The 142,125-nt window shown below is 37.4% G+C and overlaps 13 protein-coding genes and 2 long non-coding RNA genes across 22 annotated transcripts; 7 read left to right on the plus strand and 8 right to left on the minus strand.

The window, feature by feature from the left end:
* Positions 1 to 11,244: 11,244 nt before the first annotated feature.
* Positions 11,245 to 13,909, minus strand: LOC103454337 (G-type lectin S-receptor-like serine/threonine-protein kinase LECRK3). Its single transcript, XM_008393934.4, has one exon. It carries the CDS (start codon positions 13,809 to 13,811, stop codon positions 11,412 to 11,414), a length of 2,400 nt encoding a protein of 799 aa, XP_008392156.3. The 5' UTR covers positions 13,812 to 13,909; the 3' UTR covers positions 11,245 to 11,411.
* Positions 13,910 to 19,834: 5,925 nt separating this feature from the next.
* LOC103414986 (receptor-like protein 3) lies at positions 19,835 to 20,461 on the plus strand. The gene has a single exon (XM_029100481.2). The coding sequence runs from the start codon at positions 19,835 to 19,837 to the stop codon at positions 20,459 to 20,461; it is 627 nt and encodes a 208-aa protein (XP_028956314.2).
* Positions 20,462 to 31,427: 10,966 nt separating this feature from the next.
* LOC139194323 (G-type lectin S-receptor-like serine/threonine-protein kinase LECRK2) lies at positions 31,428 to 33,854 on the minus strand. Its single transcript, XM_070818630.1, has one exon. It carries the CDS (start codon positions 33,852 to 33,854, stop codon positions 31,428 to 31,430), a length of 2,427 nt encoding a protein of 808 aa, XP_070674731.1.
* A 6,588-nt stretch (positions 33,855 to 40,442) lies between these two features.
* On the plus strand, positions 40,443 to 42,763 carry LOC139194364 (uncharacterized). Its single transcript, XR_011579091.1, has 5 exons — positions 40,443 to 40,659; positions 40,747 to 40,837; positions 40,940 to 41,008; positions 41,798 to 41,856; positions 42,534 to 42,763. It is a non-coding gene; the product is annotated as an uncharacterized lncRNA (long non-coding RNA).
* A 2,664-nt stretch (positions 42,764 to 45,427) lies between these two features.
* On the plus strand, positions 45,428 to 48,459 carry LOC103427052 (G2/mitotic-specific cyclin S13-7-like). The gene is made up of 9 exons (XM_029099327.2): positions 45,428 to 45,638; positions 46,287 to 46,350; positions 46,430 to 46,484; positions 46,583 to 46,813; positions 46,895 to 47,023; positions 47,108 to 47,356; positions 47,448 to 47,609; positions 47,717 to 47,898; positions 48,022 to 48,459. Exons 1-9 carry the CDS (start codon positions 45,596 to 45,598, stop codon positions 48,161 to 48,163), a joined length of 1,257 nt encoding a protein of 418 aa, XP_028955160.2. The 5' UTR covers positions 45,428 to 45,595; the 3' UTR covers positions 48,164 to 48,459.
* Positions 48,460 to 48,924: 465 nt separating this feature from the next.
* LOC103427066 (G2/mitotic-specific cyclin S13-7-like) lies at positions 48,925 to 52,047 on the plus strand. 3 transcript variants are annotated; one of them, XM_070818715.1, is made up of 10 exons: positions 48,925 to 49,358; positions 49,840 to 49,903; positions 49,984 to 50,038; positions 50,218 to 50,424; positions 50,509 to 50,637; positions 50,722 to 50,970; positions 51,062 to 51,223; positions 51,330 to 51,511; positions 51,611 to 51,783; positions 51,850 to 52,047. In XM_070818715.1, exons 1-9 carry the CDS (start codon positions 49,310 to 49,312, stop codon positions 51,750 to 51,752), a joined length of 1,239 nt encoding a protein of 412 aa, XP_070674816.1. In that variant the 5' UTR covers positions 48,925 to 49,309; the 3' UTR covers positions 51,753 to 51,783; positions 51,850 to 52,047. The 3 variants fall into 3 exon arrangements, with proteins under 3 accessions (XP_070674816.1, XP_070674815.1, XP_070674817.1); XM_070818714.1 differs by having other exon boundaries at positions 51,611 to 52,047; XM_070818716.1 differs by having other exon boundaries at positions 51,336 to 51,511; positions 51,611 to 52,047.
* A 9,455-nt stretch (positions 52,048 to 61,502) lies between these two features.
* On the minus strand, positions 61,503 to 62,764 carry LOC103415950 (heavy metal-associated isoprenylated plant protein 45). 2 transcript variants are annotated; one of them, XM_029099328.2, is made up of 3 exons: positions 62,572 to 62,764; positions 62,110 to 62,376; positions 61,503 to 62,000 (listed from the first exon to the last, which is right to left on the minus strand). In XM_029099328.2, the coding sequence occupies exons 2-3, from the start codon at positions 62,162 to 62,164 to the stop codon at positions 61,678 to 61,680; spliced, it is 378 nt and encodes a 125-aa protein (XP_028955161.1). In that variant the 5' UTR covers positions 62,165 to 62,376; positions 62,572 to 62,764; the 3' UTR covers positions 61,503 to 61,677. The 2 variants fall into 2 exon arrangements, with proteins under 2 accessions (XP_028955161.1, XP_008352454.1); XM_008354232.4 differs by having other exon boundaries at positions 62,110 to 62,185; positions 62,572 to 62,758.
* Positions 62,765 to 68,135: 5,371 nt separating this feature from the next.
* On the minus strand, positions 68,136 to 68,869 carry LOC103415940 (histone H3.2). Its single transcript, XM_008354222.4, has one exon. It carries the CDS (start codon positions 68,685 to 68,687, stop codon positions 68,277 to 68,279), a length of 411 nt encoding a protein of 136 aa, XP_008352444.3. The 5' UTR covers positions 68,688 to 68,869; the 3' UTR covers positions 68,136 to 68,276.
* Positions 68,870 to 71,567: 2,698 nt separating this feature from the next.
* On the plus strand, positions 71,568 to 74,253 carry LOC139194367 (uncharacterized). Of its 2 annotated transcripts, none has more exons than XM_070818719.1 (7): positions 71,568 to 71,815; positions 72,361 to 72,618; positions 72,723 to 72,842; positions 72,926 to 73,084; positions 73,389 to 73,561; positions 73,739 to 73,844; positions 74,053 to 74,253. In XM_070818719.1, the coding sequence occupies exons 2-7, from the start codon at positions 72,397 to 72,399 to the stop codon at positions 74,080 to 74,082; spliced, it is 810 nt and encodes a 269-aa protein (XP_070674820.1). In that variant the 5' UTR covers positions 71,568 to 71,815; positions 72,361 to 72,396; the 3' UTR covers positions 74,083 to 74,253. The 2 variants fall into 2 exon arrangements, with proteins under 2 accessions (XP_070674820.1, XP_070674821.1); XM_070818720.1 differs by having other exon boundaries at positions 71,700 to 71,815; positions 72,340 to 72,618.
* A 410-nt stretch (positions 74,254 to 74,663) lies between these two features.
* On the minus strand, positions 74,664 to 77,432 carry LOC139194366 (uncharacterized). Its single transcript, XM_070818718.1, has 6 exons — positions 76,966 to 77,432; positions 76,321 to 76,530; positions 76,080 to 76,223; positions 75,710 to 75,829; positions 75,535 to 75,621; positions 74,664 to 75,439 (listed from the first exon to the last, which is right to left on the minus strand). The coding sequence occupies exons 1-6, from the start codon at positions 77,323 to 77,325 to the stop codon at positions 74,912 to 74,914; spliced, it is 1,449 nt and encodes a 482-aa protein (XP_070674819.1). The 5' UTR covers positions 77,326 to 77,432; the 3' UTR covers positions 74,664 to 74,911.
* A 4,107-nt stretch (positions 77,433 to 81,539) lies between these two features.
* Positions 81,540 to 85,177, minus strand: LOC103415904 (transcription factor bHLH122-like). Of its 3 annotated transcripts, none has more exons than XM_008354188.4 (7): positions 84,384 to 85,177; positions 83,328 to 83,998; positions 82,608 to 82,942; positions 82,355 to 82,528; positions 82,160 to 82,225; positions 81,999 to 82,067; positions 81,540 to 81,879 (listed from the first exon to the last, which is right to left on the minus strand). In XM_008354188.4, the coding sequence occupies exons 2-7, from the start codon at positions 83,872 to 83,874 to the stop codon at positions 81,829 to 81,831; spliced, it is 1,242 nt and encodes a 413-aa protein (XP_008352410.3). In that variant the 5' UTR covers positions 83,875 to 83,998; positions 84,384 to 85,177; the 3' UTR covers positions 81,540 to 81,828. The 3 variants fall into 3 exon arrangements, with proteins under 3 accessions (XP_008352410.3, XP_008352417.3, XP_017182446.3); XM_008354195.4 differs by having other exon boundaries at positions 82,608 to 82,936; positions 84,384 to 84,647; XM_017326957.3 differs by lacking the exon at positions 84,384 to 85,177 and having other exon boundaries at positions 83,328 to 84,359.
* Positions 85,178 to 111,692: 26,515 nt separating this feature from the next.
* On the plus strand, positions 111,693 to 113,158 carry LOC103418672 (DNA damage-repair/toleration protein DRT100). The gene has a single exon (XM_008356774.4). The coding sequence runs from the start codon at positions 111,841 to 111,843 to the stop codon at positions 112,942 to 112,944; it is 1,104 nt and encodes a 367-aa protein (XP_008354996.1). The 5' UTR covers positions 111,693 to 111,840; the 3' UTR covers positions 112,945 to 113,158.
* Positions 113,159 to 114,772: 1,614 nt separating this feature from the next.
* LOC103427054 (uncharacterized) lies at positions 114,773 to 115,560 on the plus strand. Its single transcript, XR_528248.4, has 2 exons — positions 114,773 to 114,940; positions 115,185 to 115,560. It is a non-coding gene; the product is annotated as an uncharacterized lncRNA (long non-coding RNA).
* A 2,624-nt stretch (positions 115,561 to 118,184) lies between these two features.
* Positions 118,185 to 124,801, minus strand: LOC103415982 (uncharacterized). Of its 2 annotated transcripts, none has more exons than XM_008354261.4 (12): positions 123,402 to 124,801; positions 122,827 to 123,029; positions 122,536 to 122,733; positions 122,106 to 122,177; positions 121,842 to 121,937; positions 121,464 to 121,543; positions 121,232 to 121,307; positions 120,538 to 120,748; positions 120,124 to 120,320; positions 119,649 to 119,754; positions 119,424 to 119,513; positions 118,185 to 119,342 (listed from the first exon to the last, which is right to left on the minus strand). In XM_008354261.4, exons 1-12 carry the CDS (start codon positions 123,925 to 123,927, stop codon positions 118,600 to 118,602), a joined length of 2,598 nt encoding a protein of 865 aa, XP_008352483.3. In that variant the 5' UTR covers positions 123,928 to 124,801; the 3' UTR covers positions 118,185 to 118,599. The 2 variants fall into 2 exon arrangements, with proteins under 2 accessions (XP_008352483.3, XP_028955162.2); XM_029099329.2 differs by having other exon boundaries at positions 119,424 to 119,516.
* Positions 124,802 to 131,237: 6,436 nt separating this feature from the next.
* Positions 131,238 to 136,569, minus strand: LOC103415972 (uncharacterized). Its single transcript, XM_008354253.4, has 8 exons — positions 136,403 to 136,569; positions 134,929 to 135,940; positions 134,486 to 134,675; positions 133,961 to 134,064; positions 133,760 to 133,862; positions 133,356 to 133,663; positions 132,658 to 132,963; positions 131,238 to 132,082 (listed from the first exon to the last, which is right to left on the minus strand). Exons 2-8 carry the CDS (start codon positions 135,850 to 135,852, stop codon positions 131,672 to 131,674), a joined length of 2,346 nt encoding a protein of 781 aa, XP_008352475.3. The 5' UTR covers positions 135,853 to 135,940; positions 136,403 to 136,569; the 3' UTR covers positions 131,238 to 131,671.
* Between the last annotated feature and the right edge of the window lie 5,556 nt (positions 136,570 to 142,125).

Below are 142,125 nucleotides of genomic sequence, written 5' to 3' on the forward strand. Positions count from 1 at the left end.
CATGCACAATTACTCTTTCAACAAAAAAATATGGACTCTCTGAATTCTGAACTACAAAGTTCAAGATTTTGAGTTTTCTTTGATCATGATAGCAAAGAAACAAACACTTAAATTATTGAACTCATAATGACGATGGATTCGGTGGAACTGAAACTTCAACAGTTCCTTCTAGCATCTGCGTGACTTATCGTCGGTCTCAGTGACGGGTCCTCTGAATGCACCACATTGCAATTATCACGTAATTCTCCATCATCTTGACGTCTTCCATTGCCTCACCGTCCTTGTCCAATTGCAAATTCAGCTTCTTTTGCATACAGAAATCATATGCCCAACAAGCTAGTATCAGCTGATCTACATTATCCACATGTTCATCAAAATTATTCCTCCAACAAATAATTTTTAGTAACAAAATGCCATCGCTATAAACATCTACCTTCACTGGGATAGGCATGTTTTTTAACCTATGAGGATGTGAAGGTAAAAAAAATCTCACATTGGTGAAAGGATAAACCTTGCCACGTCATCACTTAACGGTTTATTTAACAGATTTTCTAACGGATGTATAAAATTGAAATAAAATGATAAGTAAATGTATGAAATTGAAATGTTTTAAAAATGTTGTAAGGAATTGAAATTGACCCCAAACCTGAAGGGGTAAAATGTAATTTACCCTTAACTTTAATATATATACCAAATTTGGTTTCAACTCTTGCTTTTGGATTTATCGATCCGCTGGTGGAGGTTGCTTGCAAGTCTTTCAATCTTATATATAGGGAATTGCTGAATGCCAAAATACCCCATTTATCCCCCCACCCCAAACACCACCCAACCCAAGCCAAAACATTGGGCTAAAAGTCAAATGCTAAAACTGGGTTAAATACCCCCCAGGTTCCCCCCACACACGCATGGACTTGCCTAAAATAGGTCCAGTCTCGGCCCGCTCACTCGCCGACCTGCCTCACGCAGCCCACGTGCCTTCATCGCCCGACAACGGGGGGCCCACTGTCAGGGCCGCTGTGGGCCACATCCCCGTGCCCAATGGCTCTTTTTCACATCCAACGACAAGAATTTAAGGACCGTTGGTTGATCCAACAGTCCAGAATCATTTTTTTTAAATGTTATTTTAAAATACATTGAATCCAACAGCTGAGATCAAATATAATCAAATCTAACGATAAAAAAAAGATCTAACAACCCAAATTTAAATCCAAATGCTAAAATAATTAAAAAAAATTATTTAATTGAAAATTCACCAAAAAACTCTATAAATACCTATGTATTTGTTCAAACATCTATACAAAACTCAATTTTCTCCTACAATTCTTCCAATTTATCTTTCTACCATTTCTTTCCATTTCCAAATTGTTCAACATGGCAAGAGAGCATATTAGAGGTCATAATTGGATCTATGAGGAAGATGTTGCGTTATGCTTGTCATGGGTTTCTATTAGCGAAGATGATGCAGTTGACACAAATAAAAAAAAAAAAGGTTTTGTGGGATAAAATCTTTGCAAAGTTTCAAGAAAACTGCAACGGCGGTGAGAGGGACGGTAGTGGTGTTTACGATCTATGGAAGACTATCAACAAAACATGCACTTTATGGAAGGGAAGTTTGGAGGGAGCCGTGGTTGGCATGGCTAGTGGAAGGAGCGCCGCAGAAGTTGTGAGGCTTTTTTCTTGATATTTTATTTGTCATGTACATAATATTATTTTGCAACTAATTGTTTTTATGTATTTTTTGCATAGGGTGACAAAAGCAATGGAAATTTATAAGACGAGAGCAAAACCAAATAATCAAGTTTTTAAGTTGCAACAGGCTTGGGACGTCTTCAAGGATTGTTCGAGGTGGGGAACAGATGCAGACCAACAATGGGGAAGATTATTTCAACGTGAAGTTGCACCGACAAATGCTGGAGATAAAGGTGTCAATGAAGATGTTGCCGAAATAACCCCAACTCCTTCTTTTGCAAGGCCCCCAGAAAGAGATAAGCAAAAGGAAGCAAAGAGAAAAGGGAAGTCCCAAGATCCTTCGAGTGGACACATTGCTACAGGAATTACAAAATTGAGTGAAACCCATTGTCACATCCCGGCCTGGGCCCTCACCGCCGTAGCACAATATTGTCCGATTTGGGCCCCAACTACGCCCTCACAGTTTTGTTTCTGGGAACTCACATGAGAACTTCCTAGTGGGTCACCAATCTTGGGATTGCTCTCGCACGAACTCGCTTAACTTCGGAGTTCCGATGGAACCTGAAGCTAATGAGTTCTCAAAAAGCTTCATACTAGGTAGAGATGAGAATATACATATAAGGCTTACATGATCCACTCCCCTGGGTGATGTGAGATGTAACAAGGCATGGGCCCCCACCACATCCCGTACTTGACTCCATTGTAGCATGATATTGTCCACTTTGGGCCCCGACCATGCTCTCACGGTTTGGTTTTTGGGAACTCATACGAGAACTTCCCAGTGGGTCACCTATCCTGGGTTGCTCTCGCGCGAACTCGCTTAACTTCAGAGTTCCGATGGAACCCGAAACCAGTGAGTTCTCAAAAGGCCTCATGCTTGGTAGAGATGGGAACATACATATAAGGCTTACATAATCCACTCCCTTAGGAGATGTGGGATGTAACACCCATAGCGCTCACCACGAAGAAGCGGCCTGAATGCGTTTGTAAATGAAGGAAGAAGGGGATAGGGAGCAAGAGAGGTTCGAAATAAATTTGATGATGGAGGACCTCAACATATACACTTCAGAGAGGAAGAAGTACTTACATGGTAAGCAAAGGGAAATTTTGCAAAGGGATGTCAGAAGGAGTATATTTTAAGATGATAATTCATCTGAAGGCTATATCCCAAGTCCACCATCACAAAATCAAGATGGTGGATATCATTATTAAGTTTATGAATTTTCGATTGTATTAATTTTATGTGGTTCATGAATTGTCGTTTGTATTAAGTTTATGTACTTTATTAATTGTTGTGTGTATTAATTATTGTTTCTATTAATCTAGATGCCTTCAATAATTATTGTACTTATTATTTGACACTTTGATGTAGAGTAGATGCCTTCAATAATTCAACTTCCATTCAATAATTTATCCAACATACTACACAAAATATTTTGCACAAGAAGCCACTTAAATGTATTACTAGAAAATACGAACATAGTACACTTAAAATTATTACATAAATGCTCAACAACATCATCAACGTTCACCTTCTCGACGCCATACATGCTCAACCAAATCCTTGCGGAATGTGTTATGACCTTGAGGAGCTTGAATTTTATTTAAACGTCTCATATACTCACTCAATGTGACCCTATCCTATTGGGTCTCATATGTGGTTTTAGCAAGATATTCAACATCTCTTGCAATAGCTTTCGCATGTGTTTGTTGGTCATCATCCACATCTTCGTTTGAATTTTCTTCAATTTCGATGTACTCATCTTCGACAATTGTGTTCAATATGTTATCAAAAAGCTCTCTTCTCATCCGAAACCGCCTCCGAAAATCATGAGAAAGAAATCTTGGACGCTCGATGAAATAATCTTTCATCATTCGGTCATGACACTTTTCTCTATCACGTTGCACAAACGAACACCCATGATAGAACCATGATGGCTAGATTCGGCATGGTGCTAATATTGCATAAGCGAGTTTGCAAGTTCAGCTTCGGCGTTGATCATTTCAGCATCCTCAATGTCAAACCTTGCTTGGTATTGTGCCATCTGCATTGCCCTGCTACGCTTTCTTCTATCACCCATTGATGAGATATTGAGGACTTTTAGGAAACAAAAACACTTTGAAAGTTGAGAGATTGGTGAATATAGAGGATGATTGAAGGTTGAAAGATTGGGTGATCAACTGATATTGGACCTGTGTTTATATAGAGGATGAAAGTTGAACGGTTGGTGAAAGTTGAAAGTTTGGTGAAAGTTGAACGGTTGGTGAAAGTTAAAAATTTGCTGAAAGTTGAAAGATTGGTGAAAGTTGAAGGCTTGCTTTGTGGAAATATTTAGTGATTTTTCAATATTTATCAGAATTTAAATATTTTTAGATTAAAATGTTCATAAAATTAATTTACGATAGTTTACATAATTTTTTTCTTAAAAAAGTTAAATTAAGAAAAAAAATTAGTCTAAGTTCATTCTTTAATAATCCCGGGCTAAAATTTTAGGTCAAAATGGTTGGAGCAGAAAAACTGTTTCTGGACTAAAAACCAAATTTTCTGAGCTAAAAAATTTGGCTTTTAGCCTAAGGGTTGGAGATAGTCTAAGCGTTATGTCTTTGATTCTTTTGTTTACTTGTGCATGCCACAATATGCTTTGAGTCTTCAAGTGATAAAAGTTTACATGAGTAGTTTTTAGATCAAGTGCCGCTATTAATTACTCTCTGTCATACCCATCGTAAAAGTTCGAGACAATAACAAATCATTTTACTCTTTTAGTCAAGGATAAAAATTAAGAAATAAATAACTAGCAATTAAGTAATAAGGTGCTTATGACGATTTATACCTAGTATATCGTGGCAATGTCCGTACGTATAAGGTCTGCATATGTTTTTGGCACAAATTACAGCGCTTGAGCCTCGAGTCTAGATGCAGCGCTGTAAGGTTTGCAATCGGGATCATGCATTCTACTACTTAATTTTCAAGTCAACTGTAACGAGTTCCGTCGTCTTCACTAACAACTAAATAAACGTTCAATCATGGTAGATTTGCAGTTGGATATTTGGTAATTGGGTAATGGATGCAAAGTCTTTTTAAGTCTTAATATGCATGCAGGCCAATCACTTGGAAGCCGCCTTCTTTGAATGCTTCAAAGAGATTGAACATCAATGCTGTTCTGAGTCTAGTTTTAAACTCGAGTCTTTCCTATTGTCCATGGCCTACAACAAGCATTCTTTTCTACCCCTTTTTTTGGGTTGAAGCCCTAACTAGTCCAATCTAGACTTGGAAACTCTATACAGCTACTCTTTTTTGTAGAATTTAGAAGCTTCTAGTCACGTCTCTTCTAGCCCAGCACTTCAATGAAAAAGAAACAAAAAATTGGATCACACAGAAAACACAATCCAGATGCATATCGTAAATAAAACCTATCATGATATTGATGAATAATGTTACACTTACCGCCTATTTATACTATTTCTCTAATAAAGGCAAGACCCGTCAATGCATGAATCTCTATTAGAGAGATAGTACAAATTGGTAGTAATAGTAGCATTTTTGGATAATGCTTAATAATACACATGATTGATTTCAACGATAATGCATTAAAGATTGCATAAACCATATGCTATGATAAATTATTTGTACCATATTATATCGACCTTGAAACTACCAGGTATGGGTCAACTGCGAAGCACCGTAAATTGACCAAAGTGTCTGTGCTTCGGAGGCACTTAAGCCGGTAGCACACCGGTGCCCTTCGATACCTATTTTACCTTCCTTGCAGGTTGTTACACTAGTCCACCCTTGACCGGAGCACCCTTGCGAAGGTCTTTACACCACACTTTACGTTGACTCGAGGTCCACCCGGTTTCGTGCATCAACTTTGGCACCTTCTTGGGAATCAACACTTCGAATCCTACTCTGTCTTACCAACTTCGTTAAGGTTTTTTTTTTGGGCAAATTGAGTTCCATCATTCGTACAGTACTCTCCTTTGATCAAGCATCATTCTCCAACATGGGGAGCGAAGGGAGCCACAACACTCAGAACGACACATCCGCATGCCAACCGTGAGACAACCAAAGAAGGAAAGAAAGAAACCATCTTTCTTTGTACATATTAATATATTATGTGTCCATGTGTTTAATACAAATTTTTTCTATTACATAATTATGCTTTCCAACTAAATTAACCAAAGCAGAGGTTTTTATATGTTGAGAAAAATTTAGAATAAACAACTCTAAATTTTATATGTCAAAGAAGAAATTCACTCGAAAATTTGAGACACAACAAAAGACTTTATTAAACTGAAAATATTACAAAGAAAGCTCTCAACTCTCACAAACACTCAACACACTATAAGACTTCTTGTCTTATTTTCTTCTTCACTTCTCGATTTCTTGGTTGCTTGCTTACCACACACACACACACACACACACACACACACACACACACACACACACACACACACACACACACACACACCTATTTATAGGCATGTTTGCCGACTTCACTAGCACACCAACATATGGCTTTTCATAATAGCCACATATTGTACAAGCTGCTAGAACTTTCATGATTATACACACACACCCATCAACTTGATAATGCTAGAATTATCTAGCATATTGTTATGCTTGCATGATGCACCGACTTTGGTGCTTGACTTTTCTGGATTTGTGTAGAATGGGCTGGGGTTGGACTCTTTTAACACTCCCCCTCAACACCAGCTCATTCTTTTCTCCATGCTAAGTTGACGACGAAACTTTTCAAACTTGCCGGTACTCAAACCTTTAGTGAACAAGTCCGCAACTTGTTCATCTGTATTGATTTGTCTCATCTCAATCTCTTCTTGCAAGACCTTCTCTTTAATGAAATGGTAGTGTACCTCCATATGCTTAGTTCTCGCATGAAAGACTGGATTTTTCGCCAAGTGAATTGCCGATTGATTATCACAGTACAATGGTACTAAATAATCTACTGGTTGATGTAGATCACTCATCAACTGTACCAGCCATGCATTCTCTTGAGCTGCCATTACTGCTGCTCTATACTCTGCTTCTGTGGTTGATAAAGACACCGTTGGTTGTCTCTTGCTACACCAAAAAATTGTTCTGGAACCAAGCTTAAACACATACCCAATTGTTGATCTCCTGGTGTTATGATCTCCTGCATAGTCAGCATCACAGTAACCAACTAACTTGCAGTCTTCACCTTTCTTGTACAAAAAACCATAGTCAATTGTACTCTTCACATATCTCAGTATTCGTCGAACTGCTTCCAAGTGAGGCTTCTTTGGATTTTGCATGTACCGACCCATCACACCAACTGCATAAGAAATGTCAGGTCGAGTCAAGGTTAAGTAGATCAGACTACCTACCAATTGTCGATACATCGTCGCATCTTCCAAATCTTTTCCTTCATGTGCACACATTTTGGCATTTGGCTCCATCGGCGTTGAAATCAACTTGCATTCGAGCATTCCAAACTTTTTCAACAAATCTTTGGCATACTTCTGTTGACAGAGAAATATTCCTTCTTGTGTGCGATCAACCTCTAGACCAAGGAAGTGCTTGAGTTGACCAAGTTCCTTCATCTGGAAACGAACTGATAAATTCTCCTTCGTCTGAAGAATTTCTGCCTCATCATCTCCGGTTATGATTAAGTCATCCACATACACTAGCACGATAGCTAGCTTTCCTTCATTGGCTTTGACAAACAGGCTGGAATCTGCAGGTGTTAGTGAATAACCACTTTATGTTAGAAATTCAGCAATCTTACCATACCACGCCCTGGGTGCTTGTTTCAATCCGTAGAGTGCTTTCCGCAGCTTACACACATATTCAGGATGATCTTGGCTCCGAAATCCCATTGGTTGGATCATGTAGATCTCCCGATCCAGCTCTCTATGAAGAAATGCATTATTCACATTCATCTGCCACAGATTCCAGTCTTTGTTAGCTGCAAGTGCAAGTAGGACTCGTACTGTTGTAAGTTTCGCCACTGGACTAAACGTTTCATCATAGTCTAGTTCGTACTGTTGAGAGAAACCACGAGCTACCAATTGTGCCTTGTACCTCTCGATTGACCCATCTGGACGTCGCTTTATCTTGTAAACCCACTTGCAAGATATGGGTTTCACATCTCTTGGCTTTGGCACGATATCCCAAGTCTGATTTTAGTGCATCAATCTCTTATTTCATAGCTGTCGTCCACTCAGAACTCTGCGATGCTTCTTCGAACGTCTCAGGCTCTGTTGCTTCTTCAATTATGGCTGCATTGGCGTATTTAGGATTTGGCCTTTGTGTTCTTGTTGACCTTCGAAGTTGAGATTGTGGAGTTGACTTTTCCGTTTCACTAGGCCCACCTTCCTTCGTTTGGTTGTTGATACACGCCAGTTTGCCAAGGATTTTGAGCCACTATTTGTTCAACATCATCGCCATTTGGATCTCCTGCTTCATCTGAACTTGGATGGAGTTGGATAGTATGCTCATCCATCTTCTGTTGCAGCTTTTCTCCAAATTCTCTGAAGTCTGGTAGCACCTCCTTCTCTGAGGACCACCAAGAAAACGCTTCATCAAACACCACATTTCGTGAAGTGTAACATCTTCCACTTGTTGGATCGCAACATTTTCACCCCTTTCTTTGGCTGTCGTATCCCACAAAGATACATCTAACAGCTTTCTTGTCAAACTTGCTCCATAAATGATTAGGAACAAATACATAACATACATAGCCAAATACTCGAAAGTAGCTAACTGTAGGTTTCATGTTCCACAGTTTCTCAAAGGGCAAAACAAATCCTAACCTCGGTTGAGGAAGTCTATTGATCACAAAGGCTGCAGTCCTTATTGCTTCAGCCCAGAACCTTCCTGGTACGTTCTTTGCATATAGCATACTTCGACAAATTTCTGCAAAATGCCGGTTCTTTCTCTCAGCTACACTATTTTGTTGCGGTGTGTTGGCACAAGTGTATTGATGACGTATTCGGCATTCCCTTAGGTATTGAGAGAACTCGCTTGAGCTATATTCTTCTCTGTTATATATGCGTATGCAACAGATCTTCTTTCCCACTTCTCATTCGGTTTACTCTCTGAACTCTTTAAACTTTGAGAATGTGTCAGATTTATCTTTCATAAAGAAGACCCCACACATACCTTGAGAAGTCATCAATGAATGTTACCATGTACCGCATACCACCAATTGACGGTTGCTTAACTGGTCTGAACACATCAGAGTGAACTAACTTTAATGGTTCTTTTGCTTTAAACTTCGATTCTTCATATGGCAATTGGTGTGCTTTACCATACTGGCATCCCGCACATACTGTGTCTATTCGCACGTCAAGTTGAGGAAGCCCCTTAAGCATCGACTTTTTCACCATCACACTTAGCTTGGAATAGCTAACGTGACCTAACCGCATGTGCCATAGATCTGATGTCTCATTTTTCCTTGTCCTATCTACATATGCAGATTCTGCTGACATTACGTAGACTGACTCCAATCGTCGCCCCTCCATTGTTGGTATTTCTGAGATTTTGAGGTCACGATACACCTTCACATCTCGTGGACCGAACAAGACATAGTGGCCTGATGATGTCAATTGGGCCACAGATAGCAAATTTTTTTCATTCCTGGGACATGATAAACATCTTGAAGTGGCACATGGTTAGAATTATATCCAGGCGTAACTATCGTCTTACCGATGTAAGCTATCGGTAACTTTGAGTTGTCGGCTGTCACCACCACACGACCTCCCTTGTATTCAGATAGGTTTTGCAACTTCTGTTTATCACCCGTCATATGATTTGAGCAGCCCGAATCTACGATCCAATCATTTTTGTAGTCAATCCGTTCTTGTGTTGTTACCGTGAGGGCTAATTCTTCTTCCTCCATAGCGAATAATGCTTCAGTATCCCAACCATCTTCACTATTCTCCTTTGAACTAGAAGTAGCAGTATTACTTTCAACATGCTTTTTCTTGGTCCAACAATCTTTCGCCATGTGGCCCATCTTCCCACAGTTGTAACACTCGCCATCAAACTTTTTACTATTACCGCGATTCTTTGAAGCTCCCCCTGGATGAGAGCCTCCCTTCCTTGGTGACTTTTCACCTTGTCTTCATCCTTTTTAGATCCACCACCAGTGTACTGCTTGAAAGTGCCTTTGCTTTTGCTGGTGTAGAGCGTTTCCTCTTCACCCTTCAGCAAGACTTCTCCCATTTGCTTGGCCATAACTTCTTGACCTGCAAGCAAGTTTTCAAAGTCAACAAACGATGGTTGTGTCGGCCATCCCTGTATAGCGGCAATGAACCCTCGATATTTGGGTCTCAAACCATCGATAATTATTCTCTTCATCCTGGTTTCCCCAATAAGAGCTGTTGGATCTAACTCTGAAATTTCGCGGCATATCGACTTCACCTTGTGAAAGTACTGGGCAATCGTCGTGTCGCGTTGCGCCATCAATAGCAACTCGTTCTCGAAAAGTTGTAATCTTGTATCATTCTTCTTTGAAAAGAGTGTAACAAAAGTGTCCAATGCTTACTTTGGCGTTTTGGCATCCCGGATGTGCTCCAAGATTTCTTCTTCAATTGTGGTCTTTAAAGCAAACATTGCTTTGCCTGCTTTAATTTTCCACTTTCGCAAGATGCCATTGACATCTTCTGCCGCCGGTTGTGTAACCTCACCACCACCGACAACCTCCCAAAGGTCCTGACCTTGTAAGTAAGACTCCATACATGTTGCCCACGTATTGTAGTTTTTGTTGTTGAGCTTCTTGATTCCTCCAACTACTTGAAGGTCACCCATCGTGCCGGCAAGACTTCGACTATACCGATCAAGCTTGACTAACAAACTTGCAGAGTACCAAACTCCTCACGACTCAAGATAGCTCCACCAAGAACGATCCCTGACCGAACCTGGCTCTGATGCCAATTGTTGAGAAAAATTTAGAATAAACAACTCTAAATTTTATATGTCAAAGAAGAAATTCACTCGAAAATTTGAGACACAACAAAGGACTTTATTAAACTGAAAATATTACAAAGAAAGCTCTCAACTCTCACAAACACTCAACGCACTATAAGACTTGTAGTTTTATTTTCTTATTCACTTCTCGATTTCTTGGTTGCTTGCTTACACACACACACACACACACCTATTTATGGGCATGTTTGCCGACTTCACTAGCACACCAACATATGGCTTTTCATAATAGCCACATATTGTACAAGCTGCTAGAACTTTCATGATTATACACACACACCCACCAACTTGATAATGCTAGAATTATCTAGCATATTGTTATGCTTGCATAATGCACCGACTTTGGTGCTTGACTTTTCTGGATTTGTGTAGAATGGGCTGGGGTTGGACTCTTTTAACATTATATGCTACCAGCTTTTCGTTTTGCATATCTAAGTCCTTAAATCAGCTTCATCTCGAACGTGAAACACCAGGATAGTTTTCCGGCTAACTTTACATGGTTTGAGAGGTTCTGCAGTAGGTGAGAAAGCTTGGAGTTTTTGAAGTTGCTATTGAGAAAGACTGGAAGAACGCGTAAGCCAAAAAAATGAGTATGGGTTTTATGCCATTGATAATTCCTCTATTTATTCGGACATTTTAAGAGAATTATTGTACATTCGATACTACACAGTACATTAAGAACTAAAGAGTATTTGAAAATAAATAATACACAAACTTTTGATATACAAAAGAAATGGATTACAATTGGAAGCAGTTAAATTATTGAACTTATGAAAGAACATGGATCGGGTGGAGCTGAGACTTCGACAGTTCCTTCGAGCATCAATGCAACTTTCTTCATGGTAGGCCTAAGCGATGGATCCTCCTGAATGCACCATATTGCAATCATCACATACTTCTCCATCTTCTTGATGTCATGCATTGCCTCATCGTCATTCTTGAATAGCTGGTGCAGATTATTCTGCTTATAGCAATCGTACGCCCAATCAGCTAGTATCATTTGATCTTCATCCTCTGCCGTTGGCTCAAAATGCTTCCTGCAGAAAATAATCTCTAACAACAAAATTCCGAAGCTGTAAACATCAACCTTGGCCGTGATAGGTAACCTATTAAACCATTCAGGGGCCACATAACCTTTCGTTCCCCTGATTCCAGTCGTGGTTCGAGTCTGATCCATTCTCAAAAGCTTGGCCAGTCCGAAGTCAGAAATTCTTGCTGAGAAAGAGTCATCGAGAAGAATATTTTGAGGCTTGATGTCACAATGTACAATTTGGCTGCAGCACTCCTCATGCAAATACAACAACCCTCTTGCAATTCCCAGTGCAATTTTCCTTCTCTGGTACCAACTTAGCCTCAATTCTCCAAAAAGGAAGCTCGCTAAAGATCCGTTGCTCATGAACTCATACACAAGCATTCGGTGCTCTCCCTCGTAACAAAATCCAAGTAGCTGTACTAAATTTCTGTGGTTTGTTCTGCCAATAGAACTCATTTCCGCTTTGAATTCCAAATCATTTTCTCCGACCCTAGCGACTAAGCTTTTGACTGCAACGCTCTTCTCATTATCAGTAGCTAAAACTCCTTTGAAAACTATTGCAGAAGCACCGCGTCCTAGTTCATCCTCGAATTCGTTCGTAGCGTTTCTTAGCTCCTCGTAAGTGAAATGCTTCAAATTCATATCAGAGATGACTGGATAATTAGGTTCACTCAGATTCACTTTTCTATAAGAAATACGAGAAACAGCCAAATAGGTTGTTAATAGCAAAATCAAGTTCAGAAATCCTGAGCTACTCAGGAGCACTGATCCGATGAGGATCAAGGTCGAGTAATCTTTCTTTTTTGTATTTGGAACTTCAGGTATAAATGTAGAGTTGTCTTTCCTTACTTTGACGAGAGCTTTTCCACCAATACTCGGCTTCATTCTTCCATTCGAAAGAGGAATTCTCTTCTTTTCACACTTTCCATCCTTGAAAATGGCAACGACACAAAAACAATCGTCTAAGCAATTCTGTCTGCACCATTCCTCCGGTACTGATGTAAATTGCTCATAATCACCGCCAGCCCACTCTGTGTTTTGCATCTCGTGAAAATCAAAACTCTCTGTCTCCGGCAAGGCCTCATCACAACTTTGTGAAACAAAGTTTTGCTTGCATCCTTTCAAGACATCATTGGGATCAATAAATGTGTAGCCATAAGGACATTGGCAAGTTGGTCCTTTATCATCATAACTGCATAGGCTGTTGTATCCACATGCACCGCTGCCTGTGTCTCCTCCAATTCTTAAGCAAATATCCGAAGGTTCGGAGGTCAAAGGGGACCAAGCCATGGGGCTTCCGGCACTTGAGGCAGCAGTTTTAGGATGAACAGAGTGCCTCAAAACTCTGTCATGCTCCAGAGTTACTTTATGGTAGAAATTTTGCATGGAAACTGTGTTGGATGATACCATATTCAGTATGCTTCCGTTCTTTGCAGTAAGGTAAAGATAGCCGGACTGATTGAAGATGACCTGAAAGCCGGTAGACATAGTCATGGTTGCATAGTAAGCAAAATTGTTTGTCGGCAGTGGGAATCTCGTTGTGTAAAGCAAGAGATTTCCGTCAGATTGTAGAATAAACATGAATCTTCCCCGTGAGTAGTTTGTTGCCATGTAGCGCGCAAAGAGTATGTCGTTCTGATTTAGAATCTGTGTAGGTAGTATTGTATCCGTTGGTTTATCAAAACTCTCCCACACATTGGATGAACTTCGATCCGCCAGTACAAAATTTCCAGTGTCTAGCATGGATCCATAGGCAACTCCAGGACTAACAGATTGAGCAGACCATATGCGCTTGCCAGTAGCATCAGTAAGCATAAGCTCGCCACCGATCGAAAGCTCAACTTTGGATCCCTCTGGCACTAGATTGTCCCCATTGGCTGACCAGACAATAGTTTTATCTTTTATCTTATCGAACCAAATGGCTAGTAGGAACCCATCTTTTCCGATTCTTTGAAAACCGAAAGCAAAGTCGCCAGATGGCGATGTCCATGATGATGAGTTATCATCATTTAGTGCAGTGAGAGATGAGCCTAAAGAAATGTTTTTGGAGGTTTGAGCTAGGGTGGAAAATGGTAGAAACATGAAAAGGAAGAAGGGAAGATTTATCAGTGGACAAGCCATGGGAAAATTACAAAGGTGACGAATTTTTTTTTTCAAATAAACTGCGTCAATCACTTGCAATTTTTTGTTTCATCTTCTTCAAGTATGAAATAAAAAACTTGGATGATGGACGATGATGTGATTTCTTGTGCTTAAATTAGAGGATCAAACCGCAACAAAGTCAACAATGAGCTCATTTTCGTCAATGGTTCAACTGACTCTGATTCCAAGTCTTTTTTTGGATTCTTCACGGGCATTACTTGGAAACTGTCTTTTGACTCTTTCAAACTTTATGTTCTTTGTTCAATTTCTGCATAGCGTGTAAGATAATTTAGTTTTCTGAGTATTCCGTGATGCATGGATGAAAGTTCAAGACACTAATAAAACTTTTTAAATGAAAATTGTTACGGATTCGAAGAAATCAACTTACTTATAAGCTAAACTTACATATAATACAATCAATTATCAATTGGAGGAGTAACTCAACTTGCTTATAAGTTCATGCAATGTCTCTTTTCTCATCAAGAATGTGGATTCATTCTCAATACAATCTCTCACGTGCGGCGAATTTCAAAGCCAATCACGTAGACAACACAAACATGAAGACGTGGAGCGCGTGGGGTCGTTGCGCTTCACGCGTTAGACAACCTGCTATGATACCATGAAAAAAATTAAGGTTCCACTATAAAACTAATTGGCAATGTGAGAACCAACTTACTTATTAGTCTATACAAGGTCTCTTCTTTCATTCAGGTGAGATTCATTCTCAACGTAATGTTCCTATCCAGAGAGGTAAAAATATATGAACTTTCAAATCATATTAGTCTATTTTGCAGAGTGCAGATGACCAAATTTGGTTATTTGATGTACTGTGCAGAGTGACAAATCATATTACTCTATTTTGTCAAGAATAAAATTATAATATTAACTACCAAATTTTTTACTCAACTAAATGTCAAAGTGCACATGCGATAAGTAAGGTGCTTATGATATAAAATTTGAGTTAAACCAAATTAACAAATATTTAATTTGATGAGCATGTTTTTTACAATAATTTATATTCCTAAGATACATACATCTTTGACGGAATTGGATCCCCTCCTGAGCAAATGGTGGAGATCCTCATGACCCACTAATAGGGGTCGTTGAATTTTGATCAAACGGTTACAATTATTATAACTTTAGAAGGATCCCCTATTTGTAGCCGTTGGATCAAAGTTCAACCGTCCATGTTAGTGGATCATGAGGATTTCTACCATTTGCTCAGGAGGGGATCCAATTCCACACCTTCTTGTTACAAATTTATACTACGTAGTGCGTACGCAATTCACAATCTTGAAATGATTTATTGACTGATTCATGTTGAATAGGTCGTTGTTGGAATATAAGTATAGGTTAGGTCATAGTCATCACTTTATCTCTAGGTGTGAGGTTAGTTGTGGTTACCACCTTACTTTACTCAAGTTGTAGTCAACAACTTCTCTTCCTTGATGTAGGGTTGCAGTCTTGTTTTATCTAATTAGTTTTGGTCAGGCAATTAGGGCTTAATTTTGGTAATGGTTCTCCACCAGGTGAACGCATGCTTTTCGGATAGTCACCACTCGTCAATGGGTCTTTAAACCTACAAAACAGGGAATTTCCAAGTATGATATCATTTAATATTATTTTATAAACTACTGCTAGCTATCCAATTAATAAATAGTTTTGTTTTAAAAATAAATAGACGTTAATTCAGTTGATATATAAATTGCTATACAACTTGCCATCCAAACATAAAATTCAAAGACCATGAGGCAGCATCTTTATCAAGGTGTGTATCGAAAGCAGCCTTAATCCAGTGTGTATTCGGTGTCATTTCTATCACGCCTTTTTAAATTGCCAACATAGAGCATGAACTTTGCGTTTTTTAAATTGGCAACAGGAGTGGGCTATATGCTCATAGGCCTTTGTGAGGCGCACCTCTGAGCCTGAGGCGCGTTTGAGGAGTTGTCGAGGGGTTGTCTGGGCGTTTGAATTTTTTCAATAAAAAAAAACTGCCCAAACCTAAAATGATGTTGTTTTGGGCAAGGTTTTTATAAAGCTCAAACTCGTCTCTCTCGTCTCATAGTCTCACTTCGTGAAGGCATGAAAGCACATACAGCAGTGACGTCGTCAACCTCTCCTGTCTTCTCCCACCTTTCCTTACTTCAAAATTACAAGTCTCAAGATCATTATTGCTTTAGGTTTAAACCTTGGATATTAATTTGACGTGGATTGTCTTGACTTTTTATTTTTATATTTTTATGAAAGCAACGATATTGATTCATTGATAAAAGATCAGTACAAAAGGGGAAGCCGGAGCAAACATGAGCTTAGGCATTACATTCAGAAAATAGAATATCATTGATAATGTCTGGTGGTTCCTCGTACCACGAACAATTGCAAGAACTGGATTGTCTTGACTATTATTAGAATTTTATGTTTGTTTTTTGCTTAATTGTTTGAATGACAATGAATATTTGTTTTACATGAGTATCGCCTAGAGTGTGATGATGATGATTGTTGATTTGAATTTTAGGTACCTAATAACATATATAATACAATACTCAAGGTACATAATCAAAGCGCAAAACTATATAGGTGCGTTTATTGTACTGGACTATCTGACACGCTCCGATCCCGATATTCTCAAATACCAGGACAGGCAAGTGCTGACCGACACCTGAGGGTGACGAAACCATTTTAACATGCATGCAAATTAAAATATGTGATAAAAAAGAAATATACTAATGTAGAACCATGTTCAGAGCATACAACTAATCAAAAATACTGTGAATGATTTATTATGAAAATGTACAAACCAAGGAATGGGTCCTACACAGAGAAGACTCGAAGATACCTATGCAGAAGTGCCTTGACGCTGGGATAGTGTGCCTCGATTCTAGCTCATGTGGGGGAGCAAAACAAAAGGGTGAGTGGACTAAAATTTATAATAATAATACTAATAATAAGAAAATCATTTTCTGTCTGAACATGCTAACCCCCTGTTTTGAAAACACATATATAGTGCTACATAGTAGGTTTTCTAAAAACTATAACATGCCATGAAAACATTTATAAAACATATACGTGTAAAACAATGCTAAAAAATGGTGGTATCGCCGTCCGAAGGCAAATCCATAAATCTCATCAATGATGTACTCACTAGGAGTATCATAGTCACCCGAAGGTATAACATGTCCATCATCCGAAGGTGAAGCTGTACAACAATGGGTTACGCCAGTGAAGAAACATGGTAGGCCCTATCACTCGAAGGTGAAGTTGTACGACTCTAGGTTACACCAGAGAAGAAACATATACATATAACATCACACACCGACACTGGTTTCACCAGTGAAATTGGGGTATAGCATAAATATCATCAACTGTGTTCTATGGCCATAGAAGTCTACATACCCGTGTTGTGTGGATGTGTTGTATGATAACACACTAGATAAGCACCGAAAATACACCTCAAAAATCTCATATCAAATCCGGACCTCTAAAGCTCAAAGTCTCATCTCATAACTGCATAAATAAATCATATTCATAAATCCATGAATTTCATAAACGAAAATCCAATAATTCATAATATTTGGTAAAACGTAATTTTGATAAATCATAAATCATGCATAAAAGCAATATTAATAAATCATGAATTCTTCATAAAGCATAAATCTAGAAATCCGTAAAACATATCGTAAAACGTAATCAAGTCATAAAATATGAAATGCATGCAAGCCTAATATGTTATAAAAACATGCAAGTTTAGAAGGGGTCTACTCACAGTATTCCGTTGTCGAGGAGCCGCTCGAACTAGCAAGGACAGTGTCACTTCCCATCGATGCACCTAAACATAAATAGGGGCCATTTAATAAAATTCTACTAAAACGACAGAATTTAGGAAAACAAACAGTGGATTTGGACTCGGCACATCGAAAAATCTAAAGAGGGACCTTGGGTTCCCCCACGCACCGCCACAGGGCGGCGGCCCGAACGGCCACACGCCACTGAAAGCGCTGAGATGGGTCACCGAAAAATTTACCAGTGCCGCAGTGGATGGCGACGAAGCACAATACCTTCGACGGAGGCGCGTGTGCTCCACGCGCCTGCCCTGACAACCCTCCATGCGCGGACCATGGAACTGGACTTGGGGTTTAGGTTGGGTCGGATCCGGGTTCTAAGTTGCTGAGTTGGGCCTGGGTTACTAGGTTAATGGGCTTGGTTACATGGCCCAAAGGTTTGGGCCGGGTTATTGGATTAGGCCCAGCAGCTGGGTTGGGCCAGTTTTGGGTTACAGTTTGGGTTGACCCGGTCCCCATCACGGGTCTAGTTGTCGATTTTTGGCTGGTTTGGCAGGGATAAGTTCCCGAGCTCCGATGGAGCTCGATCTTTAACCATTTCACTCCAAAATTAAACCAAATAAAGATGAAAAGACGATGACTCGAATCTACCTTACCCAAGTAAAATAGGTGGCTGGAAAGGGTAGAGAACCACCTACAAAAATCATGGCAGTCGCCGAAAAACCGAGGGAGGTCTTCCCGAGTTGATTTATGCGTTAGATCGTCACCCAAATATGTATACAACTCAAAATTGAATCAAAATGTCAAAGAGGAAGAGATCGAAGGTATTCTAGAGTCTTACCTTGTCAGAAAGATTTGAGAATTCGCCGAAGTTCTCCATCCCCTGTTTCTCCGGTTTAAGTGTGGGCCCGAGGGTTTAGTTTAAATTTCTTGTTTCAAGGAAAGAGATGGGAGGAACTGGGGGTGATGGTGATGTGGCTTGTCGATGAGGTGAGCGGTGGTGGTGATACATCGGTACACATAGAGGAATGAAAGAGCTAAGAAAGTGTATGAGAGAGAGAAAGCTGAGAGAGTAGAGAGAGAAAAGTCACGGGAGAGAAAGGAGAGGGAGAGAGTTCCAAAAGATTAGGGACCAATCTGTGGGTCCCATGTGGCACACAACCACAATACAACATGTGTTTCAAATGAAAATTGACCAAAATATCCTTGCCATTTCAAGCTTCATAAAATCTTCGTTATAATTCCGAATTACGTTCCGCTTGTGCCCACGCGTTCGTAGCGACGAGTACTACAATGATACGCTAAAGAAATAAATCTTACGTGACACGACAAGGCGGTCAACAAAGTCAACATTTTTTCCTCAAAGGGCATTTTCGTAAATTCACGCATTAAAATTATAAAAACTGAAATATTTGAGGACAGGTTGTTACACTATCTCAGACTGGATTAATTTCAGTGATTAGGATGGACTGCCTTAGAATAAAATAAGCTATACTAAGTGAAACGTTTGGTGCAATGTCGGACTAAGAGCAAAATAATGAAATAGCTATAAATGTCGGAAAGAAATAAGGGCTTTTGAGCTCTCAAAGACACAGAGTGAAAGAAACTCTACTAGTTTTCGGACTTTTTGCAACCACAACAGCATATCTTTGAAATTAGAAAATTGGAAAAATCCTAGATGAAAAGTTCACTGCTTGGATTCCAAAGATCAAAAGAGAGAGTTGTGCTTAGAAAAACCCAAATCGATCCAATTCTCCTGCAAAGCTTTGCAATTCGTTTTTACCTTCGAACCATTGGAGATGGCCTAAGACCTTCTAGCTAGGCCCTTGGTCGATGTGAATCCCAGCTAATCCCATTAAAGTTAACCTGTGCAAATAACAAACACAAAACTAGATTGATTTTTAACCCGGTCTAGTCTAGTGAAGACTAACGAGTGCTAACAAACGCAACCTCTAATTCCTAGAAGTCCATGTCTGTTGTATTATTTTATTTGTTATCTACTCCTAAAGTCAAATCCAAGACTAAAACATTAAAGAATCTTTAGACGACTTTGAAGCCATTAATATATTGTACACAAAATCATAATATGTGTATACACACATATGTACGCCATAGGAACATGTTGTGGAGTACATAAGCTTGCAGCTTCTTAATACGCGTATGCTGTATATATCTACATACATACGCTTGGATGAAAAAAACTGTGAGTAATCTAAATCTAAGATGGGTCATCCAATTTCTCATGGCTTCCTTCTCATCCTCTTATTTTCTTCCATTATATCTACAAAGCATGCATGCGATCTAGCCGAACGTAACGCTCTCTCTTCCTTGTCAATCACTCAGTCTTCCCCTCCATTAAACTGGACTGCTTCAGTTGATTGTTGCCAATGGGAAGGCATCACTTGTGATCAGGGAGGTCGGATCATCCGATTGCAGTTACCATCCAAAGGCCTCAAAGGAGGTATGTTTCTCTCATCGCTCAAAAACCTGACGCATCTTTCGCACCTCAACGTCTCCCACAATCTGCTTTCCGGTCCTGTGGATGCTGGGCTCTTTTTGTCCTTGACTCGTCTTAAGATCCTTGATTTGAGTTTTAACCTTCTCTCAGGTCAAATATCATCCTCAATCTGTTTTAATTCTTCTTTGGTTCGAGTCTTGGATTTCTCCGACAATGATTTCAAGGGCTCGATTCCTCTCGGACTAGGAAATTGTTCCAAATTGGAAGTCTTTCGTGCAGGCTTTAATACTCTCTCCGGGTTCCTTCCTAGTGATATCTACAATGCTCAAACACTTCAAGAATTTCATTACCTTACAATAAGATTTCCGGCCCCATTGGTGAAAACATTCTAAACTTTACCAATCTCAGAATCATGGACCTCTCCTTTAATCAGGTGAGTGGCATACTTCCCCTCCATATTGGGAAGCTCTCCAAATTAGAGCTCATGCTGCTTCACTACAACAATCTAGAAGGTCCGCTGCCCCTATCATTGTTAAATTGCACAATCCTTATTGAACTAAATCTGGGCTTCAATCGTTTTAGTGGGAATATCTCTGCACTTGATTTCTCGAAACTTACTCAACTTAGTAAACTAGATTTTGTATATAATACGTTCACTGGTATCTTTCCAATAAGCCTTTACTCATGCAAGTCCCTCAAAGCACTTCGACTGGCTACAAATGATCTTGAAGGGCAAATACAACATGAGATTCTTTCATTGAAATCCTTGTCCTTTCTCTCGCTTTCTGAAAACATATTCACCAACGTTACGGGGGCAATGAAAATACTGATGCATTTCAAAAGTCTTAAGGGTACTCCTCCTTTCTAAAACTTTTCAAGGTGAAGAAATGCCGGACGAGAATATTATTGTTGATTCTGGGTTACATAATCTCTATTGGAGTATAAATGTATTTGCTGTGGTAGTTTCATTATAAACAAAGTGTAGGATCTAATGTAAACCTTTGGATCATATTCCAATTGGTATTTAGATTAGATTAGATTAGAATGAGTCATAGCTTATGACATGTGCAAACATCTTATATGATGACTTAGAAATGAATGGTTGTGATGGATTTGTAATGTTGTGAGAGAGTGAAGTTGTTTCTCACTCCTCCAACGTTAAATCATGCTCTTTGAGCTCTTTGCTTTGTGAACAAGTTGAATACACTAAAACCTTGAAAGAAAGCTCTGCTCTCTGTGTGTGTGTGCACTTACTGTTCCATTGAATCTACCCAGAAAATCAAACACTAATATGGCCTCAGAGCCAAGTTGGATTTCAATCTGGGCGTGAATCTGTGACAAGGGTTGCAGCTAAGGAACTCGGCAGAGAATCGAGTTTGCTGCGATTGAAGAACAATCTGAAAATCACTGGGTAACTCGAGAACAAGTCTAATATGGCTGGATCGAGTGGTGCTGATCTTCGAGCACCGATTTTCAATGGGGAAAACTTTGATTTCTGGCAGATAAAGATGAAGACTATTTTCAGATCTCACGATCTGTGGGATATGGTTGAAACGGGGTATAATCCTCCGCTGAAGAAAGAAGACGAAGAACTCACTACCGCTGAGCTAAAGCAGTTGAAGGAGAACATGATCAAGGATGCTAAGGCTCTCGGGATTATTCAAGGTTCTGTGTCCGATGAAATTTTCCCGCGAATCGCCATTCTGGAAACAGCAAAAGAAGCCTGGGATATACTGAAGCAAGAGTTTATTGGAGATAAACAGGTGAGATCTGTGAAACTTCAAAGCTTAAGGCGTGATTTTGAATATACTCGAATGGGTGAACATGAATTATTTTCTGTGTATCTTGTGCGTTTGTTTGATCTCATTACGCAAATGAAAAGTTATGGTGAGAGTATTGGAAATCAAAGAATAGTGCAGAAATTATTGATTAGTCTTCCTAGATCCTATGATAGTATTGTAGCTGTGATTGAGAATACACGGGATTTGGAGACAGTTGATGTGCAGGATGTAGTTGCCACTTTAAAAGGGTTTGAGCAAAGAATTGAGAGACACTCTGAAAATAATACGGAAAAAGCCTTTGCTAGTTTAAGTATAGCTCCCAGGAAGAACAATTACAATGGCAATCAAAGTTTTAAACCCACAAAGAACTGGCAGACAAAGAGTAAGAAATGGGATAACAAATATGTGCACCATCAAGGAAAATTTACTGGGCCTTCTGATAATGTCAAGAATGCTTGTAAGTACTGTGATAAACTTCATTTTGGAGAGTGTTGGTTCAAGGGAAAACCAAGGTGCCATAACTGTGATAAGCCAGGGCATTTTGTTAAGGATTGCAGGTCAAAGAAGGTTACTCAACAGGCCAATTATGTCAAACAAGTGGAGAACAATCCAACCATGTTCTATGTGTGTATGGCTGCTGCAGTGAAGAAGGGAGAAGATGTTTGGTATGTTGATAGTGGCTGCAGTAATCACATGACAGGAAGAGAAGATTTACTGGAGAACATTGATAGAAGTGTTACTGCCAAAGTTGAGATGGGCACAGGGGAGTTGGTTAATGTAGTTGGAAAAGGAGAGTTAATGGTTGCAACTAAGCAAGGCAAACGGTACATTAAGGAGATCATGTTAGTACCTGGTTTAAAGGAGAATCTATTGAGCGTGGGACAAATGATGGAGCATGGATATTATCTTGTGTTTGGAGGAATTGAAGTCAGAATTTATGAAGATTTTACATGCTCTAATCTGGTTGTTAAAATTCCTATGAAGGGAAATCGAAGCTTTCCTTTGAAGTTGCAACCAGGAATACAAATGGCTATGAGGGCAGGTGTTAAACAAGCAGCTGAGATATGGCATAGAAGACTCGGGCATCTAAATATGAAGGCTCTCATGCAACTTCAAGAGCATGACATGGTGACTGGTTTACCTGAGCTCAGAATGAATTCCACAGTATGTGAGGGATGTACTATTGGAAAACATTCTAGAGATGCTTTTCCTAAAGAAACAAACTGGAGGGCTGCACTACCATTGGAGTTAATACATACTGATATATGTGGACCAATGCAAACACTTACCAAAGATGGAAACAAGTATTTCATCACTTTCACAGATGATTGTACCAGAATGGGATGGGTCTATTTTCTGAGAAACAAGTCTGAAGCATTTGGCATATTTAAAAGGTTCAAGGCAACTGTTGAATTACAAAGTGGATTCAAAGTGAAGAAATTAAGGAGTGACAGGGGAGGGGAGTATACTTCTCTGGAATTCTCTCAGTATTGTGAAGATCTTGGCCTAGAAAGACAACTCACAGTGGCCTATTCTCCTCAACAGAATGGTGTTGCTGAGAGAAGAAATAGGACCATTGTAGAAATGGCTAAATGCATGATGTTGGAGAAAGGGATTCCATTTGAATTTTGGGCAGAAGCAGTTAACACTGCAGTCTACATTCTCAATAGATGTCCTACCAAGGTTTTGCATAAGAAGACTCCATTTGAAGCTTACAGTGGAAGAAAGCCTGGAGTAAAATACTTAAAAGTGTTTGGATCCTTATGTTATGCACAGGTTCCATCACAGATGAGGCAGAAACTGGATGCAACAAGTGTAATGTGCATATTCCTTGGCTATGGAATATGTGAAAAGGGTTATAGGTTGTTCAATCCTAAAACTAACAAGATTGTTATTTCTAGAGATGTAATCTTTGATGAGAACTCTTGTTGGGATTGGAAATTTGGTAATAAGAAGACTATGTCCATCTCAGTTCCAAGTGATGTTGATGGAAGCAAAGAGAATGAGGCTGAAGCTGTTGAAGATGATGCAGTATTTGAATGCACATAATTGCTACAGGAACAAAATGAGCAAGTTATTGCTTCTTCTTCAAGACAAGAAGAGCAAATGGATCATACCAGTTCACAAATGTATAATCATACTCCATTAAGGTTAAGAAGCTTGAATGAAATTTATGAAAGGTGCAATTTCTATGTGATAGAACCTGAATGTTTTGAAGAAGCATCAGGAGATGAGGCTTGGAGAAAAGCTATGTCCACAGAGATTGAGATGATCGAAAAGAATGACACATGGGAGTTGGTCAAAAGGCCATTTGATAAACCTGTAATTGGTGTAAAGTGGGTTTACAAAACAAAACTTAATCTGGATGGTTCAGTGCAGAAGAACAAGGCACGGCTAGTGGCTAAGGGTTATTCTCAAAAGCCCGGAGTGGACTTCAATGAGACTTTTGCACCTGTGGCAAGGCTTGATACCATTAGAACTCTAATTGCATTGGCAGCTCAAAAGGAATGGAAGTTGTTTTAATTGGATGTTAAGTCTGCATTCCTAAATGGTACACTACATGAGGAAGTATATGTGGATCAACCACAGGGATTTGAAGTTCAAGGACAAGAAGATAAGGTCTACAAGTTGAAAAAGGCTTTATACGGTCTGAAACAAGCTCCCAGGGCTTGGTATGATGAGATAGACAATTATTTCAATCGATTTGGTTTTGAGAAAAGCCAAAGTGAAGCTACTTTGTATACAAAGTTCAGTGATGCAGGTGTGCTTATTATATCTCTGTATGTAGATGACATTATCTACACAGGGAATTCTGATGAAATGATTCAAGAATTTAAGAAGGATATGATGAAGCAATATGAGATGTCAGATCTGGGATTGATACATCACTTCCTTGGTCTGGGCATAATTCAAACAGATAAGAGTATATTTATTCATCAGAAGAAATATGCCAAGTCACTACTTGAGAAATTTGGATTGAAAGAATGTAAAGCAGTAAAAACACCACTTGCAGTTGATGACAAGTTATCTAAGGAAGATGGAAGTGAGGATGCTGATGAAAGTTGGTACAGGACAGTGGTTGGTAGTCTGTTATACCTGACAGCTACTAGACCTGATCTAATGTATGCATCATGTTTGCTGGCAAGGTTCATGCACAAACCTACTAGAAAACACATGGGAACAGCTAAAAGAGTCTTGAGATATGTGCAAGGCACATTGGATTTTGGAATCGAATATGTGAAAGGAAAAGCTGCTGTGTTGATAGGCTACTGTGATAGTGATTGGGCAGGAAGCTTGGATGACATGAAGAGCACCTCAGGCTATGCATTTAGTTTAGGTTCAGGAGTGTTTTCTTGGGCTTCTGTTAAACAATGCAGTGTGGCTTTATCTACTGCAGAGGCCGAGTATGTAAGTGCTGCAGAAGCTACAACACAAGCAATGTGGTTGAGGTTTGTTTTATCTGATTTTGGAGAAGAACAAGTGGAGGCTACACCTTTGTTGTGTGACAACACCTCTGCCATAGCCATGTCTAAGAATCCAGTGTTTCATCATAAAACCAGGCATATTAATCGGAGGTACCATTTCATAAGAGATGCCATTCAAGATGGGACAATTGAACTGCATTATTGCAGCACAGATGAGCAATTAGCAGACATCTTTACCAAGGCTCTTCCTAAGGATCGATTCGAATATTTGAGAACTGCTTTTGGTGTGAAATCAACAAAACATTTAGAAGGGAGTATTGGAGTATAAATGTATTTGCTGTGGTAGTTTCATTATAAACAAAGTGTAGGATCTAATGTAAACCTTTGGATCATATTCCAATTGGTATTTAGATTAGATTAGATTAGATTAGAATGAGTCATAGCTCATGACATGTGCAAGCATCTTATATGATGACTTAGAAATGAATGGTTGTGATGGATTTGTAATGTTGTGAGAGAGTGAAGTTGTTTCTCACTCCTCCAATGTTAAATCATGCTCTTTGAGCTCTTTGCTTTGTGAACAAGTTGAATACACTAAAACCTTGAAAGAAAGCTCTGCTCTCTGTGTGTGTGTGCACTTACTGTTCCATTGAATCTACCCAGAAAATCAAACACTAATAATCTCTTTGTTTTCAGTTTATATAGCTGTCACTTGACAGGTCAAGTACCTGCATGGATCTCAAACCTCAAGAAACTGGAAGTCCTGGATTTGTCTTTTAACAGACTCACTGGTTCAATACCTGGTTGGTTGGGGAATCTTCCAAGTCTTTTCTTTGTACGGTTGAATAATAACTTGATTTCAGGTGAATTTCCGAAGGAGCTTTGCAGACTACAAGCATTAGTATCGCAACATGCTCCAAATCAAACAGCCCAGGGTTATCATTTTGAGTTTCCCATCTACTTCCTACGCGATGATAATTCATCTTTACATTCTTCACAGTACAAGTATCTATCCAACATGCCAAGAGCAATCTCCCTCAAGAACAACAGTCTAAGTGGCAATATACCCTTTGAGATTGGCCAATTGCAATATCTTCAAAAATTGGATCTTAGCGCCAACAACTTCTCCGGCAATATTCCAAACCAAATATCAAACCTCAAAAACTTGGAGACATTAGACCTCTCAAGAAATCATCTATCTGGCGGAATCCCAGCATCACTGTCAAGTCTTAATTTCTTGGCTTCATTTAGTGTTGCATACAATAATCTAGAAGGATCGATACCAACCGGCACACAGCTCCAAGGCTTTGGTGCCACCGCCTTTGAGAGTAACCCTGGACTTTGTGGCTCCCCGCTTCCAAACGAGTGCGGACAGATGAATACAAGTAATAATACAACTGAGAACATGGAAGATGTACAAGGCAATGGGAATGAAATTCCATGGTTTCATATTTCTGTGGCTCTTGGTTTCATTGTAGGATTTTTAGGAGTTTGTGGCCCTTTAGGTTTGAGCCGGTCATGGCGATATGCATATTTCCAGTTTCTCTCCAATGTTAAAGATCACTTTGTGTGCTAATCAAGTGTATTTTTCTTTGAGAAATAACAGATATATTAATTATCCACATATAGCTGCTGCATACCAACAATCTAACTTTCCTAAAGTTTGGATTAGAAACCATATTAGACGAGTTTTCAATGTAATTAACGTCATACGTAAAATTCTACCATTATTCAATGACTTCGGGTTTTGTCAGGATCGACTACTCAGATTTTTTAGCATAATCACTTGTAAGTTCAGTTGCAGTCCGTATAAACTTCCTACACTAGCAAGCATTCTTGTATGAAAACTTAAACAAGAACCAGGAAGTTTTGCCAGATCAATTTAGGGAATGTGTGTACGTACTTTTTCAGGTATATGATGAACTAGTTTTCAAGATTACTACTCTACTTTTTCATTCCTTGTGCGTTATTAAAAATGAAATGTTAGAATAATAATAATAATGTCATTAATGTAAACACACTTTAGATACCCATTTCTCATAAGTAAACATGCCGTTAACGTCTCCGTTGCCCCTGGAAAAATTCTCTTCTTCAGGTTTGACGGCATTGTAAGAAATCAGAATAAACCCTTTAACCCGGTAAAACAGTGTAAAGGCAGATCAATTAATTCCAAAGTTCCATGACTTTAGTCCTACGTACCTCATAATTAAGGTCTCTTGTTTCTTATTTTATTATCAGTGCCATTTCTAAATGCAAAAGACTAAAACATTAATAAAAAAAAACGACTTTGAAGTTATTGCAGACAAAAGCATAACTTATACACCATAGGAAACATGTGGATCTGTGGTAGTGGGCAAGAAACTTGCAGCTTAACAATATTTTTCTTTCTGATGCTTCTTCTTAGAGGTGCTTTTAGTCCTTGCTTCCAGAAGATGTCTAAACAAACAATGATTAAGTCATATTTTAGGAAGGCCATTATGTATCCAAAAATTATTAATTTATATGTTACTAAAACCTAATGAATTTTTTTAGGAGTAATTAGGTTTTCATCCTTATTTTTACTACTCTATTGATTAAAACCTTATTACTTTTCAATTTTTGATCAAGGTCCTTTGTATTAATAATATCATTAATTATTTCAATAATAAAATATTTTTTATTTCTAAATATATTCATTTAATATTAAAAATGTTACAATTAATATATTTATATTTATGGCTAAATTTTTTATCATATATTTTTATTTTTAGTTTGTACCCATTTTTAATTTGCAACCCTTTTTTAATTTGTACCAATTTTCCTTTCAATTTTAATTTGTACCCATATATTAATTTTTTTTGTGCCCATATTTTTTAAAGTTTTATTTGTATTGTACCCATATTTTTTTATTTATTTGTACCCATTTTTATTTTTGCTAAATGTACCCATTTTAAAGAATGTACCCATGTTTTGATACAATAATTTTTTGGTTATTTTTTTATGAATGTACCCATGTTTACACACACACACACACAATAGTATATTTATATTTTAATATTTTTAATCCCACAAATTATGGTTTTTTATTTAAAATCTCATTACTATAAACAACTATAAATTTTAATTTTTAATTTAAAAAATATAGTAACGTACATAGAAATAAATTATCAATTAATTTTAGGGACTTGGATCAAAAATTGAAAAACAACAAGGTTTCAGTCAAAGATTGTTCATAACTAGGGACCGCATCTAAAGTCTCCCATTTTTTTATAATGTATTCTTTGTAAATTAGGCTAATTATGAATTTAACACGTTATCCCTAAGTTGGGACCAGCCAAAACATAATTTAATTGAAATTATCAATGAAATGGGTATAAAGTTATCGAGGTTCTATTGTACAAATACATGTGTTTGGTATATTTTTACTTCTACTGTCTTAGAAAATAAAGTGTGGGGGGTAATATATACACTGAACTTTTTGGAACTTTCTGCACACATTTTAATCAAAGGAAAACTAATGAAAAAGGCTTGAAAACTTAATGATAAGGACAAAATAAAGGGTAAAGTGAATAGTACCATGATTGACTTTTTAGTGTAAAAATGTGGTTTTTCGTTAAAGTGAACAGTACCGGGTGCTTTTCATTAAAGTTCCCTTTAATCAATGCGGCATATAAATGATTTTAAAATATGGGGAAGCATAAAATTTCAATCAATTCTGTAAAATTTCCACCAACATAAAAAATCCAGGTTCAATCTTGAATTTGAAACTTTTCAAATTCAGTTTAGTATGTGCAAATTATGTAAGGGCTATGATATTATTAACTACATATCCGTATAAAATCAGCCCTCAGTTCTTAGGAAATTCATCACCAGCACTCACTATGAAAGATTCTATCAATTTTTTGCAGTTTTGCTTCAAAGACTTGTATATAGAACGGAAACAGAAAAACAAAAAACGGAGAAGAATTTACAAGTCTTTTGCCGACACGCTATGAACTATCCGGGTGACAAAAAATGTTTCGATATCTAGGAAAACAAATGATGAATGCTATCACTTTGGTTGAGCATATAATTATGAAGGATTTGGTGGGGCGGGGACTTCAACAGTTCCTTCAAGCATCTGCATGACATTCTTCGTGGCCGGTCGTTGTGATGGATCCCCTTGAATGCACCAAAATTTTATAAACAGTTCATATACTTCAAAAAAATCACCAAAATTTCATATCGTATTTAGTAAAATATCCATAGCCTTCCGAAGGCCTGGAAACATTATTTTATACGCTTAAAATAGATAAGATCTTGTGAAATTTTTGTATATTTATTGAGAAATAAATTTTGTTTGATGACAAATTTGCCTGTTTGGATTATCTTGTAATTTGGGTGCAGTATCTAATTAGCAAACTCCTCCATCTTGTCAATGTTTTCTAGTTGCTTATATAATAGGAACGCCGCTTGGCCCCGTGATGTTTTATTAGGAAAACTAATGAAAAGAACTTGAAAACTTTGAATTTTAATTAAAAGAACAAAAAATTGTTGTAAATGAATAGTACCAAGAGTGACTTTTTAGATTAAAAATGTCTTTTTTCATTAAAATAAACAGTACCGGAAGTGTTTCGTTAAAACTTCTTATTTTATTGTAGTCTTTTCTTTGAGCTTATTGCCCTTTTGTCAACAAAAAATAAATAAGACCCAAGAACCATAAACAAGTCAACAAACATTTTCTAAACAAGTTTGAAATCCAAGAATTAAATACTAATTTTTTCATACAAAACAACGAATAACAAATACTTGCTTTGCTCCCTAGCTCAACACTGAATCCCAACAGCTAAATCACGCAAAAAAAACTAGCAACAATCAACCGCAAATCTTTACTAGTGGAATCAATGGACTTGGAGAAGGCATAAATGATCATCATCTCCATTGGCGTTTTCTTTGGTCTTTTTGGTTTTGGCTTTGGACAGTGCTGCTCCTCATCACCAATAGAAAGGTTTGCTACTTCCTTCTGCGACTTTAGTTCCATACTGTAACTATGTTCGGCCCTTTCTACTTAGCCAGTCCTAGATTTTCTATCTTTTCTTTTTTGCTTCTATTTGCCTTCGTTTTGGAGCTTCGCGATGCCACATTGGGGGAATTGTCGGTTGACTTCAGTTGGGGAATTTCGTCAGTCACCTTCGGTTCACCAGGAGGAACCGGCTACATGATCCTCGACATGGGCTTCCAGAACGCTGACTTGGAAAACGAAGCTCTCCGGGAAGTGGGTACGGTTGGGATTTTCGGCTTCCCCGGCGGCGGCGTGGGACTCAGCTTTGGGATTTCTGGAGAAGCGGAGCCAGAGACTCGAGGCTCTGATGGTCCGTAAGCTCGAGATTTGAGTCACTGATTTCGTTACTGTCTGCTGTGTATTCTTCGCCGATCTGCATTACACATCGTTTCTGCAGTCATGGTTGTACTAGCCTACTAGGTGGGAGGGAAAGAAGAACATGCATGAACTGTTCATCTTCATCGTCTTTTTTTTCTTTTTGTTTTTTTTTTAAGTTTTTCATTATATAGAAAATAAATTTTTTTCATTATTTAAATATTTTTAATCCACATGATAATATTTAATTAAATTTGTGGACCTAGTTATGTACCATATCAACACATAGCATAATTTTGTACGAAAGTATAACGACATTGATTTGCAAAACTTATTTTCAAAAACTATATTGATCGATTTTTAATTTCATAAACTATCTTGATATGGTATGTTAACATTAAAAACTATTTGCGAGAAAAATCCTTAAAAAATACACTCAGATTTTGCATAAAACAACATTGAAGGTGGAAATTTGTGCTAAGCCCGTCATGATTGGTATGTAACTTGCCACTAAAGAGAGTCTAACCTAAGATATCCACTTGTGTGGAGGAGACAAATACCATATTACATAAAAAAGGATCCAGGTGACTAAGTCAAATAGAGACATTCTAATCAAATCGATTTCGCAAATAAAATTTAGAAAGTATAACCCTGGCCTATATAGAAAAATTAAAAATTAAAAATTAAAAACACTCACCACCACTTAAGCAAACATCAATAATAAAACGCTAATGTTACAATTCAGATAAAGCCAGGTTGACAAAATCAAAATCACACACACAAAAGTTTGATCTCTTGCAATCAACGGTAATTGTGATCACTTAGATAGAACATATAATGAGGATGGATTTGGTGGGACTGAGACTTCAAGGTTTCCTTCAAGCATCAGTGTCACATTTCTCATGGTCGGTCTTTGTGATGGTTCCTCTTGAATGCACCAAAATGAGATCATCAAAAACAGTTCCATGTTCTTGATGTCCTCCTTGGCCTCATCATCGTCATTCTTGATTAGAAGGTGCAGTTTCTTTTGCTCATAGCAATCATATGCCCAATCAGCTAGTATCATTTGTTCTTCATCCTGCATGTTTTCTTCATAATGCTTCCTGCAGCAAATAATCTCTAATAACAAAATGCCAAAGCTATAAACATCCGCCTTCACTGTGACAGGCAAGCTTTTGAACCATTCAGGAGCTACGTACCCTTTTGTTCCTCGAAATCTTGTAGTCGTACGAGTTTGGTCCATCTTCAATAGCTTGGCCACTCCAAAGTCGGCAATTCTTGCAGTGAAAGAGTCATCTAGAAGAATGTTTTGAGGCTTAATGTCACAATGTATGATTTGGCTGCTACACTCTTCATGCAAATACCGGAGCCCTCGTGCGGTTCCTACGGCAATTTCTCTTCTTTGGTACCAGCTTGGCCTTGAATTTCCAAAGAGATAGCTTGATAAGGATCCGTTGGTCATAAACTCGTACACAAGAATTCGGTGTTGTCCTTCGTTGCAAAATCCTAGTAGCTTGACTAAATTTTTGTGATTTGTTCCTCCAATTGTGCTTACTTCAGCCTTGAATTCAAAACCATTTTCTCTGACCATGCTGTCCAATCTTTTGACAGCAACACCTTTCCCATTGTCAGATGCTAAAACGCCTTTGAAAACTGTTGCAAAACCGCCACGGCCTAGTTCTTCCTTGAATCCTTCTGTAGCTTCTTTTATATCCAGGTAAGTGAAGCGTTTTAGATTAATGCCTTGGACAACTGGGTAAAGGTCACTCATCTTTTCTTGCTTGGAGTACAAGCGAGAAAAAAACAAATAGGTTATTATAGAAATAATCAAATTGCTGATTATTAGCATGAGCACTGATCCGACGAGCACCAAAGCTGAAATCTCTTTCTTTGTTACGTATTTTGAAGTACAATTGTCTGCTCTTTCTTTGATAGAATTGTCTGCTCTTTTTTTGATGAAGGATTTCCATGCTGTACTGTTGCCATTCCTCCCATTGAAAAGAGGAATTCCCTTCTTATAACAGTCTTGGCCATCGTTGTAATAAATGGCAACGGCACAGAAACAGTCATCCAGACAACTCTTCTTGCACCAGTCCTCTTCTACCGGCTGAAAATGCTCATAATCTCCACTAGGCCAATCTATGTATAGCATCTCTGTAAACACAAAAAGGTGTGAGTCTGGTGAGGATTCATCACAACTTTGGGGAATGAAGTTTTGTTTGCATCCTTTTCGCTCATCGTTTCCGTCAATGGAGGTGTAACCCTGTGGGCACTGACAAATAGTAGGTCCTTGATCATCAGGTTTACATATGTTGTTGAACCCACATGGACCTCCGCCTTTGTTGTCCATTGCAGTGCAGATATTTGGAGGTTGGAACGACACAGTGGACCAAGCCCCGGTCCCCGTTTCCACAACTGAGCCATTGCTTTTATGGTAGACATAGTGCCTGAAAACTCCATCAGAATCAAGAGTTGCTCTTTGGTAGTAATCTTCGACTGAAGCCATCTTGTCTGACTCTGATACTGTGTAAACTATGCGTCCGTTAATATCTGTAACGAAAATATGGCCAGACATGTTAAAGATAAACTGAAAGCCACTGCCGTTGGTATGGGTCGACCAGTAAGGATAGTTAGGAGTATCCAATGGAAAATTCGTTGTATAAAGCACGAGATTTCCATCGGACTGTAGATTTAACTGGAATCTGCCCTTTGAGTAATTGGTTTCAGAATAGCTGGCGAAAAGTACGGTGCTTCTACTGAGAGTTTGTGTGGGGAGGATTGTATTAGTAGGATAATGAAAACTCTCCCACAGATTGATTGAATTTTGGTTGGCCAGGACAAAATTTCCAGTGTCAAGCATGGCTGCATAGGCAACCCCAGTGACAGCAGTCTGATAACAAATGAATTGCCGATCACCCGTTTCAAAATCCTTGATAAAAAAGCCATCCTCGGTGAACTCAACCGTGGATCCTTTTTGGAAAAGACTTCCATTAATAGCTGACCAGACGACAGTTTTTTCGGGTATTTTGTTGAACCGGATGGCGAGTAAGAAACCACCATCATTTCCAATTCTTCGGAAACCGAAAGCAAATTCCCCAGAAGGTGAGAGCCACGCAGAGTCATCGTCCTGAGCAACGAGAGACGAGCCTAAAGATATATTTTGGTAAGGCTGAGAAGTGGTGAAAAGTGGCAGATGTAGGAGGATAAGTAGAAAGCATAGAGAATATGTCAGTTCAAAAGCCATGGTACCAAGTGAGATGCATGAGCTAAGGCTGCGACAGTCTATATATGAACATTATTATTCTCATTGTATTATTCATGCTATTTTTCTAAATCCAATCCATTGAAAGCATCGAAACATCGTATCCATTGGAGTCATCGACATATCCGTATCCATTAGTCATCGACAATCGGATCAAATCATTTTCATTGAATTATTTATACTATTTTTCTAAATCCAATCCATTGAAAGCATCGAAACATCGTATCCATTCAGAGCCATCGATAATCTGACCAAATCATTTTCGGCTTCTTCTTTTTATAATTTTTCATGTCTTCACTTCCAATGTCCAAGTCAACATGTTTAACTGAAAGAACAACGTTTTTCAAGTAATTTTATTTGACTTAACAGCAATCTCTTGTTTGTTGTTTAGTTTCCCTGTTTTTCAAAATATAAACGTTCTGCAGGCATGGTTTGGCTTTATCCGGATCATTCAACAAGTCCTTTTATTGTTTAAAAAAAAAAATTTTAAGTTATCTATGCCCGTGAATATATGTTTAGTTTCCCTGTTTTTCAAAAATTTAAAGTTATTTATGCATGCATATATGTGTTAGTGACATGCCTGACCCCGCTAATCCTAAATATCAGGATGGGCACGTGCTAGCCGACACTTGAGAGTGACGAAGCCATTTAATATGCATGCAATTAATGACGGAAAGCGAACGCAAATAAAACATATGAATATAAAGAAATATGCAAATGCGGAAACATGTTCAAAGCATACAACTAATCAGAAATACTGCAAAAGAATATTATAAAAAGGTAAAATTACGAAGAAAGGGATCCTACACCGACAGGATTCAAAGATACCAATACGGGGATACCTCAACGCCGGGATTGTACACCTCGATTCTAATCCTAAAGGGGGCACAAAACAAAAGTGTGAGTGGACAAAAGTTTATAAATAATAATAAGAAGAAGAAAACCGTTTTCTTTCTGAATATACTAACCTCCTGTTTTGAAAACACATATAGTACTACATAATAGGTTTTTCTCGAAACTCTACATGCTATGAAAACGTTCGTATGATAAAATCACTAAAGTACTCAAATAGGGGTATCATAGTCGTCCGAAGGCATAACTATCACCCGAAGGTGAAACTGTACGACTCTGGGTTACGCCAAAGAAGAAATATATCTACATAACACACCAACACTAGCTGTGGTGTGAAGTCGAGAATTATTGTTTGGCTTTCCTTGTCAAATCTTGTAAATTGTACCACACATGCTCTAGATAGATTTAGGGTTCAATGTGACTTTTGGGATCATGTTGCTGGAAATATTCTTTCAAGAGCTTAACTTCTTACATCAAAGGTTTGGTCATTCATATGCATTTCACTTTATTATTTCCAATTCATTCTGTCTAGTGGTTCAATCTAGTCAAAATTTCTTGCTACTTTCCAATTTGTTGGGCGCACACTTTAAGACAGCCCACACAGGTCAACTAACACCTTTTTCCCAAGTGATTTTTATCCCTAGATCTTTCCTGATTGTTTGTGGACATGACACGTGGCTTTTCTGGTCCCCTTCTTGCTTGAAATCTTAAGCCTTCTTTATAAAGATCATCTTAGGGTTCATTTGGTTTTGGGGGTTTGAGATTGGAAAAGTTTTTTAGAGCTTTATTTTCATCTCCATCTCTCAGCTCTCCTAGGAGCATCAAGCAGATTTTATAGGTAATGTTCTTCATCGAATATTTCTAAATCTATATTTAAAATTGCTTGCTTAAATTCGTTATATATGATCATTTGTTTTGGCTAGGAGTTTTACATTTTTAGAAAAGAGTGGATTTTAGCTTTGAGCTACCTCTTGTGTTCTTACTTGAAAACACTAGCCACAAAATCACACCCATGCACTAAATACCAACATCATTGCATATTAGGGTAGCATTATTTTTGTGAATTTGATTTTTATTTTAGGTCAAGTTTTTCCAAGTTCAAATTAGTGAACTGACCTGTTTTTCAGATTCTCGTCAGTTTCATCTTTCAAGTGTTTGACTGGTGAAACTGACTAGACATTGAATCCAGAATTGCATATCATTGTCATATCATTATATGCATACTTTGTTGTTGGTCTTGGTGCCGCAAGGTGAAAAGTTTAGGAGGAGCTAGCATCTTGTGAAGACTGGAGACAACACTATTTCAATGCCATAAAGTGATGAGCTCAGGACGAGCTGCCACTTCGTGAAGACCGAAGGAATCCATCTCGTGTAAGGTAAGGTTGCACAAAGGTAAATCTACTCCATAGATAGGGATCTGTAATTGAGATTGTGTGGTCTTTGTATGAACCTTGATTATACTAGTGGATTGGACTTAGTGGAGAGTCCCCAGTTTTTTAACCTAAAGGTGAGGTTTTTCTGGCCAAAAACTTCCTTATGTTCAATACTATACATAACATTCTTTATGACCAAATAACCATTGCTAGAGATAAACGTTGTAGGATTTGCTAGTATTGACACATTGTTAACCAAATAAACATAACTCAAGAATTAAAGCTAAAACATAACTAAAGATCACACTGTCTTGTTTTAGCTTTATAAGTTTGCTTGGTTTATGTGCTTGTGTTTGCTTGGTTTATGTGCTTATGGGCACCTAACAATCTATACTATGTTGACTAGTACGTTTGACTAGTTAGTACAATTGATTTCAAAGTTTACACTACATATTATGAGCAATGAAATGAATTGTTGTTTACTAGGATAACTTGTAGTGAACTAAGTTTGATTCGTAGATTTGCGTTTGTTTAACTGATACGAATTTGTACTTAGTTGACTAGTAAGCTTGACTAGTCAATCCAACATGCTTTAATTCATAATTGCTTTGTCATTACTGTTTGCATAATGAACTGATGTGTAAATGTGTTTAATCTTAAGGGTTATTGTCGTGAAACTAATATAGGCAGTCTCTGATTAGTTGAACATATTGGTTAGTTAGGTTTTGTTCCTGCAACTACATTTTTTATCACTGACTAACTTGTAACTAGTTGACTAGCTCACTTGACTAGTTTACTATGCAGAGTTAAATTTTTATTTGTTGGAGATTCAACCTAGCACCCGATTTCACGTAACTAGTGAAGCTATCCGACACTGGTTTCACCAGTGAAGCTAGAAGTATGTCATAATACCATATTGCTCCTCTACAGTGTCCTCTGGCCATAGACATATACATACTCGTTTTGTGTGTATGTGATGTATGACTACCCACTAAGTAAGTATGGAAAACATAATCATATTTCTTGTATCAAATCATCGGAGCTCAAAAGCTCAAAGCATCATAGATCATATTTCTCAAATCCATAATATCTCAAAAGGCGTAAAAACTATAGTTCGTAAATCTTTCATGAAACGTTAATAATAAAATATGCTTTTCATGTTTGCAATCCTAACTTTAAAGAAAATCATGTATTTAAGAAGGGGTCCACCCACAGATACTTCATCGCCAAAGAGTTGTTTAAGTTAGGGAGGATAGGATCGCCACTAAAAAACACACCTAAGCACATAAAATGACCAATTAGTGAAACCCTACTAAGACGATTGAATTTGGGAAAACAAAAATTGGATTCAGATTCGAGACATCATAAAACCTAAGAAGGAACAACAAGTTTCCCCACGCGCTGCCACGGGGCGACAACCCAAGTCACCATGCACCACCCCACGTGCCGAGATGGGCCACCAGAAAGTTGGCCGAAAAAGTTACTGACGCTGCCGTGGAAGGCAACGAAGCACAGTACCTCTGGTGGAGGTGCGTATGCTCCAAGCATCGGGCATCGCAACACCACAGGCCCGCGAATACAGACGTACTTGCCTTCCTCCTGAGGCCTGCAAATTTGCAAGTTGCAGGGCCAACTTTCAGAGTTCCAAACAAGCTCAAATCTCAACCAAAATCGATGATACAAAAACCTAGGTGAAGCTAGAAGTGTAGGGAATAGATCTATACCCATTTAAGAGCATGACATGGTCGGAGTTGGCCGGAAAAAATGTCTGAAAGTGGCTTAATGGCCACGATTCTGAGTTCCAAAAATCTGGGGAAATCACCCATCTGCAATAACTTTCCCCTAGCAAGGTTATAAACAGTTCCATATCATCATTAAAAGAGAATTTAGGGAGTTCTAAGGCTTACCAAGGTTGGAACTTCAAGGAGCTCATTGAGAAACATGGCACTGACGGTGGTTCAATTTAACCATTAGAGGAGAGAAAAAAATAAGGGGGAGATAGTGGTATCAAAAAAAATTTCTTTGATTCTGTCATACAATTAGGTAGTGAAGGGAGTGAGGTTGAGGTGGTTTAGTCCTGAGGCTCACCGGAGTAAGGTGGAGGTGGTTTGGTCATGAGGCTCATTGGAGTACAGTGATGTGGCATGGTGGAGCATGGTCTCTCTGCACTTGCAAAAAGAGATAGATGAGTAGGAGTTGAGAGAAAGAGAGTGTAAAGGTAGATAGAGGGAAGGAAAGTTGTGAGTGAGAGAGGTGAGAGATGTCCACGGGAAGAAGCTAAAGAAAAAGAAAGAAAAAGGGAGGGAAGAAAGAGAGAGTGTCAGGAGACATCAAAACAAGGATGGGCCCTACTAGCACACCAAACAAAGTAAGAAAATATGAAATTGAAAAATATCTCGTGAAACGTAAAATTACCGAAATGCTCCTACGTTTTCGAATTCCGTAAAATCCTCATTCTAGCTCCAAATTCAATTCTGTTTGCGTCCACATGTTCATAATGGCAAGTACTACAAGGATACGCTAACATAATGGGTTATAAGTCTCACGATACGAGAGTCAACAATAGTCAATTATTTCACCTCGAAGGGCATTTTCGTAAATTTACACTTTAAAATTATAAAAACCGTAAAATTTGGGACAGATCGTTATAGTTAGGATTTGGATACACACAATTTTGTGAGGTCCTCCTCATAATGTATTTCAATTGACACGCCCTGACCCTGATATTCCCCGAATACCAGGATAGACACGTGTTGGCCGACACCCGAGGATGACGAAGGCCATTAATTGATACAAAAGCTAAGAATAAGAAATAAATAAGGGTTGTGAATTTAAAATACAATGAGTTAATAGCTTAGGAACGTGTTAGAACATACAACTAAACCTAATCACTAAAAAGAATTAAGATAAAATTGAATGAATAAAAAAGTGGGTCATACATCGAGAGGATTCGAAGATGCTGCTGCGGAAGTGTCTTGATGCCGGGATTAGGTGCCTTGATCCTAAGTCATGAATAGGGGCGCAAAACAAAGTTGAGTGGACCAAGTTCATATAGACAATAATAATAAAACAGTTATCAAGATACTAACCCCCACAGTTTATATAATGAAAACTACTAGCATAATAAGTGATGGATTTAATCAAAATCCTAGCATGCCAAGAATATCTCAAAAGTCATATCGCAGAAAAACATCATATAAATCATCGCGTAAATCATCTCGTAACCGTGGTGTGCTGCTAGAAAGATCACTGAATAAACTCCCGGCCCAATGCCTGCCCCGTGGTCTCTGCGCCCGTAGCCAGAGATTACCAACTCCCGGCCAATGCCTGCTCCGTGTCCCTCAACCCGTAGCTAGGGATTATTTATCCCGGCCTAAATGCCAACACCAGATCCTCGCCCCATGCGGCATAGTGTCCACTAGGTACGCATAAATAGTTATGCCTCTAAAAAATAACCACTTCATAGTATAAAGTCATCCATCGTCTATACTATAAAGAGGGGTTTCGAAAACATGTTCTAGCATTCTATCGTCATCCATCAGATAGTTTACCAGTTCATGGTTTTTATAAAAATATGATATATTAAAATATAGCTCAATATAGGCCAACAATTAATTCCTCATAAAAAACACGAGACGAAAGTCAACATATTCAATAAACATGCTTATCATAAATCAAATCATAAACTCATAAGGCATGCTATTCATTTATGCAATTAAACCATAAAATCATGTAATTTTAGAAGGGGTCCACTCACAGATATTCCTTAACAGAAGAGTTGTGCGGATCAGGATATAGAATTTCCTCACTATCAACTTCACCTAAGCACAAAATGTAATAAATAACTAAAAGGATTTTCTAAAAGATTTGGGCTTGAACTAAATTAAAATAAAGGATTTGGGTTGGATGGTTTAGGGTTTAATGGGTTTTAGAATTCTAGGGTTTTTGGGTTAAAAGGGTTTTAGGGTGAAAAATGGTGGTTTGGGCTTAAGCCTAAACACACACACACACCACAACTACACACACACATGCACGGCATGCATATACACACATGCACACACACACACACACACACTAAACACACACACACGGGCAAAGGCTGGTCCTGAGGCCTCACAAAAGGGCTGGTGTAACACCCGCCCCCTAATTATAAAGATTTATGTTTGTAATTACCCCTAAATGTTTTAAATATATCAATTTCATCATTTTTGTCTACCAAATCAGGATCCAAAGCATTGGATCCCTTTCTTTCTAAACCTGCCACGTGGCAGCACCCCAAGCAAATTCTCATTCTTCTCTCTCTGTACCCCTCTGTGAACCTCTCCTTTCTTCCTTCTTCTTTTTCGTTTTCTGTCTTCCTGTCTCTCCTTGTCGGCTCTCACTTCTCTCCCTTCTCTGCACCGCAAGCACACACGCAGAGGCACACGGGTGTGCAAGGAAGAACCATCACCCTTCACCATTTCGTCCTGCTCTCTCTCTCTCTCTCTCTCTCTCCCTCTCGTTCCCGCGACCCCAGAAAACCGGAAAAGGGACTCCGGCGAGATTTTTCAATCTTCGATTAGGTAAGCCCCTAATTATCTCTATTTCGTCCTTGAATCTTGCTGGAATGACTTTTAAATTAGATTATTTCTTGATTTGGAGGTTTTTAGGACGAAACCACCACGGGTGTAGGCACACCCATCTCCGGTGACTTTTGAGAGAATTTCCGGCCAAACCACGGCGAGTTGGCCGGCGTGCAAGGTATCAATCTCTTCGTCTCGTCGAGTACTATAACTTTCCTTTTTGTTTTACTCAATTTCATTGAGTATTGAAGAAGTTATACTCATTTGAAATCTTACCCAGTTTCCGGCAACCTCAGAGGCTTTCGAGGAAATTTCCGGCCAAATCACGGCGAGTTAGATGTCGTGTGAGGTATCATTCTCTTCGTCTCTTTCAGGGCTACAACTTTCATTTTTGTCTCGCTTGATTTCGTTGAGTAGTGACAAAGTTATGGCCGTTTAAAGTGGGGTAGTTTTCCGGCCGAATTTCCGGCCTTCCCTCTCGACAAACCAAGGCCATCCGGCCTTCCCTTTCCCTTCCCCTTGGGCCTTAAGCCTGTTTGTTTTAGCCCAAAACCCTTTCCCTTTCAGTTTTTGTTTTATTCTTTTTGTTTTAAAACCCCAAAGGCCTCGGGCCTTATTAAATGGCCTTGGGCCGGTTTTGATTTAAAGGGGCTTAAAGCCCTGCCCTAGTGAGGCCTTAAGGCCTTGTGCCGTGCAAGTGTGTGTGTTTACCCGTGCATGTGTGTGTGTGTGTTTATGCATGCACATGCATGCCATGCATGTGTGTGTGTGTGTTTGGGCTAAAGCCCAAACCCCAATTTTTCCATCCTAAACCCTTTTAACCCAAAAACCCTAGGTTCCTAAAATCTATTAGGGCCTAACCCATCCAACCCAATTCCCTTATTTTATTTAGTTCAAAACCCAATAGGTCCTAACCCTATTTAACCTAAACCCTAATCCGGATTTCAAGCCTAAAACCCGTTTGACCTAATTTGACCGTTGACCCCCGGTCAACGTTGACTTTAGGGTTGACTTTTCGGGTTTTCGTCCGGGATCCTTTTTAGGGTAATTCGACGTTCTGAATCCGTTTCTGACGTCCGTTTTCCCAAATTCAATTTCTATTATATAGTTTTATTAATTGGACCATTTATGTGCTTAGGGGCGATTATCTGTGGCGTTCCTTCTTCAATAGGTTGCGTGGCTCTTCGGCGGCGTACTGTGAGTGGACCCCTTCTAAAATGCATGTTTTATAGTAGAAATGCATACATGAAAAGCATGATTTGATGATTACGTTTTATGAAACGTTTTGTGACATAACATGCTTACTGAGGCTAGTTTGAATTATTACTATTTTTCCTATAACCCGTGTTCTTATAGAATATCTGATGGATGACGATATGATATTTAGAACATGTTTCGAACACCTGTTTATAGTATAGATGATGGATGACTTTATACTATGAAGTTGTTTTTCAATATATATATGTTCAGTGGTTTTGTACTTACCTAGTGGTCCTTTCCGCTACGGGACGTAGGGATAGATTCCGGTCCGTCCCGGGCGACGGTTTGGTGTTGGCATAGGGCATGGAGGGTGTTTCCTCTGGCATTTAAGACCAGGGACGGGGAGCCGGCATGGGGCCTGAAGTGTATTTTCCTCTGACTGTCTACTCAGAGACGGGGAGCCGGCATGGGGCCTGGGGGTTATCGGACAATTCACTAGTGATTATTATATATGAGTTATGATTTGAGATACTGCACATCATGCTAGGTTTCGGAAAACCTATGTTTATCATTATATATGTGTTTTCATAAACCTGGGGGTTAGTACGTTGATAACTGTTTTATTATATATATATCAACTTGGTCCACTCATGTTTGTTTTGCGCCCCCTTCAGGGCTTAGAATCGAGGCATACAATCCCGGCATCCAGGCACTTCCGCATCGGCGTCTTCGAGTTCTTTTGGTGTGGGACCCATTCCTTTGTTCATCAATTTTTATATCGTTTTTTTTGTATTCTAGTTAGTCGTATGCTTTGAACACGTTCCTTAAATGCTTATTCTTTTATATTTATAAGTCTTAGTTATCCTTTATTTTCAGCAATTGCATCAATAAATGGCTTTCGTCACCCTCGGGTGTCGGCCAGCACGTGCCTATCCTGGTATTCGGGGAATATCGGGATCGGGGCGTGTCAGCTGGGCTTTGAGCCCTTTAACAAAAATCAGCCCAAGGCCCTTTGGGTCTTTAAAAACAAATAACTAAAAATAAAAAGGATGCGGGCTGGGGTACTAGGTTGGCCCAAAACGGCTAAGGCCCATGGGTAAGAGAAGGCCGGATGGCCTAGGTTTACCGAAGGAGAAGGCCGGAGCTGCTACAGCTCTGGTCACCTGAAAACGGAGGTTCTAGACCCTGATCTAAGTACGAAAATGAAGAGCAAGATGAGGGAAAGAGATTGCTACCTTCACATAATTGTGATATGGCCGAAGATGACCGAAAATCCCTTCGAAGCAGCTTCGCCGGAAAAATGGGTGTGCTCACCCCAACTCGATTCTGAGGGAAAACCTACGTAAAGATGGAAGGATTTGACTTAGAATTCACAACCAAACATCACACTAACGGATAGAGGAAGAGATTCGCGACTTACCTAACAGAAAAAAGGGAGGGTTTGTCGGAGCTTTTGCTCCTGTGCCGACGAACTCATAGGGAAAAGGTTCTGGGCTCGTTGTGAGCCTCCCTTGATGGTGACACGGTCCGTGCGTGTCCAGGAGAAGAGAGTGAGGTGAGAGGGAGAAAGACGGGAGATAGGTCCGAGAGAGAAGGGAAGTGCAGAGGAAGAGAACAAAGAAGGAGAATGAGGTTACAGGGAGAGCAGAGAAGAGAGAGAGACCGGGGGGAAAAACAAAAATCATAAGGTGGGCCCCACGTGACTCACCATTTAAGAACTAAAGCTATTTTTAAAATATAAAAGGGGGGTTGGGGTGTTTCATCAATGCACTGGCAGAACCATGTAGAGGCTATGGTGGGCTGTGGTCAATGCAGTTAGGAAACAAAATTCAAATAACCCTACAATCTTAACTTGTTTTAAACATTACTTCTAGTCAATCTAGCGAACGGCTTGCTTCCCCCAAGTGTAACCAACCATAGATTTACTTGTTGAGGATGCTTATCACCTTAATTGCTTCTTGTAATGACTTTTTGAATCATCAATCTACTATGGTTTCCTTTCAAAAAAAAAAAAAAAAGAATATCCCATTACATATTAACTTGGAAGTCCAATTCTTTGTGAGATTTATGGAAAATAGAAGATCATAAATCAATGTAGCAATTTGAAGTGGAAACTTTTGTCACAAATGACGCGGTAATACCGTACTCTATAATTTCTCTCCGGAACACAATCCCTGATTTTCAATTTTTTTTTTTGTTGGATTATTTTTCCCAGATTAAAGAGTAAAATCCTAGCATGAACCGTGTTCATTATTGATTTGTCTTCAAAATAAGTTTTTTAATGAATTAATTGCTTAACAAGTATAACTTTGGCTAGCCCACCCATGGAAAAATTCTTGGTTTTGCCCTTGTTTCAACGATCCAACCGTCTATTTTTATGTCTTAGTGTTTCTCTTTGTTTTCTTCAATTGAACAAATGAAAAGAAGAGTGCAAATGAATTACTTCGATCTAAACTACAATGAATGAAATTTTGAACTTAGTCACAGAGGAAGATGTATTGTTGAGCCAATTTTGAGTAAACTTGCAAATGTGTCAAAAAATTTGTCAGAGGAAATTCTCTAATCCGATAGCCTGACAACAAACAAGCTTGCTTAACGCACTAGCTTTGAGTTTCGACTTCTTGATCCGCTTGGCTACATCCACCCCTACCCCCACACAGGTTTAAGTCTCTATAAATTAGGTTTGATTGATCAGCCCCCCTAAAACTAGGCTCTTTCAACGTTTTGTTACAAATGTGCTAAATTTTAAAATATGACCTTAATACAAACCTAAACTCAAGGCCCATCCATATCTTTACCAATAAGTTGGTTGCCCAAAATTGTTACTCCCAATATTTGATGTCAGTGTCACTATATTTTTTGTTTTTTTTTTTTTTTTGTCAACGATAGATTTTGTTAGATTAGTCACCAATGAGGTTTAAATCCACGTTGTCATGTAAAGACTTAACATTTTTTCACCATTGTAGTAGAGGGTCACTTGCTCTATGTCACTATATTGAATTACCTAAACATCAGATGGTTTTTACTTATGAACATATATTGTATAACTTGGTTGTGTACAAATAAAGCCCTTAAAAAGAATCCCATAGTCAACAAAACCTAAGATTTGATTTGAATAAAAAAAACGTTAAATCTAGTTATCAACGACATAATATTACATTAAATTCAACCAAATTACGAGAAAACAATTAAATTTAGTTGCATTTTCTCGTTTCCTACTTTAATTATTACTTGTTCATGTCATAAAAAATCAATATTTATTTATTTATGTGTATGTTTACTATAATTAAGTTTTAGATACTCAATTATCAATATCATTACAAGAAATTTGTGTCATTTTAAATGAAGAACAATATTTAATTATATTCATTAAAAACCCATAAAATAAACAAATTTCAGATTTTGGCTTATATGGTAAAAACTGCCCAACTTAGAATGTGTGCATTGACAAATGTATATGACTGAATTGCCATTTAAGCCACAATTTTAAACCCATCTCGAAAATGAATTGCAGCCGTACATCCAACGGTTGAAAATTGAAATAAAAATTTGACCGTTGGGGCCTAACGTTGGTCGCGAGCTTCAAATAGTACCGATTGCTTTGCTTTTAGGTTCCTGGGTCCTGAGACAAGAAACGCAGAGCGAAACAAAGAAAGAGAGAAAGAAGGTGCCTTTACATTAAGGAAGTAACTGAATCCGGAAACCCTAGACGGCGAGAAGGAGATCTCAGCCATCAATGGAGGAAGTCAGAGCAGCGGTTGTTCCACAGCAACCCAAAGGTGTTCGCCGATCCCACTGCTGATTTTTGAATGAAAAATATGAATCTTTTAAATTCAAATGTGGGTTCTTTTGATGTTATTTTATCTGGGTTTTGTGGAATTGTTCATTTAGTTTCTGAGATTTTTTATGTGATTTTTTTTTTCTGGGTTTTAGTAATTTTTTCTGGATTTTGTAGAATTCTTCATTTGAATTTATGGTTATTTGATGTCATTTAATCTGGTTTTGTTGAATTATTCGTTTAATCTCTGAGTTCTTTTGATGTGATTTTATCTGGGTTTTGTAGAACTCTTCATTTAAATTTCTGGGTTTTGTAGAATTCTCCATTTAAATTTCTGGGTTCTTTTGATGCGATTTTGTCTGGGGATTATCAATTTTTCTTGTTTATTTTGATCTACCCGTTTCTTTTCTTGCTCATTTTTTGAAATGGGAATGTTGGTTTTCTTCTGGATATTCGGTTTATTGTTGATTGATCTTTAATTCTGTGATTCTTTGTGGGTTCGGTGCTGATTGGGGATTTGTATTCTGGGGTTTTATTTCGTGTTCTTTCTTATTGTTGTAGCGAGTCAGATTTTGTTTCTCGGAAATCTTCATGTTTTAATGTCCGATTTCTTCGATTTTGATGTGTTTTGCGTTTGTTCTTCCTGAAGGTGGTGATGAACTCAGAAGGAACAGGCGAGTTCTTCAGGACATTGGCAATCGCCCCATCACTAGGTCTCTCTCTCTCTCTCTCTCTCTCTCTCTCTCTTCCACAAACACACAACCAATTAACTAACGAATTCTTGACTGGCAGGAGTTTTCATGCACAACTGATAGCAAAGGCACAAGAAAAAGGAGTTAACAATGCGGTAATAAAAATTTACCATTGTTTTTGTTCTTATGAATTTTGGTTTTTGACTCTTAGAGTTAATTATTCTCATGGAACTGGATTCTATAAATTTTGTAGAACCCTGTTGTCCTGCCCGTGCTTGATGATAAGGTAGCTCTCAATCGAAAGCGTTTTCCGGCGAAGAAGGTAGTCCCAAGGAAGGAAATTGAAAAGCCAAAAACTGAGGCCGTGGTTGTTATCAGTTCTGATGAAGAAGAAGAAAAGAAGGAACCTGTTAATCGATGCAAGCCAGAAGAAGTGAGGAAGGAAGTCAAGACTCTGACTTCGATCCTCACAGCTCGAAGCAAGGTGAGTTTCGATGTTATTTTGGAATGATGTCTTGAATTTAACTTTGCTTTGTTGGAGTACTGAAATTTTTGTTTGCTGCAGGCTATGGCTATTGGAGTGAACTCCAAGCCGAAAGAAAAGATTGTTGAAATCGATTCAGCTGATGTCAACGATGAATTAGCAGTGGTTGAATACATTGACGACTTATACAAGTTCTACAAGCTCACCGAAGTGTGCTCTATTTCCTTCCTTCCTCCCCAATTCAATTTCCCCTTTTCCTATCTCTTATCTTACAGAAGAAAATTTCCTATGCAGGATGGTAGCCGAGTTCATGATTACATGGAGTCACAGCCAGACATAAACTCGAAGATGAGATCAATCCTCGTAGACTGGTTGGTAGAGGTTCACAAGAAATTCGAGCTGATGCCTGAAACCTTCTACCTGACTGTGAACATACTTGATCGGTACCTTTCGATGAAGATCGTTTCTAGGAGGGAACTTCAGCTAGTTGGCATTAGTTCTATGGTCATAGCATCCAAATATGAGGAAATCTGGGCTCCACAGGTGGGTTTCTTCACTTGTTTTAGTAAGTTTCACCTGATTTCGAACGATACAATTTATTCTGAAATTTGAAAATGGGGTTTTTGATATGCAGGTCAATGACTTTGTTTGCTTGTCAGACTATGCATACACTGCCAATCAGATACTGCGCATGGAGAAAGCAATTCTGGGGAAGCTGGAGTGGTATCTGACTGTTCCCACCCCTTATGTCTTCCTGTCTCGATACATCAAAGCTTCTGTTTCGCCTGATGTGGAGGTAGTTAATTTTCTATGGTCTTTTAGAAAAACAGAATCAACTTTTAAACTCCCTTTTATTGAAAGAAGAAAAAAAACTAATTTGTTTTTCTTACTATCTTAATGCAGATCAAGAACATGGTTTTCTTTCTCGCTGAGCTTGGAATCCTGCATTATCCGACCATCATTCTGTACTCCCCATCCCTGATTGCTGCTGCAGCCGTCTACGCTGCTCGTTTTACTCTGGGTAAAGTTCCTGTCTGGACTGAAACTCTGAAGCACCACACTGGCTACAACACAGAACAGTTAAGGTAGTCTTTCTTCTGTCAATCATCCGACTATTTATCTTTCTAAATTGGATTTAAAGTTTATTAGCTGTGATTGGAAACAGGTGCATATTTACTAATTCAATTGTGTTCTCTGTCCTGCAACAGGGACTGTGCCAAGCTCTTGGTTGGCCTTCACTCGAACGCTGCAGGAAGTAAATTCCAAGCTGTTTTCCGCAAATTCTCAATGCCGCAGTATGGTGCTGTAGCTCTTTTCGTTCCAGCCAAAAGTTTTCATTCATCATCATGAAGTGTTGCTTCTGAGTCCAGTTTACTTTCTGTAGACAATACACCCATATGCTAGTTGGGGTGCTTTTGAGTCGGATAGAAGAAGATTATCCAAACCGTGTATTGTTCTACAATACTAGTCCCTTTCGGTGTGTCGATTTTGTGTGTATATCCTCTCCTCAGGTTTCGGATTCTTCATAGTTGTGTTGTTGCAACAATATAGGCTATACAGCCATTTTACTGTGTTCAAATTTAGTTACAATTCAAGCAATGCAAAATTGCAGTATTAATAACATCTGTTCACTACTGTCTACAACATTCCTCGAGTGTCAGGATCCCGTAAACAGCTGAAAGTACACAACAGAAAGCTAAATCGAACACAATGCATGTTACCACTGTCTTCGACAGTTCTCCCTAATTCGTAACACAATGTCCGGTTACCACTGCCTACGACAGTCCTCCAATCGATGAAATCTACTGAAGAAAATACCTTTACTCTTCCTCTATATACGTATAGCACAATGTCTAATTACCGCTGTTTATCAGCTAGCGTCTTAGTTAAATTGGAGGACACGTGTCAAAAATTATCAAGACAAGAGACCTGTTCATTCTCTCTTCAAAACCAATTTTAAAGATGCAAACTTACATGGTAAAAAACTGCCAAAAGTTCCTTTTGTGGGCCGTCTTAGTTAAATTGGAGGACACGTGTCAAAAATTATCAAGACAAGAGACCTGTTCATTCTCTCTTCAAAACCAATTTTAAAGATGCAAACTTACATGGTAAAAAACTGCCAAAAGTTCCTTTTGTGGGCCAAGACGAATGCCATACTGAATTACCAAATTACACCCACTAATCGTAGCCGTAGGATAATCCAACGGTTTTGCCCAAAAATAAAAAGCAAAATCCAACGGTCAGGAATTCAAATGAAAAGAATATGACCGTTGGAGCTAATGTGTTCTGCCGAGCTTCAAATAGTATACCCCTTCGCGTTGCTTTCAGACAACTGAGACCAGAAACGCAAAGCACAGATCAGCAAATCAAAGAAAGAAGAGAAAGTAAAAGAAGAGAGAGAAGGAAGGGGTAGAGAGAGAGAAAGAAGGCGAATTTCCTTGGACGAATCGCTGACTCGAGAGACCCTAGAAGGCGAGAAGGAGATCTCAGCCATCAATGGAGGAAGCCAGAGCCAGAACAGCGGTTGTTCCGCCGCCACCCAAAGGTATTCGCTGTTCCCATTTCTGAATTTTGAATAGACGATTTGATCCTATTGTATTTTGAATTTCTGGGTTCTTTGATGTGATTTTATCTGGGTTTATCTTCCCCTGATCATTTGTGGGTTGGGATTTAGGATTTTTTTTTCTTTATGTTGTAGAATTCTTTGTTTAAATTTCTGGGTTTTGTAGAATTCTTCGTTTAAACTTCTGGGTTTTGGAGAAGAATTCATTTAAATTTCTGGGTTCTTTTATTGTGATTTTTTTCTGGGGTTTATTTTGATCTGCCCGTTTGTTTTTCTTCATATTTATGAATTTGGAATTCGGAATCTGGGATTTGTTGGGTTTCATCTGTTTTTGTTGTTTACCGTTGATCTGGTACTCTTTGTGGGTTCAATAATTTCAACACTAGTTAGGGCTTTTTTCTTCTGGGGGTTTTCTTTCGTGTTTTAACTTTTGATTTCGCCGATTTTCATGTGTTTCTTGAAGGTGGTGATGGACTCATAAATAACAGGCGAGTTCTTCAGGACATTGGCAATCGACCCATCACTAGGTCTGTCTCTGTCTCTCTCTCTCTGTCTCTCTCTCTCTCTCTTGACATTGGTAATGAACTAACAAATTATTGACTTGCAGAAGTTTTCGTGCGCAACTGATAGCAAAGGCACAAGAAAAAGGAGTTAAAAATGTGGTAATAATCTCTGACTCCTAAGAAAAAGATAAAAAGGAAAGAATCCTTTAATATATTGGCTAATTCATTATTTATTTTGATTGTTAACATTAATCACAGATTATTACCTTAGTTACTTTGTTCTTATGAAAGTTTAGTTTTTTGCTCTAGGGGTTGATTGGACTGTTTAAATTTTGTAGAACCCTGTGGTGCTGCCGGTTCTTGAAGATAAGGTAGCTCTCAATCGAAAGTGTGTTCGTACCCAGAAGGTGGTTCCCAAGAAGGAAATTGAAAAGCAAACACCGGAGGATTTGGTGATTATAAGTTCTGATGAAGAAGAGGATAAATCTGTAGAAGGGCGGAAGGAAGTCAAGACTCTGACTTCGATCCTCACAGCCCGAAGCAAGGTGATTTTTCATGTTCTTTTGGCATAATGTGTGTTGAGCTTCTAACTTTTCTGTTTTGGAGTACTGAATTTTAGTTTGCTGCAGGCTATGGCTCTCGGAGTGAACATCAAGCCGAAAGAAAAGATTGTTGAAATAGATTCAGCCGATGTCAACGATGAATTAGCAGTGGTTGAATACATTGATGACTTGTACAAGTTCTACAAGCTCACTGAAGTATGTTGTATTCCCTTTCTCCCTCCCTCTCCAATTCAATTTTCCCTTTTCCTATCTCTTATAAAATGAAAATTCCGTATGCAGGATGATAGCCGAGTTCATGACTACATGGACTCGCAGCCAGATATAAATACAAAGATGAGATCAATCCTCATAGACTGGTTGATAGATGTTCACCGGAAATTTGAACTGATGCCTGAAACCTTCTACCTCACTGTGAACATACTTGATCGGTACCTTTCGAAGAAGATCGTTTCTAGGAGGGAACTTCAGCTAGTTGGCATTAGTTCAATGGTCATAGCATCCAAATATGAAGAAATCTGGGCCCCACAGGTGTGTTTCTTCACGTGTTTTAGTAAGAATTCATCTGATTTCGGACATTATATTTTGATCTGAAATTTGAAAGTGGGTTTCCGATATGCAGGTCAATGACTTTGTTTGCTTGTCAGACTATGCATACTCTGCCGATCAGATACTTCGCATGGAGAAAGCAATTCTGGGGAAGCTGGAGTGGTATCTGACAGTTCCAACCCCTTATGTCTTCCTGTCTCGATACATCAAAGCATCTGTTTCGCCTGATGTGGAGGTAGTTAATTTTCTGTGGTTTTTCAGAAAAACAGAATCATACTTTAAAACTCTGTTTTTGGTGAACTAACAAAAACTAATTTGCTTTTCTTACTGATCTAATGCAGATGAAGAACATGGTTTTCTTTCTAGCTGAGCTCGGAATCCTGCATTATCCGACTATCATTCTGTACTCCCCATCCATGATATCTGCTGCTGCTGTATATACTGCACGTTATACTCTGAATAAGATTCCTGTCTGGACTGAAACTTTGAAGCACCACACTGGCCACTCTGAAGAACAGTTGAGGTAAACCACATTTGGAATCTGTATGTGTAGCTGTGATCGGCGAAACAGATAAACAGGTGTATATTTAGTAATTCGAGTGTGTTCTTTGACATCCAACAGGGACTGTGCCAAGCTCTTGGTTGGCCTTCACTCGAATTCTGCAGAAAGTAAACTTCAAGCAGTTTACCGGAAATTCTCAAGACCGGAGTATGGTGCTGTTGCTCTTTTTGTTCCAGCCAAAAGTTTTCACTCATCTTCATGAAGTGTTGCTTCTGAGTCCTGTTTACCTTCTGTAGATGAAGATTTTTAAAACCGTGTATTGTTCTACAATACTTAAGACTCTTTCAGCGTGTATCTTTAGTCCTGTATATCGTCAGTTTTCATATTTGTCATTGTTGTTGCTACAACAATATAGCCATTTTAATGTGTGTTCAAATTTAGCTGTAAACATCAGTCATGGTGCAATTTTGTCTTGCAATTCAATCTGCGATTTCGATTTTGATCTTGCAGTACAAAATTGCATTATATTAATGACAATAGTATTATTGATTCGAGTACCAACTGTGATCGATTATCATGAATTGCATTGTTAACTACTGTCTACAACATTCCTCGAACCTCAGGATCCCGTAAATAACTGAAGTACACCACTGAACCCTAACCATAGACCATATACTCCAATCTATACAATCTACAAAAGAAAATACCTCTACTCTTCCTCCGAACTTCAATGCTCATGTTCTAGGTTCTTCCCAACACATACGTCTTATGAACTGCACAAATCGTAAGAGCCTCGGGGTTAAGCGTTTTCCAGTTGTTTCTTGACCACTGGACATTTCTGCTTACACTGGTACAGATATACAAGTCACCCAAGCATCAGTTGGTCACTTTAACATGACTTGTGACGTTGCGAAATCATGAGCAAAGATGTATTCTGAAGCCAATCATCCATAAAGTATCAGGCCTCATGGATTAACAACGAAAACTCATCAGTGCTATTGTACAAGGGTGTATGAATATGAGATTTATAGTGAAATTATTCATAACTGAAACACTCTAAAGTAATAGATGAAAGGAAGCGCAGGTTGGGTCAAATGTTTAGACACCTTTCCAACATTGCCAACCATTTTCCTTCACGTACGTGTTTATAATTGGAGTAGCAAGTAGAAACCATGTTATAGGATTCTGAAGAATCTTTAGGATTTGGACTACTGAATCACAAAGTAGGCTTTCGAGAATACATACCCTTGTTCCAGCGATGATGGTGCTGTTGAGAGGATGAACTGCACATGCAGTAACTCTTTCTGACAATGGAAGAAACCTGTTTTTCTTATCTTGTTTCTTTACCCCAGAACGATGATGGTCACATTGCTGTTCTTATCTAACCAACCTTATAATTTAGGTCTTACGCCTAGGTAGACCTTATGGCTAATTGACATACTAGTAAGTTGTAGAGTTTCTTACTTGTAGTCCACATGGCTAGGAGAGCTTGAATCGGGATAGAAATCCAAAATATAAATCCCATTGTCAGTTGATGATCCAACCACATAGATCTGCATTAAAAAACATCGGAGTAGCCTACTACTTAGTTCGGTGTAAGAGTGAAAAATTTAAGACATTTCTGTACAATACCAACGATTGTAGGATTGCTACAGGTACCAACGATTGTAATCAACAAATTTAGAAATGGCTTGAAGTATCCAAAGCAGCACTGAGTCCTTACCGAATTTATTGGCGGCCATGAAGGTTTTCTCAAATATAACAGATCAGCTGACATACCAGAATCATTTCCATGCCATCAGAATGAAAAGAAAACATTAAACAAATAGAGCAATTAAGCACAAAGTTACAGTGTTTCTGATAACACTTGAATGAGTAATACTTACAACCAAGCAGGCGGAGGACAATGCATATGTGTAACTTGAAAATTGTAAACATCCAAAACACCTGACCTGCAATAAGCGAGGCACGAGCAAGAAGAAACGTAGATTGAGTTAGAATGGTGCATCGGTGATTCTGCAGCATGCTATAAAGTGATTCCTGATTCTATTTGTTCCAGTTCTATCAGAATCCATTTTTATATTTTGGATCATGTACTTCTGTTCAAGAGTTGTTCTACCCCATACATTAAGCACACATTCCTATTGTTTTCTAAGGCACGTTTCCCTTTTGTTGTAAACCAAATCTCTTGTCTTTTCTTAAAAGAAAAGTTATCAAGCGTCCAACATATTCAGAACGGTATCCCGACTGGATCAGCTAGGCTCATACTGTCAGGCAATTGCAGCCAGGGGCAGGTTTTTTATTTGAAAATTAGCATAAAAAATTAAGCAACAATGTCAATTGATGCGGGGAAGATGGATCGAGATTTATGGAGTGTATCTCCTTAGAAACAATGTCTGATTGTGCCTGAAAAACAATGAGCATTTGTATGACCCGCTAGCAATTCTGTTATGTCTAGTTCATGTTTGTATCTTTATCGATTCAAGTCCATTCACTTTTACAAATTATTTTCTCATGCTAATTTTCCCCGATACACGTATTTTCCGCCATAATTCAAATTTCCAAAGTTCTAAACGTTTCCATTGTAGAAAAATTCAAAATTCTTGTGAGAGGGATTTGCGAATACTTTGAATAAGTCATTTAAAAATCTCTCTTTCATACATTTGTAATGCTCATGAAAGACATTTACGCTCCTTGACACACCTGATCCTGATATTCTCCCTAACACCAGGGTAGGTACGTACTGGCCGACACCCGAAGGTGACGAAACCATATTAGAATGCATGAGAACAAGAAATATAAATAAAAGTTATGAATTTAAATATAATGAATATGCAATTGAGGAACGTGTTCAGAGCATACAACTAACTAGAATACTAAAAAGAAATAATATAAAACTAAATGAATAAAAGAATGGGTCATACACCGAGAGGACTCGAAGGTGCCAATGCGGGAGTGCCTCGTTGGGATTGTATGCCTCGATTCTAAATCCTAAGGGGGCTCAAAACAAAAATGGACCAAGTTGATATATATATATATATATATATAATACGAAAACAGTTATTCAATAACATACTAACCCCAAAAGTTTTATGAAAATTCAATAGTATAATATGTAATAGGTTTTTCCAAAAACCCTAACATGCCATAAAACCTTTCATAAAACATATCTCGTACCCGGCCCAATGTCAGCTTCTATGTCTCTGCACCCGTAGCCAGAGATTATTTCTCCCGGCCCAATGCCAGCTCCATATCTCTCGGCCCAGAGCCAGAGATTATTTCTCCCGGCCCACAGCCAACAACCATATACCTCGCCCGTGGCGGTATAGTGACCACTAGATAAGCACAAAACCATTGAACATAGACTTTCCAAACATAGGTGTGTGTGTGTGTGTGTGTGTATCTCTCTCTCTCCAAAACATCTTCATAGTATAAAGTTATCCATCATCTATATTATAAAGAAGTGTGCAAAAGCATGTTCATAAGCAGTATAAAGTCATCTATCATCTATACTACAAAGAACATGAGTTCGATAAAATATGGTAATTCAGAATATTCTCAGTAAGCATAATATCTCATAAAACGTTTCACAAAACATAATCATTAAATCATGCTTTTCATGTATGCATTTCTACTATTAAAACATGCATTTTAAAAGGGGTCCACTCACAGATACTTCGCCGCAGAAGAGCCACGCAAATTAGCGAAGACTGAAACGCCACAATAAATGCACCTAAGCACATAAAAGGTCCAATTATAAAACTCTATTCAAACGATTGAATTTGGGAAAACGGACATAACAATGGATTCAGGACGTCGAATTACCCCAAGAAGGGCCCCAGTAAATTTCGTAAAAGTCAACTAAAAGTCAACACAAGAATATTCTAGGAATATTCCCCATAAAGGGTTTGGACTGGTTAGGGTTTAGGGTTTTGGACTTGGGTTAGGGTTAGGTTAGTGGGTTAGGGCCTAGGCTAAAAGGGTTTTGGGCTTGAATGGGCTGGCTCCCTTGGGTTTGCACACACGGGCCTGGGCTAAATGGGGTTTAGGTTTAAGTTAAATGGGTCGAGGGCACTAGTTGGTACGGCCCAAGGGCCTGGTTTAAAAAGGTTTAGGTTGGCTTAATGGGCCAAAGGCCCTGGGCTTTTGTTAAAGGGCTTTGGGCTTGAAAGCCCGGCTCGAGTCCAAAACGTGGGTCACCAGAGTCTCACTGGAAACTGCATAATTGCACCGAAATTTTGAAGGGGTGATTTCAATCCAAAACTCATGAAATATAAATCAAAACTCAAGGAAAAGCATCACTGCAAGGTTCAGGGACTTACACAGAGTAGGTTTAGGAGAAATGACGATCAAATCCACCTTGGATTCGACGATTTCCTCAGAGACCATTTGCTGGATTCTGGAAACAAAGACCCCAGAATATACAGAGGTTAGAAACCTCAGATTTCAACTCAAAATTCACATGTAGAGCAAGAGAACAATACTTGGGTTCCTTAAGGATTAATCTTAGTTCTAAACGGACTCAAACTCAAGAGTTTGCACTTGGAGTTTGCCAAAAAAAAAAAAAAAATTGGATCGAGAGAAGTAGCATAATTCTCATTCGCGTCGTAGCCTAGTCATTCACGAGTCTCCATTTGAGTTCCAAGGGTTGGTGACATAATTTATGGTGCTTGCCAAAGAAGATGGTGAGAAATTGTGGTCCAGTGCATGTGGGGGAGCTCGGGGAAAAAGAGAGTGCAGAGTGAGAGGGTTGCTGAGAGGGAGAGATAAAAAGAGAGTGAGGGAGAAGAGAAAATTATGAGAGAGGTGAGAGGTGAGAGACTGGGGGACCAAAATCAGGGGTGGGCTCCTTGGGCATACCATTTAACACCAAAAGCAATATTTTAAACAAATGAAATCCAACCAAAGTGAAAATACGAAAATACCCTTCTGTTCCATAAATTCCAGGACGAGTTGTTACAATCTAACCCCGTTAAATAAAATTTCGTCCTAAAATTTGAAATAACTTGTTACACTGAAAAACTCATAAATAGGAAGAAGAAAAATGTATATATATAACGAAGAAATCAAGTCAGAGCGGTTGCATAAAAGGGAAAATGCCACACCGTCGCGATCAAGTTGCAATGATTCCATCTTTAATGCCTCCAGGCTCACACCTTGTTTCCCCATCCGTGTAAAAGTAGAAACATACTTTATAAAGATATAAAGTCGAAAATGTATAATAGTACATGGTCAAAAGTAAGTATGTAGAATGTGATAGCGTCAAAATAGATATGTAATAACGTAGAGGTCGAAAACTTGTATTGAACTTAAAATTGAAAACGGAAATACTTCCCCCAAAACATTTATAACGTCAGAATACACATATAACTATAATAAGATAAGTTAAAATATTTGTACTGAAAATCCCAAACGAAAGAAAGTGGGTCTCACCCACACATTCGTAATGTCACGTAGTACGAGAAAACATGTCTTTGGGTCGAGTCCTAACAATAACAGAGTAGTAACAACTACTGTAAACAGGTCTACCTACCCACTTGCTTAACAAATCCAACAAATAAGCCACCGATATCACAATCGGCCGCCCACGATATCGACCACACATTGTCGTTTGAATAAGCAAGCAGTAATTTTCCAAAGGTGCACCATTACCATTTTGCCCCGCAACGTGAGAGTGTGCAAAGATCGTCTAATTCTCGCCTCGACCGCGATGTCGTACCTTTCTAGAGCGCACCAATCAAATATGCTAGAAGTGTTTCGACATTCACGTACTCACGAACAATAAGGTCCTGGAGTGAAGCAGTGGAAATATGTGTTGAGCTGAATATATATTATTGGAAAAGAACTACTAGAGTACGATATGATGTTTTTGAATTGTAGCAAAATAATAAGAGGTGACTATTCATTTTTGGGTGAAGATAGTGATTGGTGATGCGATCCGCTAACCACCTGTACTACTACCTTCACTAATCCCTTACTAAAAGACGGCGCAAACTTCATACCCACGTGGAACTCTTTCTGGTAAGTTTAGTAAGCTTGTGAAAATGTTATGCTCCTAACGTTCCTGTCCAAAACGATATGAACTGGCCGCTCACTTCTGCCGAATTGATCAATTATGAATTCTTCACTGATTGAGCGAGAAACCATGTCAAGATGGCTAAAAGAACACTCAAGAATTTGAGGGTCAAAACAAGTCCAAAGATATTTCGTATTTCACAACTCCTTGTGAGGATTTTCAATTTCCAATGGTCACAACCCCTTTTTGAAATTGATGAGAATAGCGTCTACTACCAAAGAGTCTACTAAGAAAAATATAAATCTAAACGAAGTCAACGCTCGAAAGATTTGGTGTAAAGCCAACAGTTGATGGTTAAGGAACTTGAATTCGTCGTTGGAGTAAGCAAGAATGAATCGTTCTAAAGATCCACACGAATTTCTTCAGTGGGAATGAGTCTGAGAACATTCATTTGATCCCACCAAACTACCACTTACTAAGGTTGCAGTATGAAGGTTGCATAACTGTGCCGAAAGACAACAAATCTGGAAGTTGTGACAGCCAAATGAAGTCATGACCGACACACCACTACAGTAACGAAATATCGTAAGTATGCTCTGAACAAACCACGCTCTGATACCAAATTGACAAGTCCAACCCTAATATTCTCCCTAACACCAAGGTAGGTACGTGCTGGCTGACACCTGAAGGTGACGAAGCCATATTATAATGCATGAGAACAAGAAATATAAATAAAAGTTATGAATTTAAATATAATGCATATGCAATTGAGGAACGTGTTCAGAGCATACAACTAACTAGAATACTAAAAAGAAATAATATAAAATTGAATGAATAAAAGAATGGGTCATACACCGAGAGGACTTGAAGATGCCGATGCGAGAGTGCCTTAAAGCCGGGATTGTATGCCTCGATTCTAAATCCTGAGGGGGTGCAAAACAAACATGAGTGGACCAAGATATATATATATATATATATATATATATATAAAATACGAAAACAGTTATTCAATAACATACTAACCCCCAAAGTTTTATGGAAATTCAATAGTATAATATGTAATAGGCTTTTCCGAAAACCTTAACATGCCATAAAACATATCTCGTATATAGTATGATAAATAGTGGTATCCAATAATAATATCTCTCAACTCCATGTCTCTCGGCCCGAAGCCAGAGATTATTTCTCCCAGCCCGTAGCCAACAACCATATACCTCGCCCGTGGCGGTACAGTGACCACTAGATAAGCACAAAACCATTTAACATAGACTTTCCAAACATAGGTGTATATATATATATATCTCAAAAACATCTTCATAGTATAAAGTCATCCATCATCTATACTATAAAGAAGTGTGCAAAAGCATGTTCATAAGCAGTATAAAGTTATCCATCATTTATACTACAAAGAACATGAGTTCGATAAAATATGGTAATTCAAAATATTCTTAGTAAGCATAATATCTCATAAAACGTAATCATTAAATCATGTTTTTCATGTATGCATTTCTACTATTAAAAAATGCATTTTAAAAGGGGTCCACTCACAGATACTTCGCCGCAAAAGAGCCACGCAAACTAGCGAAGACGGAAATGCCACAATAAATGCACCTAAGCTCATAAAGGGTCCAATTAATAAAACTCTATTCAAACGATTGAATTTGGGAAAACAGACATCAAAACCGAATTCAGGATGTCGAATTAACCTAAGAAGGGTCTTGGGTAAATTTCGTAAAAATCAACACAAGAATATTCCAGGAATATTCCCTAACAAAATATTCCTTGACAGAATATTCCCCATAAAGGGTTTGGGCCGGTTAGGGTTTAGGGTTTTGGACTTAGGTTAGGGTTAGGTTAGTGGGTTAGGGCCTAGGCTAAAACGGTTTTGGGCTAGGTTGAATGGGCTAGCTCCTTTGGGTTTGCACACACGTGTCTGGGCTAAATGGGGATTAGGTTTAAGTTAAACTGGCTGAGGGCCCTAGTTGGTACTGCCCAAGGGCCTGGTTCGAAAGGGTTTGGGTTGGCTCAGTGGGCCGAAGGCCTTGGGCTTTTGTTAAAGGGCTTTGGGCTTGAAAGCACGGCCCGAGTCCAAAACGTGGGTCGCCAAAGACTCATCGGAAACTGCAGAATTGCACCGAAAATTTGCAGGGTGATTTCAATCCAAAATTCATGAAATATAAATCAAGACTCAAGGAAAAACATCACTGCAAGGTTCAGGGACTTACGCAGAGTAGGTTTAGGAGAAATGAGGGTCGAATCCACCTTGGATTCGACGATTTCCTCAGAGACCATTTGCCGGATTCTGAAAACGAAGACCACAGAATATACAGAGGTTAGAAACCTTGGATTTCAGCTCAAAATTCACATGTAGAGCAAGCGAACAATACATGGGTTCCTTAAGGATTAATCTTAGTTCTAAACATACTCAAACTCAAGAGTTTGCACTTGGAGTTCGCCAAAAAAAAAAATGCACCAAGAGGAGTAGCATAATTCTCCTTCGCGCCGTAGCCTAGTGATTCACGTGGGAGAGATAAAGGAAGAGTGAGAGGGTTGTCGAGAGTGAGAGATAAAGGAAGAGTGAGAGAGAATAAAGAATTGTGAGAGCGAAGAGAGGTGAGAGACCGGGGGACCAAAATTAGGGGTGGGCCCCTTGGGCACACCATTTAACACCAAAAGCAATATTTTAAACAAATGAAACCCAACCAAAGTGAAAATACGAAAATACCCGTTCGTTCTGTAAATTTCAGGATGGGTTGTTACACTCCTCCCTATCTAACATTTTGGAATGATACTAACTTGGCATCAATTTTTTGAGACTTGGAAATCTGTCACCCAAACATAACCTAAAGTTTTTTCTCTTTGAAGAGGGAAAAATCGTTTTAACAATCCAATTGACTTAGTTTTCTATTGTTAATTAAATGCTCTTAGTTTTATATTGTTAATTAAAGGTTAAATTGCCAAAATGGTCCCTGACATTTGCATAACTCGTCACTTTGATTCCTAACATTTCAAATCAATCAAAGTGGTCCCTAAGATTGTCCACCATCCATCATTTTGGTCATTCCGTTAAAAACTCCGTTAAGTGTCCCGAAGCTCTTGGCCGGAAGTTTGGGCAATTTTCAAAGCTTATTAACTCAATCGTTTCTTAACCAAATTCAATCCATAATATATCAAAATAAAGATAGGAAAGTCTAGAATAAGATTATATCTATTTGGAAGCCCAATGGCTGCCGAAGATGGCTGGAAAATAGCCTCAAAGTTGACTAGTCCGAGGGAAAACTGGAAAACTCGCCGGAAACTGGGTAAACTTTAAATGTTCATAACGTCTTCAATACTCAACGAAATCAAGTGATTCAAAAACAAAAATCATACTTTTCAATGAGAAGAAGAGAATGATACCTTTTTAGATGGCTAAATCTCCGTAGTTTGGCCGCAAAATGGCTCGAAAGTGGCTAACTCAAGACCAAGACAGCCACTTTCGAGCCATTTTCCGGCCAAGCCACAGTGAGTTAGCCATCTAAAAAGGTACCATTCTCTTTGTCTCATCAATACGTATGATTTTCATTTTTGAATTACTTGATTTCGTTGAGTATTGAAGAAGTTATGAACATTTAAAGTTTACCCAGTTTCCGGCTAGTTTTCAAGTTTTCCCTCGGACCAGTCAACTTTGAGACTATTTTCCGGCCATCTTCGGCAACCATTAGGCTTCCAAATAGGTATAATCTTATTCTACACTTTCCTATCTTCTCTTTGATATATTATGGGTCGAATTTGGTTAAGAAACGATTGAGTTACGAAGCTTTGAAAATTGCCCAAACTTTTAGCCAAGAGCTCTGGGAAACTTTACGGAGTTTTTGGAATGACCAAACTGATGGATGGTGGACAATCTCAGTGACCATTTTTATTTATTTGAAATGTTAGGGACCAAAGTGATGAGTTATGCAAATCTCATGGACTATTTTGGCTATTTAGCCTTAATTAAAGGCTCCTAAACAATTTGAAAAGGTCATCCATTTGATTAATACTTGCATTCCCACCACAGGAGCACCTGTTTGTGGCTTTCAAACACAAACACCCCAAAAAAAAAAAAAAATCTCTCCAGGCTCATCGTCGTCTGGGGAGTTTTCTTTTGGTTTCCAACAAACTGTACATATGGCTTCTTATTGTTTGATCACATAAGGGTGCAGTAGGCATGAACATTGTCGTCACTAAAGAGATGTACAGTATTATCAGCAACGGTTGAGTATAACTGGTCGGGGAAGTATCCGTGCACGCCTTCGTTATAGCCATGCATGTAGTAGTTGTAGGAAGACGAATATGTAGACTCGTCAAAGTATTGAGATGCGTACGGATAGTATTCGCTGTCGTATGGGAAGGGCCAAAATTCAGCCCTCCTCCCTGTTCTTCTCACAACCTTTAACACCTTCCTTTGATCTACATACCCCGTCACCGTCACCTTTTGTGTATCCATGTCTATTTCCAAGCTATCCACACCTGCATGCATATTATCATATGCATAATCCAAATATTGTAATTAATTTAGGGAAAATGCAAATTAAGGAGATTGGTGAGACAAAATGATGAATTAGAAAAAAGATCTTGCCCTCTATTTTTGAAATTGCTCTTCTTATCCTTTTTTCGCATCCTTCGCAATCCATATGCACCAAAAGTTCCACAATCTATTAGACAAATTAAAGAAACAAAAAATCATGAAATAAACAAAGTATATATTTAGACAATATGAGTTAGCCCCTTCCTAAAGGATCCTGATCCAGTTTTTATGGAGCAGCATAATTGGCAGTTTGACACCATATCGATTTGTATCGACAACATATCGAGACGTTACCGACAGCATATCAAAACCAATATCCTATATTAACACAATATCAACATAATATCAATAATATGCATGACATATTAACAAAATATTTAGTATCCCGCTCTGTGAATAGTAAAACGGGATCACCAGCTCTTTATGAAGTTTCTTCTCTGTGTCTGTGTGTGTGTGTTGGGGGGTTGGGGTGGGGGGGCGTTGGGGCTTAAAGAAGAGCTGGGCAGCACTTACAGACATGGCCTTAGATAAGTGTTTAGACTTCCCATTTCGCCAACCAAACATAGCGCAGGTGGTGTTAATAAACGATGTTCTAGTACATTATATAACATTTTTTAGCAATATATATTGATTCTCTCTCTCTCTCTCTCTTTCTCTCTCTCTAAATTGGGCTCAACCGAGACTGAACGCAACTCAACTTGACCCTATTGCTACATGGCCAAGAAGATATCTGATAGGTTGCAGTATCTTTATCATTATCACAAGCCCTGACATTTCTAGCAAAAATTCTTGAAACGAAAAAAGAAAGTGCAAGAGAATATCGGAATGGCCAATATGTAAACGGTTGTCATTTGGAATATATACTCAGACTGATTCCTTCTTTTGGAATAAAATTATCTTACAAAATTGCGGACTATCTCTCTAATAGTACATGATCATTAGCATGTTGCGACAGCCCGTCCCGGAATTTACGGAACGAAATGGTATTTTTGTAATTTCACTAAGTTTTGGGTTTTTATTTAAAAATTGTTTTTGGATATTAATTGGTGAGCCCAAGGGGGCCACCCCCTGATTTGTGTCCCTGGTTCCCCTCTTCCCCATGGACTCATCTCACTCTTTCTCTCCCTCACTTTCCCTTAACTCTCACTCTCTCTCCCATGCTTCCTCTCTCGGATTCCCTCTTCCCCAAGGACCAGTCCACACCCACATACACCACACCTCAATGGAGCACCCCAACACACTCACCACTACCACCACCATCATCTAGACCTTTATTTTCCCTCGTCCCTGTGAAGCACCATGACACCCACAGCACACCCAGGTTCGGCGAGCCCGTGGCTTGCGAGCCGAAATCCAACCACCTCCGGACACCCCACGACTAATCGAAGGTACTAGGTATTTTCCCCTCATCCTAAATTTCACTTTGGTATCTAGATCATAAGCTTTAGTGTTGTTTGGCCAATGACCGAAGCTCAGGATGCTCCGGCCTCCTTCCCCGGCGAGGAACAAAGAACTTAGGGCCTTTGGGCCTAAACCCCCGAGCCCAACCCTTGTGTAACCCAAAGAACCGGCCTTAGGGCTGAGTGGAACTTAGGCCTTAGGCCCGCTACCCCTAAAACCCAACCCAAAACCCAATTGAACTCAAGCCCTTAGGCCGTGTGAACCCAGGCCTTGGGCCAAGGAAACTGGCCCAGCCTCTTGGTCCAGCCTTTCGGCCTAAACCCACCAGCCTAAATCTGGTTGGAATATTCCAAGGAACATTCCTAGAATATTCTAATGTTGACTTTTTGTTGACTTTTTCGAAATTTACCCAGGACCCTTCTTAGGGTAATTCAACGTCCTAAATCCGTTTTTTATGTCCGTTTTCCAAAATTCAATCATTTGAATAGAGTTTTATTAATTGTACTCTTTATGTGCTTAGGTGCAATTATTACCAGTGATTACATCATTCCTATTTCGTACAACTCTACGGTGATGGAGTATCTATGAGTGGACTCCTTCTAAAATGTATGTTTTATTATTAGAAATGCATACATGAAAAGCATGATTTAATAATTACGTTTTATGAAACATTTTATGAGATATTGTGCTTACTTAGAATATTTTGGAATACCATACCTTATCAAACTCATGTTCTTTGTAGTATAGATGATGGATGACTTTATACTGCTTATGAACATGCTTTTACACACTTCTTTATAGAATAGATGATGGATGACTTTATACTATGAAGATGTTTTGAGATATATGAACTTATGTTGGAAAGATTATATTCAATAGTTTTGTGCGTATCTAGTGGTCATTGTTCTGCCTTCGGGCGATGATACTTATATTGACCTTCGGGTTAGGTGCTATAGGAGCCTACGGGCGTTTGATACTTGTGACAGAAGTGTTCTAAAGGAAGAGTTCTAAATGACTTCGAGCGATACTGATACCACTAGTTAGCACACTATATACGACGTATGTTTTATGAAAGGTTTTATGGCATGCTAGGGTTTCGGAAAACCTATCACATATTATGCTATTAGTTTTCATAAAACTTTGGGGGTTAGTATGTTGATAACTGTTTCAGTATTATATGTGTATGTGTGTGTGTGTGTGTGTGTATATATATATATATCAACTTGATCCACTCATGTTTGTTTTGAGCCCCCTCAGGACTTAGAATTGAGCCGTACCATCCCGACATCAAGGCACTTCCGCATCGGCATCTTCGAGTCCTCTCGGTGTAGGACCCATTCCTTTGTTCATTCAATTTTACATTATTTCTTTTTAGTGTTCTATAATTAGTTGTATGCTCTGAACACGTTCCTTATTGCATATTAATTATATTTAAATTCATAATTCTTATTTATTTCTTGTTCTCATGCATCCTAATATGGTTTCGTCACCTTCAGGTGTTGGCCAGCAGGTGCCTATCCTGGTGTTTGACAAACATCGGGATCGGGCTTGTCACATGTTGTATTAGAGAGATATCGAGCAAATGTGGTTGAAATAGCAACACCCTTAATTATTTCCAAAAACGAGTGGCATTTTCGTTGTTATGATTTGTCCGAAAAAAAGAAAGAATTGTTGCATGTGATTGCTAGGGTGAAAAAAGAGCTAAACCAAGAAAAGACCGACGGGAAAAATTCTTGTAGCATGTACGTTGATCTCCTACGTTTAACAAAGATTGCATATGCTTTTAAGCAACGGTCGCAAATAGTTGTCACATTTTGATATATACCTTTTTCCTTATTCTTTTTCTTCATTGTATGCATGTTGGTTGGTGTTCAAGTTGAGTTGAGGAGCTTAGTTGATGTGGGCGAGCCAGGAATATCATGTGTGGAAGAATAGGATCCCTCGGGTCCAGTACACGGTTGAGAAAATAGCTCGTCTGCTCTGATACCATAGAAAAAGTTGAGGTTCAACTATAAAAAACAATTGACAATACGGGAGTAGCCTAATTATAAGCACATGCACAGTCTCTCATTTTCCCAATATAGGATTGATGCTCTTAACATAATGGAATGTGTAGCTTTCACAATCATCTTATTGCATATCATGTTTCAGTATCATGTGTAGCTTTCAAATCGATAACTGATCATATCTATCATTGGCTGTAAACCAGTAACTTACCTTTCATATTCGTATCCCTCAATGCGACGGGTTCAAATATGCTGTCACCAAAATGCATCTCCTTCTAGAATGTGAGCGCATCGAACCTAAAGTCAATTCGCAACATGTGGAGAAGCTCAACTTCATTTATGTTTCCATTACTGTAAATTACACAATGAGATCACCGAAGAAAACAAAACCTAGCTAGAAAATTCGAGAGATAGAAGCAAAATGCAGAAGCTGCTGCTGCTCAAACTCTCATTCAGATCTCATCATTCATATGTAAGCCGCTACTTGCCTTAGATTTTGTAAGAGCGCTCGTATGTTTGTTCGGAGGGGGAAAGCTTGAACCCAATTCCTACATTAATGAATATAAGCGCAATTGAAATTTCTGGGGAGTTATGAATTTGTGTATTGATAAGACCATTTACTAATTCTTGAAGCTCGATCTCTCCCCCGGATGAACCATGTCGCCAAGAGAAACCGTGAACCAGAATAGAAGAGCTAGGGGGTGTTTGTTAAGGGTTTCTACTGTGTTTGAATCTTAGAGAAAGCTTATTTGCATGAGATGGAAATACTTGGGATTTTAAATTCCAGTTCTAGCATTTGCAATTGCAGCAATATATTACACACACACACACACATACTGGCTTTACTATCAGATGAAATTTGAGCAATGGTCCTTAAACTTTAACCCTGTTGGAGCTTTGGTTCTTGAAAAAATCTGTGACCGTTGGTCCATGAACTTGTCAAAAATGTGAAGCAATGGTCATTTTCATCAACTCCGTTATATATTCCATCCAAATTAAGCATGTGTGTGTCACATTAGACTGATCTAGTTGTGTCATCTGTTGCGAAACACCATGAGATTGAATCTGAAACGTTGCCCTGCCTTGGAGTTCTCTCAACCAACTTCTGGGCAAGCAAGACACAGCAGTGACATCATCTCTATCCACAACGGATACTTGAAAAAGAAAGATATATAATTTAACTCTGATCATGGTTGGATCAGTGCTGCTGAGTAGCCTATTTTGTTGTTACTCGCTTCTACTACGGAAAAGCAAAGGTGAGTCAACCTTATCAAGTCACGAATCTGAAAAATTTTACGTACAAAGAGCTAGAAGACACACGGATTCGGCCGTGGTGCTTTTGCAACCGTTTTCAAAGGAGTTTTGGGGTCTGATAAGGGGAAATGTGTTGCTGTCAAAAGATTGGACATTATGTTAAAGAAATTGACTCGGATTCAAGGCTGAAATGGGCGCAAATAGTAGAACAGATCACAGGAGTTTTGTCAAGCTACTAGGATTCTGCAATGAGGGGGAGCACCAAATTCTTGTGTACGAGTTATGGGCGAAGGCTCTCTAGCAAGCTTCCTCTTTGAAAGAGTGTAGGCCAAACTGGTACCCAAAAAAGGAAATTGCATTCGGAATTTGCAAGAGGGCTCTTGTTTTTACACAACGAGTGCAGCAGCCAAATCATCCATTGCGACATTAGGCCTCAGAACATACTTCTAGATGACTTTTACACAGCAAGAATTTCCGACTTCAAATTGGCCAAGCTTTTGAAAATGGACCAGACTTAGGGCTGGTTTGGTATTGCTGTGCTTTGAAAAAAAGCTGCTGTGAGAATAAGCGGATGTGCTGTGAGAATAAGCGGCTGTGAAATAAAGCCAGTAGAGTGTTTGGTAAACTTTTTTGTGAAAGTGTTTTTGAAAAAAAAAGCATGATGATAGTGTGTCTTTTCATTAAAGGAGCATTGTAGCTCCGTGTGCTTTGAAAAAACTGGCTTTTTTTCAAAGCAGCAAATAGCAGCTTCAGTTTTTCCTTTGATTTTCAGCTTATTCTCACAGCAGCTTCCAAAATAAGCCCTTTTTTTTCAGTTTACCAAACACAAAAATGACCCTCAGCTTTTTTTCACAGTGGCTTTTTTTAAAATCACCTCAATCCCAAACGGGGCCTTAGACTACCACTGGAATCAGGGGAACTCAAGGCTATGTTTCTTAAAACATGCCTATCACAGAAAAGTCGATGTTTCCAGCGATGGCATTATGTTGCTAAAGATTATATGCTGCACGAAGAGCTTCGACAAGGAGGTCTGAAGATCAAATGGTTTTAGCAGATTGGGCATACAATTGCTAGGAGTAAAACAAACTGCATTTGGTGTTCCAGAATGACGATGAGGCATGGAAGACATCAAGAGGATGGAGAAGTACGTTATGATCACAATGTGGCGGATTCAAGAGGATCCACCACTGAGACCCACAACAAAGAAACTTACAATGAAGCTCGAAGGATAATAAATTCAAATAAAAACTCAAAACGCCATTAGACACTTTCTTGTATAGATTCACAAACTAGATTGATCAAGCAAAAGATCGCACTTTGGTCGAACCAACAAAAGCAGGAATAATAATCCAGAAAATTAATTCAGCTTGAATAACAATTAGTCAATTAAGCAAGCAACTTAACAAACACTTGGAGTGCATAATTCAAACCAAACTTTGATTAACCATAAATCTCCCAAGATCTCAACTTTACATATCAATTTCCAAAACCCATTACAAATCATAAAAACCCCACTACATTCTGCTGAAATTCAAAACCCTAAGATATGGGGATTTCTTAAGCCCTCTCACCCCTAATCCTACGAGCAAGCTGGATGTCCTTGGGCATAATGGTGACCCTCTTGGCATGAATGGCACACAGATTGGTGTCCTCAAACAGCCCCACCAAGTACGCCTCCGCCGCCTCCTGGAGCGCCGACACGGCGCTGCTCTGGAACCTCAAATCGGTCTTGAAGTCCTGTGCGATCTCCCTCACCAGCCTCTGGAACGGCAGCTTGCGGATCAGGAGCTCAGTGCTCTTCTGGTACTTCCTGATCTCCCTCAGGGCCACGGTTCCCGGCCTGAAGCGGTGAGGCTTTTTCACTCCTCCGGTCGCCGGAGCAGATTTCCGAGCAGCCTTAGTTGCCAGCTGCTTCCTTGGTGCCTTTCCTCCGGTGGACTTGCGAGCAGTCTGCTTGGTACGAGCCATTTGGGAAGATGAAAGTGGAAGACTGAAGGGTTTAGAAAGCGTTTGTTTCTCGGGAAAATTGGAGAGATTTTGATTTGGATTGGATGGAAAATGGCGGAGGCTTTGAGGGTTATTTATTTACGGTTTGGAGAGCAGAGGAATCGCGGGAAGTTTGAAATTTTGTGTTTTCGTGTGAAAATTTTGGAGGAGGAGGCGGCGGGAGAGTATGAGCCGTTGATAACTGTGAGAATCGACGGTTGTGAGTGCTCGATCCGTGGCACTAGGATTCAGCCAATCGGACGGGTGGTTTACCTTTTTAAATATAATTTTTTTGTTGGTTGAAAAACCTGGACAAGTGATGATTTCTTAAGATCAATTTCTTCTATTTGTGGGAAATGAGATTATGTGGGTGGTAGTAATTTTAAAATTTATATTAAGAGGTAAGTATTGGTCAAGAAATAATAACTAATGTTTGTTTTAATTTCTCTTGTCAAGGAAAATCAAACTTCCGATGGAGTTTGATTTTCCTTTCCGAAATGAAGGTATCCTATTAGTCTAAGGGATTGGTCGGCTCAATCGTCGTTCTTTGTGTGTGTAAGCCACACGCCAGAAGCAATAAAAAGAGGAACATGTCTGACGTTAGTCTGGCGTCAAATCCACTCAATCACAAACTCGGGCCATTCCTGCCTGAGTGACGAGCCTGACGATGCTGGGCTCCTCAATAGCCCGATTGGGGTGGAGGACTCTAACAATAAAAAAGAAAGCAAAATAACAATTGAAGAACCAAAAGAAAAGTAATCATACCCAACGGATAGAAAGAAAGTGCAAAATCATGTAATCTAAAGGAGGACTCTCCAGCAGTCTCTCTCTCAAGCATGACCTCTGATAATCTCTCACTCACACCTTTGCTACTACTGCAATCGAACTCTTCTTGTGGCAGAGGTGGCAATGGCATAATTGCTGGTAGGGAGGCACTGCTCCTAAACCTAGGTTGGCCTCCGCTCGAAGAAACCGCTGCTCGATCCCAGATGAATATATATATATATATATATATATATGGAAGTTTTGGTGAAGTGCATGAAGAAAAATAAAATGTTTCAACCAAAGTTGCCTGGCACCAGTTAGGTATATATTGGTCATTTTCAACAAAGATGAAGTCATGAGTTCTCATGACTCGGCGAACTCATATATCTCATCCGTGTCGGATACGGCGATAATGGAGGTGTCCTTGGCCTTGAAGGATGCATGGAGGATTTTCTGTACACCGCTCCTTCCGTTCTTAAACGGCGACTTGACGGTGATGGAGCTTCCAATACGAAGTTCCTCGACCATGTCTCCAGTATGTCGCCGGTCCACTCGTCCGCCTTGGAAGTTTGGAACTGCCTTTGAGGCACTCGATGGAAAGCACCGCGGGTGATTTCAACTCTGGTCGGGGATTCCGAGCTTGGCTGCAGCGCTCAGTCCATGGTCATTAGCTCTTGAGAGCAACTCCACCCATGTGGGTTGCTCGGGGGACAGGGGAGAAGAAAGGGCCTGAGGCCCGGTGGACAGTGCTCCAGCCATGGAGAGCCCGAGTGAGGGTGGGAACCCGAGCACAAGGCCCGTGAGGAATCCACCAGCCTGCAGCCCGAGGGCCAGGCATTATTTAATTTTTTTTGTGTCAGCCCGAGGGCCTGCAGCCCCATTTCCAATGTTTTTTTTTTATTTTATATTATTTAAACAAACAAAAAAAACTAATATTTTATTACATATTGCCAGGGGAGGGCTCCAAAGTGGAGATGCAAAAGGTAATTACTGTTCATTAAATGTAGTTACTATTCATTAAAGGAAGTTAATGTTTAATAGGGTGGATTCAATAGTGAATTGTCAGGAGGAAGGGCTCCAAGGGTGGAGTTGCTCTGATGATGCAGTGCATTCTACTCTTGTATCTCCATGTAATAATACGTAAAAGCACAAGTGCCGATTTAGTTCTTGAACTATCACTTCAGCGAAAATTAGGCGCCTGAATTATTTTTTCGGTGAAAGAAGTCCTTAAATTTATTAAAAATTGCCAATTTCATTCCTACTATTATATTCAAAGTTATTTTATCCAATTTTTCATCAACTTAAGTCACTTGACACATTTTTTAATATAATACCGTCATTTTCTCGCCTATAAGTTCTTAAACATTTCATGTAGGTTGCGAATCTACTTACCCTCCAAAGTTAATTCTATACACTATTTCTTTATGAAAAATTATCAATCTACCCTTCAATGTATATCACATGCAAGTAACGTGACTTAAAATGATGGAAAATTGAATATGATAGTTTCGAATATAATATTAGGGATATAATTAGCATATTTAATAATTCAATGACTGATTTTTTTTGAAAAAAAAAAGTTAGAAACCTAATTTTCACTCAAGTAATAATTGAATTCAATAACTCAACTGTCAGTTCACCTTATGTAAAATAGAGAGAGGGGGAAAGGGATTGGAAAAGGAGTAAAAAGTCAATGAATTTGAAGGGAATGAGAGGGTTTTGGGGTGCCGTGGTTTTGTTTCACACTCAAAACTCAATTTCTACGAACTTTCTCTTCCATTAAGGTGAAATTATTCAAAAATGCTATTTTTACCCATTTTTCATACTAAATTTACATTACTTTTTTAGAGATCCACTTGTATCGGTAACTTTATATTTATTAAAAAAATATACAAATATATTATAAAAAATGTAATAAAGGTAATATTACTTGAGTTTTTACGCGCACTATACGGTTTAAAAATAAAAGAAAAATAGAAGTGAAACAATAATATTATGCGCTAACCAAAAAAATAAAATGAAAAAAAGAGCAAATTAGAGTAATAATAATATAATATAACGACGACGAGGAAAGTGACGTCGTTAGAGTTGGCTTGCAAATAAAACAAATTGAGAAAAAATCCGCCAAAGCAGTGGAGGATTCTCGTACGGCAGTTAACAATTAGCTGCCACAAATATTCTGAAAATTTTGAATCAAATGGAATCTCCACCTCCATGGGACCATAGCCCTCCATATATTAATTGGTGGCCTCAAAACGCCTTAAATTTATACTAAATCCTCACTTGGATAATCATTTCTGGCAGAGTCCTGTTTGGTTCCCGGGAAAATTGAGCTGCAGAAAAAGGTAAAGGAGGAAGCTTTCTTTTCCAGGTTTCATATTTCACCTGAATCAATCAATTATCCATTTTGTATGTCCCTTTTGGGATTAGGAAAGTGCTCGATTTTAATTTTGGAATTTGGGTTTTTTCAAAGGCGTGACCTTTGTGATGGTTTATGCTTAATTGTTGTTTGAACACTAAGTTTTGAATTTGGGGTTTTTCCAAATTTAAGAATTTTGTGATAGTTTATGCTTTTTTTTTTTTATCAGAAAACTATTCTTTGAATTTGGTTTTTTGGGTTTTTTTTATCTAAAAACTTTCAACCTCGTGACGGTTTATGCTTGTTAGTTATTAGATAACTACTCAATTCTGAATTTTGGGTTATGCCTCGTGGAACACTTGGAGCTAACGACAGACTCGGCGCAAAACTAAGCGCACTAGCATTCTAGGATTCATATAACCGACCACATTTAGTTTGATAAGGATTTATTGTTTTTGAGAACTTTGTGATGATGAATGCAATTAGATAATTACTCACATTTGAATTTAGTTTTTTGGGTTTTTGTAAAAGGTGATATAGCTTTGTGATGGTTCAAGTTCTGCGACCATGCTGATGGTGTATGCTTCAGGAGTTATTACGTATTTAGATTCTGCTCATAATTTTCTACAGCATGAGGCATCATTACCCTGCAAGACTACCCATGTGAATTTCTTGAACAAAATCTCAATTTGTATTAACCCAATTGGAGCTCCTTGTAACTCTACACCCTCTCCTTCTTACTTTTCGTGGAGAAGTCGAAATCAGCTAAACAGCCCCAAGAAATGGCTGGTAAGTGTTTTCGTTAGTTTCTTTTGTTTAAAATTTTGAAACAAGAAAAGGGAATTTGGAGGTTTGTACGAGTGTTTGATGTGTATTACTATTATGCATTACAGTGCCGGATGCAGGATTCGATTCCATCAGACGATGAGTATCGATCATCGCGCAACATAGCTATCAGTTTATTTAGGCGGTACAGGAATGTGGTCGACCGTGGAGGAGGTGCCAACCTAAAAGTATATACAGAATTCAATGGTATTTTTGTGTGTTTTTCTTTTTTTAATTTCTTTCACAACTGATGTTTAATTTGGTTGATCAGGAGTTCATCAGTGCCGGGGTGAATGCATATGCACTGGGGTGCACTGACGAGGGATTAAGAAAAGAACTTGTTGATATGAAGGAATCTGGTGTTGAAATTGAAGGAATGCACAGCTATGGTGGAACCACCAGTTTGAAATCCAAGATTGCTTCAGAGGAGGTAAACTCTCTCCTTCATTATTAACTCATACCATTTGTCGAAATGCAACTATTATAGCATATGTTCATGCGTTATCTGATTGACTATAAGGATTGGAATATGAAATTTATTTCCCGACTCCGATGATCTTTGTGATCTTTTGACTAAAATGAGTGCTAGTCATAGTCTAGTGTTGGAAATGTGGGAAGGAGGAAATGCATTTTAAGGTTTCTGTTGGTTAAACCTTTCGACTGTTGCTTCTTAAGGTGAATGATTAATTAAGTTGGATCTGGATCCCCTTTTCCTTCCTTTCTTCACAATGCAGGTTGATGAGTGCATTCTGTGGTTGAGCATTATATTCATCACCATATTGTGTACACCACAGCCAACAATAGTTAGATGGTCATCCACACCTCCAGTGTCGGACGAAGAAAGACTCAAATGGAAAGGCTTTTGTGCACTCATAGCAAATGCGTATTACGTGAGAGGAATGGCATGGTAAGCTTCTTTCAGCATATTCAATTCCTAACTCAATTACTTGATGTTATTACAACAAATAATCAACTTCCACTTTGAACGTTTCAATTTGCTTTTGAAGCATTTTAAACACTATTTGGCGCAATATAAATCGCTTGTGAAGGTTCAACTCTTTGCTTAAAACTTTTTTTCTTGTAGGCTTCCAGTAAAGACACTTCAACTAGAGCAATTGGCAGTGGTTGGACAAGCCGAGGAACCATCAGTTGTTGCAAGTCGAATGCGATTAGTTTTTAGCACGCTTGAGGTTAGCTGAATATAGCACATTTTCCAACTAATTGAGAATATTTTGTGTTCAATATCAGCCCTTACCCTTGTGGTGGTTTCTGTTATATAGTCTGCATATATATTTGCTGTAATACGTTTTTAGATTGTATCAAACCAAATTACGCTCTGCCCTAGAATATGCGATGAGGAATTGACTGTGATGAACAACGAATTATTTGCACGTGCAGGTTGTGAGTCCACAATGGCCTAGAGTATAGCGGTTCGGTTTCAAGAACAGATTATATGCTGACTGTACTTTACATTTGCGGTACGTAAATCTGTATAGCCCAAATATTTTCCACTTTAGAAGGGAAAAACAGAGGGAAATACTATAGCCTCATGTTCGAATTTTACTTATGAATGTGAAGAATGTCACTGTTTTTGTTCAAGTTATTTGTTCACGTGCGATTTCAGAGGTTAGAAAGGTTGGCTTGCATCACAAGTTTGTGACCCTCACTCTCCTTCTACCCACCTCTCTCTCTAAACCCAGCCCAAAACCCACGATCACTAAAACCCTAGCCGCCAAACGAAACAGCCCGCCCCTCCTTTCCTCCACCTTCCTCGCTGCCACCATGGACACCGGAAATACAACAAGATTTGTGTTCCAACCTGTTGCTTCTCGTCTGGTCATCTGATTCGCTCAATCCACCAACCTGGGACACAAACCCCGACACTCATATCGCAATTCAGGAGAGGGGGCAGCGAATTCGGTAGCTACTTCTTCCCTTTTAGAAATCTTTCATCTCTCTGTTATCGTGTTAGATGCGCAGAAAGGGACGATGGAGAGAGAAGGGTAGGATTGCCATAGAGAAAATTAATAAGATCTTCCATTGAAAGAGCACTGTCACATTGTATGATTAAATACAAAACTCTCTGCACTTATAATATATATCTATATATATATATATACTAGCTAGAATCTTATATCTTACTTCAAAGTATCGTCGACGAATGGGATGAATAAACTCAACGGTTGCATGTATCGTTTTCCACATCAACCAACAAAAGGTAGACCTTTTATTCATCATAAAAGCAAGGTCTACCTTTCTATGCCCATCTCTTCTGTGGAGTAGCATCCTTTCGTCCGGATGTAGAACGTTTTCGAATGATCTTTTTCGAATCCCCACCAGCTGATATCGGCCTTGGCCTTGAAAATTGAGTGCTATTCGATCTCTTGATGGGGCTTATTGGTTGAGATTTCGGACTCATTGGTTGATAATTTTTGCTCACTGAATGTACTTGCCTTGAATTCATGGTGATCTCTTTCAGAGGATTCAGTGGTTGGGATTTTATGCGACTGTCAGTTGGTTTCACCTTCGAAGTTGACGCTTTTCCGGGCTCTGGTTCCTGGGTTGTTGGAACAGGGTCAAGGATCTGAGGAACCTCTGGAGTTTTAGCAACAGGAGGAGCTGGTGATCGAATCACTGGAGAGCAGTCTGAATCGGAAGATGAAGGGCTAGTTGTACTATCCATATCATAAACGAGGTTGTCCATCAAGTGCGGAATTTTTCTATCGTCATCATGTGCGTTTGAGGAAGAGAAAGAGGGTCTCTGAAGCCTTGTAAGGTGCACTACCTGCATTAAGATATATATATGAAACGAATTTCTCAAAAGTCATAACCTTTTCCCCAAATTCTGAAACCCCGTGGCTTATTAAGCAACTCCTTTACCTTTTGTTCTAGAACTACCATGTCCCTCTTTAGTCTTGTAATCGTCGAGTTCTTCCTACGTATTATGTCTTCTAACTCCGAAATCCTCTGCCATGAATGATAAGATTAACAGTGATCAGTCTACGACAAGATTCGGCATTAAAAGAAGGAAACGAGAATGAAAGTGGGAGGTTACCTTTGAACCGGCACTTTCAGATGACTGGAGTAATGTGGTTAGCTCCTGTATGGTTCCATCTCTCTCTTCACAATCCTTCTTGAGATTGTATATGTCTTGTTCAATAGCTAAGGTGTTTAGCTGCGGAAATCACAACGAATTACATCAAGAACACGAAAAGTGATACCTCAGAAAGTATAACTACATGCTAGCTAGCTTTACAATCACAGCTAAAGTCTTGAAGGACATGCAAACCTCCCCATCAGAGCAGGGGAACTTCGAACATAGATTTAACAGTTCACCTTCTTCATATCTGTTCCTTGACAAAGATCCAATGTTTTGAAATAGTAATGTCGATGGGAAATTTAGTAGATACGACGCGTTCCATTACCTGGATGTCTGCAGCAGAAGTGACACTTGAGGCCAAGTCTGATAAATCTGACATACGGCGCTCCTCTTGCTCTTGTGCATTTGGCAGAGACATTTTATATAGTAGTATCCGATCCCCATCGGAGGCTTTCTCAGCATTGTTATCCTGATACCAAATCAAGAGATCAACAAGATTCAAGATTTCTGCATTAGTACAAGATAACTCGAAACAACCTATGTTGCGGCACGGAACAAATTCTTACCACCAACCCATTTGGAAGGTCACGATGTTGATCACAGAGCCAACAACCACAATCAACAAATTTGATTTTATGGGAACCAAAAGATTCGTTGCGTTGCAATTCTGCGCTTTCGAGGGTGGAAGGAACAAGAGTTCCTGAGTGATCCTTAATGTTATTCATCTGCTCGCAAAGGCTGTCAAGCTTCTGCTGCATGCTTGATAATATTTGATCCTGGTAAACAGTTTGATACAAGAATTTAAGTCAAGAAATTATATACTTCATCAACAGAAGGTTCTCAGCATTTAACAGAAAAGCGTATTCGAATTCAGTTAAGTCTTAAGATTGATAATTTACTCAAAAACAATTTCAAATCTGATACTTTAGATGTGATGAAGATTATTATTTGATCAAATGTATATGAAAATAAATAAAATTCAGGAAAAAATAAAATTTAACTAAAAACAGACCCAATTATTAATATAACTTGCGTACCGGAACAACTAAAATAAATATACAGAGAGAATCATGCATGAAATTTTCAAATTTTGAAAATTTATTGAAGAAAACGGCTAAAGATTCAATTTTTAAACAACCCAAATCAGCAATTCAAAGAGAAAATTGAAAATTTAATAAACCCAATTTAATCAAAGCTCAGTGATGACAAACCCTAAGTTCCACAGATTTTTTCAGCTTCGAAATGTGGCGGTTTTTCTTCGATTCAGCGGCGGCGGCGCTTATCACGGCGACGAAGAGGAACCTCTGGAAGGGGCTAAACAGCTCCCAAGCCGCGGCTTGCTCTGGTCTCAAGCCACCCTTAATGGTTCCAGCCGAGCTGGCCTCGTCGGCATTGACCATCCGGCCTTCGAGGTTGACCCAGGCCAGCTTCCGGCAAGCCGGCACGGGGCGGTTCCGCTCATTGAAGCTGCTGGAGAGGCGGCGCGAGGAGGAGGGCGTGGGGATTGGGGTTAATGTGACCCGAGCCGCGCTGAAGCCGGCGAAGGGAAAGTCTTGGTGGGATAGTTCCATGGCATGAAGGCCGGAGAGGAGAGAGAGAGAGAAGCGACCAGGTTTTGAATGCCAAAGTCTTGTTTTTTTGTTGGTATTTGATTCAAATGATTTTAAATCGAGAGGGAAACCGCAATGACCGTTTGGCCAACGTCCCTATTCAAACGTTGGGATTTTTCTCCTTTTTTCTTTTTTTTCTTGGGTTTTGATTTTCTTTAAAAATTAATATTTGATATTCTACTTATGTTATACAAAAAAATAAAAATAAAAATTGTATACTTAAAAGTTAATATAGTTTTCAATTTATCAAGAACAAATATTTTTGTTTCTGGGGTCCAAATATATTGCTAAAATAGTTTTTTTTCTAATACAACTAGTGACTAGAATCAATTATTTAGTCGGTTAGTTTGGTAATTTAGTCATAATTGTAAAGACGTTGTACGCAGATATATCCTAATGACTAGAAGTTTTTTTTTTTTTTTAAAGGCAAAAATCTCGTACTAATAGAGAAGATCAGATGTTACGAGATACGAATTATCTGGTATAATTGGAATGAAAATGAAATACGAATTTCCTAATCAGACTCAATTTGGTAGCATTCTTATTTTATTTTTTATTTTTTTTGCATCTTTTTATGATTCGCGTAAAAGAAATTTAAATACCTATGATATACAATTACAAAATAAAAGTGATTTAAGGGTTTTGGGAATATTGGTCACAATTGATGGTTTGGAGGGAGGGCAAGTATAACAAGGTCTAACGTGAGAGAGTATTTGCTAAAGTTTTAGTAAAAAAGCAATTAAATGCCACTTAGTACTACGGTCTAATGGTATTCATCTTTCCTTGCAAGTAAAAGTTCTTAGGTTTGATTCTAGCCAAATGCGAATTTGAACTATATTATTGCTAGCTCATTAAGAGGCTAAGCCCACATCTTCTCCCGAATATAGATAATATAATTTGTTAAAAAAACATTAAAAGTACTTAAAAAAAATTAAATAGTTATTTTCTTCATCTTACCCTTTTTATGGGGCTTAAATAGCCATACCATTGGACTTTAGCCATGTAATCTTTTTGGTACAAGATGGACAAAGGCCCAGATGTGGCAGAAGACAAAGGCCCAGTTAGCTATAGAAATTTGTCCGTCTCCTTACACTCAAGTTCGAAATCATCTTTCCGTAAATTAAAGTTTTTAGAATAGGAGATCAATATAAAGAAAATAAAAACACAGAAAATCCAAATAAACATGTACCTAACCTATGAGATCTATGTAGCTTTAGTGGAGCCATGAAGGGGTCAGGTTGGTCCCAGGCTCATCCTAATATTATTATTTTTATACAAAAAAGTTTACTGTTATGTTTATGTTTTTTCAAGGTTTTTCGGTAGGCTCGAGACCCCAATCCGACGTTTTTACTTTAATTTCTTTCATCGGGTTTAGTTTGAGGTTGATGGCTTCTATGGACTTCATACAATCCGTTGCTTTGTGTTTTGATGAGGACTCTAGTCTGTGGACCAGTGGAAGAAGAGAGGAAGAAAGTTACATGCTTGAGGTTTAGATTTAAAGAAGAAGATGATGAGAACGATACCATACTAAACCCAAACAACGATGGTCGGTTGCTCATCACACGGCAGAATAATTTTTGTAAGATAAGAAGAGCATTTCAAATTGAAACTTTTGAGCTCCTTCTAGACTAAGATCCTGGCCCCGCCATTTAATTTTTTTTTGTCCTAACCTCGTTGTCAATACCTGAAAGTGAGAGACTCTCTTGAGATAAGACCCCAACATTGAGATAACACTGGGCCTGTGATTAGGAAAGGAGGAGAAAAAATTATGGATTTAATAATGTTTTTTAATTTTTTTCAGTTAGTTGGCGGCCCTGCCGACGTTATTAGAACTTGACAGTAGCAGTCATGCATGCACGTTACTTAATATTGTTTTTATAGGGATTCAACCTCTCTGATATTTCGATGGTAATTAGAGAGTAGATTCCTAGCATGCTCTGGGATATCTTATATATTGGGGGTTATATTTCCGTAGTAAAAAAATTCAATAACCAAAATCTAATGATGGACCAAAAATCCTGATAAGAAAAGATACACCAAAAAATAATAGATTTTTCAATTAAGGAAGGTGGTTTGTTTTGGTGTTTTTATCAAACCAAGTTTACAATGCCATTCTGCATTGACTAGTTTGGGAGGCAGTAGCTTCATCATGCAGCTGGAAAGAAAAAGGTCCCCGCTTAGAAAACAAAGTTCGTTAACTTCATGATTCCAACTAGTACACCAACATCTCTCTTTGTGATGAATTGAGACCCTATCCGGACCTCTATTCTTGAAGCTGTCAGACACAGAGATCCGAACCACTCATTTAAAATCGTAAGCTCCCATTAGACCATTATACTGGCCCACTTCACACAAATTAAATGTTTGAATCTTTCTCTCTCTCTTTCTCTCTTGAACGGCCAGAATCTCTGAATTTACTAGCTCTAAATTTTGAGATTCAGAGAGGATCTCGATTCATGACCAAATTTTGCCAAGAGAAATATGTATCTATATGTATATAGTGGCATTGTGCTTCCACAAGGAATAAAAACAAGTAGAAAGCAATCTTTCTTTGATGGGGAAGGCAATGCAATTTTTGGGAGGGACATGACATAAGCTATGACATGGCAACCACTTACATGCAGAAGACAGTGACTCGTCCATTTGATGCAGCTTACGATAGCCATTCGTTCTTCCAACAATCATTCTTCACCAAGGCATCCAACCTCTTGGTTATGAAAGCAAAGTTGAAAAGGAAGACTAAGTTAGAAAAAAAAAAAAAAAAAAAGAAGACCCAACTCATGTTTTTGCTAGCCTTCTTATGATTAGGACACAATAACACGTTACGAGCACGAACAATAAAATAAGTCTATGTGTTGAATTTTATTGGGTCTGATTTATGATGAGCTGATAGGGATATAACACATTAATTAAGGGCTCGAGTCAATATTCATTTACAAAACACGATAACCACTCTTTATCTTTGTGAAATTTGTTTTATTTATTGTTTAGTCTATAACTTAATTGGATTCTTATGTTACATGTTTGTCGGTGAAAGGTCCGACATTTGTTATGTGTATAATGTACTTGGCTAAGCTTTTACGGTAGTTTTAGGTTTAAGGTTATTTTAGTTATGTAATACTTGATATTATTCGATAATATATTTTTTTTAAACATATATTTGATAATATTTTTTATGTTGGAGTTTTCTAACCCCAAAAGGAATGGAGAAAACGAGTAAACATGTGAAACACAGCACAACCAACAAGATTTATAAATTTGATGATGACAAGTTAACGTGTTAAATTTGAATTTAACAAGATCTCACATTATATGAACATCTCATTAGAACGCTACACGCTATGACATGTCTAGTTCACCAACCACACACGCACCAAAACAAATTTACATAACGAAACCAGAACTAGGAGTGGTCCCCTTGTTGCATAGAACAAGACAAATGCCAATAAAATTAGGGTGCCAACCATGTTACTCGTACCTAAAATCTGCAATTCTTTGAGGTTCAACTGGTCCCCTACAGTCCATAATACTTGTCGGCATCCTAGAGGTACCTCAACCATTCAATATTTCATACAACAACAAAATCTTATTCTACTAGGTGAAGTCGGCTGTATGAAATTTAGAACGCTAATGCGTTCGGTTTATAACATCAAAAAATATTTTTTAAATGAAATCATTTGAACCTACACTATTGAATCCAAATTGGGCAACAAGAACAATTACCATCTTGAGTGGATGCAGTTTGATGCCTAAAAATAAAAGCAAAGAGAAAATGCTCATTTAGTAATCATGGAATCTTTAATTTGCTTCACTCATTCCTCCCCCAATTATGCTAGAAAAAGCATGTTTGCCTCTAGATGTCGCCATGTGTTTTCATTTTTTGTGTTGCTTCCTCACACAACTTCGTATAAATAGCGTGTCTTTTTCACATAAGTTCGTAAGGGACTGCAAATTTGATAAATTGCTTGAGCTCCACGAATTGAGATCCTCTCTAGATCTTAGTCAGGAACCGACAAAAAGAAAAATCTAGACCACTCATTTCATCCACGGCCCTCATTAGTATATCTCGTTAACCTACCTCACACAAACTAAAGGTCAAGATCTCTCTCTCCCTCTATTAGACGGTTCAGATTATTCAGTCCGCTCCGGTCTACGAGATTCAGAGAGGATCTAAATTCGAGCTCGACAACTGTAAACATGTATTGTCACATCTTAACAAAATACTACTATACAGCTTGCATTCTATTAATGTCATCAGTGGGTTTTGAATCCTACACATCAACTTTTGGCACCCCCTTTTGCTTCTTTTCCTCCCCACCCACTTAATAAATAACCTAATTGTCAATTTTTTTTCAGTATAAAAGACAACCCCAGCACACTACAGCTGCTTTCTATCTTCTTTTCCAACTTCTAATGGTTCTGTACATCAACAAAAGCAAAGTCCCCTCCCACACTTTTGTGTTGCTACTGCTGCTTGTTTGAGCAAGTACACTTGGCACGATTTTCGGAGAGCGTCTGAAAATAAATTAAGAGAAAAAGAAGGATAACCGATGAGTGAATACATTGCAAATGCAAGTCACAAGTGTTTGAGCTCCACAATTTGTAAATTTTCATGATTGGATTCCGAAAAATACCTGGACTTGAGTTTGAAGGTCTTTAATGTACTCAACAGCCAAATCCAACATGTCGGAAGTGTGTGCTTGCTGCAAAGGAAAGACCTTAGAATCTTAGATGTTTTGAGTCTAGTGTAATCGCTTACTGGTTCATAGATCGAAAAAACAAGTGAAGATTTTACCTTGTCCATGTTTGGTACAAGCTCTTGCAGTTTCCTCATTCGTTCGCTAATTCGGGTTCTTCTCACCTGACCGGAACAAAAATAAACATTTTGAGCATTTTAATTTAACATGTACAAATGGAGCTTTTCGTTTAACAGTGTTTAAAGCAATAAGAAGGGTGTACAATGTGTGATATTGAGACACTAAAACAGTACCCTCTCAGCAATGCTTCTTGGGTGTGTGGCGCAGCCCCGCTTTGCTCGAATCTTACAAGGAACAGAATCTTGGAACTGTAAAAACTTTTCAATGGCAGCCATCTCCGCGGATGTTTTTGGCAAGCTCAAGTGATGAGCTAGAAGTGTAGGAGGATGATTTCCGGCCTCCACATCCTGCATGACAGTAATGAAAACTATCAGACACCAGATAATACACAACCAAGCACATTACTTTTTAACACAAATTTGGTACCTGAGTTTCAGATGGACTTAAACCAGTGTATGCTTTCACATCGTCATCCCTAAAGCCTGTATCATCACCCAAAATCGCAGAGTCATCCCATGACTCCATTGGGAAACCAGTCACATAATTGTTACCACGGCCATCCCCAAAACCCCGAGCATCTTGACTATTCGATCGCATTCTTTTGTTCCCAATTTCAGAAATCGGACTCATTAGCCCCGATGTAGATGGTGGCCCTGAAGAGAAATTGTTCAACCTGCTCGCAGAAGAAAAAGATGCTTCTTCATTAGTGCTATTACTTGCTCCGAAGTTTCCCATTCCTCTCAATGTACCATAGCCTGCCACTGCCAAATGCTAAGTATCATTCTCAAATCGATACCATCTTTTTTCTTTTGAATCTAAACTAAGACTAGAATCAAACAAACGGAAGAACCAGAACAATTGAATCTTTCATAAAATGTTTGGTAGATTAGATTTCGTAAGCGACAGTTATCACTAGGTCACTTTATTTCCAACTGATTTATCAGAATGATATACAAAGTTCATTACTTTGCTATACAAAATCAATCAATTCAAATAACAGAAAGCAAATATAATTCTGCATATGGTGAGAAAATTAAGCATCCAAAAACTGAAAGAAGCAAAAATCTGCCTCACAATAATCAAAATTTACTTGATTTAGCACTTATACCTTTTGGAATTCATCAATGCTGAAAAAAAAGAACATACCATCAATGTTCATATTGGAGAACAATCCAGCAGGCGAGCTACTATGCCGAATTAGATTGGAATTTGCGAGATCACCACTGGTTTTCATAGAAGGCAAGTGACTTCCCCCCATTGAATAAGCTCCTTCATTCAAGTTCTGATTAGGCAAAGGCGGTTTCGACGACGGCTGGTAAAATCCTTGAGCAACAGATGAATAGTTGTTCAAATTGCTCTGCTGCTGCTGAATCACCCCCACTTCATCATCAACCTTAGGCACCATAAATTGTGGTTGCTGATTATTAATCTGTGTTTCAACTTTGTGTTGTGATACAATTTCTTCTGTTCCTCCACCACCACCTCCTCCTCCATTACCACCACCTTCACTAGCCAGAAACCGGGAGAAAATCCTCTCGGTTTCAGGGCTAGAAGGCCGATTGAACAAGGGCTCACAAAACTCTGAGTCCAAAATGTTTGTGAAATATGAGCTGGGAGCTGACCGGTAGCGCGTCAAGCTAGAGTTAATATGCTGCTGGGGTTTGTCATGATGCTGGTGAAGATCTGATTCCATTGCTTCTTTAATTCTTCAAATTCTCATCCAAAAATCCAAACTTCAACAAAGCAATAAACTCCTCCTTTTCTATTTTCTGACCATAATCAGATCAAATCACAAGTAAAAGCTCTGGCTTTATCCCCTGCAAAAATACTCAGAAAACAAAATAACAGAACCCAACTTTTAGATTCAACCCAAGAATTTAAAGCTACCCAAAAGCCAAATCCATGTAATTTTTACTCGAGTTAAAAGATGTATTGATTCTGCTATAAAAGTAGCTTCTGAAACAAAGAAAAACTGAGGACAGCAGACCCTAAATAGTACCATTTTTTCACTATTCACTCAAAATTTCTTACAAATCCCAAAAACTTCCCAAAATCCACCAACAACTTTCCTATTCCTGAAATCTCAATCACCCAATTAACGAAGATAACATAAGAAATCCAAACAACCCACTGAAATCAAGCACAATATCAGATGACAAAGACAAAACCAAGAATATAAGCATAACAATATAAAAAGCAAACCTTTATACACACACTCTCTCTCTCAAGAACTTTGAAAAATCTCTATCTCTCTCTCTAGACTTCTTTCTCTACAGTTGCTGATGCTGGTTCTGGGCATGGAGTACTAGTGACAGCGGTGGTGGAGTTCTCGTTGATGCCAGTGACAAGTGACTGTGGAGAGATAAAAGTGAAACCCACAACAAATAATAATAAATAATAATTTAAAAAAAAACCATTTTCTTTCCTCTTCTATTTAGTTCAGCCCCACAGGAGTAACTGAGGACAGAAATTCTAGCCTCTCAAATTTAGTAAGTACTGGTTTGGTACTGATATGCCTTTATAAAAAATGGGTATTAGAAAAACTTGAGCTTAAAAATGTGTTTTATAAACACTTAAACACAACTTATGGGTGGTTTGGGAGTGAGGTGCTTAAAAAAAAAGCATCCATGAAAAAAAGTTGTGAAGGTTTTAGGTGTTTGGTAAACTAAAAAAAAATGGCTTATTTTGGAAGTTACTGTGAGAATAAGCTGAAATCAAAGGAAAAAGCTGAAGCAGCTATTTGTAGCTTTGAAAAACTGGTTTTTTTTCAAAGCACACGGAGCTATAGTGCTCCTTTAATGAAAAGATATACTATCAGACTGTTTTTTTTTCCAAAAACACTTTTACAAAAAAGTTTACCAAACACTCTACTGATTTATTTCACAGCCGCTTATTCTCACAACAACTTTTTTTCAAAGTACAACAATACCAAATCAGCCCTTATTCTCACATCACAATAGATCCGTTTTTTTTCAAAACACAACAATACCAAACCAATTTATATTTTGTAAAGGACCATATTGCCGTCGAAGACTAGCCATTATTACAGAAGAACCAATGAATTCTAAGAGAGAAATGGCTGCAGAATGAATGGAGGGGCAGAACCATAATTATCAAAGCAAGAGTAAAAAATGGCTGGATCTTGTATACGTTAGCAAAACACAGGACTGGGGCTGGGCTGGGGTTTGTAAAGAACATACTCTAATCCCATTTTTAGCAGAAAAGCTAGGTTTTCTGGTGCGGAGGGTGACCACCAGGTCATGGACTATATGCTGCCCATTGTGAACGTTTGGACCACAACCACTAGTATTGTGGGTGCTGTTTTAGACAGAGACAACTTAGTTGTACACACAGGGAAGGGAACTTGGGTCTTGGGGTTTTTATTTTCGGGTACAAGGAAACTTAATTTGGACTTTGGGCAACCATTAGTTTCATTGACATACAGACTCTGTAATTTGTTTGGTATACAGATGTGTGTGAGCAAAAGTATACTACATGTATTAAAAGTTTGGCAAGAGAAGAGAAGTGTGAGAGAAATAAAAAAACTGGTACATAATCTATTTGTAAAAGTACGTTGTTTTTATTTCGCTCATTTTTTACATAGGAAGCAGACCAAGTTTGCTTTAGGTTTCATACTTCCCGTTGCTATTCTCAATAAAAATTGACCACTATGCTTCTCCTTACGTAGTAAGTGTATTTCAAGTTTTGGGATTGATCTGAAATCATTTGGTGCAGGTTTTGATGCATTTCTTCCCAGTTTTGCTCTTGTTTTGGGATTGATCTGGAATCAATTAGGTTTTCTGGTTTCAATAGTTCGCGTTGCCAGTGTATGCAATTGATTCCAATCCCATTACTGCTACAAGGGAAATTGTAGCAATATTCATTTGGTCTTCTCATTAACATGATTTTCGTGTGGGCAAGATGCTCGAGCAAAATGCCTCAAAGAGGTTGAGGCAGACATGGTGGAGCCAAGGAAACTTTATCGTCACTGTGTACTGTTGAGCCTAGCTTTCTTATCACACCGGTGGTCGTACTGTAGAAGAATCATAGTTTCTCTCAATTTATAATTGCCATTCTCTTTTTTAAGTTTTCTTAGATCATATTAGCCACAATATTTTGTGGTGGATATGTATAGTAATATATCATATATGTGGATTTGCTTCTACCCTCATGGTGGTCAACATGTGGGTCTTAACATTTCATATGAAGCAAAACGAATGGCTTATTTCTTTGTTAAAACTGTTGTTAGATTAGATTTTGATTTTGACCATTTGGATAAGTACATTAGTATGAAAGAATATATAGGATTCGTGTGCAAACGTTTTTAAAATGTTTAAAAGTGTTTTCGGGGAAAATATTTTTGGACTTTAAAAGCATATGAAGTGTTTTCTATAAGAAGTACTAGTTATGTATTTTTCGTAGAAAACACTTCAAATGTTTTTTCAGGATTCACTTGCATTTTTACTAAAAATTGATCTCAAAAACATTTTCATAAAAAACACTTCATCCAGTTTAAAAACAATCTCAAACGAGCAAGGAGTTTATATTTTGAATATGGCTATTCATCATACCATACACAACAATAACAACAAAGCTTTATCCCACTAAGTGTGGTCTGCTGTATGAATCCTAAAACGTCATTGCGCTCGGTTTTGTGTCATGTCTTCCGTTAGATCTAAGTACTTCAAATCTGTTTATCATACCATACACAAAGTAACAAAATCAAAATCAAAGTTAAATCAAACAACCAGAGTTTAATACAAAATATCCATCTCGTCGGTTATAAAATCCGGGATGTTAATCAGAGGCAAGTTACCTCCTCCAGTTCCACAGAAACCCAAAAATTAATTAACATCCTCCATCACTTTTGGAGAGACTGAATAAATAATGATCTTCTGTTAGATGCACAAATCTGGAGGACATTATTTTTTTGCTTAATAATTCCTAGATTATTTTTTTTCCTTAATAATTCATGACGTGCTGCAGAATACAGATTGTGGGAGTTCAAGGTTAATGTTTTCAAAACAAGGGATTACTTTCTTAATTAGTTTTTGGTGCTTAAAGAAAGGATCTTTTTGCTATTTAGTGGGGGACCAATGTTGCCTCGAGGAGTCTTATACACATAGAGAGATGCACATATTGGCACATGGATTTTAATAAAGGAAAACTAATGGAAATGGCTTGAAAACTTTGAGTTTTAATGATAAGGACAAAATAAAGGGTAAAGTGAATAGTACCAGGATTGACTTTTTAGTGTAAAAATGTGGTTTTTCGATAAAGTGAACAGTACCGGGTGCTTTTCGTTAAAGTTCCCTTTTAATAAGTAGGGGCAACCCTCGTACTAACAAACAAAATTATGGCGTTAAATCGGGTAATGTTAGGGAGGATAATTTTTTAGACCAGATTTGTAAATTATATGACGTGTTAATCACTACTACAAAAGGGGGCTATAGTGTCGGAGGGTGGTGTCGTTTTAATCTAATATAGTGGCGGATTAGGCAGTTGCGACACTAACTGAACATGACGTCGGATTTACTGTCGCTTATAAGCGTTATTAAATGTTTATGTCGCTTTTAAACCGACGTAAACATATATTTTAATAATTTTTAAATACTAGTGTCGCTTTTAAACCGACGTAAACATTATTTTAATAATTTTTAAATACTAGTGTCGCTTTTAAGCGACATAAAGTGTGTATATATATATTAAATTATATATATATTAAATTAAATTTTATATCCCTAAAAACTATAATAATTATATATATATATATATTAAATTAAATTTTAAAAAATTGGTGATCATTGGATTGGCTTAAATATACATACGATTCAATTTCTTAAGTGTTATACATACAAAATAAATAAATTTAAATCTACTTAATATATATATATATATATACACACCATTGAACTTGATTGGATACGAATTCTATGAAACTAATTTCGACAGTTATAAACGAAAAATCACGATTTAACGGTTATTTTAACTCCGATTTTGATGATTTTTTACAGCTACACTCCTTGACCCTATATGAATACAATGAATGGATTCGATCTTCAAATTAAAATATTTACACAAGTGGATACCACAAAATCTTATGTTATACTTAATGAAAGTATAAATAAACTCTAAGTGTTAGTCAATCTATTGTTTTGATGGGATACAAATTCTCCGAAACTAATTTCAACGATCCCAACCGTCAAACTTGTTTGCATATGCTTCGAGATCACATCAGCAAAAAATCACAAAAAACAAACATTCAGAGATCAAGTAACGGGACAAAGCTTTTCGACGGTTATAAACGAAAAATCACGATTTAACGGTTATTTTAACTCCGATTTTGATGATTTTTTACAGCTACATTCCTTGACCCTATATGAATACAATGAATGAATTCGATCTTCAATTTAAAATATTTACACAAGTGGATACCACAAAATCTTATGTTATACTTAATGAAAGTATAAATAAACTCTAAGTGTTAGTCAATCTATTGTTTTGATGGGATACGAATTCTCCGAAACTAATTTCAACGATCCCAACCGTCAAACTTGTTTGCATATGCTTCGAGATCACATCAGCAAAAAATCACAAAAAACAAACATTCAGAGATCAAGTAACGGGACAAAGCTTTTCGACGGTTATAAACGAAAAATCACGATTTAACGGTTATTTTAACTCCGATTTTGATGATTTTTTACAGCTACATTCCTTGACCCTATATGAATACAATGAATGAATTCGATCTTCAATTTAAAATATTTACACAAGTGGATACCACAAAATCTTATGTTATACTTAATGAAAGTATAAATAAACTCTAAGTGTTAGTCAATCTATTGTTTTGATGGGATACGAATTCTCCGAAACTAATTTCAACGATCCCAACCGTCAAACTTGTTTGCATATGCTTCGAGATCACATCAGCAAAAAATCACAAAAAACAAACATTCAGAGATCAAGTAACGGGACAAAGCTTTTCGACGGTTATAAACGAAAAATCACGATTTAACGGTTATTTTAACTCCGATTTTGATGATTTTTTACAGCTACACTCATTGACCCTATATGAATATAATGAATGAATTCGATCTTCAAATTAAAATATTCACACAAGTGGATACCACAAAATCTTATGTTATACTTAATGAAAGTATATATATATTTATTAAGTAGATTTAAATTTATTTATTTTGTATGTATAACACTTAAAGAAATTGAATGGTATGTATATTTAAACTGATCCAATGGTCACCAATTTTTAAAATTTAATTTAATATATATATATATATAATTATTATAGTTTTTAGGGGTATAAAATTGTTACATTAATATATATAATTATTATAGTATTTTTTAGGGTTATAAAATTAATATATATAAAATTATAGTATTTGAAATATTAGGCGGGAAATTTCCCGCTTGTTTGAATGGATGGAGAGACTTAGTGTCGGTTTTAACCGACGCTAGTGTCATTAAAGCGACGCTATGTGAATTTCAAAAAGTGTGTCAGAAGTTGGCGTCGGTTAAAAGCGACGCTAGTTTCATTAAAGCGACGCTAGTTTCATTAAAGCGACGCAAGTTTCATTAAAGCGACGCTATGTGAATTTCAAAAAGTGTCAGAAGTTTGTGTCGGTTTAAAGCGACGCTAGTTTCATTAAAGCGACGCGAGTTTCATTAAAGCGACGCTATGTGAATTTCAAAAAATGTGTCAGACGTTTGCGTCGGTTTTAACGGACGCAAACTAAGTACCCATATTTAAACCCCTCTCTTTCCCATTTCAACCGTGCTTTCATTTCTCCCCCAATTTCAGACTTTCTTCTTCTCCTTCCCCATTTCATCTGTGCGTCCCCTTCTTCCTCCTTTTCAGTTTTTCCTCAACTCCTTCCCCGTTTGCTTTGGATCACCAGTTTGAAGATCAACATTCTGAAGAACTCCAATTCGAGGAGGAAGATCTTGAAGGTGGTTCATTTTTAAATTATTATGATTATTAATTTTAGTTTCTATTTTGTATTCTAAATAGTTTTATGCTTAAATTGAAAATTTATTTTTGTTTCTTGGTTTTTAATTGTTTTTTTTGTATTTATGCATGTTGGATTTGAAGAGCAAGGACACTGGAAATCGCAGATCCATAATTTTTTAAAGGTATAAAACCTGAGTTTAATCTATAGAGATTAGAGCCCTAATGTTGAAGTAGTAAAGTATTGGAGCACTGATATGATGGCAAGCATGGCAGCATGGAGTTGCTAGTATTATATATGGCACTATGGAGCTACAAAATCTGTGGTCTTCGACAAAGGCAAGCACAGGAAAGCATGGAGGATGAATTTTTGTAAATTATATGGAATGTTAGATGTAGAACATTTGTATATTATGGCACTATTTTTCTTTTGAATTATTTTTATTATTGTTTGTTTTGGCCTAAAATTGAAATTTATTATTTCGATTATATAATTTTTTTGAGTTATAATTATTTGAGAACGAATACAGAAACAGATTTCGACTTTTTTTTAATTATTATTATCAAATGTGGTGTCGCTTTAAACCGTCACTAGTTTGCATATTTTATTTATTTAATTGTTCTCTAACGTCGCTTTAAACCGTCACTAGTTTGCATATTTTATTTAGTTAATTGTTAACTAGCGTCGCTTTAAACCGACATTAACATCAGCGTCGCTTTAAACCGACGATGCGTAGTGGCGGATTAAGCGAACAAAGCGACGCTGAAGCCCTTTAGTGACGGTAGCAATGGCGTCGCTATTCCAATCCGACATTGCAGTGTTTAATGTCGGATTTTTGCCAAATTTCCGACAGAAATCGGGGTTTCTTGTCGGTTTTTGGTCCGCCGGTGATAGCCTATATTGTAGTAGTGAATTGATGATTGAATTATTACTTAAGTGTTATTAATATGCTTATAAATTATTGATGACAAATCTCATGATTTAAAAATTTGTCTAAAAATTTGATATACATACTATTACTCCGTTAAATCGAAGATACATATGCATTATTGAGTTGAATTTTTATTAAAGTCGTTGAATAAAATTTAAGAGAGATCAACCATTGATGTTCTTCCCTTCATCTATGTGTTGGTGTATTAGGGTTTCATCTCAATAATTAATCTGATCAAATTTGCAGTGCACTTATCAAAAGCTCAAAAGTTAATGGTTCAATATCTATCGAATGCAAGCTACTTTTGGGTTCACTAGTTGATTAATATATAGGAATCCAAAAGTGGGTTTGGCCAAATTTGTTTTGGTGGTAGAAAATGTCACATGTAATTAGCTAATTAAACTAATTAAAACGTGTATAGAGCTTTGCTTGGATGGAAAAATACAAGGTTAATTAATTATTAAGGATCTTACAAAACGGGCAGTCCATTTAACCTAGGTGCTTCATTTCCTATTCGAATAGTGCATAACTGCATGGATATATAAGCTCACACTAACCCGTCAATTTGAGATACAATTCGGATTTTTTTTTGGGAGGTATCGGGAATGAATTGGAATGTAATAATATCGATTTATATAGATACATTTATATAGATACAAGGAGATTCCGAAATTGCAGAGGCTTGATCCGTTCAAGTCGTCGAGTATTGGAAACAAGCAATAGTGCTAACTCCTGGTAATTATATTGAAGCATAGAATTGGTTGAAGATTACAAGGCATTTCAAATAAGAACAGTTGATTATTCTTATACTAATCTTCTTAAAGGTGCTTATGCACGTAATCATATTAAATTAGCACTTGATTTGAGCCAGGTTATCCACGATTAAGCTTTAATTAACTAAGCTGCAGATCTTGATGAGATTAATTAAATCACAAAGTGACAAAATAGTTGAGTGGAGACTAAGGAGCTGTGCATCATAGTATTAGATAATGTTGTATAATTCAATGGATATTTTTTTTTTTTTTGAAAAGCAGTAGAGAATAAGGTAAATAAGATGTAAAACATTTCTACTCATCTTCTAAGTAGTGTCATAACATATAATGGCATGTGATGAATGCTTGACCCACCACAAGAATAAATAGTCTTCAATCTTCTATATATTCTAGGTTTACTCCAAAATTCATCACATAGTGATGAATGCTTGACCCACCACAAGAATAAGTAGTCTTCAATCTTCTATATGTTCTAGGTTTACTCCAAAATTCATCATATAAGTGAGAAAACGACCTGATAAATTTAAGCTATTATGAGTTTTGGAGTTTATTTGGACCAATGTATTTTGAAAGATGGCCACTTAATTAGTACTACGGTCTAATAGTATTCATCTTCATTTGTAAGTGAGAGGTAAGGTTCGATTCTCGCAAAAGACGAATTTGAACCACATTATTGCTAGCCTATTGTGAGGCTTAGCCCACCCCCACCCTTTCCCCCTTAGTATAGATAATATCGTTTGTTCATATATATATATATATATATATATTGAAGGATAGATGTGTAAATGAAGTGATCAAATTAAATATATATTTGTGGTATTTTATGATAGGTTTACTCATTTCAATAAAAAATTCTGATATTGTTTGCTCCCTAAATCCACCATGGGCCTTGCGGGCAAGCCGGGGATTTACTTCACATACGAGATTGGTGGGTGCAGACGTGCCACTACTAGATTCCGCTAGTAGACGGGATTTGAATGATTGAGGTTGCACCTGAGTTTGACTTCGAACCAAGAGATTGTGCCATTGAGTGGGAGTTACTCAAATTAAGGTTCTTTGTTTGCCTTAAAAATAAGGACTTTACTTATATGGAGAGATAGAACAATATGTAAATGACAGAGGAAAGTGACTAATATTGCAGATTGGTTGTAATTTAAATGACTGAAAAGGAGTTGTACATGAACTACAAATAAGATCGATATTGCAAGTGAGCAGCAAAGCTAATAAACAAGAAAAACAAAGGATGCTTGGCTAAAAATAAATGTCTACAAGGAAGCTGATGAGCTAATTTGAGTAGAGTTTTGATTGGTTGTTTTGAGTGTTTGATTGAGTGTCCTCAACTCTGATTTCTCTTTCTTCTTTTATAGACACTTTGGCTTGGCCTCCTGTAGCAGTAATCTTGCCCGAATGCAGTTTGAAGGATAGTGACTCATCAGCTATTTACTTGTACTGCCACTGTAAAGTACTTTTGGGCTGATTAGCTGGCTGGTCTATACCACTTGGTCTTTGGGTAGGTGAGCAAGTGGTACAAATGATCTGCACCTAGTCGAGAAAGGCCTTTTCTGCCTTCTAGGCTTGGACTGGACTTCGGGCTTCTCTCCTCTTTTTGGGCCAACTCCCTTTTGAGCCCAAAGTTTAAGTTTTAACCCAAACATATATTTTTTACCATTTATACATTTGTCAACACACAAGAAAATAAGAAGAGTATTACGACTCGTATTGCAATCCGTAATCTTATACATGAACATGATTTTCTCTCCCAGGCATGCAGTGATTCTTACATGTTACTTGAGGCAAGGACGGATTCACTAAGGGGCTGAGGATTTAGCTGGTCCTTCCAACTTTGGCACTATCCATAGAAGACCTAAGTGTTGCCCCTTTTTCTTTTTAACGGAAATAGTTTATTTTATAAGCCTTAGTCGAATTTTTTTTTGTTCTTAATTAATCATAGTCCCCACATGACACACCCCGACAGAAATCAAGGCATGTTGACCATCACGTGAGAGTGACGTAGTCAAGTGCACAGTGCGGAAGCAATAAAGATAAGAATATACGAATAGTTAAAAACCAAATTACTAAAGTGCACTACTAAACGAAAGTGATAGGAGTTAGTTACAACAGTGAACACTCCTATTCAGAGCTTAAAGTTTAGGTGCAGTCCAGTAGGACAAGTACTAGTTACATAGTATCAGGAATGTCCTACTATTATTCAAATAGGTCAGAACTGCCGACGATCCCGAGCCACCGACAGCAAGCTTACTTAAAACCTGGAGGGGCGCAAAACAGAAAACGTGAGTGGGCAAAAACAAATGTTTTACAAAATCATTTCATTTATCAACATACTAACCCCTCGCTGTAAAACATGTATAATTTTCCCAAAATTAAGATATAAGCATATACATAATATATATATATATATAATCAATCAATTCAATTCATGCTTCACATAATCATATTCAAATGTATGCTATGCCAAAATGTAACCAAGTAAACAATCCAAGTAAGAATGATTTCATAGAAATATGATATGTTAGCTAGAACCCCTATGGTGGTCTGTACGACTGAATTCATAGCTCAAAAGTCAATCTAGCCAGAGTCACTACAATGACCTATACGGCAATATACTGCACATACGTCAGAACCCCTAGACAGGGTCTGTACGACAAGATTGGGTGTAATATAATTATACTTAACTCTATTCTCTCATAATAGCCGGGCAATAAATTGCTAGTCACCTACGAGTCGGAACCATGAATAAGGTCTGTACGACAAGACTGTGCACTTAAGTTGGATCCCATATGAGCATATAGTGCCGGAGATGACGTACATAAACAAGCCTGTACTTTATATCTCTGGCTAAATCTCAATCACTCTAGGTGCAGTTTTATGAGCTCAACATCATTTTACATATCACATCTTCGATGATTCATATAGTCAAACATAGCTTACCTGAACTTACCTGTGCCTCCACAGCATATGCAACCATGAAATGCATATTCAAAATATAAAAGCATTTGACATATTATTTCAAAGCATACTTTTCTTATAAATGCATTTCTGGGAAATATATCAAATATATAGATATATACTAAAAACAAAAGCCCACTCATTGGTATGTTGAAGGGTCGTAGCCCCCAAGTCGCCTGTGGATACGCTCGTCCTCGGGATAAGTCTCACTTATATGCAAAATAACTATAAAAACGTTATTTTTAAAGCACATAGACAAACTAGCTAATAACTTCTCATACATTGCTCAAAATGAGTATATGAATATACCACAGTGATCTACACAACCTCAGGATCATCCCCATATTTTTAGAAATATTTTTGGACTTCCCACGCGTCGGCAAGGGCACAGCAAAATGCGCCCCCACGCGCGGCCCAAACCTGACGGATTCCCTAACCACCATTAGGGAATATTCCGTTAAACCTAACAGATTCTGCTAAAATTGACTGACGGCGTCAGCATATTCCGTCCAAACTGACGGAATATGCCTTCGTCTTCTCTGGCGAGTCGCCAGTCGCCGGGAAACTAGGTAAAACTTTAAAACCCTTGTTCTCACTCATTTCTTCACCAAAACTTATGAAATTTAAGCCAAAATGAAGCTAAGGACAAGTAGAAACACGATATAACAATTTGGGTCCTTGAAATTCACGAGAACACGTCGGAAATTACCTCGACTTTTCGGCCAAATATAAAACGTGTCGATCTCCACTTTCCGACATCCAAAATCCTCAAACGAACTATCCCTAGCCTCCTAGGAACCTCACAAAGCTTCTATAAGCTTCAAATTCCATAAAAACAAGCCATAAGTTTTTGCATGAACAGTACCTCATTCGGGGTTAGGGTTTTCATGTGATTTCGAAGTAGTTCTTACCTGTAAATGGTATGGATGTGTTCGTCTGAGCTTCACGAACACAATGATGCCATTTTCCACTTCGATCCGTCGTGTTTGCAAAGGTTTTGGTTGGCGTCCGTACGAGTTCGAAGGAGAGAGAGAGTGAGAGTCCTAGAGAGATGAGAAGGTACGAGAGAGAGAAGAGAGAGAATGTGTGTGTGTGGCCTAGGATTGGTCAACCACCAAAAAGTACCATAATTTAATCCTAATTGGTTCCAAATGATTAGGATTTAAGAATATTAACCCAAAGCTACACTTAAACCACATTACACAACTAACGTCTAAGGGTATTTTCGTCAATTCACGTCGTCGATAAATATATATTTGGGACGGACTGTGACACCACACGTTCATTTAGAAAATAAAAACCTCATGGTGTTCGCACATTTGCCAAAGGTAAGGAATTCATAAAATGAAAGGCCATTGTGTCCACACATTTGTTAAAGAAGACATTTCTAAAATGGAAGCTGACTTGATAGTTGATGTATTTGAAGTTGCCCTTCTTTCGATTTCGATTGAAATGAAAGTGAGCTTGGTTATCAGACTATGCATCAAACAGAATTTTTGGCACCTAGGGAGTGAGGTAAATATGCAGTTGTTTCTTAGTACTAACAACAGCTAGATCTGTAATTTACAAAGGGAAAAATAGTTGTGAAGTTTCTCTATTTTATGTTTAACATTCTTAAGAAAACAGTACGCATTTTCTCGTACACAGATTTAGTTTTATTGCTATTAGTCGTCCACGCATGCGCAGAGGATTCTTGGTCACGGAATGATATAAAAAAAACTCGTTGAGAGCAGAATCGAATACAGTCAAATGTCATGGAATGATATAAATAAAATACGTGTCCTAACAAATTAGATATGCAGTTGTTTCTTAGTACTAAAAATTAAAAGATACATAATTTTCAAAAGATTATATGAGGTTAAAGTTAATTAAAATTTTAAATTTTATTAGTCATTCACGCCTGCATGAATGATTCAAAGCCTCCTATCGATAAAAGACTTGTCATGAGACACATTTTTAGCAATAAATGACTAAGGTGGTGAGATTAGGGTTACATAAAAAAAATAAAAAATAAAAAACCCTAAATAAATACATATCATCGAGCGCCCTCAAGAGGCTACTTATACATAAATATGCTCCAAGTACATTACAAGATGTGGATTAGTAATATAACCTTTTGGTGTCTGTTGTTGTAGGTTTTGGTGGGAAGTGACTAGTGAGAGAGATGAGAAGAGAATAAATTGTACATAAAGTGGTACGGGGAGAATGTAAATCCATTGGCCATGGAATTGGATTGGATTATTTAAAAGAATTATATCAAATACAATACATCATTACCGAAGAGCTAATCTCGCATAATCTTTCTCCATTTGAAAAAAAAAATACTTACAATACAAGCATTGTTGACTGAGTGATGAGGAGAGTAAAATCGAATACAGTCAAATGTCACATAAACATATCCTCCCCAAAAAATGAGCAAACCAACATGAACACTTTAAATAGTTGCTTCTCATGGCACCTAGGTATAAATTTATTTCCCTCTTTTCTCTTTATAATTGTATTGTGTTTCTTTTCTCTTTAGAATTGTATTGTGTTTCTTTTCTCTTTAGAATTGTATTGTTTCCCTTTTGGAGTTAAGGAGGAAGGCTATGGCTTTTCTGTTTGGAGTATGGGTTATGTGGCTATCAGTCTTCACTTTTTCTGCCAAATTTCACATGAAGCCATTGGGCTTTCCAATATTCTTACTCCCTCTATTGACAACGTACTTTTGCCTACCTTCGGTCTTTGATTAACATTTTGATGAAACTATATCCTGCAGTGGAAAAGTGGCAACTAAATTCAAATACCCATATGTTCTCAATTCAAAGTCCAAATTGGGATATACAGAAGCTAAGCAACCCAACTTCCAAATTCCAATGTATATAGGTCTTTCTAGGGCTAAGGAACCCAACTTCCATTGATCCATGAAAAACCAACTTCCAAATTCCAATGTCATCATTTTTCATAGCGGAGGTTTTCACAAATTTGGGGAGAAGTTCACGAGTTAAGGAAATCCAGGTGTTGGGTGATGTAATCTAATTTAGTTGGAAGCTAATTCTCAAGGGCATCTTTTGTAAGTTGGTTTGGTAGTTTTAGTTAATACATGAATCAAAAGTATGAGATATTTTCAGGGGTTTCTTCAATAGATTGGGGTAATAGAATCGCCCATATTTTTATCATAACAGATGATGCAATATGTTTTGTTTTCTCAATATCATTGATCAAGTAAAGCTATATTGGAAGAGAGATGATTTTGATTGAATCTCTCTCTCTCTCTCTAAATATACAATGTAAATTGCTTTATACCCCTTAAACTATTACTCCAATTGAAATTCATCCATGAACCATTTTTTGGTAAATTAACTCCCTTGAAACAATTTAAAGTAGCCAATCAAGACCTCACTGTCAGATTCGATGAAATTTCATTCACTTTGCTAGCAAATACTAGCACATGATTCACTTTTGAGGCTAAAGTCGTGTCAGTATTTAACGGCAAAGTAGATGAATTTCATAGGCGGTAATTGGCTGATTTCAAATAGTCAAGGGGGTTCATTTACCAAACAAATAGTTCATGGGTCAATTTCAACTAGGTAATAGTACATGGAGTCTATATGAGTTAGGATCTCGAACACACTTTTGACACACATTTTTGTGAGCCCACTCCGTAATGTATTTCAATGATCCAATTGCCTATCTTTTATGTGTTCCGGCTACCAAAAATACCCAAATTTGAAATCATATGACCGTCGGGTTAAATTTATTGTCTCTTTGTAAAACCGTATTCGTCCATTAATTTCCTTCATTAAAAATGAATGTCTTAGTAGTTTTGGATTTGTCTAATTTTTTGCAATGATGATCTATGAATAATGTACTAAAAAATATAGATAGTTCATATCGTTGAAATAGATTACGAAGTCGGTCCTACAAAATAATATCAAAATGTGTGTCAAAAACTCGTGTCTCATATCCTAACCTTATATATATATATATATGATATATCTATAGGCATATCATGTTAGATTGTTTGGCAATAGTACATTACCCGTCAGCTACCTGAATATTGCTAATGAAAATTGATGGTCACTTGTTCTTGAGTATTGCTAGTAAATTACTTAAAGCTTTGACATGTTTATGATGGACAAAACCTCTCATAATTCTATTTTAAAGGCCTAAGGACCTAATCCAGCTTAGCATCGGTGATGGAAATATGTTTTCAATTCCCAACCCGAAAAAACAAATAACCAAGAAACTCAAATGCATAAACAAACAACTAATTTCAAGAAAACCCTAACAAATTCTTGTAAAAATTGACATAAAAAATATTTTTAAACGACAGAACATGAATGCGTTCCTTAAGGACCAGATAATTAGGCCAAAAGAAAGAAATTAGAAAGAGAGGAAATAACAATGAAGCAGGTAAGGGGCCTAAAAATTGCCCTTGTTAGGGGCATGTCTAACGCATTTCACATGAAATTCCAAGTATCTGGCTCAATCCTCATGAACACGGGACTTCTTGTCCTAGTCCTGTTGTTGACTGCCCTAGATACCACCCAAACAGCAGCTACACGAGAAAACCATTTTTATTTACTAACATATTGATTAATTACTACAGCACAACAACAACAAAACTTTATTTTACTAAATGGGGTTAGCTGTATAAATCATAAAACGTTATTGCGCTCAGTTTTACATCAAGTTTTCCGTTAATTACAGCAAAGCCTTATTTACTAACATATTGATTAATTACTGTAGCACAACAACAACAAAGCCTTATTTTACTAAGTGGAGTCAGTTGTATGAATCATAGAACATTACTGCGTTCAGTTTTACGTCAAATCTTTCGTTAACTTCAAGTACTTTGTGTTGTTTCCTAAAGTCTCTTTCAAACTTTTCACGTGGGGCTATGGTGGGTAAAGAAACTGTGAAAAAAATAAAAGGAACTTTCATGAAAAGGGCTTGGACTAAGTTTACTTTAATAAAAAAACAATGCTATAACTTTATTTAATTAAAAAGACTAAAATTTTAATGAAAACCCCTTAAATTTTAATAAAAAGACAAAAGAACTTAAATTTTAATGAAAAAGACATAATTTTAATATTAAAATTTTTTTGACACGCGGACCCATGTGTCCTCACATTGTTTATAAACTTCTACACTGCTTATTACGACACTGTTTATGAAACTTACTGAAAACTTGCGACACTGTTTATGAAACTTACTAGACTATTTATAAAACTTAACAGTACTACATTCTTCTCTCTCCTCTTCTTGAATATTCTTGGCACATTCTCACTTTCCAAACACATCTTATTCTTCTAATTTTCTTCGATACTCATTAAAATACAAAGATTTAAAAGCAATTTTCATTAGTTTTCTTAGAAAAATATACACATATATTTATCCTTTTGTCGCCAAACATCAGTGTGACGACGTATTTAAATTTCTCCTCTTCACATGTCGATGTCCAATGCATAAAAAATCATAGCCAAAAATTGAAGCACCGAAACGAAAATCAAACAAAAATTTGTCTGCCATGTAAGATAAATCATCAGTGTTCCTTCATCTGAAACTCCACTTGTAATTACCTAGATAGTTTGAACTTGAAGCATTTAGCATTGTGGCTATGCTTGCGCGAAAGCGCAATAGGTTGGGCGATTTCATTCAGTGTTTCATAGGTTGTAGTTGATGTGCAGCAATTCAATTTGAATTAAATTTGGGTTCGGATGCAAGTTTGACAAAACCATGTAAAGTAAACATGCAACTTGCAGAAGCGAAGTTGTCTGATAGAGTATTGGGTGGTTGGGTGGCTGGGGGCGCGCACACAGTGCGATTTTTTTTTGTAATGTTTTTATTTATTTATTTATTTTTTTTGTCTTTTTCATTAAATAAAGTTATTGTATGGTTTTTCATTAAAATGCAAAAATTTGAAGTCATTTTCATTAGTTTTCCTAAAAGAAATTCATTTGGTTGGTAGGGTTTGTGGTAGCCAAGGTATACATAAGATCACATCATAATGGTAAATGCGAGAATAATGGTGGTTCTAGGAGAAGGGATTTTTTTTTTCTTTCTTTCAATATTTTTGTTTTTTTGGTCATCTATCATATGTCTTAACAATGAAGATCAGAACTGCAGAAGAAAGAAAGAAGAAGAAATATAGAGAATCTAGAAGAAAGCTTAGAAAGAATATGAAAGGTTTTGTATTGATCAAATGTTTATTTCTTACAAACACTAGGCTGCCATCGGCCTTTTATATTCCTCTAGTAGTCTAACTACCTTGCTTACTGTGTAAGCCACACATAACCATCCTAACTAACTTTTAACAGAAATATAGATGACATGGCAGATTATGTGGCATTCACTTGAGTCAATATCAGTCAACATCCCCCCTCAATCTCAACTAGGGAAACCAAGTTTGAGATTGAAACAATGACGAGTGAACTGCGGACTATGTAATCCTTTAGTAAGGATATCAGCGGTCTGTTCATCAGTGGGTAGATACTCAACCAACAAATCACCATTATGCACCCTTTCACGGACAAAATGATAATCCGTATCAAGGTGTTTGATTCTCGAATGATACACCGGATTAGCACTGAGTGCTATTGCAGATTTATTATCACAGAATATAGTCGGTTGAAACGGTAATGGAACTCCCAAATCTTTCAAAATGAGCCGAATCCAGGCTACATCTGCTGCAGTATGAGCAAGTGCCTTGTACTCTGCCTCGGTAGAGCTTCGAGAGACGGAGGGTTGCTTCTTTGACTGCCACGAGATTGGATTCCCACCAAGATAAACCACATAACCAGTCACAGATCGTCTTGTGTTCAAATCAGCAGCCCAATCAGCATCAGAGAATGCTGTCAAATGTATGTCAGTATCAGCTACATATGTAACTCCACACTCTGCAGTGCCTTGAAGATAACGAATAATTCGTTTGACAGAAATTAGATGTATATCTGTTGGAGCAGTCATAAATTGACACACTGAATTCACAGCATAAGCTATATCAGGACGTGTAAATGTGAGATATTGCAGGGAACCAACCAAACTTCTGTACAATGTAGAGTCCTGCAATGGTATTCCCTCATGCAAGAGCATTTGACTGTGAGGTTTGCATGGTGTATTGGCAGGTTTACAAGAGTCCATTCCAGCTTTATGAATAAGATCTTTAACATACTTTGATTGATTCACAAATATGTCTCCATTTTCCTTGTAATGAATCTGAAGTCCCAGGAAGTAAGTAAGTCTGCCCATATCCTTTAAGTCAAAAACACCTGCCAAATCATCAATAACTTGCTGAACTTTGCTAGCATTTGATCCTGTCAAAATGATGTCATCTACATATAGTAAAAGAATCACCATATCCTTGTCATCATTCTTCACAAATAAACTGGTATCCGATGAAGAGGGTACAAATCCCAAAGCTGGTAAATAGGTCGTGAACTTTGAATTCCATGCCCGAGGGGCTTGCTTCAACCCATACAACGATTTAATCAACTTACAGACATAATGGGGTTTAGTTTGATCAACAAACCCTTGAGGCTGCTTCATATACACCTCTTCTTGCAAGTCACCATGCAGAAATGCATTTTTGATATCTAACTGCCTCAATTCCCATTTATTTATAGCTGCCAAGGATAAAATGAGTCTGACAGTAGTGTGTCGTACTACAGGACTAAAAGTTTCTGAGTAGTCAATACCTGGTTCTTGAGAAAAACCTTGAGCCACAAGTCTGGCTTTATACCTTGATATACTTCCATCAGGATTCTTCTTAACCTTATATACCCACTTACTGCCAATAATGGTTCTGTTAGGTGGAGAAGGAACCAATTCCCAAGTTCCTTGAGTTTTGAGTGCATTGAACTCTTCTTGCATTGCACTTTGCCAATGTGGACTTGTAGAAGCTGTTCGGAATGTTGATGGTTCCTCCACATCCTTTATTGCAGCAATAAATGAAAACCCTCCAGTAAAATCACACTCATTATCCATCTGTAAAGTTTGTAATTCTGGAAATGAACCAATATAACCTGTGTAAGATCTTCTGGAAATGGCACCTGACTTTAACCTGGTGACCATATTGTGAGATGATTCTGCACTACTTTCAACCACAGGAGAAGAGATTGGTAGTATTACCTCTAACTGGGAAGGACTATGGACAGGCAACAATGATATTGTACCTGGAGTGGATGTTGAGAGAGTAGGAGAGCTATGAGTAGGGGCATTGAGATCCTGAGAAACTGGACTTGATGATCTGGGAACCTGTAAGCTATCCACTGAATGACCTTCCATAATATCTGGATTGGCAGATGACTCAGCATGGGTTGAAGATGATGTGGAATCAGAAGCAAAACAGGGTATTTGAACCATGATTGGAGACATTGTTGTACTCTGGACCTTATGGAACTCCCCAGACGACAACTGCAGTCTTGGTTTAAATGGAAATATAGTCTCATCATGCACCACATGTCTGGACAATACTAGATTAGTACTACTCAAATCATAGCAGACTACCCCTTTATATCCAGCCACAAAACCAAGAAAAACACATTGCTTCGACCTAGGTTGCAATTTATGTTTAGTATACGGCCTTAAGAATGGATAAACTGCAGATCCAAATATCTTCAATGTATGCAACACAGGGTCTTGTTTAAACAGAATCTGATATGGAGACTTCATCCCCAAAACCTTACACGGCATTCTGTTGATCAGAAATACAGCATGATTACAAGCATAATTCCAGAATTGTAATGGAACTGCAGCCTCGGTTAAAAGTGTGATGGCTGTCTCTACGATGTGCCTATGTTTCCTTTCAGCAAGACCATTCTGCTGAGGTGTGTAAGGACATGATATGGAATGTGCAGTGCCTTTGAGTGCCAAAAAGGACTGAAATCTGTTACTCATATACTCAGAACCTCCATCTGTCTGTAAGCACTTAATTACAGAATTAAACTGAGTTGTAACAAATGCAAAGAACTTGACAAATACTGAGAAAACATCTGATTTATTGATAATAGGGAAGATCCATACAAATCTTGAGAACTCATCCACAAAACTTACATAGTATCTAAACCCTTCTAAAGACTTAACTGGAGCAGGCCCCCAAATATCAGAATGTACTTTTTCAAACATAGAACTAGCCCTAGTTTCTTTGACAGGAAAGGGTTGTCTACACATTTTTCCAGAAAGACATGAAGAACAAACAGAAGGTGATGAATCTGCATTCACATTCTGTCCAACATTTCTAAGCATAACAGCAAGCACCTCTGCAGATGGATGCCCAAGCCTCTTATGCCAAACAGAAGTCTTTACAGCTTTCCCAAGTAATGCAACAGCTTTATTTTGACCAGCAACCAATCTTCTTGAAAACACAGTCACAGGAATCTCATATAGCTCTCCCCTATTCTGGCCGTGGTACAACATCATTCCTGTTGCCTTGTCCTGTATAAAAAATACACTCTCATCACATATGAACCAACAATGATTATCTTCACACAATTTCTTAACAGATAAAAGATTAACAGTAATGGTTGGAACATGTAAGACATTCTTGAGAAACAGTAAATGTTGTGGAGTTGAAAGGGTTGTAGAACCAATATGATTAACAGTCAAACCTTCCCCATTACCAATAGTGATTTTCTCATCACCATTATACTGCACAGGTTGATTGAGATTCCCAAGATTAGATGTCATATGGTGTGAAGCACCAGTGTCCAACACCCATGTATCAGCTGCAGAGAAATGCTGAACATTCTGACCATATTCGGCAGCAGTCATGTGAGATGGAGCTTGAGCAGAAAATGCAGTAAGAGAAGGAGGTGGAGGTGCCCCCTGATAGGAATAGTTATTCCTATGTCGACAATCCAGAGCATGATGACCTTTCTTTCCACAAATTTGACAGATTATTACCTGATAACCATCACTCCTATTCGAACAGGTTGCAGCAGTATGACCTCTGCGAGAACAAATCTGACATTCAACTATAGGACCTGTTTTGAAGGTAGTATTACCACTCCAAGAGGACCTATTCCCAGTAGAAGAACTATTAGAGTTGTTTCCCCATCTCTGTCTATTCCCATTGTAATAAGGCCTTGAATTATTGAAAGACCCATAGCCACTTCTGTTATAGTTCTGAGAAGTATTAGACCCCTGAGAATTATTATAACCATTTCTGTTTGGAAACCTGTTGTTCCCTTGATAGCCTTGAGTATCACCAGTTCGTGAACCAGCATTTGAACTCTCTCCTTGTGAATACCCGGAATTCTGATGACCACCTGTAACTCTATCTCCTTGAACATACATTGCAGCCATGCCACTTGCCAGAGTAGTTACCCTTGCTTCCATAGTAGATTCAACACCAATCAACTGCGCTCTGAAATCTTTCAGTGGAATAGAAGTCTCCCTTGCTAAAACTACAGCCTTTACAATATCAAACTCCGATGGTAATCCAGATAAAGCAGAAATAACAACATCATTATCAGTAATCCTCTCCCCTGCAGACACAAGCTGATCACGAATGGCTTTCAACCGAAGCAAATACTTGTCAACAGAATCACTGCCTTTTTGAATTGTATGAAACTCAATTTTGAGTTGATTAATCCTAGCCCTTGACACAGACGCATACCTATCTTGTAAGTTTACCCAAGCTTCATGAGACGTTTTACACCCTATTACATATTCCATAGCATCATCCGACAAAGTAGCAATTAATAGACTCAATAGTGCCATATCTTTCTGAACCCAAGATTTATAAGCTGCTGTGATTTCAGTAGTCACTCCATTCTCAGTGTTAATCACAAACTTTGGTGGACAAGGAGACTCACCAGTAAAAAATTCAAAGAAATCATACCCTCGTAAAACAGACTGAAACTGATAATTCCACTTAACAAAATTGTCATCTTGCAACTTCACAGTTAACATACCAAGCAAACTTTCAATGCGTACTGATTTATCAGACATCTTTATCACGTATTACTGACAAACAAACAATCTCAATCACCAATTTGTTTAACTCCAAACTTCAACAATGATCACCACTTCAAGATACTACTTCTTGGCATCGGCCTTCTATATGTATATACTTCAAAAGCTAAAAATTTCAGTAATGTCACAAATGAACAACTTCAATCATATCACACCACAAATATAATTCTGCTATTGTCAACAAATCTTGGCATCAGCCTTAATCAACTCCAACAGATCACCCATATATGCAAAATCACAAGAAACAGCCCAGTTCGCCATATATCTTCACTGAAGCAAAAACTCAAACACGTGATGTGCAAAGAATAAAGAAAGAAACCAACAACCTGATTGAGAAAACCCTCGACCCAAAATTCAGCAAGCCGGCACCAATCCTCCAAGAACTCCAACAAGGCCTTCAACAACCAATCTCCAAGAATTACTCAGCGGAAGAAAAGAACCCCAAAAAAAAAAAAAAAAAAAATTCAACCTTGGCTCGATACCATCTTAACAATGAAGATCAGAACTGCAGAAGAAAGAAAGAAGAAGAAATATAGAGAATCTAGAAGAAAGCTTAGAAAGAATATGAAAGGTTTTGTATTGATCAAATGTTTATTTCTTACAAACACTAGGCTGCCATCGGCCTTTTATATTCCTCTAGTAGTCTAACTACCTTGCTTACTGTGTAAGCCACACATAACCATCCTAACTAACTTTTAACAGAAATATAGATGACATGGCAGATTATGTGGCATTCACTTGAGTCAATATCAGTCAACAATATGGCTGGTAAGCTGCTTAAAATTACACCTGAACATGCAAATAAGATTACATATACATTTACATAATTATATCTTTGTTTGAAATTAATTAATTAGTAAAATATGATGATCTTCCCAATAAGCTTCTAATGGAGTTGGAGATCTGTCGCACATGCACACCACATGCATATATTCATACATAGCTAATCATACGATCACATCACTAACTAGAGAAAGGGCATGATTGTAGTTTGGTCAATCTAAATTGTTCGAAAGAAAAAATAAAATAAAAACAAAATACAAGATTTCCTTCATGCGTTTGAGTTGTTACTGCTAACCCAAAGACAAAGAATCCAGTTAAACCCTTTTCTTGTCAAATGTATTGATGTTCATATAAAATATTGGATATCTATCGATACCAATTTGTTTTAAAGAGATGCAAACTATTTTAATTGGGTACTAATAAACAGTTTCTTAAATCATTTTTCTAATTAGATTTGGGAAAAGGAATAAGCAATTCCAACTATATTATAATTATCTAACATGCACGTCGGCTAGTTTTGTCAGCTGTCAGATTATAATGCAAAATTTTAGGAGAACCAAATCCATATGTTCTTATATTTCTTAGTCGTTTCATGTTTCCCAAAAACGAAACGAGGATCTTCTGGATAAGGTTCTTGAAGTCGATTCAATTATAATCTAATTCATTGTTGGTCAAATAAAACATGATAATCTCATTATTATTTTGTTGAAAGCTAATGAACAACTTATTATCAAAGAAAAAGGAGAGAGTGACTACAGATATAGAGGTTGTCCTCAAACAGAACAAGAGAGCGACCATTATCAGAGACAATAGGAAGTGTCAATATCAGTATTGCAAGGATATAATTAGGTCAATATTAGTATTACAAGGATATGATTAAGCAATAATTTTATATTAACATCCTTTTAACGAACTTGCATATGACGAAACTCATTTGGCAAGGAAATTTTGTTATGAGACATCACAAAGAGGTCTTCATAATCCTTTGTCAGGCGAACATATATAATTAGTAATCCCCTCAAGCCACTGCAACATAATGAGAGAAAGACTGCACCACTCTTTGATGATCTTGTATTTGTTTGCAAACAATCCCTGCTATGAGTCACCTCCAATAAACATCAAATTTCCTCCTTATAATCATTTTTCAAGAGCACAAACCATAAATTCACCCCCTTATATTTGAATAGTTGTCGCTGGTCTATGATCCAAGATTGAGCAGTAAATCATAACCGCTACAAAATCCTCTTCTCGATATTAAGGAGAGAGCGACTACAAATATGAAAGTTTTCATCGACAGAACAAGAGAGGGACCACTGCAAAAAATAAAGAAGAAAGAGAAGAAAGAAATCAAGAAGGATTGTCGCGGACGCCAAAGCTTAAGGTGAACGACATTAGTTGTTTGGTAGATGAGCACAAACGTACCGGATTAAAAGGGAAGCTGTTTAACCTACTACTTTATTTGCAGGCTCTGTACACATAAAACACACTCACATGCAAAGGAAGAAACAATAGCAATCTTTTTACTCTTTTAAATAATGGTACCAAGTTCCTTTACTGAGTTCCATGCATACTGTTCTCTCAATAATTGCTGCAGTGCAATCTGGTCCATTACCTACCTATTCTCCTTTTAGATCATGAGCTTTAGCCTCTAACCAATGATTCTATAAGATCTACAATGGGGAAAACTATAAAACCTACTGAAATATATAGCTCATGCCTATTTTCAGGAAACGACATTCTTTGAAGGGGATTTTAATAGTTGGAGCAAGAAATACATATGATACGGCACCGACCAAGATAAATGTTATGTGTACAAATGTTATATTATATATGTATCGCCTCATATAATCAATAGATTATAGCTACATGTGTTATAATTCATGTGAACTTGTAACCCTAAGTCGGGCATGTTTTGGGATATAGTTATGATTAACAATATCACATAAAAAAATTACTAATTTTTAGGATGAATTATAGTGATCTCAACCAAATTAAACCCAAAAGCTTCCAGCCTACAAAAAAAAAAAAAAAAGCAAAAATCAGTAGCTGGAAAGTCAAAATTCTTGGAAGAAGTAAAAAACAAGTCTAAAAATGAGCAGGCAATTACAACATCAATCTGTATTTATTTTTTTTCCGACGATAGATTTTTTATTAGATTAGTCACCGACAGAGTTTGAACTCAAACTGTCATGCAAATGCTCAAATCATTTCCACCACTTTAGTAAATGACCACTTGCTACAACATCAATCTATTAAGATGATCATCATCGTGCACAAGTTGTTGAAATCTCTTAATTCAAAGGATTGGGGCAGGAGTATCAACGACAAGTCGTGCCTGAAGATATGTATAGATATGTTTTTCTCTTTTGATTCAGCCCTAATTAAGAAAAGAGCGGTAAGTATTCTACCAGTGAATTTTAAAGTCTCGTGTTATCATTTAGGATAATTGTGTTCTACTACTGAAACAAGCAGGACGTTAATATCACAAGTCAGTTACAACTATAGTAATCAAACAGTAAAATAAATCAAAATCATGAAAATCTAACTGGAGATATGCATGCTTTTCAAATCTTTCCCACTTCCAATCTACATAGTTTTTCATTTGTTTGAAATCCTCTTAACATGGACCAATAACAATGATATGATCATCCTCATCCACATGCAAGACAAAACGATGGTCCACAGATCATGATCTTCAATCTTAGCTTGGGCCTGTTTCTACTGTTTGATGATAGGGCATTTGGACCATCCACTGATGTAAAAACCCTATGTGAATTGCTCTATAAATTTTAATGCACTTATTGATCATTTTAAATAATTGACCACTCTCTGAAAATAAAAACCAAATTGGGTATTCTAATTTGGGGAGACAAAGATTCAGGTACTGGTAGGGATAATCTAAAAAGACCTAGCTATCATTCACACCTTCAAAACCCAAATTTTGGACAAAACTAATTAACCTTCTCCTAACTCAAGCACTTTAGCACTAAAAAATTCATTGAATTTGATCAAACACTAAACATATTTTTGCTTCATCTCAATTAATGGAACACAAGAAACATAATAAGAAGAAATTCAATAGTCTAGGCTAGTGAAATTTTGACACGCATTTGTTAGCTTTCAATATTTTTCCACGCCGAGTGCAACAGAAAATAAACTTAAAATATTCAATTTATAGTTCAAATGGTTAAAAGAATAGTGACAAGGTCGGTATTAATTCGTCCAGTGTCATGATCATCAAAGCATAATTGCAAAGACAATGACAGAAAAGGGAAGTGCTCATCGAATCAAGTACAAAAATCAGATTGCTTGGGTGTATATATATATATATATATATATATATTCCTTTGTCTTGTTTTCCCTCTTCGATCTACCTATAGTTTTTCACTCTATAAAATGTTGCTTCGTGAAACTTGTCATCTCTGGCTGTCATCTCCCAATTACATTGTCTGCAATAATGTGGTATCTACTAATTAGCGAGACTATATATATGCTTAGGTTTGGAGAACTTCTCAAGTTTTTGGTATTTAATTTCTTTCTTTTATTCTCGTAACTAGGAGCATTATTTATGCAAATGAGGTTTCAAGTCCGAATATTCATCATGCAATATCACTGGTATCAAGAAAGAAAAAGAAAGTTTCTTTCTCTTCTACGACAATTACTTTGTTCTGTTCCATGCATACGGCCAACCTATTCGATGGAATTAACTCAAAGTCAGACTTTATTTTATGCAGATACATAATCCCTGACATAAAATTTATGAAAAACCCTAACATTCTCTCTCTCTAAACTTATGTAATGTTTTAACCTATATATTTATATATGGACCTCAAGCTGCCATGTGCTCCAACTCTCATCGTACTCCCAGCAAAATTTATCCAAAGCCCCTCCCCACCCTTATCTTCTTCCTCCACCCACTCTCATATGCCCCCATGTTGAGCTGTATATATTTCAATTATTATTTTTGAGCCCCACCAAGCCTCAAATTTCATCCACACCCTTTCTGATCATCTCCTAAATCGATCATATATAAATGTTAAATACTATCCAATACTATAATTTTTCCCCAATAGTTACCTAATCATTAGTGATTCTACATATTACAAATTTATTTTAGTCTTATCTCCGACAAAGTAATTATTTAGACATCCAAATGTATTAAATATGTAGATGGTTAACATGTTACTTGATACTCACCTTGTCCATTGTTCCATAAATTTAGATATATAAACAATCCGATTTCAATGATTCTTTTTAAGATGATCTTTTAATGAAGGTTTAGAAATTGAATGATTTTGGTTATAAAATTTATACAGTAAAGATATATTATTTGCAAAGAATGGATATCTACATTCCTCATGAAAAGATGCAAGATTTAACCTTATTTCTTTCCCAACTTGTTCATGCGTTCAATTACATAGTATACCTCAGTTACGAGTCATTACACATATTCATAATTTATCTTAACCTCATTACCTAAAATAAATACTAATACGAGTACTAAATTATCCATCTCTCTCTCAAACTGTATCAACTATTTTAATCCTTACATGTTTGTCTGCATGAGTTCTCCAAATCTTCAATCAATAAGAAACACACACACATCCACACATTATGTATTTTCAAATATCTTGTACATAATTGCATTATTATAATATGTCGTGTGAATCAATCTTGTGATGTGGCAATAATACAATGAAAATTTGAGGAAGCATAGGAATTGAAAACGATACTCATTGTCATATATACTCCAAGTCTTGAAAAGTGCAGTCACCCAACACCTAAGTCAATAAGAGATTTTTCAAAATGCTTGAAACGCATATCAACACACTAAGTGTTATAATACAAATGGTTAGATATTTAAGAAAAAAATTAAATTTCAACCCCTTGTATTACAACACTTTGTACTAGATAGATAGATACATTAAGTGTTATAATACAAATGGTTAAATGGTTAAGAAAAAAATTTAAATTCCAATCACTTATATTATGACACTTACTGTACCAGACTATGTTTGGCCACATGAAAAATTTCTCGAAGTCAATCTAGCTAATAAACCCTAAACACCCACGTTAGGGGCAAAACCGTCACAAAAAATTAATCTAACTGTATATATATAAACACACTGAGACTCAGTAAGTTCATGCCCATCTCCTTCCCTCTTGTCCCTGCTTCAAGTTCCTAAACCTGACAGCACACAACTCAACGCACATCCTTACTGAATCTCACAAACAAAAACATAAATACTTTGTAAACAAACAGTTAGCAATTCTTTAGAAAAATGGGAGCTGTGCGTCTTTACTTAACGGCAGTGGCCATTACACTCTTCGCAGTTACTTGTGCCGTTCAGGGCTGTCCGCCTTCAGACCGGGCAGCTCTGCTGGCTTTCAAGTCGGCGCTCCACGAATCGAAGCATGGGATCTTCAACTCGTGGGTCGGTACCGATTGCTGCCACAACTGGAAAGGCATCAGCTGCGATCAACAGTCCCGCCGTGTTGCCGACATAAACCTGAGGGGCGAGTCCGAGGACCCGATTTACGAGAAGTCCCACCGGACCGGGTACATGACCGGTACGATCTCCCCGGCCATCTGCCGCCTCACTCGTCTCTCCAGCGTCACCATCGCCGACTGGAAGGGAATTACCGGCGAGATTCCGAAATGCATCACTACGCTCCCTTTCCTCCGCATCCTTGACCTCATCGGAAACAGAATTTCCGGCGAGATTCCTGCCGGTATCGGACGGCTACACCGTCTCACGGTTCTCAACTTCGCCGATAACCTCATCTCCGGCCCAATACCAGCCTCGCTCACCAACCTCTCCAGCCTCATGCACCTTGACCTCCGAAACAACAAAATATCGGGCGAGTTGCCCCGAGATTTTGGCCGACTAGGAATGCTGAGCCGGGCTTTGCTGAGCCGAAACTTGATCACCGGTACCATCCCGAGCTCGATCTCGCAAATTTACCGTCTCGCGGATCTGGATCTTTCCTTGAACCAGCTTTCGGGTCCGATTCCTGCTACAATCGGCAAAATGGCGGTTCTTGCAACGCTAAATCTCGATTGCAACAAAATATCGGGTCGTATACCGCCCAGTTTAATTGTATCGGCCATTAGCAACTTGAACTTGAGCCGAAACTCTCTTTCGGGCCTGATACCGGATGTTTTCGGACCGCGATCGTACTTCACGGCGATTGATTTGTCGTTCAATAGTTTAAGGGGCGATATCCCGAAATCTATCATTTCGGCTTCATATATCGGGCACTTAGATTTGAGCCACAACCACCTTTGCGGGCGGATTCCGGCCGGCTCGCCGTTCGACCACCTTGAAGCGTCGTCTTTTAGCTACAACGATTGCTTATGTGGCAAGCCACTAAAAACTTGCTAGCTTAAAGATAGATTGTGAAGGTGTTTATATTTTATATTATTGGTGTGTTTACTGCGCTTATTAAAGTCAAAATTTTCAATTTTTTATCGAACCTAAACGTTGTTCTGCGGATTTAGGTTTAGCTAAATTGATAAAGCAGTGTGCTTCGAATGTTTGCATTCTGCTCTCTGTAATTTAAACTTATTTAATATTGATATTCTGTCGTCTGTTATAACGTTGTTATTACGACAATTTTAGTGTTTATTTTTTAATATGTACGTAATTTTGCATGAATATATGGAGAGTATTTGGTTGGGGCCACAAATATGTTTTGACTTGTGACTAAAAAGAGGAAGGGCAAACTATGTCGACTCATTTTATGCAAATTGATGAGATCGTCGACCATGAAAATGCAAAATGTTCTTTAGGAGCAGTCATCGTCCAATTTTGTTAGAGGAAAAAGATGAAATAGTGGTTTTTTTATTTTTTATTTTTGCTTTTGGAATGCCAATAATTGAAGGGAAGCTGTTTACAGGATTACATACCACTTTTGAAATTCGAAAAAAACCCTTTTGCATGCAATCATTTTAAAAAAATTTCTAACCTACTAATTAACCTTTACCCAGTGACGGACCTAAGTTTTCAGAGGAGAAATATTCAATAGGACAACATACTTGATCACATCATTTGTTTGATAGTTTACATAAACAAACGAGTCTTTTTGCATTTCGGTTTCATTCTGATCTCACTCTTGTAAAAATTGGTTTACATGTTACCAAATTAAACTGCCCTATTAACGGATTTCTCCTAGAGGTGAGGCCTCCTAGACAAGGAGAGAACCGTGCAAGATGGACCTTCTAGACTAATAGGGAACCTAAACTTGAAACGGGAGGGGAAACAGAGGACACATAGGGAAATTAGGGATGGTAAAATGGGACCTTTTGAGGGAAAAAGTATTACAAATTCATGAAGTCCTTGACGTTAGTTCAAGTAATAAGTGAAAGGAAAAGTTATATGGGTAGGATTAGGATAACTTAGTGATTCGAATTCCTCCTATGTAAAAGGTAGATAATAGGTTTGGAAGGTCGTTAGCTTCCAGGTATGGTGCTTAAGATTTAATTAAGATAGCTCATTAGATTTAATTAGAAAAGATAATTCATTAGATTTAACGTACACTGCACTTTGAAAGAATAAATAAATTTCAACTTTTATATTTTGGTCGAGTTGAATGTAAAAACAAATTAGTAATGAAAGAAACAAATGTAAAAACAAATTAGTCATGAAAGAAACTTAACATTTTCAATCCCCTCAAACGAGTATAGTGTCATCATCTTATAACATCTGACTCCTTTAACTTGAATAAATTTGAAAATGAAGCGTTCATTTGTCACTTCAACAAATCTCAAATCTAATGAGTAATACAATAAAATCCAATCCTAAGCACAAAACTTGTGGCCAAATGTGACAACAAGCCTACAACTCATCTATCCACAAGTTTCAGCTGGCACTCCAACTAAATTAACCAGTAACCTTAGTACAACCCACTTGACCATTTTCATAGCTGTTGACATAAACAAATCCACTAATCAGGTTAACGTCACGTGGTGTTCCTTCTGAAAATGCACACATAATAATGCATTATTAAATGAAACACTACAATGCAGCGATCCCGTTATTGTAAGTTGCTCTCACGTACATTTCTCAGACTAAGACTTGATATCAGTTTCAAGGATTCAAGAACATCAAAACAAGACATCACACGTGAAGCATTATTGAGAGACAATGACTCTCCTAAGGCCCAGCTGTACAATTTACATTCACGAAGGGGGTCCGAAACGGTGAACAGTGTACTAACTGTGAACGCGTGACGCGTACCGGTTGCCATGTGACGAGATAAACATATCAATTTATTTCCAGTATTTCTGGTAGCACATGTCATATGATCTCGTGCTGCCAGCAGAAAACAGTAATGGCCACCTCACACCAAAAATATAGCCTTTGAGTCGTTGCAATTAAGGTAGTATCTGAGGTTGAACCTAATCATTTCCTAAGTTTCTGGTGTTAAGAGAGTCAAATGCTATGTGTAGCCGTTTAATTCAAGAACTAGACCGTTTAGTTGTGTACATTTTGAATCTGTGGCTCAATATTCTCTTCATGCTCCTCAATGGAATACTGCCATTCTTTGTTTGTTGGTCTTGTCCTAAATCAGTATAGTACTGGATAGAAATTTCCTGATGCTGTGTTTTGTTGTTGTTCTGCAGCACATTCAAAAAGAAAGCGTCCAATGCCATAAAGGAGATTTGGAAGTTTGCTCAGAAGGTTATGGGAACCACAGACGTCAGGGTCGATGTGAAGCTGAACAAGTTAATCTGGAGCCATGGTATCCGAAGTGTGCCGATGAGGGTTCGCATGCGCATTGGCCGGCAAAGAAACGAAGAAGAAGATGGCAAGGAGGAGCTCTATTCTCTAGTAACAGTCACCGAGGTTCCTCCATAGGGTCTCCAGGAATTAATTAATTAGGCACCACGGTCCTCACGAATAGCGTCCCTGACTTATAGATTGTTGGTAACTTGGTTATTGAGTAGCCATAGTTCCTGTAACTCAGATTCTAATGCAGTATCTATCTTTAGTTCATAATTTTCTTGTGTCTTAAGAATTCTTGTTCCTTTTTTTTTTTTTGGTGTGAGGTGGTCATTACTGTTTTCTGCATTGACTCAAAGGCTAAACGTAGCTTAAGCCAAAAGAAATCTAAAAATCTGGTAAAACCATGAGCATTCTGTCCAAGTTGCTAAGTAAACAGGATTAAACCATTGAAAACATTTAGAACAATACTTGGCTACTGAAAGATGAGTATGAATTCTTACTCAAAATTCTTAGTATTTTAATCACAAAGCTTTGTGCTTATGATCAGAACCGTTCATACTATAAATCACACTATAAAGATCATCTCTGCAAAAAATAAATTAAAACTAAGGTCGTTTAGTCAATCTATTGTAGCAAATGCATAAAGGCCAAATCGGATAAATGGTCCTTGTGGTTTTAAGGTATTCGGAAGATAGCCCCTGTGGTAAAAAAATTCTGATTTAAAACCCTGTGGTATAGTTTGTTAGCAAATTTAGTCCAAGGTGACTTTTCTGTTAAGTGTCCGTTAAATGGATTGGTAAAATTGTACTTTTACTTCCGTATTTTGGATCCCCTGCTAATCTCTCTCTTCTCCCTCTCTCCCCTTTTGCTTTCGTGTTATGGACTCTCTCACCACCCCCTTTCCTCTCATCTCCTTTGGCCTCACCAATTCATTCTTCTCAGTTTCCTATTGATTTCTTCACTGCCCATGCCTCTCGATTCATAATGGTCATAGTTCTTTAGTATTTATTTCAAAATTTCAAGTAATCTCTAATCTATTCATCCCCAAAATCATGATTTTTAGATGACAAAATTCACAAATTTTTATTTTTCCCAACACTGGATTCTGGGTTCTTCTCTATTTCTGAAAATTTGCATATAATTCCATCTAAATTCTGTTCCCAACCTTTTGTGAAAATTTTGGTGTTTGAATTTTTGGGTTTCTCTCAAAAATGGTGACTGCGAATCTGGGAATGCTCCACTGTGTTTTGGACCATGTTTATGGTGCATTCATGCACAGAACAAAGTTGAGCCCTCAATTTTTTTCAAGAGGGTGGCGCGGCACAAAGCTTGAGCTGCTTGAGAGGATGATAAAGCAGCTTTTCCCAGAAGCAGCTGATCAAAATTGGCTTCCTGCTGTGATCCAACCCACTTGGAATGGTGGTTCAAAAACCTCAATTGGTGAAAGGAGATGGCTACGGGTTTGGGCAGAGAGAGTGGAAGAATGAGTAGCTTCCATAGCTTCTATTTAAGATGGGGAATCGAATCGACCGATTGGGAAGATGAAGTTGTCACGTTGGTTCTATTTTTGGTTCGGCAGGTTGCAGAGATAGAAGAAAGAAAGGAAGATGAGAAGATGGAAAAGAGAGAAAGAGAAGGGTGGCACTTGCTACTAACGGAGTAACAAACAGAAGTTTCAATGTGGAGCATAAATCCTAACAGGTTTCACCACAAGGGTTTAAATTCGAATTTTTAAATCACATGGGCTATCTTCCGAATACCTTATGACCACGGAGACCATTTGTCCGATTTGGCCATGCATAAATGGTTCGTAATGCTTTTATCAATACCATTCATTTGTTTTTAAACAATTTGATGACTAAACGACCTTAGTTTTAATTTATTTTTTGCAAAGACGATCTTTATAGGATGATTTATAATATGAACGGTCCTGATTATAAACGCGAAGTTCTATAAATTGACAATGAAAGAAATTTTAAGTATAAGTTCTTGCTCATCTTTGAGTAGCAAAGTATTGTTTCTTGAAAAATAAGCCCCTCAAAACTTCAATTGATGGTAAAAAAAACACTTGTGTACGTGACCGTTATTGCACTACAAGCGACGATATCATGATTCCTGAAGTTTATCTCAAACCCTTACCCTAAAACGACGACGAAAAATTTCAAACCCTAGGTGGAACATATATGTAGAAAGGCCCAAAGTCTTATTAGGTTTTTCATAGAAGGGCCCATTTAGAACAATTGGGCCCATTTTTTTCTGGTATACTGTAGTGCTGGAAATAAGTCCAGGTCATCACGTCACGCTGGTCCCACGCTGCTATTTCTGTCGAGAAAATAGACAAGTGGGATTGTGAGGGTAAAATTGAAAGTAAAATAGAATATTTGAAAATCGAACAATGTCGTATGTGAATTATAATTTAGTATTTTTTTTATTGTTCGTATTATGTACTAATTTTGTTTTTGTTTTTATTAAAAATGTTGTAATCAGTTCTATTTGTACATATTTTTCATGTTAAAAATATGATCAGCGTTTTTGGTGTTCTTGTTTATGTTGTATTCATATTTATGTTCTTTTTTTTTTTCTTCACATAATTTAGACTATCGGAGTGATTTTTTTTCCCCAAATAACACAACGTATTAACTCTCGTCCATTGTTTATAATCCTTGTAGTCGTGACTAAATAAATAGACAAACATAGCATGCATGATTTAATTTTCTAATCCCCAGCCAATTTAATATAGAATTAGCTTGGCTCTCAATGAATGAGTAGGAGTTCCTCGTCAATATGGTTTGTCACCGATTCACAAAACTTTGCGCTTATGACCGAATTTGTTCATAATACAAATTACTTTGTAAAGATGATATCTACAAATATGAAATCGTTTAGTCATCGAACTAGATAAAAAATAAATGATTGGATACAGTAAAAACATTAATGATGTTTCGTAAATCAGTCACAAAGTATCTTGAAGTGTTACTTCTACTCAATCTCAAGGAGCCAAGCTTTCATCACTTCATATTTCACACCCTAAATATTCTTCATGAATAACAACATAAAGCTACAGTGATTATTTCTTGGCATGGGTACAAATGGTCTCAAGATAATTACTAGAATAAATAACCTATTTTTTACCCAACTTCTAAGCTCTGTGATCTCTACTAAGATTCCTGAATGAGTAAGTTCATCCCGCCCTATGTGCACAGAAGCAATGAACGAAACTGAAGCAACGAATGCCATCCCGAGAAAAACCATCACAAACAGTTTGCTTATTGAATAGATCAGCTCCAGCTTCCACAATCTGAACCCTACTTATCAGGTCAAAATGTTGAGATAAGCGGTGTAAGATTCGTCCTTGAAGGTCGACAATGGCGCTAGAAGAAAGTTCCTTGGTGTCCCTTTAGCAACAAAGCTGATTGGATGATACTGGTTTATTCCATTGTTCATCACAAAGCTGGCTGCCTGATTGAATCCAGCGCTCGATGACTCTGAACTGCAGACGAGCTTCAAGTCTGCATTTGCCTCAACGTTTTCGCTATACACATAGCAACCTTGGTTGCTTTCGGACTCTAAGGATACTGTGGTGTTCTTTCCATCCAAACCTTGAACCAAACGAAAAACTGAAGTGTCCCTACTAGTGGACATGTCTGCTATACCGAGGTTCTCGTCTATCCCTTGCTGCACCACAACCTTTCCTGGAAGATCAAACAGTTCTAGCATGATCGATTTGCCTATAACATCATTCGCTGAAGAGAGTTCTGTGGACATGTCACTTATAACGAGTCTGAAAGTGGCATGATTAGCAGCATCAGTGCCAGTTTCAGGAAACTTCTCCAATCCAATTGATTCGTTTAAGTTGGCTATGACGAAACTTGAGCTTCCGGACTCTTGTGATAAAGAAACCAAGAAGTTATTATATGAGAAAGGGATTGGAGTTATCCAGTCCGAAAGAGACCTAACAGAGCCAGTATTAATGTCCCAGTTACCACTCGTATGAGCCGCAAGCAGATACGGACCATAAAGAATTGCTTGAACCGAAGCGTACTCAGGCCGATCATCTGAAATTTGAAGGATTTGTCAGTTATGTATCATTCATAAAAGAATGTTTTGGTTACCTATAGGAATATACTATAAACTACCTTTAATAGCTTCTGTTGTTAGACTAATGGGCAGCTGAAGGGTCAAAATGTCACCAGGACTCCATTTTCTTGTGACTGTTAGGAAACTACCTGCTCCACGAATACGAAAATAATATCGATTAATCCTATAGTTTGCACCCAAAATCAAACGCAAAGAGGTTCGAATGAGTGTTCAACTGATACCAACTGCAGAAATAGAGAGGGAACTGCGAGTGTCACTCTCACCTGGAGCTGGAACACTCAGACTTTGACCATTCAATGCTGCTTTTGCACCATTTGAATCTGTCCAAATTGGAATTCGCAAGTTCAACGTAGATGATTTGCCTGTCCCCTGCATCATTTAGATCCAGTATAAAAATTCTATGTTTGACTCACAAGGGCACAAGACAAAATGACGCTACATGTGTTTGTTTTAGTGAATCTATACCGAAACATACACATGTTTGTTTATAGACAAGGGTGACTCTTTTATAGGTTTCTAAATGAGTGTCAAACACTGGAGGACGTGTTTATGATGTCCTTGAAAGTGTTTCACAAATCCTAATGAAAATAAGAGAACTGCTGTGCGTATCAGAGAAAGAGTAGAAACACAATTGCAACAAAGACTAAGCAATAAGATGGCAGAAGGATGAATTGTGAACATCGAAAGAGATAAAAACTTGTCTGATAATGATAATGTCAATGTCAATGTCATACATACCTCCGCTGAAGAAAACGTTAGCGCAACTCTAAGGTGAGGATCCCATGAATTGACATGATCAACTGTCTGATTAAGCGCTATTTGTCCGGATTTCCAATCAAGGAAGCTTGAGATATACTGGATAATGTAAAGAGCAGGAGCTTCTTTCTCCTCTTCAAAATATATGGAATCTCCTAGCTTTGAGAATGATTCAATACCTACAAAAGCATTAAGAACTTAGACAAAACTGACGGTCATTCACAGTGCTTACAGAAACAAGTCAAAATGCAATCTAAATTTTTCTTCCATCAGAACAAATTGAAAATGAGAAGGCACATCATTACGATATATAGATCATGACGATTTTAGAAAGAATCTGAAATTCCCTTGAAGGGAAAGGTAAGAGGGACAAGAAAATCCCAATAAATCTCATACCAGTGCCATAGCAGCACCAGAAAGTCTCGAAGGGTTTTCCCCAACCATGGTAGCTTCTGGCCTTGGAATTTCCACGACCCAGTGGAAGCATGTAAATCATAACTCCAGGCTCTGTCCCTCTTTGGATGCTTAGCACGCCATTTGTCAGAGCTCGCTCGTAATAATCCGCATATGCTGTTTCTTTGGTCCATCTAAACAGGTGGCGAGAGACCTACAAGATCATTGAGATGTGGTAAAGTAGCAGCAGAAAAAGGCCTTTTATCGTGCATAACAACAAAACTCAAACGATAATTGTTGATGCACAAAACCGGAAGGGTCTTGGAACAACGTAAATCCGACTGTGAATCTGCAAGAAAGTAAATAACACAAGATGTATCGTGGTTCACCCCAATGTTTGGGCTACGTCCACATTGATAATGTATTTCTCTGAGAGGATTGTGAGGGAGAGAGCCTCTGTAATGTGAGAGCGAGGCTTTGAGAGGGTGAGCGTCAGGCCTAAGAATTGGCCTCTCTTAATGAGGAGAGTGAAGGGTCCTTTTATAGAATAAGGGCTATCGTGTAAGATATATAAGGTACGCCAGCACCAGTTCTAGCTTTATGAAATGAAATAAACTTGAATTTAAAATCAATCAATCAATTCCCGCATAACTTATAAAAAATCCTTCAGCCTTGAGAACGATTACAATGGGCATACCTTCAGCATGTTATAAGTTGTGCACGACTCCTCGTTCTCAGTTTGTAGAGTGCTCGCCAACCTTTTAGGGTTGGACCTGTTCACAAGTTGAGGAAAGCAAATCCAAACAATTCGGGATCCATGTTAAGACTTTATAAGTACTTATCCTCAAAGTAGTACTGGGATTCAGGCAAAAGGAAGAGCTTATTATGAATGAGCTAAAAATGAAACATCAATATCTGAATTTTAGTACCAGAACTCGCTCACTGATGTCCCTCCGGTTGCATAGCTGTGAGAAGAGTTAACAATGTTCATAAAGAAAGTACTCATTTCCTGAAAATTTCAGATTTTTTTTTATAAATGTCAGAATAAACAACCCTTCGCTAATACTAATGATATAGTCACTAAGGAAATAGAAAAAATGGTAATCGAAAGATTAAAAACATAATAAAAAACGCAAGAGCAATACCATTTACAAAAAGATAAGTAACATCCATACAAACTCGCATGGTGATCATGTGCAAGGGGGAAAAGCTTATTTGTTGAGCACAAAACATAAACCGTAGAAAGGATCTTAGGATTTGTTGATAATCCTTGTTCAGATACTCTAAAAGACGAATAAATCATTTACCTTATAAAGTGGATCACCAGTGACTTCATATCGCATTTGAGCACCGATAACAATTGGGATATGCGTGTTAGCGTGAAAACCAGATATGTCATCAGCCTACAAATATCAAAACTACTTGATGAGAGGGATTCCAAAAGATAAGGTTCAGAGAAGCTAGAAATTAGCTGTCATGGCTGGTGTTTACCAACGGGAAGAGAAAGGAAAACAAAATCTGCAAGAAACCTAGGGTCAAGCTAGACATACTGAACCGAAAATAATGGTTACCTGCACTGCCAGCACTCCCAGAAAACATGGTTTGTCGAAAAGATGAGCCAACAATAAATGCTTTGCATCTCCCTGCGCATGGTAACAAGAAAGGTCAATGCCACAACTCTAATGTTCAAAATACTAAAAGTCTATAAAGTAGTTCACATATCAATGGAAACTAGAGTTCTGATGTGGTTGCCATCGAAATAGTAAATTCCATGAAACTTCTACATGGGCTTTTTCCTAATGTTTAGAACAGGGCATATGACATACATGAGCTGTTTTATCTCCCAAATACCATATTTTCAAAGAAAGGTCCTAACAAATAAGAATGGTATTTCCTACTACTGCTAATTCCAACCAGGTCAAAGACAGAATTAACTGTCTGCACAAAAAATGAACAATCTAAAAGATGAGCCAAGAGTACATTATAATAAATCTTACATACCGTTATAGCATATAGCTTATAAAGAACATCATTCATCCCACCAGTTTCTTCATTGAGTGCAGTATAATGCCTTTCTACACTGTACTGGGATATCACATTCTGAACACGGTTGTAAAAGTACTCAACCATCCATGTGACCATTTTTAACGCCTGAGCATTATCAGCAAATATATACTGATCCAAGAGGCCTGCCAATATCTGTCGAAGTGGACAATTCAGAAAAGCTAATGATGCATCCCTTCGAATCAAAATGAAGTACTGGCAATAGATAATAAACTAAGTAGATTCTACCTTGTGAATGGTGTAATAAGGAGCCCAGACAGGCTTAACAGCTTCAAATCGATCGAATTCTTCAGATGGAAAGGCAGAAAGATATCCGCTGCCAATTTTTTTCTGACAAAGAGAGAGACTGTCCACCAGTGCTGACATTTTATCTTTGAGGATCTGATTATGAGTGCTAGCCCACATTTGTGCTGTTGCACTCAAGTAATGCCCTTCAAAATAAAAAAGCAAGACATTTATACACCTCCACACAACCCGAATTTTCAAAAAATAAAATCGCAATTGAAAACAACTCCATTGCTGAATTTCAATTATATATCAGAGACCAAGGCAGTAGAACGTGGAGGCAGGGAATGCCTCTATAATATATCAGTCGTTCCCCAAAATAATCGGAACAATGTGCAAGTGTTCTCCAAACTAAAATTGAAGTAAACACAGTCACATTGTATAGATATGAGAAGACAATATCAATGAAGAAATGTATTAACATGTAAGAACAGAGAAATTAGACTAAAGATATGATCAAAAGGCTTAACAATGTTGACAGAGAAAACAAAGGGAATGAGTTAACAAATAAGACTAACCTACGAAATGACCCCGAAGCTCACAAGTCGGGTCCTCCCAACCCTTATATGGTGTTCCAGGGGTTGGCAAACCCGCTGTCTGACGAAAGTTCCAAATTAAACTATCTGAATCCAACATCAATAAGTACTTCAAATTTGTTTGCTGTGCCCTTCCATGTTGTGAAGTTGGATGCAACCTCACATCATGCAATGGCACTTCCTTAAGAAAACCTCCGGAGGCCTCAAAACCGCCAGAAGTTTTCATTTTCCGGTACATCATCCCCCATTCAACTTCATCTTCTTCCCTCAGTATCTTTCTTGGGAGCAAATCCATCCACGCCGAATCATCGGTAGGTATCAAGTGGTAGTATGAGAATATTTCCTCCTTGAGTGTCTCATTGTGGGAAGATAAGAGGTCATACCGGTAAGTATGTGATGAAAGCTGAGTAGGGATGTTTGTACATTCCTTCCCCACAGCAAAACCACATAGAAGAAGGATTACAAACACAGCTAACAAATCAATAAACACAAAGCCCTTCATTTTCATCAAAACCCCAGATTAAAATGATCCCAATATGATTGAAACCAAGTAAATAAACACCAAAAACACCCCCACTAAGCAGTCAAAATTCAGTCCACAAACTTCACATTCAACTGCCAATATAAAAACAATAAAACTTTACCAAAACCCAACAATTAAAACCTCTGGAAGTCACAAAATAATCAAAGTGTTAAATTTTTAACAAAAACCCAACAAAGAAATTCTCTGAAAGTCACAACATTCAATAACATTAGAGTACAAAGCACCAGAAAACAGGCAGTTTGAGCTCAAAAGCCCAATTGAATAAAATCAAAGCATCTGTTTTTTGGCAAAACCCAGAAGACAACTCACTCCAAATTCAGGGAACAACTGTATAATTTATAAAGGAGAGAGAAGGAACAAGAAAAAGTTAAAAACAGAAGCACATGTGGGAGTGAGAAGGTGAGAGTGCGTGGCTAATCTTCTATTTATACACACACAGAAAGTAGAGAGAGAGAGAGAGAGAGAGAGAGAGAGAGAGAGAGGCTAGAGTCCAAGATTGCAATCTATATCAAAAACCAAAACCATCCCGTGAAAGCTAAGAAATGGTCATTATTTGGGTAAATTTAATTTGGAATATTTTCAGAGGAATAATTCTACAGAATTTATATATATATATTTACTATATCTATCTATATATACACAGTTACACAGAGATATAGAGAGAGGGAAGTGAGGTGAAGATCACGGATACGGTGTCGTGTTTTGAGGCGGGTTTGACCGAGCGAAGGTTGGGGGTTTGATGGCCATCGGAAATGTCCCTGTGGAGTAGAAGAAAGCAGCACCAACAGATGGCCTTCTTTTCGCTCTCTTTTCAACTGAAATTTCAACCGTCTACTTTCCGTCCTTATTTATTTTACTCATTATTTATATTTATATTTTTTATAATTTCTATCCTTCTGAACTTTTATTTAAAGGAACTGTAACGAGAAGTTTTTGGTACTGTTTATTTTAATGAAAAATTATATTTTTACACTAAAAAATTAATTCTGATATTATTCACTTTATCCTTTATTTTGTCTAAAACTTAATTTTTTTCAAACATTTTTCATTAGTTTTCCTTTTATTTAAGTCAATTATTTCTCGGGTAAGTTATATTTTACCCCCCCTCAAGTTTGGTATCGATTTTAATTCCTTACAATATCTTTAAAACATTTCAATTTCATACATTTACTTTTCATTTTATTTCAATTTTATACATCTATTAGAAAATCCATTAAGTAATGACATGATGCCAAATATTTTTTTTTTTATGCATTTAAAATATTATAATAAATTATCCTATTTAAAAAAAAAAAAACCATCTTCTTCCCAAGCACACCCATCCCACCCTACCCCCACACCACCCTACCCAAAACCCACCCTCGGGCACCGGAACGCCATGTCCTGGGAGGACGAAATCGTTATGTGCGATGTCACCCATGCAGACCTCGTCGTCGCTGACCGCATTGGCCGTAAAGTCGCGTCGCAACTCGATCTTGAAGAAGCCCTAGAAGCTTCCTGATACGCTAGTGTGCAGGTGTTTGTGGGTGGGGTGGGGGGGTTGCAGGACAGGTGGGGTGGGATGGGTGTGCTTGGGGAAGAAGATGGCTTTCTTTCTTTTTTTTCTTTTTTTAATAAGATAAATTATTATAATATTTAAAATGCATAAAAAATTATTTTTTTGCCACGTGGCAAAAAATTGGCATCCACATCATCATTTAAAGGATTTTCTAACGGATGTATGAAATTGAAATAAGATGATAAGTAAATGTATGAAATTAAAATGTTTTAAAGATGTTGTAAGAAATTGAAATTGACCCCAAACCCAAGGGAATAAAAAGTAATTTACCCTTATTTCTCTATTGTTTGATTGCTCAAAATTACATGAAATTTTTTATCCACATTTGTACTTAAAAGGATAAAAAAATTCTTTTCATTTACACTTAATAATTCACAATTCAAACCTGCACTTTCCTTTCTTTTTTGTGAAAGCTTTTGGACTTTTTTTTTTTTTTTTTTGAGAAAAAGTTTAGAGGGAGGGGTGCCCACCCTATCCCAGAATTAGAGTATACCACAAATTTCTTTAAAAACTTACCGAGAGAGTCTCTCTTTCCTTTGTATTTTACAAATTGTCCACTAAGAAAGATTGTCGACAACAAGACTCAATCTAAACCTTAATTTAGCAAGGAGAACGATCCTTACTACAAAATAGCTTTCATTATTTTTCACTAGCATATGGGCACACACAAAGTGTGTGAGAAAATTTTTTATTTTTGGTTTTGAAATGGAAGGAGAGAGGAAGAGAGTGATAGAGAATGTGGGAGTGGAAAGTTTTTTTTTTTTTAATTTTTTTATTATAGATATGTTAGGATTACATATAGATGAGGCTTTGAAGAAAAAAACAGTAAAATTTGGTTGTGTGAAATTACATTTATGCCCCATATTTCTTATTCATGTTCTGTTTTAATTAGAGGGTTAAACTGCTAATTTCATAAGGTTTTGGTTGACAATGAGTGTTTTATTAATTAGTAGAGATATATTTTGGTTGTTCATGTGGTGTGAATAATGTCCATGTCCATCAACAACCTATAAAAAGGATCCGATAGGATTTTGTAATCGTGACCACTTATTGTATATCGTGTGAATTTAATTTTAAATTTTAAATTTTGAAATAATTTATAATTGCATGATGTATGAACGGTCACAATCACGAATATCCTTTTTCCCAACAACCATATATGCTGTGAACAAGTCAAGGGTGCCTCAATAGTTGGAAGGTAAAAGAAGACAAGAGAAAGATTAAATTAATTACATTAACTAATGATATTTTATCACAATGCTAATCAATCAATCAATCAACAATTTTTAATTTGGAAGCATGAATGTTGAATGGTCAAACAGATGATTCCAATCATCTGTAATATTGGTGATCGACATAGGAATGGAGAGAGATGAAAAAATGATTATAAAAAAAAGGTACAATAAGAAAGGTAAGTAACATTATGTTAACTTCTTATTATGCTCAAATTTGTTGAAAGTATTCTTGGAAAAGATATTTGAAAGTAGTTCCTGCAAAATACTAGAATTCTAAAGTTAATTTTATTAAAAGCGTTTTCAATCATTTTAAAATCATTTACAAATGAGTTGTATAATTCATTATGTAGGTGAAGCAAACGTTTACTTATAACTATTTATCCTGCAAATAGTTCCAAATCATGATAATATCCAAAATGTCACATGTCTATCAGTTATAATAGCACAGTCTAGTATTATTCTTCTTTAATTGTAAGTAATATGTTTTAGTTTTAAATTTCAAGAATAACAAGTTTGCAATCAATAATATTTTCACAAAAAATGTTCCCAACTTTTTTAAAATTATTTCTAAACGAACCATGTGCATAATATGTCGTTATATTAAAATAAAATCACACGTCTCCGTTTCAAGAATTCATATTGGCAGCATCCTTCATCTTACAGCTGTATTAATCTCAGAAGAATTGATGTTTACTTACTTCCAAGGAATTTTGCTGTCATTGTTACATCACAAGATTAGGATCTGAGGTTATTCCAATTTGTAATTTTCTCTTTTATCCCTCTAGTAATTGTTATTTGTTGCATGGTCCTTAAAAGATAGAAGAAAATTGAAGTGAATGTTTTGGTCTTTCTCATGTTACACCGAAATGAGAAGTTTTAGAACTCATGTTACACCGAAACAAGAAGTTTTAAGTTTTAAAAATTCTCGTTTTAAGAATAACTGTATCGCCCGCTGAAAGAAATTTTTTTTGATGTGAACAGACGATTACATCAGTAGATATTTGTTATCGACCAATGATTGCGTATTGCCTAAAGCACTAAGGAATCACAGTGAACTCAAAGTCATGCACTTTCTTTTTCTTGGATCTACTGCATGTGGAGGGACATTTTTGTTGACCAACTTTACTCATGCGACATTTTATGCAAACATGAAGTACTGGCTCCATTGTCTTTTGATTTTTCTCTCATCTGCTAACAAGTTGCAAAACAATCTCCCACCTAAAAAGAATTAGATAGACTATATTTGATTTACTAGTATTGTCTTCATTTGGGTGGATGGGGTTTCAAGTTCGATTCACATAGATGTCGATAATGATACATATTTATAATGATCGTACCATACTTAGTTGTAACTAACTCTATTATGGTAGGATAGTTTGGTCGTAGCATTGCGAATGCGAATGTAAAAGTGTTTGTCAATATCCTATCGTTTGACAAAAGAAAATATTTTAATAATAACAACAAAGCCTTATACCAATAAATAGGGTCGACTGTATGAATTCTAGAACGTCATTCGATTCGGTTTTGTGCCAAATATTTCGTTAAATCCAAGTATTTCATGTCTTTTCTTAGAGTCGCTTCTCAATTTTTCTTAGGTCTTTCTCTACCCTTTTTGCCCAAACTTCTGTCTTATTATTGCATTTCTAGCCAAAGCATATGTGGGTCTTCGATTCATATGTCCAAATTATAAGAAGTGATGTATAGATATAGGAAGAACCTAAAAATCACAAAAGTGATATATAGGTATATTTGAGTCACAAGTGATGTATAGATATAGGAAGAACCTATAAAAATCACGAGATCATGAGGCACCGACAGTTCCATCCTGCAGGTTACCGGTTACAGTCATTACCTTTGCTGTTGCTTATGCAATGATATAACCTAGTGGCATGTGTGATGTATGTGTGTATATAAAGCGATATTGCGGGAAAAAAAACCCAAACATAGAACCTCGGGTGCATAAATAAACGTTCTTAATCACTTAAGCAGCAAGCTCGTCGCAAACCCTTATCCGAATAAATCTGGCCTATTCTATATATGCATGACAGCACATGTATTGTTGCTCTCATTTGCACTTTCACTTTGCATTGCTTACAAGGCAGCTGAGGATCCTGAAAACGATAAGTGGTTGGTTTCTAATGTTTTCAAACAAATAAATTTGCATTTGCTGACAAGATGTGGAAGTTGGGATCATTCCTTACTCAAAGGGAAAGATGGGTGTAAGCAAAAATCTCTACTTTTTTTTCTGACAAATTGAAGAGTGAATAATTAAGATAAGGCTTTGAGGATGTGATCTAATATTCTAGTGGGGCATTGAGTTTGAAACTTTCTTCTTTTTTTAATTATTGTAATAATTTTGAATTTTCTTTTCTCCGCTAGTAATAGCAATTTTTTTTTTTGTATAAAACTAAGATAAAGTTTCAATAACATTCCTTCGCACCTTTGAAATTAAAAAAAAAAATAGAGTAATGAGGACAGATTCGTGACATCACTTTTTTTACATAACTTTTGAAATGTTTTGTGCAGCCCACTCTGTAATGTATTTCAACGATCCAAACTGTCTATCTTTTAAGATTTCCCTCAATATCATGTGTACTAAAAACCACAGATTTGAACCTATATGACTGGTGAATTAAAGGTTTAGAGCTCCTTTCTAAAACCATATAAACGGTTCAGATCGTTGAAATACATTATGGAGTAGGCTTTGTACAAACTTGTGTAAAAGAGTGGTGTCACCAATCCACTCAATAAAAATAAAATAAAGGTAAAAGACGGGAAGAGATCCCCTCCGGATCTCTCCCACAAAAGCCCACCAATCAATTAATCCAGACCCTTGAAATTTGATCCAACGGCTACAAACAGGAGGCTCCTTAAAAAGTTATAATAATTTTAGCCGTTTGATCAAAATTCAAAGGTCCGGATCAATTGATTGGTTGGATTTGGTGGGAGAGATTCGGAGAGATCTCTTCCCGTAAAAGACTTGTAGCTCTTAGAGCTCTCTTAAGTTTTATAATTGATGGTAAGACCTCCAAAACTGGTCCATTGTGTACTTGGCTTGGGAATAACAACAATGACAACATAGGAGGAATTATTGGAAAATGATCTGAGGCTTAAAATTATGCTCGTCATGTAGGTAAGACGTGTACATCGACATGAAAGAGACCATAACGCAGTGAAAGCTACAAGATAACAGGACCATCGGTATCGGTAACCCTACAAATAATACCTTAAATAACTCTACCTCCAAAAATAAATAAAAACAAAAGGTTACAAAATACTTGAAAATTACCATGCATATGTGACATGCTAAACAACATTAAAATGCCAAACACCCCCCCTTCCCAAAAAAAAAAAACTAACGAAAAGTCCATAAAAGCTTTCCTTTTAGTGAAAAGTCATTTTTAAAGGTATAGTGAATAGTGACAGTTAAAGGTAAAAATGTGGTTTTTCGTTAAAAGTGAACAATACCGGGAGTGTTTTGTTAAAATTCTAAAAAAGAAAAACTCTTAGTTAGATCATTAACAAATAGTGTGGTTTGTTTTTCTCACCGTTTTAATTGAAACCACGTATTATGGGCTTGAATTGAAGGAGGGTAACTTCATAAAACTAAGTTATGTTTGTTTTGTCGATTTATATCAATGGAGTTGCAGCACAATCTGATTAGCTAACTAATGTATAATGATGAGTAAGCTACCATTTGACCCTTGAAATTAGTCACCTGAACTATTTTTTTGGTAAATTAATTCTCTACAGTATTTGAAATTAGTTAATTAATCTCTCACCGTTATATTTGAAGGGTTTCATCCTTTCATTCCCTTTGTTGACCAGCACATGATTCACTCTTAAGATAAAATCAAGTCAATATTTGACCGCAAAGTAGATGAGATTTTATCGACTTTGACAGTGAGGGGTTAATTGACTAATTTCAAATAATTCACGAGTTAATTTATCAAAAAAATATTTCTAGAGGTCAAACGGCAGTTTTTTCCATAATGATACATTGAAGCATTGATGCTTAGAGGTTACTTTCTGAGAAGAGTGCAAGGGTTATAGTGTTGTAGAATATGTCATGTATACCGAGTACATTGTAATTCCATCAAAATCAAGTGACTATTAGATAAAAGTAAAGTTTCAACTACAACAAAAACGGAAAATTAAAATAAACTACTAAGCATAGCATTGAAGTGATTGGTTGAGCCTCGTTGTAAAGTGTCCTAGTCTGTCCACCATCAATTGATACCGTTTGGTGTGTGGGATCACGTTAAGCATGTTGTAAGCCCTCGAGTACGTGGCATATCATTACAGCTTGCACCACAAAATATGTAGCAATGCAGAAACTGCAGAGTTGAGTCAACTTTTAACCAAAGCTGAAACTAAAGAGTAGCTTGAAAGGTAATGGAGCTGCACACAGTGATTATCGCGTTCTCATTCACTTTCAAGTCACCCAGATTTTCACAGGGCTCATGAGAGAGAGCTCCAAATTTTCTGTCCAAAAAAAAGCTCAAAATTTTCATAGAATATTGCTCATACAATGTCAAAACTGGAAACTAGTACAATAACTAAAAGGCTGCAGAAATTAGAACTGGCAAAGAGCAAGACCTAGTTATATGATCTACACAGCATTCCTACAACCATCTGTAATAATATTCCACCAACCGGTACGACGAAATTTTCAACTCAGGGAGAACCTCTTCCTTGGTAGGAGTACATCCAGCACTCGAGGAGCAGAGGGAGGAAGAAACCGAATATCCCGGAGATAGAGCTTGGCAAGCAAGGTTTTGAAGGGGGCTGGTATCAGACCAGAATCAGTCGAAAACAATATACCCTTGCAACTAGAAGCGGAAGCAAAAATATTCATTTTCTTAAGATCATAACCCAAAAACGTGATACGTAATTCCAAGGCAGTAAACAAACTTTAATCTCTCCTCCTGCGCTTCTCGTGTCTTTCATCCCTCTTGCTTTCACTCCTACGCTTCTTCTGTCTTTTGTCCCTATCACTCTCACTTTCAGAAGAGCTTGATGAATCTGATTCTGATTCAGACTCGGAACTAGTTCCCGAATCTGATGAACTAGAGCTCCCAGATTCTTCATCTGATTCTGAGTCAGACACTGGTTTTTGTTGTTGCATAATGAGTCGTGGCATATGCTTCAAGTACTCGCGCAGGTTCTCGGTGATGCCACCAAGCCCAATGGATGTGAAAAAATTAATGGCAAAGCGGGTGTTCTTGGGATTATCCTTTGGGAAAATAGAATCATAAGATTCCTGCATTGCTGGATCTGTGAGCCGCTCATTTAGCAAACGGATGCCAAGATGCTCTGACAATTCCTACACACCAGAAACAATGGAAAATCACAACCGTGTACAATATTCTCTAAGAAACAATCTCTAGCAAACGGATGCCAGGATCTGTAAGTCAACATTCTCTAAGAAACAATCGTCAGACAAATGAAGTAAATCATAACTCAAGAAATTAGCCACAGAAACAGGTGTCAATTTGGTAGCTAATGATATTTCAAACCACTAAGATTCAGAAAATAAACACAAACATGAACTTAAGTCCTGCATCATGTTATTCAAAACAAATTTTACATGGACAAGGATTTATTAGAGGCAGAGGTCACTAATGATTGTTAGCAAGCCCTCAACCTATCAGATATATTTGTGATTCGAACCTATTCTTGACCAAGACCAACCCACATTACATATTTATATCTGCTGATCTTTTCGTCTTCTTTTTCTCAATCAGACTTTATCATTGTCAATGAGTTAAAAAGATTTGGAAATAAAATAATTATTTCAGAGGTAGAAGTAAACTAATAATTGTCAACATTCTAACAAGCAATTGTAGGCTTCAGAACACGAAACAGAAATGTCGAAATATCAAATTTCTCTTTTGTTACCTGGAAAAGGATCTTGATAAAAATACGAGAAGATGAAGTAGTGTCCTCTTCAGTCAATCGTATATAGGCCAACACATGCCAAGGAAGGGCGTCTGTGCCAAGTAAATGGGCGAAAAACTTTGCAACATTCCGTAACTTATTTGTCTCAAGCCGGTGGATCATGGAATACTGTTGCACAAAGCATTTCTCAAAATTTTCCTGGTGGACTTTGTTGATCATGCAGAATCTTTGCCCCAAGAGACCATAATACCGGAGGTAGGTTCTTTCTTGACTGCAACATTCCAAAAGCATGACACATAGTTCCATCTGTAAAAGGTCAAATCAAGAAGATTGTTTTTTTATATGAGAAATCAAGGTCAAATAATAAAGATTATCATTCTTCAACAAAATTGAAAGTCAATCAAGATAAATACCATATAGTCATGGAGTTTCAAAAGCTTTGATGTTAAATTGCTGCATTCTTGAGTCTAAACATGATTCATATATTTGCAAATGTATTCAGTTTCTATTAATCTTCATATTAGGATAATTAAAATTCACATTATAAGATTGTGGTTAACAGATTAGCCGAGCACAAGCAGTTTTTTCATTGATACTAATATTTTAGTTCATTCAAAGCATGGCACAAAGACACATCCAGTTTCCTAGTTATCATGTGGAATAAGATAACTACATCATGCATGACTTGTATCACTCACCTCTTGACCAGGCTCAAGTTTAATCTTCAGGAGCTTATGACCCGCCTCCTCAAAATCTACACTGGACATGATTGTAAGATAGATGGTTCTTCTAAGATTCACAAGATTTGTCTCTGTCTCGTCTCTTATTTGCATCTGCTCCTCATCCTCTTCCTCAGATTCTTCATCATCATCATCGTCGTCATCGTCACCATCTGACGCTACATCAGAACCTTCTTCATCTTCAGAATCCTCACCAAGTATGGTTTTCTTCAGTTCTTCATATCGGTTCTCGTTCTCAAGGAAATCAGGATCGGCCTTGAAAAGATCTAAAAATGAAGACAAATCAAAACGTTAACATCTCTAACGAATATAACCGTAGGAAAGTAGAAAATCTATGAATAAATTAACATCATAAGACATACCAAGGGTAACTTCTGAATCTATTTTCTCTTCAAGAGAAATTTCATGTGTCAACTGGTCTTCCTGCTCTACAAGATCCAGTTCTGGACGAACAGCTGGGTGCCCCTGCAAATGGATATGAAACAATACATTGTAAGCTCTCGGAGTTCTTTGTTGCTATATAGTTTACCATCACAGAGACAAATAGACTCAAGTCACGAAACCTGAAACTTCGCTTTCCGTATTGCAAATAAGTTTTCAATCAGATATTGAACTCTCTTGTCTATTTCTCCCTCATGAAGAATTCCACGAAAGCGCTCAAAGATGCCTGCAAAAGTTACAGATGATAAGAGCAATGTCAACAACACCCTGAAAAAGAAAAGGAACCATGGACCCTATGCAATATAAAGTTCAAGATAATTGGGACAGTGGAGTAACCAAGAGCAGAACCCAGGTCACCAGATCGAAAATGCACTTAAAATAAAATCCAATTCAGTCAATTTTACATGGGTGCACATCTGTCTTACATATCATCAAAATTATTAGTAAGATGCAATACACAATAAGCATGCGGAAACAAACAACTGAAAAACAATTTGTATAATCTAGCTATGTAAAACTTCCAAACATTAGTAAGATGCAATGCATAATAAGCATATAGAAACATATTGATCATAATCCCATAAATCATATTAATGAATAAAACCCAAAAAGCACATAAATGTTACCAAATCAAACAGCAAACCCACCGTGCAACCCTTTAGGCGAAAGGTCCTGCAGTAATGATCCACACTCGGTGACAAAGCCAACAGCAACTTCAACACTGTCATCTGTAGGGTTCTCCAACAGAACCGTGAGCAATTCTAAGGCAATAATCTCATGAGCCACTTGCTGGTTGACCAGATGAGCTATAAATTTAACAGCAGCTAGTAGTTGCGGCTGAGCACAGAGTCGAGCCAATTAAAGAAGAGGATAAGAATCAATATACGTAAAAGATATATTATGTCTTCCAACACTTTATTAAACAAGCCAACGGCCCTTGGGCGATGGTGCTGTGTGAACTCATCCTTTCAAAAATGAAAGTGGAGGCTGAGTCGAGGGCTCAATACTCAGCATGTGTGGACATGAAATTTATGAGAATAAACACAAAAGAGTGGAAGTAAAATAACAAAGCATGGGAGAAAAAACGCACCTTGTCATTCCGTTTAAATGCTCTCTTAAGCTGTAAGACAATTCTTCTCAACAAAAGTTCGCCAACCTCAGGAAACTTCGTGTTGACAACAGCAACCAAGGCTGCAAACACATCAGTGAAACCTGGAGATGCCATCTGTGATTTCATACACGAACGGCAAAAGAGGCCCCTTCCACGAATCAGATTCTCAGCAAAAATTTCAGGAATTATATTTTTTATGTTTGCAGCATTGACCTTGTTCACGAGACCATTAATGCTCTTTCGAAGGGCATCCCATGTCAGTCGCTGATACTGAACACTGCTTTTATCTTCAACCTCTTTCATCATACGGGCCAACTTAAATGGGGGAATGTAAACCCCACCACTCTTTCCTGTATTTGCCACATCAGCGTTCATTTTTCCTTCTGGCAACCGTCCTTGAGGTATTGAATTTCCATTATTTTCCCTCAAACTTCTATCTTCTCCTTCTCGTCTTTCATCTTCCTGGTTTTTATGAAACCTTCTCTGATCATCATCTCTTTTATCCTTTTTCCGTTCTAATGTTCTATGCTCATCCCTTTCATCCTTGTGCTCTGAACAGTGATGCGAAACTCGGCCCCTACTTCTATGACCACCATCAGTATCTACGCCTCTACGTTCACTCTTACGCCTATGTGGTTTCTCCCTTTCATCCTGGTAACTACCTTCTTCCCGTTCTCTACGCCCATTCTCAGACTTTCTTTCATTCCTTTGGCTGCCCCTGTCTCTCTCTATCAACTCCCCTTCTTCATCAGAACTTTCTCTGCCTCTGGGATCCCTCTCAGTGGACTTTTCCCTGTCCACATCTCTACGAAGCTCATCATGACGCTTAGTTCTACTACTATGACGACGATATTCACCTCTGATATCATCATCGCGCGATTCACTACCATACCTTCTAGCCATTATCTTACGCGGAAAAAAACTTCACTAGGAACTCAAAAACCAACTGCCCACAACAATTTCCAACACCCGTCACTCCAGACCCAAATCCCTGCCATAAATGACACCACACAGTTAGTGTTCGTGCATACAGTAGTGCCGAAAGATCCAACACAAGTATAATGCGTATAATTCACAATGTGCAACGTTAACATACGCTGTATGCTTGATTTACTTAATTTCGATGTGCCGTAATCACATCTTCACAATTTCACATTTTCGGGTGTTTTAATTTCACTAAGAAAAATCTGAATTTTTGCAGTTACGAAAGCCAGAAAACAGTACACAGGGTTAAAGGATCTAAGGTGCAAATTGAAATACTTGTTTTTGAGAACAATTAGAAATTAAACGCCTTTTGCAGAAGAATGAAACCCTAAATCGCTAAATCATGAAATTATCCAAAAACCCTATATCGTAGAAAATTGAAAATTGCAGGTAATCAAAAGCTCAGGAATTTTGCACGGAAGCACTAACTTTCAAATAATTAAATATATAATTACGGGAGAAACGATACCTGTGTATGGAGGTGCTTCAATGGGGGGAAAGAGAGAGAGAGAGAGAGAGAGAGTGGAAGAGAGAGAAGCTCCGAAATCGGGAGGAAGAAGCCGCGAGTAGGTTTTTTATTTTTAGTTGCTTCGGCAACCAAACGCTTGAGAGAGAGCGTGACGGAACGTGTGTTTTAGTTTTTTTTTTTTTTTCCTGGTAAATAGTTAATTAATTAACAACATGGACTCCAAACCAGAAAGGGAGGAGAAAAAAGCCCAAAAACAAGTAGAAAGCCCAATGGTTGGTTTTTCGTTTTCTTATTTTTGAGAAAGCCCAATATATATTTCTTTTGTTGATAGTTTAGGGCCACTTTGGTTTGAGGAATGACTTCATTGGGTACGGACTTCCTATGCATATTATCAGGTCTGTCAATTTCTTGTACGACTCGTTAGCTCAACATGTAAATAAAACGTTTTTTTTTTTAGTCAATCCGTTAAAGATTTGGATATTGAGTCACCCGTTAAGAACCTGTTAATGAATGGTCGTTATCGGTTTACATGTTAAGAACTCGATAAGATAACAAGTATGATATGAAAACGACATGAATATAACTCATTTGTTAGGTCTATACATTAGGCATTACAATTTCTTGCATGACTCATTAACCCGATACGAAACGACACGACATTTAACTAACTGGGTCGTTATCAAGTCACTTGTTAAGAACCCGTTAAGATAATGAGTTTGACACGACACGACTCATTAAGATAACGGATATGACACAACAAGACCTGTTTGCCAGATCTAATGCATATATATATGCATAGAATTTGGGAATGAAGTAATGTTTTCCTTACTTGGAAATGTTGGGAAAAGGTAACTATATTTTAATTAATCTTTCGTTTCTAACCTTGTTTATCTTGGTCTAGAAGAATGGTGCTGATAGTAAGTAGAGTTGTGTAATGCTAATAAAAAAACGTCGGCGTTAGTTTGTGTCATGTGCGGCACTTCCCCCGCGCGAGATTTGTTCTATGTGGTTTTCTTCGAGACAAACTACCTATCCTAATGCCTATATTGATAGAGAGATTTCAATGTATTGGCACACCGGGTGGTATATCATGTGTCACTATATATAGGGTGGGATATATGTGTTAAAAAGTTAATAACTTAAAAAATAAAATTTCCCACAGCTTACATAAGAACACGTGATGTACCACTCGTATCCCCATCACAATGAAAAATTTCTCCATGTTGATATCGAAAATATTCCTACGTAAACAGTTGTATATTTCCTACAAGAAACTAGCAAGTGCTAGTTACTTTCAAGTTCCTAAACTCAGAGACATTCTTGCAACCTTAAAACGTAGACTAACAGCTGTTTATATCAATATTATGCTAGATACTATTTTAGGCCTAGAGAATAAATTTGATTGACATGCATTTGAAAGTAATTAAATTGTGAAAGAGAAATGTTAAGGGGACTCTTTAAAAAACTGGACTTTTTATGAACTTTTTGTCATCTGACGGTTTAACGTCAATTTCCGTGTTAATATTAGAAAACATTGTGTAAAATTATAAGGTGACAAAAAGTCAATAAAAAGTCTCATTTTTAATTTTTCATTGTGAAATATTCTAACAAGTTGTGAGCTGGGTTGCACTTGCATGCACATCCCTCCTCGAATCAATATTCTTTTTTCTTTGGACTTTATATGCTAAAGAAGTCTAAGTTACGTTGGTTTCTGCTTCCCCTCTTGATTGGAATTACTTTCGAGTTATATAAAGGAGACCCAAGATTTCACATAACTATTTCACACTAAAGCTAATTAGAAAGCTTCCTTTGCAAGTGTGACGAATGTAAATTAAGTGTGAAGAATGTAAAGTGTGATTTACTACGAATATTTTTACTTTTCTCTTCTTGAATGAAAAGCCTACAAAAAGAAATTTTTTTATGTATTAGGAACACAATATGATGCATTATATCATGTTATAATAAAAATAAACGGTATAATTAAAATATTCAACTTCTACGGTATATTAATAATTTTGCGAGTTATAACTAAAATGAAATAGTAACGTCATTGAATGCGTTCAACTACTCTATGCTATGAGTCCCCCTTGGCTATATTGGCAATTCTTATGGCTGAAACATTTATGGAGAAGATAAACACTAGTCAAAGAAAAGCTTTTAGAAGTGGGTCATGTCTGCTTTTGTTAAGTTGAAAAGATAGCCTAATAAATAAACGCTTTGAAAGTTGATTAAACTACTTATTAATTGAAAGACCTTTCATAACCCTAAATTCGTACACGGTTGATTTGAGGAAGTTCATCTATAAGAGAACAAATATCATTAGTCTAATAGACGAACACACTAAACAAAGGGGAGGGTGTCTGCCAAAAGGCCTTTGATGAATAGGTCAGACAAGTAGTAGAGAGAAACAAGAGTTATAAGTAATAAATGGCGATTATCGTTTTCTCTTATTAACTTGGTTATTTTATAAGGAAGAAACCCTAGCGACAACGGAGAGGGGAGGCTGCAGAGCATACTATGTAGTCTTTGATAATGTAGGCGCAATCCTACTAGCTAGTAGTCCTAAAGGTCCACGTTGACAAGAGCACAAGTGCACCGACACCCAAGGGGAGACTCCGAAGAGTCGGTACCCTGCCACTGTTGGACAAGGTATGGTCTGATGGCAAGACTTATTATGAGTGGCCTGGATAGCCCATGTCTTTAGTGGCATAAAAGTCCAGTTACCTTATTAGAGCAGACTACGTCTTATTCATTCAGCGTATGACAAGAATAAAGCCCTAATGTTGAGCCCACATATCTTTCTTGTATTGGATGTGGTTGTTATATGTCTCGACAAAAAATTAATAGTTGTTCTACCGTCGGAAAGGAAACCTAATTTTTTTTCCTCACTCAAAACCATCATGGTGCATTGTGGTACTATAAGATATACCACATTATTGGATGAGATGGACAAAGATATATATAGATATATAGGAATTATTGGTGATCATCGTCACATTCTAAAAGCTTTTCTTTGACTATAGTCTAAAAGCTATAAAGCTTCCTTAACTTGAGTATGAGTTTTTCCCTTTAAACAACATACAAAATATGGTGCAAGTATATAAAGATTCCATGTTCAACGTCAAAAATAAAACTCATGGTATGATGCAGAGATAGGTTTCCCATACCTGTAGCCATGGTAAAGATAAAAAATAAAAACAAAATAAAAAAGAAGGAAAGTAAAGAGCAAATCCATTGTCCAAAGGCTTACCATGTACATTTTCTTTTTATTCTTAGCTGAAAATAGATACTGTCTGCTAGCGTAGCTAGGGTTAGACATAAAAGCCTCACTCTTGTCCTATTCATGCACGGCCGGAAAAAGTGGGTTGTTTTTTGGCGCAAGAACAGTTCCTAATAAAAACGCAGATATATATGAACCAATTAACCCTAGAGCCTAGAGGTAGAAGACAAAGATTGCACTTGGTTTTCAGTACTCATTCAGTGTTTGGGGCCTCAAAGTCACAGGGGCACTAAATTTACTGACAAATAGAATAATATGTTCGTGTTGATTGCATGCTGATTGGCATCTGATTCCAGCATTGCTTGTTTGGTTTCAGCACCAGATGCTATATATACTGTCAAACAAGTACTGACATTGTATATATTTTGATTCTATTGTCGTCTTTGTTATGGATTTCCATTTTTTGTAATTGCTATACTACTGTGGCTTTGTTTTTTATATATAATTCATAGGAAATCTAGTTCGATATTTTTCTGCTTGATGTGATCTTCCTCTACCCTACTACATCTCTATAATTTATGTGTGCTTATATTCTGCCCTACAAGGGTAATGACCAGGAGAGACTATCTTTTTTTAGGGGTCAAAGATAGAGAAACATTAGTAAAATCAAGTTTTGACGGACATATTACAAAGTATGCACGTAGTCCTAAAAAGACTAAAGTATATCAAGAAGACGTCACTTATGCAAACAAAGCATGAGTAATAGTTATTCGTTGCAACAATTGCAAAATAGTACATAAATGAAATAACATAAAGGCTTTCAACCCATAAAGAAAAAAGATCCTCCACAAAAGTTCAAACATGAGAGGCCCAAAGATGGCTAGTAGAGAAAACCCTAGAAGCCTAAGTGAGAGATAATTAAATTATTACTTAAATGTTAATTAACATACTTATTTCTTATTGATAGCACATCACATAATTTGTAAATCGATCTAAAAATTTGATCTTGCTAACATTGTTCATGCACAAATGATTGATGTAAATATATTATTCTTCTTTTCCTCTTTTATATTCTTTTGTTTACCTTTTTAACTGAAAAAAATACACATAATACACTCTCTCTCATCAAGTACAAGGCCTTGATTAAAGTAAATTCGAATACATTTAATCATGGGTAAAAAAAATTATTCACATTTCATAAAAATTCAGATACTTCAGAAAGTTCAAACTTAATGATAGTGTGAAGGATTGAGCGAACGCGTGGCAGCTCAATATTGGTTGATTATACGTTTGTTAAAGTTGGTTAAGATTGGTTTAGCAAATTAGCAGTATTGTAAGAGAATATAAAACCTCTCCCATTTTTTCATAGGAAAATTAACGAAAAATTCTCAAAAACTTTAGATCAAAATGACAAAATAAAGGTGCAGTAAATAATACTATGAGTGATTTTTTAGGCAAAAAAATCCTTAACTTTAAAAGTGAACAGTACCGGAATTGTTTCATTAAGACTCACTTTTTTCATAGATTAGTCCTGGTCATTAGGTTAGACCCATTGATTTTATGCCACCTATGCAAACGTGCCCTAGATATGTTAATTATTTCTGTAATTCCGGTTTTGCCCTAAACTCATTAAGGTGATAAATTAATATTCCCTTCAATTTTAGGATTATTGGTGGGTTAGAGTACTGACCTGATCAATCACTTAAAATAATGCAATTAAATTTGCTATTGTATCATGCTCGTGAGTGCTATCAGTATATAATTCGCGCCTCTCTCATTTGGTAATTAAATTTCCATGATCAACTTATGCAAGAACAACCATTACAAGTTTGCTTAGGGATATAGTGCCAAGGGAATTGAATATGAGGAACAGAGGAAGACAATGAAGATCGGTCAAAGAGTTATATATGGTAATTAGATAAAATGATGGTTGGTGTTTATATGGCTTCCAACTTCAACTCTGCATCGAGGGTGATAACTGGATTCAAATCTTGTGTTTACTGTGTGAGTAGGCCAAAACGACGATTATTATAGCGACTACAGCGTTTCACGGTGATAATTTTACATCAAACAAAGTAAACGGAAAGAGAAACGGAAGCAACCCATAATGATTTTCAAAAAGATTGCAACCAACCCCAAATCCAAAGCAAGAGGCTGACGGTAGAGAATTTTTCTTCAAGTTTTGTTCTAGACAGCTAGGGTTTTACTAACGATATGATAACCGTAGCATGTTAGTACACATGAAGGACATTTTTGACTTTTTACAGGCAAAATTGATCAAAGCGATCCTTAAAAAGTGTGGTCAAAAGTTCAACACATGTCAAAACATATCTATTGTGGCTAATTACCCCTTAAACTGTCATTATCAAAGAGCTCATTGACAGATTCACTGTTACAAACTCCAAAGGATATTATCTCATCCACCACCACTATATATGTTAGTGGAAAATCCTCTAAAGACAATTACCACTGCCATTATCTTCTCCTCGGAAAGTTTGCAGAA

This window comes from Malus domestica, chromosome 03 (genome assembly GCF_042453785.1).
Source record: "Malus domestica chromosome 03, GDT2T_hap1".
NCBI lineage: Eukaryota > Viridiplantae > Streptophyta > Magnoliopsida > Rosales > Rosaceae > Malus > Malus domestica.

Excerpts from the sequence above, each read along its gene's own strand:
- LOC103454337 (XM_008393934.4), bottom strand. The coding sequence starts at position 13,811 with ATGGCTTGTCCACTGATAAATCTTCCCTTCTTCCTTTTCATGTTTCTA.
- LOC103414986 (XM_029100481.2), top strand. The coding sequence starts at position 19,835 with ATGGGTCATCCAATTTCTCATGGCTTCCTTCTCATCCTCTTATTTTCT.
- LOC139194323 (XM_070818630.1), bottom strand. The coding sequence starts at position 33,854 with ATGGCTTTTGAACTGACATATTCTCTATGCTTTCTACTTATCCTCCTA.
- LOC103427052 (XM_029099327.2), top strand. The coding sequence starts at position 45,596 with ATGGAGGAAGTCAGAGCAGCGGTTGTTCCACAGCAACCCAAAG. Across the intron at positions 46,351-46,429 it reads GGCAATCGCCCCATCACTAG|GAGTTTTCATGCACAACTGA; the intron begins GTCTCTCTCTCT and ends CTTGACTGGCAG. Across the intron at positions 47,610-47,716 it reads CTGTTTCGCCTGATGTGGAG|ATCAAGAACATGGTTTTCTT; the intron begins GTAGTTAATTTT and ends ATCTTAATGCAG.
- LOC103427066 (XM_070818714.1), top strand. The coding sequence starts at position 49,310 with ATGGAGGAAGCCAGAGCCAGAACAGCGGTTGTTCCGCCGCCACCCAAA. Across the intron at positions 49,904-49,983 it reads GGCAATCGACCCATCACTAG|AAGTTTTCGTGCGCAACTGA; the intron begins GTCTGTCTCTGT and ends ATTGACTTGCAG. Across the intron at positions 51,224-51,329 it reads CTGTTTCGCCTGATGTGGAG|ATGAAGAACATGGTTTTCTT; the intron begins GTAGTTAATTTT and ends GATCTAATGCAG.
- LOC103415950 (XM_008354232.4), bottom strand. The coding sequence starts at position 62,622 with ATGTTTGGTTGGCGAAATGGGAAGTCTAAACACTTATCTAAGGCCATG. Across the intron at positions 62,186-62,571 it reads ACTTATCTAAGGCCATGTCT|ATTGTGGAACTTTTGGTGCA; the intron begins GTAAGTGCTGCC and ends TTTGTCTAATAG. Across the intron at positions 62,001-62,109 it reads AGCAATTTCAAAAATAGAGG|GTGTGGATAGCTTGGAAATA; the intron begins GCAAGATCTTTT and ends ATATGCATGCAG.
- LOC103415940 (XM_008354222.4), bottom strand. The coding sequence starts at position 68,687 with ATGGCTCGTACCAAGCAGACTGCTCGCAAGTCCACCGGAGGAAAGGCA.
- LOC139194367 (XM_070818719.1), top strand. The coding sequence starts at position 72,397 with ATGCTGATGGTGTATGCTTCAGGAGTTATTACGTATTTAGATTCTGCT. Across the intron at positions 72,619-72,722 it reads ACAGCCCCAAGAAATGGCTG|TGCCGGATGCAGGATTCGAT; the intron begins GTAAGTGTTTTC and ends TATGCATTACAG. Across the intron at positions 72,843-72,925 it reads GAGGAGGTGCCAACCTAAAA|GAGTTCATCAGTGCCGGGGT; the intron begins GTATATACAGAA and ends TTGGTTGATCAG.
- LOC139194366 (XM_070818718.1), bottom strand. The coding sequence starts at position 77,325 with ATGGAACTATCCCACCAAGACTTTCCCTTCGCCGGCTTCAGCGCGGCT. Across the intron at positions 76,224-76,320 it reads ACCTTCCAAATGGGTTGGTG|GATAACAATGCTGAGAAAGC; the intron begins GTAAGAATTTGT and ends ATTTGGTATCAG. Across the intron at positions 75,440-75,534 it reads TGGTAGTTCTAGAACAAAAG|GTAGTGCACCTTACAAGGCT; the intron begins GTAAAGGAGTTG and ends ATCTTAATGCAG.
- LOC103415904 (XM_008354188.4), bottom strand. The coding sequence starts at position 83,874 with ATGGAATCAGATCTTCACCAGCATCATGACAAACCCCAGCAGCATATT. Across the intron at positions 82,529-82,607 it reads TAAGTCCATCTGAAACTCAG|GATGTGGAGGCCGGAAATCA; the intron begins GTACCAAATTTG and ends ACTGTCATGCAG. Across the intron at positions 81,880-81,998 it reads ACCTTCAAACTCAAGTCCAG|ACGCTCTCCGAAAATCGTGC; the intron begins GTATTTTTCGGA and ends ATTTATTTTCAG.
- LOC103418672 (XM_008356774.4), top strand. The coding sequence starts at position 111,841 with ATGGGAGCTGTGCGTCTTTACTTAACGGCAGTGGCCATTACACTCTTC.
- LOC103415982 (XM_029099329.2), bottom strand. The coding sequence starts at position 123,927 with ATGAAAATGAAGGGCTTTGTGTTTATTGATTTGTTAGCTGTGTTTGTA. Across the intron at positions 121,938-122,105 it reads TGGGAGTGCTGGCAGTGCAG|GCTGATGACATATCTGGTTT; the intron begins GTAACCATTATT and ends TGATATTTGTAG. Across the intron at positions 119,343-119,423 it reads AACAACAGAAGCTATTAAAG|ATGATCGGCCTGAGTACGCT; the intron begins GTAGTTTATAGT and ends TTCAAATTTCAG.
- LOC103415972 (XM_008354253.4), bottom strand. The coding sequence starts at position 135,852 with ATGGCTAGAAGGTATGGTAGTGAATCGCGCGATGATGATATCAGAGGT. Across the intron at positions 134,676-134,928 it reads CATTTAAACGGAATGACAAG|CCGCAACTACTAGCTGCTGT; the intron begins GTGCGTTTTTTC and ends CTCTGTGCTCAG. Across the intron at positions 132,964-133,355 it reads AACTTGAGCCTGGTCAAGAG|ATGGAACTATGTGTCATGCT; the intron begins GTGAGTGATACA and ends GACCTTTTACAG.